General features: G+C 43.2%; 2 protein-coding genes, 1 long non-coding RNA gene and 1 other non-coding gene across 9 annotated transcripts; 3 read left to right on the top strand and 1 right to left on the bottom strand.

Annotated features, from left to right (window-relative positions):
• Positions 1-66662: 66662 nt before the first annotated feature.
• Positions 66663-131595, bottom strand: CDS2 (CDP-diacylglycerol synthase 2). Of its 5 annotated transcripts, none has more exons than XM_032142685.2 (13): positions 131222-131595; positions 90999-91135; positions 89368-89464; positions 87779-87876; positions 85596-85735; positions 82098-82156; positions 81396-81478; positions 79597-79684; positions 78718-78786; positions 77712-77864; positions 75375-75494; positions 74720-74823; positions 66663-74453 (listed from the first exon to the last, which is right to left on the bottom strand). In XM_032142685.2, the coding sequence occupies exons 1-13, from the start codon at positions 131276-131278 to the stop codon at positions 74321-74323; spliced, it is 1338 nt and encodes a 445-aa protein (XP_031998576.1). In that variant the 5' UTR covers positions 131279-131595; the 3' UTR covers positions 66663-74320. The 5 variants fall into 5 exon arrangements, with proteins under 5 accessions (XP_031998576.1, XP_058288737.1, XP_031998579.1 ...); XM_058432754.1 differs by lacking the exon at positions 131222-131595 and adding an exon at positions 130890-131009; XM_032142688.2 differs by lacking the exon at positions 131222-131595 and adding an exon at positions 129273-129910.
• Positions 77322-83569, top strand: LOC131382187 (uncharacterized). 2 transcript variants are annotated; one of them, XR_009211440.1, is made up of 4 exons: positions 77322-77569; positions 77825-77893; positions 81416-81574; positions 83264-83569. It is a non-coding gene; the product is annotated as an uncharacterized LOC131382187 (long non-coding RNA). The 2 variants fall into 2 exon arrangements; XR_009211439.1 differs by having other exon boundaries at positions 77760-77893.
• A 148-nt stretch (positions 131596-131743) lies between the features above and the next one.
• PCNA (proliferating cell nuclear antigen) lies at positions 131744-143859 on the top strand. The gene is made up of 7 exons (XM_032142683.2): positions 131744-131866; positions 138872-139208; positions 139919-140016; positions 140108-140175; positions 141125-141319; positions 143249-143372; positions 143455-143859. Exons 2-7 carry the CDS (start codon positions 138988-138990, stop codon positions 143532-143534), a joined length of 786 nt encoding a protein of 261 aa, XP_031998574.1. The 5' UTR covers positions 131744-131866; positions 138872-138987; the 3' UTR covers positions 143535-143859.
• LOC116461557 (small nucleolar RNA SNORA26) lies at positions 136833-136955 on the top strand. Its single transcript, XR_004246095.1, has one exon. It is a non-coding gene; the product is annotated as a small nucleolar RNA SNORA26 (small nucleolar RNA).
• Positions 143860-144179: the final 320 nt, after the last annotated feature.

Genomic DNA, 144179 nt, shown 5'->3' with positions numbered 1-144179 from the left:
CTTTGGAAAGTGAGGGTAACTTTCACCTACCATCCTCACATTTAGGACTTCACCAGAATCCTATGAGATCAAGAAAAGCCACTTCAGCTTCCTGTTAAGGTTCATCATTCATTTATTCATCTAGTAATTCATTCGACACATTGTTAGAAAGTTCATTATTGAGTGCAGCAGTTGGAGACCTAACTTAAAAGATCTGGAAGATCTCACTGGGGGAAAGGATCTGGTTCCAACAATAAACTGAACCATCAGTAACAACGGGCTTTAAAAACAAACAAAAAAACAGTGTAATCAGTGACCACATTCATGTATGCAAAATCTGACTCTAGAGACATAACAACTACCCTGTACTCTGAAATTCAGACACTAAGAATATTTGGTTCCATTTGCAACACCACATTTTCACACAGGATGTTTATAAACCGAAGTTAATTGCCAGAAATAGCTACCCAGGATGGTGAAGGGTCTGAAAAACATGCTCTACGAAGAAGCAGTAGAAGAGTCCACCAAAGAAAAGAAGAGCCCAAAGGGAGAAATGGAAATAGTAGCTGCCCTCAATCACACAAATTGTAATCATGCATGTGGGGCATAGTCTTAAGCGGTAAAAGTCGGGACAAAGACAGAGGTTCCCTGAATACAGATGTTCCCTGAATACAGATTTGAGTTACATATATTGAATCACTTCCTAATGTTCAGAATCATCTAATTATTTGCACAACCTGCCAATGAAGATCTAAGTTCCGGTTGATCATCTGTTACGGAGTTCTACAGGGAGTTTCTCTATTGCAATAACCTGCAAGCATCATTTGTAGAGCATATTAAGACACAGATTCCCAGGTCCTGCTCCAGGCTTGAAATCAAAACATCTGGGAATGGGGCCCAACTGTCTTTGTGTTTCAATAAGTTCACAGGGGATTCTGAAGGCCTGACCAGAACTGACAATCAGCGTTCTGTGAGATGGGGATCCACTCTGTGAACATTGCCAACTTCCAGATTGGACAGTTTTAAAACTATTTGGTAAAAGGAAGTCAGTTCAACTTAAAATAATGGACTGAACACACAAATTATTACCTAACCCTTCCCAAACAATAACACTTTTTTTCTTTCTTTCTTTCTTTTTTTTTTTTTTTTTTGAGACAGAGTCTCACTCTGCCACCCAGGCTGGAGTGCAGTGGTGTGCTCTTGGCTCACTGCAACCTCCACCTCCCTGGTTCAAGGGATTCTCATGCCTCAGCCTCCCGAGTAGCTGGGACTATAGGTATGTGCCACTATACCTGGCTAATTTTTGTATTTTTTGGTAGAGACAGGGTTTCACCATGTTGGCCAGGCTGGTCTTGAACTCCTGGCCTCAAGTGATCCACCTGCCTCATCCTCTCAAAGTGCTGGGATGGCAGGCATGAGTCATCACACCTGGCCAAAACTTTTTAAAAGGCATAACCACAAAAATAAAGGTAGCGAGAGAGGCAGCACCAGCCACCATGTTTTGGAAGCTGGGTAGCAGTAGCAAGAGGGATAGCTGAATTAGTAGAATTGAGAAAGTGGAATTCAAGGCTAGTAGTGAGGAAATTCAAGAAGCAAACCCCTTTGCTCAGCAGAACCCCTGAAAGTTTCAGGCATTGGCATCATAACGGAAGGTGATGCTGAAAATAGAATGAGGTTGAGAGTCTGGTTACAAAGCAAATAGACACCCAGATTCTCCTCCTCGGTACCATCCAAAGATGGGAGGACTTTCCCCAGAGGAAACAAAGTGGAGGCACTGGGCACAATCAAGGTGCCACACTGAAAATTGGAAAATAAGCAAAAATCCGTCTACATCCTACATGTGAACACCACAACCCTTGTCCTCTTTTGGCCACCAGAATTCTGGTTATACAGAACAATGGCAGGGAGGAAAATCCTAGCTGACTGAGTTTACATGTGAAATGACTAAAAAATCTGCAAATAGCTACATTTGCCTGCAGTGACTGAATTAAGCATTAGGTATTCTGGTAGAAAGGGGGGCTGTCTTGGTTTGGGTTACCCCAGAAGCAGACTGTGAGGCAAAGATTTGAGGGCAAGTGGCTTATTTGGAAAGTAGTCCCAGAAAATACTAGCAAGGGAGTAGGGAAGTGAGGCATAAAGTCAGCCCATAAAGGCTGGGCAGATACTGCTGTGGGCACCTGGGACATAATCTGTGAGACCTCTGGGAGACTGCACAGGGCATCCCTTGGAATTCTCACCCACCATCAATAGGAACGAAGAAGCTGGGCCAATCATTAGCTAAGTCTGCTTCCTGGTTAACTCTCTGGTCCTTCCAGCCCACCCCACCCATCAGGAGTAGCCAGAGAAAGCCCTCAGGCAAGGAGGTACAGTAAGAAGCCACAGGGTTAGCAAGTACTGGAATGATGAATGCTGAGGAAACATTGTGGGCCATCAACGATGTCTGCTACAGAGGTTCAAGATTATTAAATTCTTTTAGAAAACAAAGGAAACTTCCATTTTGCAACTCCCGAGTTCTGTGGCCTTGAAATATAATGCCCATTACAAACACAAATAAGAGAATTAAAGATGAAGAAGCGGTAATTTTCAACCCCAACACAGGGTATTTTTCAATGCCACATGGAAACTGTGGGCCTCACAGCCTACAGAGGGGTGAAACGACGGAGGGCAGTAGTCAGGGGACAGTGGAGTGCACTGCAGTATGGGAAGCATGAGAGGCTGCGGGACACAGACAGCATCCCTCTGGGGACTCCATGTGACTCCAGCCACATCTCAGTCTCTCTACCCTGCCCTGCGGTGATCTGGGGTCTTGTGCCCATTGCTTTATTTCTCCATGAAAGTATTCTCCTGCTGTCTCCCATGCACGGGTGAACAATCTTCACCACAAAGCTGATGATACACACTTTCTCCCCCATGACTTCCCAGAAATTCCCTCTTATTTCCCTGGCTACCCATCCTTAAGAATTGACTTCCAGGAAGTTCTTGCTAACTTCCATGTTATCCCCAGGCTGGGCAAGTTGAACCTCCTCCAGCAGCAATGCGTATAGATCTGCCTTTTTAATTTAATGCTACATAATATTCTGTTGTATAGATCAACCACGATGTATTTAATTGGCCCCGTATTAACCCAAACGTCTTGTTAAATCCCTACCAAGAATGAAGTGCTAGGGTTACAAAATTTAATGAGACACAGTACCTATAAACAATGAATTCAGCGTGATGGGTAAGCTGACATTTAACAACTTGATGTAGTTTGAATATTTGTCCCCCCCAGACCTCATGTTGAAATTTGATCCTCAATGTTGAAGGTGAGATCTAATGTGAGATGTTTGGGTCAGGAGGGCAGATCCCTCGTGAATAGATTAATGCCCTCCCTAGGGGCAAGTGTGGGTGAGTTCTCCTTCTATGAGTTCCTGAGAGGGCTTGTTGTTAAAAAGAGCCTGGCATCTCCCCTACTCTCTCTTGCTTCCTCTCTCACCATGTGATCTCTGCATATGCCCAGCTCCCCTTCACCTTCCACCATGAGGGGAAGCAGCCTAGGCTTTCATCAGATGCCCAAACTTCCAGCCAGCAGAATCGTGAGCCAAATAAGACTTTCTTTGCATAACTTAGCCAGCCTCAGGTATTCCTTTACAGCAACACAAACTAAAACAACAACTAACCATGATTAAATATAATCAGAGCTACGAGGGCATTATTAGCCAAATGTAACAAAAAAAAAGAATTGTAAGCAAATAAAAATGTTTGGATCTGAGAAGTTCCCTAGCCAGCCCTTCCTTAAGAAAAACATTTTAAATGCCATATATAAATGATTTTAGACTCCTGCTACTCAAAGTGTATTCTGCAGACCGGCAACATCAGCATCACCTGGGAGCTTGTTAGAGCTGCAGATTCTCCCCTCAGACTGCAGAATCAGGATCTTCAGTTTAACGAGATCCCCAGGTGATTCCTGTGCACATTACAGTATGAGATTTACTAAAGTAGAGGATTTGTTGGTTTTACTATCTTGCCCTCTTTCCCATTCCTTTAGAAACACTAATTAAGCTAATTAGTTTGATGGCAAATCTTATGGGGAAGAGTCTTTTGAAAATGATCTAAGTGCTGTACGTAAAAAAAAAAAAAAACTATGAGTACATTACTGGATCTCACAGCTAGCTCTCAGGATCCTTCCTATGTCCAAGCCTCTATCCATGGATGTATTATTCGAGCTCTCCAAGTTTCTAAGTCTTTGTTCTATAAATTCTCAACTTTCCTCCTAGTGATTCCTTGCTCATTTTAATTCATCACTCACATCCCTAAAGTTGGGGACCAGTGGGAGGTGGAAGATATCAGGAGTGCCAGCTTGTCTTACAGGTCTTCCTTAATTCTGAATTGTAGGTAGTACAATTCTAGAGGCTAGCTCAAAGAGATATTCTAAAATGAATCATCTGGACAAAAAAGGAGACAAGAAAATGTAGATGTCTGGTCATTCAAAGACATTCTATATTAGGATGCTTCCCAAGGTGCTCAACATCACTACTTATCAGGGGACAGCAAATTAAAACTACAGTGAGATACGTCTACACACCCTCTAGAACGGCTAAAATTAAAGACTGATGAGACCAAGTACTGGTGAGGCTAGAGAGCAACCAGAATTCTCATACATGAAAGCATAAAGTGGTACAACATCTTTGGAAGACTGGCAAACTCTGCTAAAATTAAACATGAATCTACCCTGTGATCCTTTTCCAGAATGTCATATAATTGGAATCAGCCTTTTCAAATTGGCTTCTAATGATAAGCATTTAAGTTTCCTCCATGTCTTTTCATTGCTTTATAGCTCCTCTTTTTTTTAAGCAATGAATAATATTTAATTGTCTGGATGTACCACAGTTTATTTACCCGTTTACATACTGAAGGACATCTTGGTTGCTTCCAAGTTTTGGAAATTATGAATCAAGTTGCTATAAACATCCACAGGCATAATTAAGTGTGGACATAATTTTTTACTTCCTTTAGGTAGATAACAAGGAGTGCGATTGCTGGATCCTATGGTAAGAGTAGTTTCATTTTGCAATAAGCTGCTGAACTGTCATCCAAAGTGGCTGTACCATTTTGCATTCCCACCAGCAATGAATGAGAGTTCCTGTTGCTCCGCAATGTTGTCCCCATTTGATGTTGTCAGAGTTCTGGATTTTGGCCACTCTTATAGGTGTGTAGTGGTATTGCAATTAATTTTATAATAATTTTAAATTATTTTTAATGTAAATAATCTTTTTATTTTCCTGATATTAAGTGTGTTCTCCCTAAGGGGAAGAGAAAGTTGGCCTCTGTTCCCAGGCCTCCCCATAAGAATAAAACGTAAGGAAGAGCACCGTCAGCCTGAGAGTACTGTGGGAAAGGGATAGGGAGCATCTCCTCCTTCCACAACAGGTGGTTCCACCTTTTGGCCTCTTTCCGCTTCTTCCTCTCCCCTGTGTGCTCCTCCTCCAACTGCCTATCAGAGCCTAATGTGTATAACACTCACCATGTGCCAGACTCAACAGACGTTGCATGTACTTATTATATTATTTCCCCAGAACATTCAAAACATTTGAAAACAACTTTAAATAGAAACTCAATACATTTTAAGTGAGGTTGAGAAAGGAGGTGGCTACATAAAGAAACAGTGAAAACAGTTACCAGGAGGAGAGAGTGGTGGGTAGACAATTTAGCAACATGATTCCATTTCAGAGTCCTCTGCTGTTTGTGGGTGATATTATGTCACTGAAACTGTCATAGTTAATCCACAAGGAAGTGGGTGGTGTTAACCAAAAGTGTGCTGCCAAAGATGTTTCCTTAACTCGTGAATCCTGCAAGCCTAGAGAGTATACTGATGGGCCAGTGGGGCTACTTATCGAGGTCCCCAAATGCAGTTGGTATATATATATATGCATAGTACGGAAAATGGAAGCATGTCTGGATAAATCTTTACTCTCTCTGGGAGGTTGAACTTGATAATCCTCTCAACTGTTAATGAGTGTGGGAAAAGAAATTCAATAACATATACATGTGCATATATAAACAGACACATATACATATGTACAGCATTCCTTAGCAATTACTTTATAAAAATGGAACCACGTTATTCATGCTTTTCTACAGCTAGCTTTTCTTACTCAACAATACTTGGGAAAATGCCTCCAAGTCATCTGTGTAACTGATATATTTTTAATGGCTGCATATCCCATGATGTGGTTATACCATATTCAAGCACACCTCCATTTATGGGCATTCTTTATTCTCTATTTCTTTCAGCACAACAAACAATGTTGTAATAAGTATCGCTGTATTGATGTCTTTATGCATTGATAGTGGTTTTAGTTCCTGGGATAGATTTCCAAGAGGGTACTACTGGGGCAACGGTGGATGTTATTTTTTTAATTTTTGTTTACTTTTTTATTCAGATATAATTTACAAACAGTAAAGTGCACAATTTTTACATGCATGGTTCAATGAATTTATAATAGATGTTGCCAGATTGCTATTTATAATTCACATTTTCCATAGCAAGAAGCGAAACTGCCTTCTGCCCTCCCATCCCTGCAAGTGATATCCTTTTTTCTCTTTTTTTGCAAGTCTCATGGGTATAACATAATATTCACTGTTACTTCAATTTGCATTTCTCTGCTGCTGGTGAGTTTGTCACATGTAGATTGACCATCTGAATTTGCTCTTCTGTGAATCATCTCTTCAAATCTTGCCCATATTTTTTTCTGTTGGGTAATTGGTCTTTCCCTTGTGAATCTATATAATCTCTTTTAATATTAAAGCTATTAACTCTGCCATCTGCATTACTGATATTTTTCAAAATCTGTCATTTATTTACTAAAATGGTCCACCACTCATTTTTGCCATAGAAGGCTTTAAAAACAATTAATAGTGGGGGTGATGTGGGTAAAGATGGGTCAAGTAAAAAGAAAGAAAAAAAGAGAGCGGGGCTGGGTGCCAGTGGCTCACGCCTGTAATCCCAGAACTTTGGGAGGCCGAGGCAGGTGGATCACAAGGTCAAGAGATCAAGACCATCCTGGCCAACATTGTGAAACCCCGTCTCTACTAAAAATTCAAAAAAGATTAGCTGGGCATGGTGGCACGCGCCTGTAGTCCCAGCTACTCGGGAGGCTGAGGCAGGAGAATCGCTTGAACCAGCGGGGTGGAGGTTGCAGTGAGCTGAGATCAAGCCACTGCACTCCAGCCTGGGCGACAGTGTGAGACTCTGTCTCAAAAAAAGAAAAAAAAGACTGTACTTTGCATTTGTGTAACATTACCTATAGGTTCAAGGCAATTAAATACACAGTTTAAAATATTTTAAAATAGATAATGGCACTGCTTTTTATTTAAATTTATTTATTTATTTATTTATTTTTTTGAGACAGAGTCTCGCTCTGTAGCCCTGGCTGGAGTGCAATGGCACAATCTCAGCTCACTGCAACTTCCACCTCCCTGGTTCAAGAGATTCTCCTGCCTCAGCTTCCCTAGCAGCTGATATTACAGGCGCATGCCACCACACCCAGCTAATATTTGTATTTTTAGTAGAGACAGGGTTTCGCCATGTTGGCCAGGCTGGTCTTGAACTCCTGACCTCAGGTGATCTACCCCCACTTGACTTCCCAAAGTGCTGGGATTACAGGTGTACGCTACCGCGCCCAGCCAACACTGCTTTTTAAATTAAATTTTTATATTGAAATAATTGTAGATTCACATGAAGTCGCAAGGAATGATAGAGAGATTCAATATATCCTTTAGCTGGTTTCACCCTATAATAACATTTTGAAAAACTATAGTACAATATCACAATCAGGATATTGACATTGATACAGTCAAGATACAGAACATTTCACCACCACAAGAATCCCTCATGCTGCCCTTTTATAGGCCCACCCACATTCCTTCCATCCTTACCCCCCCTTTAATCCCTGACAACCACTAATCTATTCTACAATTTTGTCATTTCAAGAATGCTATGTAAATAGAATTGTACAGTATGTCACTTTTTAGGACTGGCTTTTTTCACTTGGCATAATTCTCTGGAGATTCATCCAGGCCATTGTGTGTATCAGTTGTCACCCTTTTTTTTCCAACTTTTAAGTTCTCAGTGTATGTGCAGGGTGTGCAGGTTTGTTACAAAGGTAAACGTGCGCCATGGTGGTTTGCTACACAGATCAACCCATCACCTAGGTATTAAACCCAGCACACATTAGCTATTTTTCCTGATGCTCTCCCTCCCCCACCCCCACACAAGCCCCAGTGTGGGTTGTTCCCCTGACACCAGTGTCCCTGTGTTCTCATTGTTCAGCTCCCACTTGTAAGTGAGAACATGTGGTGTTTGGTTTTCTGTTCCTGCGTTAGTTTGCAGGATAATGGCTTCAAGCTCCATCCATGTCCCCGCAAAGGACATGACCTCATTCCTTTTTATGGCTGCATAGTTTTCCATAGTGTATATGTACCACATTTTCTTTATCCAGTCTATCATTGACAGGCATTTGGGTTGATTCCAAGTCTTTGCTATTGTGAATAGTGCTGCAATGAACATACACATGCTTGTACCTTCATAACAGAATGATTTCTATTCCTTTGGGTATATACCCAGTAATGGGATTGCTGGGTCAAATAGTATTTCTGATTCTAGATCTTTGAGGAATCGCCACACTGTCTTCCACAATGGTTGGACTAATTTACATTCCTGTCAACAGTGTAAAAGCATTCCTATTCCTCTCCAACCTTGCCAGCATGTGTTGTTTCTTGAATTGCTACCCCTTTTTACTCTGAGAAGTATTCATGGCATGAGTGTACCACAGCTTGTTTAAGCCTTTAATTGAAGGACATCAGGGTTGTTTTCAGCTTAGGACTATTACAAAGAAACCTTCTATGAACATTTGTGTACAGGTTTTGGTATGAACATAAGTGTTCATTTCTCATAAATGCCCAGGAGTGCTATTGCTAGGTTGTGTGGTAGTTTCGTATTTAGATTTCAGAAAACTGGCCAAACTGCTTTCCATAGTGACTATACTACTTTATATTCCCAATAGCAATGTCTGAATGATCTAGTCTCTCCAAATCCTCACCAGTGTTTGGTGGCATCACTATTTTAAGCGTTCTGATAGATATGTAGTAACTGACATCGTCTACTGCGTTATCTACCGCAACACCATTGGTACTGATGTTTCACACGTTTTCATGTCTTGTTATCCTCTTTGGTGAAATGAAATTTGTTATCCTCTTATTTGTAGGTCCTCTTTGGTGAAATGTTCCTTCATGTCTTCTTCTATTTTCTAATAGGATTTTTTGGGTTTTGTTTTACTGTTATGATTGATAGTTCTTTATATTTTCTAGATATTAATCCTTTTGCTAGGTATGTTGTTTTGCAATTATTTTCTTCTAGTTTCTAGTTTGTCTTTTCATCCTATTAACAGGTATTTTGCAGAGCAGAAGTTATTAATTTCAAAGAGGTAAAATTTATCAATTTTTAATTTTATAGATTGAATTTTTGGTATCAAGTCTAGCTCTGAATTCACAATATTTTCTCCTTTTTCTCTAAAATTACATAGTTTTGCATTTTATATTTACATGATCTATTTGAGCTCATTTTTGTGTTAGATGTGAGACTTGGGTCAAGGCTTATTTTGTGCCTATGGATGTCCAGTTGCTCTAGCACTATTTATTAACAAGCCTTTCCTTCCTGTTAAATTGCTTTTGGATCATTGTTAAAAATCACTTGACTCTAACTGTTTGGGGTTATTTCTGAGTTCCCTATTCTGCTCCATTGATCTATATGCTTATCTCTCTATCAATATGACATAGTCTTAATTAACTGTAATTACATAAAGCTTTCTGCAACATATGGAATGCTTGTGTTCCCCCCAAAATACATGTTGAAATCCTAACCCCCAATGTAATGGTATGAGGAGGTGAGGGCTTTGGGAGATAAGTCATGAGGATGGAACCCTCATGAATGTGATTAGTGCCCTATAAAAGGTACCCCAGAGAGTTCTCTTGCCCTCTTTCCACCATGGGAAAGTACAGTAAGAAGATAGCAGTCTGTAACTAGGAAGAGGGCCCTCACCAGAGCAGAGTCATGGTGGCACCCTGATCTCAGATGTATAGCCTCCAGAACCATGAGAAATAAATGTTTGTTGCTTATAAGCCACCCAGTCTGATACTTTGTAATAGCAGCCCAAACTGACTAAGATACCTTGGAATCAGGTAGACTGTTACTTCCTATTTTATTTTTCATTTTCAGAACTGTTTGAGATATTTTAGTTCTTTTGTCCTTTTATATAAAATTTAGAATAATTTGTCTATATCTATTTTTAAAAATCCTTCATGGATTTTGATAAGAATTGTGTTAAACCTTTCAATTTAAGGAGGATTAACACCTTTACTCTGTTGAGCCTTCCAAACTATGAATATAATATGTCTATTTATATAGAACTCTTCTTTGGGCAGTGTTGTCTAGTTTTCAGCATACAAGTCTTATACATGTTTTGTTAGGTTTCCACCTAAGTATTTTTTGAGGGATTGTAAATGGCATTGGTACCATTCTGGTACCCACATATTAATTGCTAATATATAGAAATGCAGCTGATTTTTGTGTATTTCTCTTGTATCCTACAACCTTGCTAAACTCACTTATTAATTTCAAGAGTATCTTTGTATATTCCTTGTGATTTCTGAGATAAGCCATCACGTCATCTGAAAATTGAGACCATTTTATTTCTTCTTTCTGGTTTTGAATGTCATTTGTTTCCTTTCCTTGCTTTATTGCTCTGGCTAGAACTTCTAGCACTGTTTAATAAGAATGGTGAGAGCACACATCCTTGCCTTATTTCCAGTCTTACGAAGAAAGCATTCGGTCTTTCATCATGAAGTGTAATGTTAGCTCTAGGTTTTTATAGATGCTTTTTATTAAGTTGAGAAAGTTCCCCTCTATTTCTATTTTTCTAAGAGTTTTTATCATGAACGAGTGTTGAATTTTATCTAATACTTCTTCTGCATTAATTGATATGATCATATGACTTTTCTTCTTTACCCTGTTAATATGGTGGTCGATTTTGTTTTTTGAGATGAGAGCTTGCCATGTTGCCCAGGCTAGACTCAAACTCTTAGGCTTAAGAGATCCTCCCACCTCAGCCTCTTCAGTAGCTGGGACTATGAACTCATGCCACTGCATCCAGCCTATGGTGGTTAATATTGATTTCAAACATTGAACTAGCTTTGTACTCCTGGAGTAAACTCCACTTGGTGCATAATTCTTTTGATATATTGCTATCTTTCTGTATATTACTTGGACATTTTTTAGAATTCTGTTTTGATTTACCTATAGTGGCTTTGAGTGTATCACTTTGAATCAATTTTTTAGTGTTCCTTTAGGTATTATATTATATATACATAATTTATCACAGCTATCATTTTACCAGTTCCAGTGAAATGCAGTAACCTTACCTCCCTTCTTGTCTCTTTACTCTCCCTAATGATAATATAATTCATGTCTTTTTACCCTCCCTAATGATAATATAATTATTATCATTATAATTATCATTAGATAATGACATAATTCATTATATCATTATATCATTATATATAATATAATTATCATTAGGGAGGGCAAAAATTAAATATTTGCACTATGTACGTTTAGAACCACACCAGATAGTGTTATAATTTTTGCTTCAAATGTCAAATGTAATTTTTAAAACTCAAGAGAAGAATGAAAGTCTATTGTAATTATCTACACTTTTGCTTACCTTGTTTCTTTTCCCCCTAATACGCAGTGATTTCATTTTTTATCATTTTATTTCTGTTTAGATCATTGATTTAGCATTCTTTTAGGGTAGGTCTGCTAGTGACAAATTCTCTTCTTTTTTTTTTTTTTTGAGAATGCTTTGGTTTTCCCTTCACTTTGGAAGTATGTTTTCACTGGATGTAGGATTCTGTGTTGACATTTCTTTTCTTTCAGTACTTGAAAAATATTGTATCACTTCCTCTTGACTTGCATTTTTTTTATGAGAAATCTGTCGTAATGGGTTTTTCCTCTGTACGTAAGGTGTAATTTCTCTCTTGCTGCTTTCCAATATTTTTTTCTTTATATTTAGTTTTCAGAAGCTTGACTATAATGTGTCTTAGTGTGAATTTCTTTGAGTTTATCCTGTCTGGGGTTTACTTAAACTTGAATTTATAGGTTTATGTCTTTTGGCAACCTTAGGAAGTTTTCAGTCATTACTTCTTCATTTACTTTTTCAGCCCCACTCATTTTTTCCTTTATTTCTGGTACTCCAGTGACAGAAATGTTACCTATTTTGTTATAATCATACAAGTCCCTGAGTTTCTATGTTTTTAAGTCTATTTTCTCTCTTTTGTTCAGATTGGGTCATTTCTGTTGTTCTATCTTCCAGATCATTTATGATTCTTTCATCTTTCCCCTCTATTCAGAAGTTAAACCCATTCACTTAGTTTTTTATTCTGATTACTGTATTTTCACTTCTGAAATCTCTATTTGGTTCATTTTTATATACTCTATTTCTTTTCTAAAATCTTTTTAAAAACTTTTTTTAAGTATGTTCATAATTGCTTACTGAAGCATTTGTCTAATGACTGCTTTAAAATCTTTGTCAGATCATCTTAATATCTCTGTAATCTCAATGTAGGCATCAATTGATTGTCTTTTTTCTTTGAGATGGAGTCTCACTCTATCACCCAGGCTGGAGTGCAGTGGCATAATCTCAGCTCACTGGAACCTCCACCTCCCAGGCTCAAGCAATTCTCCTGCTTCAGCCTCCCTAGTGGCTGGGATTACAGTCGCGCACTGCCACACCCTGTTAATTTTTGAAAATTTTTTTTTTTTTTTAGTTGAGATGGGGTTTCACCATGTTGGCCAGGCTGGTCTTGAACTCCTGTCCTCAAGTAATCCACCGACCTGGGCTTCCCAAAGTGCTGGGGTTACAGACATGAGCCACCGCACCTGGCTAATTGTCTTTTTAAAATTCAGCTTCAGGTCATTCTTGGTCTTGGCATCATGAGTGATTTTTGTACTGAAATCTGAACGTTTTGAAACTCTGGGTCTTACTTAAAACTCCTGTTTTAGTTGACTTCTGACACTGCTCCAGCAGGGAAGGGGAGAAGAGCACCACCTCATTACTTTTACTTATGGGTAGAAGGCCAGATTCCCCACTTGATCTCCACTGACACCTGATAAGGGGAGGACGGCCTTATTACTGCCAGGTGGAGGAGATACCCAGGCTTTCCAAGTGGTTTCCATTGACACTGTGGTATAAAGAGATCACCTCATTATTTCCCAGTGGAGAGGAAAGTCTGGGCTCCCTACTTAATCTGTTCTGACAGCATCTTGTCCAGGAGGTACTGGGAGTCATTTTATAGCCTGGCAAGGCTGAAAGTGTAGGCCCTCCACTCAACATTTGTTGGCAGGGCTGGGAATGGGGCCACATTTTTTGTGGTGTTTGGCTAGAGTAGAACAGTTATTGTCTAAAATATGTCTGTATTTCTAAGTTTTCCTGGTCCTTTGGCTGGAGAGAGCAGACTTCACTTGGGGTTTTTTTTCTGTCTGCATCCATTAACATTTCCAGGTTGCTAGCGTCTTTACCTTCCAGTCTGAGAAGTATGAAGCAAAAAACAAACAAAACCAGGGCAGAGAACTCACCTCCTATCATTCCTTGGGAAAAGTACATCTACATCTTCCCAGAAGCAGAAATCCTCCTGCTTTTCTTTTTTTTCTTTTTAAATATTTGATTGACAAATAAAAATTATATATATACAAGGTGTACAGCATGATTTGATGTATGTATACATTGTGTAATGATTACCACAATCTAATTAACATATCCATCACCACCTAGAGTTACAATATGTGTGTGTGCATTTCGTGTGTGTGTGTGTGTGTGTGTGGTGAAGGAACATAAAAACTGCTCTTTTATCACATTTCAAGTAAACAATACAACTATAGTCACCATGCTGTACATTAGATCTCCAGAATTATTCATCTTATAACTTCAACTTTATATCCCTTGATCAACATCTTCCCATTTTTCATACCTCCCCGCCCCTGGAAACCACAGTCCTACTCTTTGCTTATATAAGTTTGACTTTTAGATTTCACATATAAGCGAGATCATACAATATTTGTCTTTCTATGTCTGGCTTATTCCGTTTAGCATAATATTCTCCAGGTTTTTCGATGTTGCTGCAAATGGTAGGATTTTCTTCTTTTTTATAGATGAAGACTATTCCATTATAGATATAGATATTCTTTACACCAGCAAATTGAATAACCTAGAAGAAATTGATACATTCCAGAAAATGTACAACCTACCAAGACAAAATCATGAGGAAATAGAAAAATCTAAACAGACCAATAACTAGTAAGGAGACTGAATCGGTTATCAAAAACTTCCTAAGAAAAGCCCAGATTTGAAGGGATTCATAGCTGAATTCTACCCAGCACTTAAAGAAATAGGAAGTGATATTACCAAGATAGTGGAAAAGGAAGTCACTCGCTCACATCCCCCCACAAACCACAACAATTCTCCATCTATCCACAGACAAAAGTCTTTTCATAGGAACCACAGGATTTAGGTAGAGGTTATAAAATCTTGGTGAAGCTCAAGACCTGCGAGGGTCATTTTGAAACTGCAGACGCACACCCAGGCTGCAGTCCTGCCAATTGTGGTCCTGCACTTTGGGAGGTAGGAGAATTGCTTGAGTCCAGGAATTCAAGACCAGCCTGGGCAACATAGCAAAACCTTGTCTCTACAAAAAATAATTTTAAAATTAGCCAGGCATAGTGGTGCACAGCTGTAGTCCTAGCTATTCAAGAGGCTGAGGCAGGAGAATAGCTTGAACCCAGGTGTTTGAGGTTGCAATGAGCTATGATTGCACCACTGCCCTCTAGCCAGGGTGACAGAATGAGCCCCTGTCTCTAAAAGAAAGGAAAAGGAAAAAAAGAAATGAAGGAGAGATACAAATATTCCAAGACTTACAAAACCTGAGGAAGTTTATCAACACAAGACCAGCCTTACAAGAAATGCTAAAAGGAGTTATTTGAAATAAAAGGATGATAACTATGAAAACATATGAAAGTATGAAACTCACTGGTAAAGGTAAACATACTCAAATTGTGAATACTGTAAGGGAAATATGAATCCATCATAATTCTAGCATAAGAGTTAAAAGACAAATTGATTAAAAAAACTAGAGCTGTAAAAAAATTGGTTAATGAATACATAATATAAATAGATGATACTAATAGCATAACATGTGGGGAGAAGGAGAAGTATAATTGTACAGCCTTTGTATGCTATGGAAGTTAAGGAACCATCAACTTAAATTGGGACATTATAACTATAAGATGTTAAAAAATAAAGAGAAGGCCAGGCATGGTGGCTCACACCTGTAATCCCAACACTTTTGGAGGCCAAGATGGGAGGATTGCTTGAGGCCAGGAGTTCAAGACCAGCCTGGCAAACACGGTGAAATCCCGTCTCTACTTAAAAAAAAAAAAAAAATACAAAAACTAGCCAGGGGTGGTGGCACATGCCTGTAATCCCAGCTTCTTCAGAGGCTGAGGCACAAGAATTGCTTGAACCCAGGAGGTGGATATTGCAGTGAGCTGAGATCGTGCCATTGCACTCCAGCCTGGGCCACTGAGCAAGACTCTGTCTCAAAAATAAAAATGAAATAAAGAGAAAAGAATCAAGTCATACCACTATAAAAATACAACAAATTGCAAAGAAAGTGATTGGAAGTGAGGAACAAGAGAAATATAAAATAGCTAGTAAAAAATTAACAAAATGCCAGTAGCAAGTTCTTACCTACCGATAACCACTTTATATGTAAATAGGTTAAATTCTCCAATCAAAAGACACAGAGTGGCAGGATGAATTAAGATCCAATAATATGCTGCCTATAAGAGACTCATTTTAATCTTAAAGACACACATAGTTTGAGAGTGAAAGGAGGACAAAAGATATTTCAGTCAAATGGTAACCAAAAAAGAGCAGGGGTGGCTATATTTGTATCAGACAAAATAAACTTTAAGTCAAAATCTGTATAAAGAGATGAAGAAGGTTATTATATTATGATAAAGGTATTCATTCATAAAGAGGGCATAACAACTTTAAATATATATGCACCTAACATTGGAGCACATAAACATATAAAGCAATATTAATAGATTTGAAGGGTGAAATAGACTGCAATATAACAATACTAGGAGAGTTCAATACTCCACTTTCAACAGTGAACAGATCATCCAGACAGAAAATCAATAGGGAAATAGTGGATTTGAACAACACCTTAGACCAAATGTATCTAACAGATATATATAGGACACTCTATCTGACTGCAAAAGAATGCACATTCTTCTCTAGCACCTACAAAGAATTCTCTAGGCTAGATCATATGTTAGGCCACAAACAAGTCTTAACAAACTTTAAAAGACTGAAATAATATCAAGTATCTTTTCTAACCATAGTAGAAATAAAACTAGAAATCAATAACAGGAGTAGTCTTGGAAAACACACAAATACATGGAAATATTTTTTCCTTTTTTTTATTATTATACTTTAAGTTTTAGGGTACATGTGCACAACACGCAGGTTTATTACATATGTATACATGTGCCATGTTGGTGTGCTGCACCCATTAACTCGTCATTTACATTAGGTATATCTCCTAATGCTATCCCTCCCCCCTCTCCCCACCCCACAACAGTCTCCAGTGTGTGATGTTCCCCTTCCTGTGTCCATGTGCTCTTATTGTTCAATTCCCACCTACGAGTGAGAATATGTGGTGTTTGGTTTTTTGTCCTTGTGATAATTTGCTGAGAATGATGGTTTCCTGCTTCATCCATGTCCCTACAAAGGACATGAACTCATCGTTTGTTATGGCTGCATAGTATTCCATGGTGTATATGTGCCACATTTTCTTAATCCAGTCTATCGTTCTTAGACATTTGGGTTGCTTCCAAGTCTTTGCTATTGTGAATAGTGCCACAGTAAACATACGTGTGCATGTGTCTTTATAGCAGCATGATTTATAATCCTTTGGGTATATACCCAGTAATGGGATGGCTGTGTCAAATGGTATTTCTAGTTCTAGACCCCTGAGGAATCACCACACTGACTTCCACAATGGTTGAACTAGTTTACAGTCCCACCAACAGTGTAAAAGTGTCCCTATTTCTCCACATCCTCTCCAGCACCTGTTGTTTCCTGATTTTTTAATGATTGCCATTCTAACTGGTGTGAGATGGTATCTCATTGTGGTTTTGATATGCATTTCTCTGATAGCCAGTGATGATGAGCATTTTTTCATGTGTCTGTTGGCTGCATAAATGTCTTCTTTTGAGAAGTGTCTGTTCATATCCTTTGCCTACTTTTTGATGAGGTTGTTTGTTTTTTTCTTGTAAATTTGTTTGAGTTCATTGTAGATTCTGGATATTAGCCCTTTGTCAGATGAGTAGGTTGCAAAAATTTTCTCCCATTCTGTAAGTTGCCTGTTCACTCTGATGGTGGTTTCTTTTGCTGTGCAGAAGCTCTTTAGTTTAATTAGATCCCATTTGTCAATTTTGGCTTTTGTTGCCATTGCTTTTGGTGTTTTAGACATGAAGTCCTTGCCCACGCCTATGTCCTGAATGGTATTGCCTAGGTTTTCTTCTAGGGTTTTTATGGTTTTAGGTCTAACATGTAAGTCTTTAATCCATCTTGAATTAATTTTTGTATAAGGTATAAGGAAGGGATCCAGTTTCAGCTTTCTACATATGGCTAGCCAGTTTTCCCCGCACCATTTATTAAATAGAGAATCCTTTCCCCATTTCTTGTTTTTGTCAGGTTTGTCAAAGATCAGATAGTTGTAGATATGTGGCATTATTTCTGAGGCCTCTGTTCTGTTCCATTGGTCAATATCTCTGTTTTGGTACCAGTACCATGCTGTTTTGGTTACTGTAGCCTTGTAGTACAGTTTGAAGTCAGGTAGCGCGATGCCTCCAGCTTTGTTCTTTTGGCTTAGGATTCACTTGGCAATGCAGGCTCTTTTTTGGTTCCATATGAACTTCAAAGTAGTTTTTTCCAATTCTGTGAAGAAAGTCATTGGTAGCTTGATGGGGATGGCATTGAATCTATAAATTACCTTGGGCAGTATGGCCATTTTCACGATATTGATTCTTCCTACCCATGAGCATGGTATATTCTTCCATTTGTTTGTATCCTCTTTTATTTCACCGAGCAGTGGTTTATAATTCTCCTTGAAGAGGTCCTTCACATCCCTTGTAAGTTGGATTCCTAGGTATTTTATTCTCTTTGAAGCAATTGTGAATGGGAGTTCACTCATGATTTGGCTCTCTGTTTGTCTGTTATTGGTGTATAAGAATGCTTGTGATTTTTGTACATTGATTTTGTATCCTGAGACTTTGCTGAAGTTGCTTATCAGCTTAAGGAGATTTTGGGCTGAGACAATGGGGTTCTCTAGATATACAATCATGTCATCTGCAAACAGGGACAATTTGACTTCCTCTTTTCCTAATTGAATGCCCTTTATTTCCTTCTCCTGCCTGATTGCCCTGGCCAGAACTTCCAATACTATGTTGAATAGGAGTGGTGAGAGAGGGCATCCCTGTCTTGTGCCAGTTTTCAAAGGGAATGCTTCCAGTTTTTGTCCACTCAGTATATTGGCTATGGGTTTGCCATAGATAGCTCTTATTATTTTGAGATACGTCCCATCAATACCTTATTTATTGAGAGTTTTTAGCATGAAGCGTTGTTGAATTTTGTCAGAGGCCTTTTCTGCATCTATTGAGATAATCATGTGGTTTTTGTCATTGGTTCTGTTTATATGCTGGATTATGTTTATTGATTTTCGTATGTTGAACCAGCCTTGCATCCCAGGGATGCCACTTGATCATGGTGGATGTTTTTTGATGTGTTGCTGGATTCGGTTTGCCAGTATTTTATTGAGGATTTTTGCATCAATGTTCATCAAGGATATTGGTCTAAAATACATGGAAATTAAAGTACATGCTTCTGAACCAGCCCAGGTGACAGTGCAAGACACTGTCTAAAAAAAAAAAAAGAAAGAAAGAAACTCTTGGGAGCTTTATGGCCCCACCCATCACCTGAGAAACCAAAATATTTATCCTGGCCAACTTAGGGCAAGCTTAGATCCCCCTACTACTACTGCAGCTGGTGCACTCTTCAAAGTGCCACCTCCTGGCTGGAGGCCAACCAACATGGACCACCACAGCAACTCATGACTGAATAATCCTGATCCCAAGAAGGAGAAGACAACAGCCAATTCCTCCACCTGCAACATCCTGGCTAACCAGAGGTCCTGAGTGTGTCTACATGACAACTTCACTGCTAGCATAACCAGTATCTGAGAAAGCTAGCAGACTAAACCTTTCTACAACCAAGGACTCACAGAGTATACTTCGCTTCCCTGCCACCTTCACTGGACCAGGTTCTTGTATCCATGACTGAGAGACCTGAAGTTGGATCCCATCACAGGACTCTTTACAGACATTCCCCAGTACCAGCCCAGAGCCTGGTAGCCCCACTACCAGCCCCACTAGACCCAGAAGAGCAATAACAATCACTGCAGTCCAGCTCTCAGGAAGCCTCATTCCTAGGGGAAAGAGGAGAGCACCACATCAAGGGATTGCCCCACAAGACAAGAGAATCTAAACAGCAGGTCTTGATTTGGAGACCATTCCACTGAAATAGTCTTCCTAGATGAAAAGGAACCAGAAAAGTAATTCTGGTAATATGACAAAACAAGGTTCTATAACACTCTCACAAGATCACACCAGCTCCTCAGCAGTAGATCCAAACCAAAAAGTAATCTCTGAATTGCCAGGTAAAGAATTCAGAAGGTTGATTATTAAGCTCCTCAAGGAAATACCAGAGAAAGGTGAAAATCAATTAAAAGAAATTTAAAAAACATACAGGATATGGATGAAAAATTCTCCTTAGAAATATATATGATAAAGAAAAAAACAATCACAACTTCTAGAAATGAAAAACACACTTAGAGAAATACAAAATGGAGTGGAAGGTTTCGACAATATATTAGAACAAGTAGAAGAAAGAACTTTAGAGCTTGAAGAAAAGGCTTTCAAATTAACCCAATCAGACAATGACAAAGAAAAATGAAAAAAAAAAAAGCTTCCAAGAAATTAGGGATTATGTTAAATGGCCAAACCTAAGAATGATTGGTGTTCCTGAGGAAAAAGAGAAACCTAAAAGTTTGGAAAACTTATTTGAGGGAATAATTGAGGAAAACTTCCCTAGCCTTGCTAGAGATCTAGACATTCAAATATGAGAACCTCAAAGAACATCTGGGAAATTCATCACAAAAAGATCATCACCTAGGCACATGGTCATAGGGTTATCTAAAGTCAAGACAAAGGAAAGAATCTTTAGAGCTGTGAGACAAAAGCATCAACTAACCTACAAAGGAAAACTTACCAGATTAACAGCAGATTTCTCAGCAGAAACCTTACAAGCCAGAAGGGAGCAGGGTCCCATCATTAGCCTTTTGAAATAAAATAATTGCTAGCCAAGAATTTTATATCCATCAAAACTAAGCTTCATAAATGAAGGAGAGATAAAGTCTTTTTCAGACAAAAAAATTCTGAGAGAATTTGCCACTACTAAGCCAGCACTACAAGAAATGCTAAAAGGAATTCTAAATCTTGAGACGAAACCTTGAAATACACCAAAATAGAACCTCCTTAAAGCATAAATCTCACAGGGCCTATAAAAAAAAACACAATGACAAAAAAGGTATTAAGGCAACAATGAGCATAATGAATAGAACAGTACCTCACATCTCAATAGTAATGTTGAATGTAAATGGCCTAAATGCTCCACTTAAAAGATACAGAATGGTAAAATAGATAAAAATCTACCAACCAAGTATCTGCTGTCTTCAAGAGACTCATCTAACACATAAGGACTCACATAAACTTAAGGTAAAGGGGTAGAAAAAGATATTCCACAGAAATGGAAACCAAAAGTGAGCAGGAGTAGCTATTCTTACATCAGACAAAACAAACTTTAAAGCAACAACAGTAAAAATAGACAAGAAACATTACATAATAATAAAATAATTAGTCCAACAGGAAAAATTACAATCTTAAATATATATGCACCTAACACTGGAGCTACCAAATTGACAAAAAAATTACTACTAGACCTAAGAAATGGTATAGACAGCAACACAATAATAGTGGGGGACTTCAATACTCCACTGACAACACTAAACAGGTCATCAAAAGAGAAGGTCAACAAAGAAACAATATACCTAAACTATACCCTAGAACAAATGGACTTAACAGATATTTACAGAACATTCTACCCAACAACTGCAGAATATACATTCTTTTCATCAGTGTTTGGGACATTCTCCAAGATATACCATATGATAGGTCACAAAACAAGTCTCAATAAATTTAAGAAAATTAAAATTATATCTAGTATCCTCTCAGACAACAGTGGAATAAAACTGCAAAGTAACTCCAAAAGGAACTTCACAACTATACAAATACATAAAAATTTTTTAAGTCTGCCCTTGAATGATCTTTGGGTCAACAATAAAATCAAGATGGTAATTTAAAAATTCTTTGAGCTGAATGATAATAGTGGCAAAACTTACCAAAATCTCTGGAATAGAGCAAAAGCAGTGCTACAAGGAAAGTTCATAGCATTCAATGCCTATATAAAAAAGTCTGAAAGAGTGGAAATAGATAATCTAAGGTCATACCTCAAGGAGCTAGAGAAACAAGAACAAACTAAACCCAAACCCAGCAGAAGAAAAGAAATAAAAAAGATCAGAGCAGAACTAAATAAAATTGAAACAAAAATACAAAAGATAAATAAAACAAAAAGCTGGTTCTTTGAAAATATAAACCAAATTAATAGATCATTAGTGAGATTAACCAAGAAGAGAAGAGAGAAGATCCAAATAAGCTCAATTAGAAATGAAATGGGAGATACTACAACTGATACCACAGAAATACAAAAGATCATTTAAGGTTACTATGAACACCTTTATATGCACAAACCAGAAAATCTACAGGAGATGGATAAATTACTGGAAATATACAAGCCTCCTAGATTAAATCAGGAAAAAGTAGAAAACCTGAACAGACCAATAACAAGTAGCAAGATTGAAACAGTAATTTTAAAATTGCCAACAATAAAAAAAGTCCAGGACTAGATGGATTCACAGCTAAATTCTATCAGACATTCAAAGAAGAATTGGTACCAATCTTAATGAAACTATTCCAAAAGATAAAGAAGGAATCTCTTTAAATTATTCTATGAAGCCAGTATCACCCTAATACCAAAACCAGGAAAGGACATAGAAAAAAAAACCAGAAAACTACAGACCAATATCCCTGATGAACATGGATGCAAAAATCCTCAACAAAATACTAAATAAATGAATCCAACATAGCAAAAAGAGAATACACCATGATCAAGTGGGTTTCATATCAGGGATCCAGGGATGATTTAACATAAGCAAGTCAATAAATGCGAGGCATCACATAAAGGGAATTAAAAACAAAAACCATATGATCATCTCAATAGATACAGAAAAAGCATTTGACACAATCCAGCTTTCCTTTATGATGAAAACCCTCAACAAAAATTGGCATAGAGGGGATATACCTCAAAGTAATAAAAGCCACCTATGACAAACCCACAGCCAACATTATACTGAACTGGGAAAGGTTGAAAGCATTCCCCCTGAGAATTGGAACAAGACAAGGATGCCCACTTTCAATACTTCTCTTCAACAGAGTTTTGGAAGTCCTAGCCACAACAATCAGACAAGAGAAAGAAATAAAGGGCATCCAAATTGATAAAAAGGAAGTCAAACTGTCGCTGTTCACCAATGATAGGATCATATACCAAATAAACCTTAAAGACTCATCCAAAAAGCTCCTACATCTTATAAATTCGATAAAGTTTCAGGATACAAAATCACTGTACACATATCAGTAGCATTGCTATACACCAACAATGACCAAGCTGAGAAACAAATCAAGAACTCAATCCATTTTACAACAGCTGCTAAAAAAAAAAAAATACTTAAGGAGGTGAAAGATCTCCACAAGGAAAACTATAAAACACTGCTGAAAGAAATTATCAACGACCCAAACCAATGGAAACACATCCTATGTTCATGGATAGGTAGACTCAATATTGTCAAAATGACCATACTGTCAAAAGCAATGTACAGATTCAATGGAATTTCCATCAAAGTACCATCATAATTCTTCACAAACTAGAAAAAACAATCCTAAAATTCATATGGAACAAAAAAAAAGGCTCACATAGCCAAAGCAAGACTAAGCAAAAAAACAAATCTAGAGGCATCACATTACTTGACTTCAAACTATACTACAAGGCTATGGTTACCAAAACAGCATAGTACTTGTATAAAAATAAGCACATACACCAAGGAAACAGAATAAAGAACCCAAAAATAAAGCCAAATACTTACAGCCAACTGATCTTTGACAAAAGCAAACAAAAACATAAAGTGGGGGAAGGATACCCTATTCAACAAATGGTCCTGGGATAATTGGCAAACCACATGTAGAAGAATGAAACTGGATCCTCATCTCTCACCCTATACGACAATTAACTAAAGATAGACCAAAGACTTAAATCTTAGACCTGAAACTATAAAAATTCTGGAAGATAACATTAGAAAAACTCTTCTAGACATTGACTTAGGCAAAGAGTTTATGGTGAAGAACCCAAAAGCAAATGCAACAATAAAAATAAATAGATGGGACCTACTTAAGCTAAAAAGCTTCTGCACAGCAAAAGAAATAATCAGTAGAGTAAACAGACAATCCACCAAATGGAAGAAAATATTCACAAACTATGCATCATTGACAAAGGACTAATATCCAGAATCTACAAGGAACTCAACAAATCAGCAAGAAAAAAAACAAATAATCCCATTGAAAAGTGGGCAAAGGACATGAATAGACAATTATCAAAAGAAGATATACAAATGGCCAACAAACATGTGAAAAAAATTCTCAGCGTCACTAATTATCAGGGAAATTCAAATTAAAAACCACAGTGAGATAACACATTACTCCTGCAAGAATGGCCATAATTAAAACATAAAAGAAATAGGTATTGGCATGGATGTGGTGAAAAGAGAACACTTTTACTCTGCTGGTGGGAATGTAAACTAGTACAGCCACTATGGAAAACAGCATGGATATTCCTTAAAGAACTGAAGGTAGAACTACTATTTGACCCAGTAATCCAGCTACTGGGTATCTACCCAGAGGAAATAAGTCATTATATAAAAAAGACACTTGCACACACATATATGGCAGCACAATTCATAACTGCAAAAATATGGGACCAGCCTAAATGCCCATCGATCAATGAGTGGATTGAGAAAATGTGGTATATATACATCATGGAATATTACTCAGCCATAAAAAGGAATGAAATAATGGCATTCACAGCAACCTAGATAGAATTGGAGACCATTATTCTAAGTGAAGTAGCTCAAGAATGGAAAACCACGTATCACATATTCTCACTTATATATGGGAGCTAGGCTATGAGGACACAAAGGCATAAGAATTATATAATGGATAATAGATAGGTATTTAGACTAATTTCTAGACTGTAGCACTAAAAATAATGTGGAAGAAAATTCTAAATAAACAGAATGTTTTCATCCTTTGCAAGAAGAGAACATAAAATGCAAAGTTTAAGAATTATCCCCTGCAGAATCCCAATTTAAAGATGAGGAAATCAAGGCTCACTGTAGCTAAGATATTTGATAGCTAATAGATTGCAGATATGAAGTTATGATAGTGATTTGCTGTAAATAAACTTATCTCTGTATGACAAAAAAAAGAAAAAGAATTATGAAATGGATGTGGAGGACTTAGGGGGACCAGGTGGGGGAAGAGGGTGAGGGATAAGAGACTACACATTGGGCACAGTGTATAATGTTCAAGTGACGGGTGCACCAATATCTCAGAAATTACCATTAAATAATTTATCCATGTAACCAAAAACCACCTGTTCCCCAAAAACTATTGAAATAAAATAAGAGACAGTTCTTATACAGCATTCAGTTTTCTATTAATTGAAGCTAGCAGAGCACCTAACACTTGGTAGGTGTTCCCAAAATATTTGTTGAATGAATAAATACAATAAATGAATGAATCTATTAGTCCAAAAAAAAAACAAAAAACAAAAAAGAGTGTCTTGGCTATTCTTGGCTTTTTACTCTTCCATGTAAATTTTCAAATCAGCTTGCCAGGTTCCAGGATAAACGTATTGGAATTCTTCTTGGCATTGCATTGAATTTATAACTCCATTTTGGGAAAATTAACACCTTTATGGCATCGCATCTTCTTGGTCATAAACATGGAATTTATCTCATTTATCTAAATATTCCTTAATATCTTTCAGTAAAGTTTATTCATTTTCCCCATAATCAGTCCTTTTCACACAAATGAAAATTCTGAGTTTAAGTGGAAAAGTGCCCTGTATTAATTTCCAAAGTGTTTACATAATTAACACTAATTTCCATTAGTAATCAGCTGCTGTTATAGGATTACAAGAAGAGCTCTTCAGTCTAAGTTTTCATCAATGAGGAGCAAAGACTTGAAGGAAACCTCATCCCCAAGATGAGATTTTAAATTTGTTGATTTTCTCATCCACTTGTTCAAGGGGAACAGAGAATGCTCACTGTTCAAGAAACACTCAAGGATTAAAATGGGTTTTCAAAAGTCGTGTTCTTTCACTTATTCAACAGATGCTTTTTCTTCACATACCTGGCACCATATTGGGGACTACTAGGGGGCAAGTGAAAAGTACGTTGTAGTTGGTCCCTGTCCTCCTAGAATTTACAGTGTCTCTATAGAGACACAGCATGACTAACACCCACAGCTTCAAACACCCTGGTCACAGATTTTGGCTTGTACTTCCCATTTGGTACAAGGCAAGGTGATGACACTGGAAAATGTGGTTCTCCTGTATTCCCACAATGTCTTTTGAAGAAAACTCTTGCCATCTGCCCTCTTTTTTAGGGAACCAATGGCTTCCCTTCTTCAGTGATCTCTCCTATACTGTCAAAACAGAAAAGGAGCTGACCTCTTGAATTCACTAACTGATTTTTTTTTCCTTAACATACGTGAGATTCTTGTATTATGTTGACTAGTATTTCTGTCATAAACTTTTTAAAATTTTTTTAATTTTTAATTTTGGTGAGTACACAGCAAGCATATATATTTATGGGTTACTTGAGATTTTTTTTTCATAGTGAATGCTCTCTCAATGGGAGCTATTATATTACATATTTATCAAATAATTCATTCATTCAACAAACATTAATATCCTATCATGCACCAGGGATAGTGCTAGGCATTCATGGTTAAGTTATAACTAATTAAGGAGAATAACAAGGGAACAGACACATGCTCCATAGTTAGCTGGCTGGTCTGTGCTTCTAGGTACAATGGTATGTGTCCCCTTGTATACAGAAGCCATGGATTGTCAGGCCTGTGGCAGAATTCAAGAGAACTACTCCACAGCTTATTAACATTGCCCACTGAAGGATTTGTTTCCTCAGCAGAGTATTATGGCCAAGAAGATGGATTTCCATACCACTAAATATATGGAGCCTTTTGGTTGGCACAGAACTATAAGTCAGCCTGCCTGGACTCTAAGCCTGAGACATTCTCAAAACAGAATTCACAAAATCTGTATCTGAGTGATTTTTATAAACAAGGCAGTACATAGGAAATAACGGGGTGTGGGTGCTTAACGCACCTTTTTCAGGAGGTAAGCTGGATCTCTGCAAGACTTGAGATTTATTTTTAAAAGAAATCTATGCATTCTCTGAGTTTCATTATGAACCAGACTTGGGCTCACAGTACAAATTTTTGTCCAGAAAATTTTGTCTTTGGAAAATAAGATGTCCAAGGACATTCAGAAGACAATTTTCTTTTTTATTATTATTATTATTATACTTTAAGTTCTAGGGTACATGTGCACAATGTGTAGGTTTGTTACATAGGTATACATGTGCCATGTTGGTTTTCTGCACCCATCAACTCCTCATTTACGTTAGGTATTTCTCCTAACGCTATCCCTCCCCCAGCCCCCACCCCCCAGCAGGCCCAGTGTGTGATGTTCCCCCCCGTGTCCATGTGTTCTCATTGTTCAACTCCCACTTATGAGTGAGAACATGTGGTGTCTGGTTTTCTGTCCTTGTGATATTTTGCTGAGAATGATGGTTTCCACCTTCATCCATGTCCCTGCAAAGGACATGAACTCATCCTTTTTTATGGCTGCATAGCATTCCATGGTGTATATGTGCCACATTTTCTTTATACAGTCTATTATTGATGGACATTTGGGTTGGTTCCTAGTCTTTACTATTGTGAATAGTGCTGCAATAAACATACGTGTGCACGTGTCTTTATAGTAGCAGGGTTACATGAGATATTTTGATACAAGCATGCAATGCATAATAATCGCATCAGGGTAAATGAGGTATCCATCACTTCAAGCATTTATCCTTTGTGTTACAAACAATCCAATTATACTGTTTTAGTTATTTTTAAATGTACAATTAAATTGTTTTTTACTATAGTCACTCTGTTGTGCTAGCAAATACTAGGACTTATTCATTCTATTTTTTTGAAACCCATTAAGCATCCCCCCTTACCCCCCACCCACCCATCATAAGTCTTTTGTCACTGGTTAGGGAACAAAAGACTTTGTCTGCTATTGATAGAATATTATGTCGGCACTTGAGGAAATATTTTTTGGAGGAGGAGGGTTAACAAAGGAGAAAAAGAAAATTTGAAATTAAGTAGCTGTGTACAGCCATGAAGAGAAAGAGATTGAAGCTGCCCAACTTGCACTGATAATATAAGAAGCCTAGAGTCCAGAGTAAAAGAAAAGGGGTGTAGGTGGCTGGCAAGATGGTTGAATGGGAACAGCTCTGGTCTGGAGCTCCCAGCAAGATCAATGTAGAAGGCAGGTCATTTCTGCATTTCCAACTGAGGTACCCAACTCATCTCACTGGGACTGGTTAGACAGTGGATGCAGCCCACGGAGGGTGAGCCAAAGCAGGGTGGGGTGTCACCTCACCTAGGAAGCACAAGGGGTCAGGGAACTCCCCTAGCCAAGGGAAGCCATGAGGGACTGTGCCATGAGGAACAGTGCGCTGCAGCCCAGATACTATGCTTTTCCCACAGTCTTTGCAACCCAAAGACCAGGAGATTCCCTTGGGTGCCTACGCCACCAGGGCCCTGGGTTTCAAGCACAAAACTGGGCAGCCATTTGGGCAGACACTGAGCTAGCTGCAGGAGTTCTTTTTCATACCCCAGGGGCACCTGGAATGCCAGCAAGACAGAACTGTTGACTCCCCTGGAAAGGGGGCTGAAGCCAGGGAGCCAAGTGGTCTAGCTCAGGGGATCCCACCTCCGCAGAGGCCAGCAAGCTAAGATGCACTGGCTTAAAATTCTCACTGCCAGCACAGCAGTCTGAAGTCCACCTGGAATGCTCAAGCTTGGTGGGGGGAAGTGTGTCTGCCATTACTGAGGCTTGAGTAGGCAGTTTTCTCCTCACAGTGTAAATAAAGCCGCTTGGAAGTTTGAACTGGGTGGAGCCCACCACAGCTCCGCAAAGCCTCTGTAGCCATACTACCTCTCTAGATTCCTCCTCTCTGGCCAAGGCATCTCTGAAAGAAAGGCAGCAGCCCCAGTCAGGGGCTTATAGATAAAACTCCCATCTCCCTGGCACAGATCACCTGAGGGAAGGGGCAGCTGTGGGCACAGCTTCAGCAGACTTAAACATTCCTGCCTGCCAACTCTGAAGATAGCAACGGATCTCCCAGCACAACAGTCGAGCTCTGCTAAGGAACAGAATGCCTCCTCAAGTGGGTCCCTGACCCCCGTGCCTCCTGACTGGGAGACACCTCATACTGGAGAGCTCCAGCTGGCATCTGGCAGGTGCCACTCTGGGGAGAAGCTGCCAGAGGAAGGAAAAGGCAGCAATCTTTGCTGTTCTGCAGCCTCCACTGGTGATACCCAGCCAAACAGGGTCTGGGGTGGACCTCCAGCAAATTCCAGCAGACCTGCAGCAAAGGGCCTGTTAGAAGAAAAACTAACAAACAGAAAGGAATAGCGTCAACATCAACAAAAAGGATTTCCACACAGAAACTCCATCCGAAGGTCACCGACATCAAAGAACCAGGGTAGATAAATCCACGAAGATGAGGAAAAACCAGTGCAAAAAGGCTGAAAATTCTAAAAACCAGAATGCCTCTTCTCCTCCAAAGGATCACAACTCCTCGCCAGCAAGGGAACAAGACTGGACAGAGAATGAGTTTGATGAATTGACAGAAGTAGGCTTCAGAAGGTGGGTAATCACAAACTCCTCCAAGCTAAAGGAGCATGTTCTAACCCAATGCAAGGAAGCTAAGAACCTTGAAAAAAGGTTAGACAAATTGCTAACTAGAATAACCAGTTTAGAGAAGAACATAAATGACTTGATGGAGCTTAAAAACACAGCACGAGAACTTCATAAAGCATACACAAGTATCAATAGCTGAACTGATCAAGCAGAAGAAAGAATATCAGAGATTGAAGATCAACTTAATGAAATACAGTGAGAAGATAAGATTAAAGAAAAAAGAGTGAAAAGGAATGAACAAAGCCTCCAAGAAATATGGGACCATGTGAAAAGACCAAACCTATGTTTGATTGGTGTACCTGAAAGTGACAGAGAGAATGGAACCAAGTTGGAAAACACTCTTCAGGATATTATACAGGAGAACTTCCCCAACCTAGCAAGACAGGCTAACATTCAAATTCAGGAAATACAGAGAACACCACAGAGATACTTCTTGAGAAGATTAACTCCAAGACACATAATATTCAGATTCACCAAGGTTGAAATGACAGAAAAAATGTTAAGGGCAGCCAGAGAGAAAGGTCGGGTTACCCACAAGGGGAAGCCCATCAGACTAACAGCAGATCTCTCAGCAGAAACCCTACAAGACAGAACAGAGTGGGGTCCAATATTCAACATTCTTAAAGAAAAGAATCGTCAACCCAGAATTTCATATCCAGCCAAACTAAGCTTCATAAGCAAAGGAGAAACAAAATCCTTTACAGACAAGCAAATGGTAAGAGATTTTGTCACCACTAGGCCTGCTTTACAAGCTCTCCTGAAGGAAGCACTAAATATAAAAAGGAAAAACCAGTACCAGCCACTGCAAAAACATACCAAGTTGTAACAACTGTCAACACTATGAAGAAACTGCATCAACTAACAGGCAAAATAACCAGCTAGCATCATAATGACAGGATCAAATTTACACATAAGAATATTAACCTTAAATGTAAATGGGTTAAATGCCCCAATTAAAAGACACAGACTGGCAAATTGGATAAAGAGTCAAGAACAAACAGTGTGCTGTATTCAGGAGACTCATCTCATGTACAAAGAAACACACAGGCTCAAAATAAAGGGATGGAGGAATACTTACCAAGCCAATGGAAAGCAGAAAAAAAGCAAGAGTTGCAATCCTAGTCTCTGATAAAACAGACCTTAAGCCAACAAAGATCAAAAAAGACAAAGAAGGGCATTACATAATGGTAAAGGGACTGATGCAACAGGAAGAGCTAACTATCCTAAATATATATTCACCCAATACAGGAGCACCCAGATTCCTAAAGCAAGTTCTTAGAGACCTACAAAGAGACTTAGACTCCCACACAATAATAATGGGGGACTTTAACACCCCACTGTCAATGTTAGACAGATCAACGAGACAGAAAATTAACAAGGATATTCAGGACTTGAACTCAGCCCTGGACCAAGCGGACCTAATAGACATCCACAGAACTCTCCACCCCAAATCAACAGAATATATATTCTTCTCAGCACCACATTGTACTTATTCTAAAGTTGATCACATAATTGGAAGTAAAACACTCCTCAGCAAATGCAAAAGAATGGAAATCATAACAGTCTCCCAGACCATAGTGCAATCAAATTAGAACTCAGGATTAAGAAATCACTCAAAACTGCACAACTACGTGGAAACTGAACAACCTGCTCCTGAATGACTACTGGGTAAATAACAAAATGAAGGCAGAAATAAATAAGTTCTTTGAAACCAGTGAGAACAAAGACACAATATACCAGAATATCTGGGAAACAGCTAGCAGTGTTTAAAGGGGAATTTATAGCACTAAATGCCCAAAGGAGAAAGCGGAAAAGATCTAAAATCAACATTCTAACATAACAATTAAAAGAGCTACAGAAGCAAGGGCAAACAAATTCAAAAGCTAGCAGAAGACAAGAAATAATTAAGAACAGAGCAGAACTGAAGGAGATAGAGACGCGAAAACCCCCTCAAAAAATCAATGATTCCAGGAGCTGGTTTTTTGAAAAGATTAACACAATAGATAGACAGCTAGCCAGACTAATAAAAAAGAAAATAAAGAAGAATCAAATAGGCACATAAATAATGATAATATCACCACTGATCCCACAGAAATACAAACTACCATCAGAGAATACTATAAACACCCCTACACAAATAAACTAGGAATCTAGAAGAAATTGATAAATTCTTGGACACATACACCCTCCCAAGACTAAACTAGCAAGAAGTGGAATCCCTGAATAGACCAATAACAAGTTCGGAAATTGAGGCAGTAATTAATAGCCTACCAACCAAAAAAAGCCCAGGACCAGATGGATTCACAGCCAAATTCTACCAAGAGGAGCTGGTCCCATTCCATCTGAAACTATTCCAAACAATAGAAAAAGGGTCTCACTCTGTCTCCGAGGCTACAGTGCAGTGGCTTGATCTGGCCTCCCAAGTAGCTAAGACTACAGGTGCACACCACCACACCCAGCTTATTTTTTTTAGAAAGGAGATTTTGCCATGTTGCCTAGGCTGGTCTTAAAGTTCTGGGCTCAAGTGATCCTCCTGCCTTAGGCTCTCAAATAGCTTGGTGTACAGGTGCATACCACCATTCCTGGTTAATTTTTTGTTAGCGATGGGGGTCTCCCTATGCTGCTCAGGCTGGCCTTGAACTCCTGGTTTCAAGCAATCTTCTTTCCCTGGTCTCCTAGAGTGCTGGGATTACAGGCCTGAGCCACTGTGCCCAGCTTGGATTGTGCTCTTTGATGCACAAACTTCTAAAGTTTGATGTAGTCTCATTTGTCTAGTTTTGCTTATGTTATCTGTGCTTTTGGTGTCTTATCTATTCTTGTCATTGCCAACAACATCATGAAGTTTTCCCCTATATTTTCTCCTAGAAGTTTTATAATTTGAGATCTTACTTTTAGGTCTTTAATGCATCTTGAGTTAATTTTTGTATATGGTATACGACAAGGGTCCAAATTCATTCTTTTGCATCCAATTTTCCCACTACTGTTTGTTAAAGAAACTGTCCTTTCCCCATTGAATGGTCTTGGCACCCTTGTTGAACATCATTTGACCATAGATGTGGGCTGTCTATTAGATTCCATTGATCTATTTGTCTATCTTTATGCCAGTGCCACACTATTTTGATTACTGTCGTTTTGTAATGTTTTGAAATCAATAACTACTAGTCCTCCAACTGTGTTCTTCTTTTTCAAAACTATTTTGGCTACTCAGGGTGCCTTGAGATCCCATATAAATTTTAGGATAAATTTTCCTATTTTACAAAAAAATGCCATTGGTATTTTAATAGAGATTGTATTCAATCTATAGATCACTTCGGGTAGTAGTAACATCTTAATAATATTAAGTACCCAATCCATGAACAGAGGCTGTCCTTTTATTTATTTCTCTCTTCTTTAATTTTTTTCAACAATGGTTTTGAAGTTTTCAGTGTACAGGTCTTCCAACTCATTGGTTAGGTTTATTCCTAAGGATTTTATTCTTCTTAATGCTATTATAAATGAATTCCTTTCTTAATTTCCTTTTCAGATTATTCATTGTTTTTCCCAAATTTTTTTAATATGGCAGGAGGAGAGTTGGCAAATGATTCACTTATATTTCTTTTATCAATAAAATAATATAATCATAGAAACTTACCAAATTTTTATCTCCATATTTTATTCCAAAAAATGTTACTTTCTCCCTCAATACTAAAATACTATTTTCACCTTGATGGTACAGTTTGTATTTGTTTTTTATTGTATTACTTTCTATAAAATTTTTATTATAAACAATTTTAAACACATAAATGTAGGGGGATAATGGTGTAATGATCTGCCATATAGCCAATACCTACATTTAATTATTCTTAATATTTTACCAGATTTGCTTCATCTAATTTTTACCTCAGTATTTAATATTAAGTATCTAATATTTACCTAAATATTAATAATAAGATACGGACAATGACAATTCACCTCGTAATATTTTCATATGCATCTCTAAAAAAGCAGGATATTTTCTTACATAACCACTATCTTAGCTTGTTCAGATTTCTATGACAAAATACTAGTGGCTGGGCACAGTGGCTCACGCCTGTAATCCCAATACATTGAAAGGCCTAGGAGGGAGGATCACTGGAGCCCAGAATGTCGAGGCTGCAGTGAGCCATATTCGCACCACTGCACACCAGCCTGGGCAACAGAACGAGACCCTATCTCAAAAAAAAAAAATACCATAAGCTGGATAGCTTATAAACAGTAAAATTTATTTCTCACAGTTCTGAAGGCTGGGAAGTGCACAGGGCGCCATCATGGTGAGGATCCTCCTCCAAGTTGCAGAATGACAACTGCTTGTTTTGTACTCACGTGGTGGAAGGGCCAATGAGCTCTCTGGGGTCTCTTTTATGACAGCACTAATTCCATCCATTAGGGCAGAGCCCTTATGACATAATCACTTTCTAAATGCCCCACCTCCTAATGAATTTTGGGGGTGACACAAACATTCAGATCATAGCAGCCGCTATATCATTATCATACCTAACAAAATGAACATTCTTTTATATTACCTAGTACCCAATCCGTGTTCCAGTTTCCCCAATTGTTGTCAAAATGTCTTGCAGTTGGTCCATTTGTGCCAAAATCCATGCAAGGGCTACACGTTTCAACCTGTTCAGCATTGGTGCACTAAATTTAGCAATGTGTCTGGACAAGGCTGCATTAGCCTGGGGAGGCAGAGGGAACATAGAAGCCTGCGTTCCTGCCTGAGGGTCTGGGACCTTAACGACGTGGCATATCATCAACTCTGGGAGTGATGAGGTGCTCCTGGCGGTAGTGCAGAAGTCTGGAGCTGGAAAAACAATTAGGCTTCCAGAAAATCTGATGGAATTCTCACCCGATCAGATGTTACCATCTGACACTGTGTGGCTCTGGGAATAAATATAGTGGACAAGTTTACACCTCTGCATGGTCCAGTTAGTATTCCTAATCTCTTTGCAGTAAATTCTGACTATGCCAGCTTCCTTCCCCATTCATGATATAAGTGAACCTTACTGACTTACCCATCAGCGTTTGTTTCTGGACTTTCTGCCAACTTGAGCCCTTCTTGTCAGTTGTCAGTTCTATTGACAGTCACTTGTCTTCCCAGAATAGTTTCCCAAATTTGAAACGTTTGACATCTTGTCATAAACTGTATAACTCATTTTTAAAGAACCTGACCACAAGATTATTAGTGAACTTCCTGTGCAGGCAAAAGATTTTCATCCCTATCGCTATAAAACGTCCCTACCCCATCCTTATAAAACGTCCCTATAAAGCAAGCTACATTAATGGAGCATCTCTGTCTTTAATTTAATTTAACTTAATTTAATTTATTTCATTTTATTTATTTAAATTTTTTTTAAAAACCTAAATCTTTTTTAGTTTTTATGGGGGAAGGGCACGGAGCTTCCATGCCCCTCCCTGGGTGTGCCACCTCCAGGAATCTCCACATGTTCAGGTATCTGGAAGCTCAGTATCTCTGGCTTTGATCTCTGTGCTGTAACACCTGGCCTATGAAACAATGGTTATTTATGGGAATAAATATAACATATAACAATAACATATAACAATATGTTATTTAGGGGAAATTCAATATTCTCACCGCGAAGTCCTTTCTGTTCCCCTTCCAAATCAAAGCAGATGACTCTTGGCAACGTTTTTGCGTTTCACTTTTCATCAAACACTGTTTTTTTTCTTTGTTTTGTTTTTTTCTTTTTTTTTTTTTCTAACCACTAGATGATGTGGAACATCAAACACTGTTTTTTTCCCATAAGTCATTATTATTGAGACTATATCTTATCTAGTTCATCTTTCCTTTCATGGCTTATTAAAAAGTAGTTCTTTCAATTTATGACTGACACAGAGTCTAACATGCACCGTAAGCTAGGACGTGTTAGAAGCATCTGTACTTTTATCAAACTGTGGCGCAAATTTCCCACCAGTGTAATTTGCTGTAATGTTTTCCAAATCTTTGGCAATATTTTCTATATTCCTTCCACTTATTTGACCAGCAAGGACTGCACTTTAATTTTGCCCCTATGTTGCCTCCAGATATTTTTTCCATTGTTTTTATTCTAGCAGAATGAGACAACTGTTTATAAACAGTGTGCTTTTCATCTTTTACTCTTACATAAGAAATCTCAAAAGAGGCTTTGTAAGTATTTATCATTAAGTTCAATAAAATTTTGTAAAGGTTTATCATGACTTTTAAAATAAAGTAATAAAAAACTGGAGTTTTTTCATCCTTGGGATGCTTTTTTTTTTTTTTTTTTTTTTGAGATGGAGTCTCTGTTGCCCAGGCTGGAGTGCAGTGATGCAATCTCAGCTCACTGCAACCTCTGCCTCCTGGGTTCAAGCAATCCTTGTGCCTCAGCTTCATAAGTAGCTGGGACTACCAGGGCGCACCACCACACCTGGTTAATTTTTGTATTTTTAGTAGAGATGGGGTTTCGCTATGTTGGCCAGGCTGGTCTCAAACTCCTGGCCTCAAGTGACCTGCCCGCCTTGGCCTCCCAAAGTGCTAGGATTACAGGCATGAGCCACTGCACCTGGCCTAGGATGCTTTCTAAAAAAAAAAAAAAAAATTCATATTAATCATGATAACTTTATGTTAAATTGAACTGTTTTGAATTCCTAATTTTATATCAAACTATAGATAAATATTGTCAACTCCATATGATCCAGCCTAACACTATTTTATTTCTTGATTTCTCAAGACATATACACCTAAGGCAAGGTTTAAAACTAGTAAGAGTGGTTATAAAGCCGTAATCTAGAAAGAATTCTTAATAGTTTTGAATTTATTTTTAAACCAACTATTGGTCAGCACTGATTAGACTATCATTGTTTTCAACCTGATGTTTATTGATACTAGGAATGGAGACTCAGCTCCCCCATTTTCTCATAGAGTCTGCTTGACTTGCCTCATTAGTCTCTTCAATCTGTCAGTTCTTTGTAGCAATTTTTTCAAGCCACTTGTTCATTTGGAGAGTATAACCCATAAATCTACTTGGCAGGCACATTTAAACCACAGAGAGGATGTGAGAATGCCACAGGCAGCACCCCTCTTCTTGGGAGCACCCTCTCTTTCTTTGGGATCCCCCACTCCGTGGGAGCCTCATAACCCGTGACCTAGCAAGGATGTCGGTGTCTGTTGATACATGCAATATTAACAAGGCTTTAAATACAAATTAAATACCCCTAGGTATTACATTTTATTTCTGCCCTCCAGCATGGGCACTTCCTTTTTAGGAGGTCACTGTTCTAGGTTGGGGGTGGTGGCTCACGCCTGTAATCCCAGCTCTTTGGGAGGCCGAAATGGGCAGATCACTTGAGCTCAGGAGTTCAAGACCAGCCTGGGCAACATGATGAAAGCCTGTCTCTTCCTAAAATACAAAAATTAGCTGGGCATGGTGGCGTGCACCTGTGGTCCCAGCTACTCAGGAGGCTGAGGTGGGAGGATCACTTGAGCCTGGAAGGTGGAGGCTGCAGTGAGCTGAGATCACTCCACTGCATTCCAGCCTGGGTGAGAGAAGGAGATCCCATCTAAAAAAAAAAGAGAGAGAGAGAGTGAGAGAGAGAGATCACTGTTCACTATGACTGTGGGCGCATCCTCTACAACAGGCTGCCCATCACTCTTCAGTCCCACCAGCAATTCATCAGACTCAGCCTGTGCTTGATGGCCCAGCCTCTCTCTTGAGAGTTATGTTCGCAAGAAACCACCTTCCCTGTCTGTTCTTCTCTAGTCTGCCCTTACCCCACATTCTATATTCTTAACCTAACATGCTCCTGTGGAGTCTCAGGTGCAGCATGTGTACACATTGCATTAGTAAGAACTGGCCTTCAGTCTGGCAAGGGAGGAAACTAATTTCTAAACTGGAAAGCACCACGCAGACATTGGAGTAACATTCTTTTCAAGCCCAGCCCAGGACTACTGAATCCAAGTCTCTGGGGCATGGCCTGGATATCTATACCTTTATCCGCCTTCCTACTTGTTATGCACAGTTATGTGTATTTAAATTTCAGAACTTCAGAATTAGACCTCACATCACCTGCCTACTCTTATTTTAGGAAATTTCTGACAATGCTTTATGATGTCAGAGAGTACTCTCTTCATTAAGAGTGAACTTAAAGGCATGTGATCAGCACTGCACTTTTTGAATGAATCATTCCTCTGGGCTTCTGGGAGAAAGATAACTTTTTGTACTAGTTGGTTAGGGGAAAAAATCTACATTGGGCCTGCTATTGAGGACTGTAGAATTTCAATTAAGAATCGAGTATCAGAATAACAAAGGGGGAAGACGTGAAGTCAGGGAAGATTTGTGGTCTTGTTCTTCTGGTTCTCAAAGAGCTGGAAGGATTCTATTCTTTAAAAAAATCAAAATTATTAAGAAAACTTTCTGAACTGTGGATTTATGTCTACTCTCACTAGTTTTAAACCTTGCCTTAGGTGAATGTGTTTTGAGAAATTAAGTAATGATTGTATTATACTGAGTCATATGGGTCCACAGAGAAAGCTTTTTGTGGAGTGTGTGTTTGTCTTAGACATGGCTTTGAGCAAAGCATCTATGCAGTGCTTGAAACAGAGGAAGAAAAAGGAGCTTCCGATGGAATGTGGGCCCCAGGATAGCGTGGGGCTGCTGGCTCCAGGCAACAGTCCAGACACAGCCAGCCAGGACCATGGAAAGGCTAGGCCTGAGTCCCATGATTTTTTTCTAAATCAAGTCCTACAGAGATGTTGGAAGCAGTGCTGGAATAAAAAATAATTAGCACAAAGAACTTTAATAACAAATACTCAGGAACTCCCTGGATAGGAGAAGAAACAGACGAAGGAAATGAGGAAGCGGGGGACTCGCCATTATGACCAACCCCACTCCACCGGAGAGACTGTCTGTCTACACAACCAGCAGTGCTGGGCTGAGATTCCTCCAAGAGCACGGCTTACTGAGCTCCCCTTGACTTTCATTGATCAGGCTGACGGTCATGAAATAAAGTGGGTATATACCCAAAGGATTATAAATCATGCTACTATAAAGACACATGCACACATAAGTTTATTGCAGCACTATTCACAATAGCAAAGACTTGGAACCAACCCAAATGTCCATCAATGATAGACTGGATTAAGAAAATGTGGCACATGTACACCATGGAATACTATGCAGCCATAAAAAAGATGAGTTCATGTCCTTTGCAAGGACATGGATGAAGTTGGAAACCATCATCATTCTCAGCAAACTATCACAAGGACAGAAAACCAAACACCGCATGTTCTCACTGGGAATTGAACAATGAGAACACTTGGACACAGGGTGAGGAACATCACACACCAGGGCCTGTCTGGGCCTGGAGGGTTGGGGGAGAGATAGCATTAAGAGAAATATGTAATGTAAATGACGAGTTGATGGATGCAGCAAACCAACATGGCACATGTATACCTATGTATTGAACCTGTACTTTGTGCACATGTACCCTGGAACTTAAAGGATAATAAGAATTTTAAAAACTTGTTTTGTTCAGAAAAAAGAGTAAGAAAGAAAGAAAAAGGAAGAAGAAGAAGAAGAAGAGGAAAAGAAAGAAAGAAAGAAAGAAAGAAAGAAAGAAAGAAAGAAAGAAAGAAAGCAAGCAAGCATACTCTGCTCCTTCAGCAATGGCTCTGGAGATTTGAAATCCTCTCCTGCTTGTCATTCTGAACTGGGTGTGTGACAAGGAAATCCAGATGCAGATAGCTGGATATGGAGCACAAAGAATTCAGGTCAAACCATAAGCTCTCTCTCCTGGGCTAAAGTGAAATGGAACCAAGGCATGTCCTTGCCTTAAGGTTAGAACAGATAATCCATAAAGATGGGCACTTAGCAGAGGCTGTATTAGTTTCCCAGGGCTGCCATAACAAAGTACCACAAACTGGGCGGCTTACATCAGAAATGAACTGTCTCACAGTTCTGGAGGCTGGAAATCTGAAATTGAGGCGTTGACAGGGCCGTGCTCCCTCTGAAAACCTGTAGGGGAGAATTCTTCCTTGCCCCTTCCAGCTCCTGGTGTTGCTGGCAGTCCTTAGGGTTCCTCAGCTTGTAGATGTCACTCTAATCTCCGCCTCTGTCTTCACATGGCCATCTTTCTCTGTATCTGTCTCTCTTCTTCTTTTAAGGACACCGGTCATGTTGGAGTAGGGTTCCCCCTACTCTAGTGTGACCTCATACTTATTACAGCTGCAATGACTCTATTTTCAAATAAGGTCACAGTCTAAGGTTCCAAGGGCTAGGACTTCAACTTATCTTTTTAGGGAATACAGTTCAACCCAGCATAGGGTATAATGAGTATCTGTTGGAGGAGTGGCAGAAGGTCCTTCCAGCACTGGCGCTGTATGTCTCTATAAACGAGACAAGCCAACGTGAAGGGCTGTAAAAGCAAGAAGCTACACATGCAGGAACACCATGGCTGCATCCCACGAATGTCCATGGGGACAAGGCTGACTGGTCATATTATTCTGGCTTCTGGCTCTGCCATCAGGTTTTGCATCATTCAGATCCAGACAGGCTAGGTCCTGACTGCTGTTCAATCAACAGACATAATTACATCCTCTAGCCGTAGGAGAGCTCTGTTCAAGATTATTTCTTCCGGCTCGGTATGGTGGCTCACGCCTGTAATCCCAGCACTTTGGGAGGCCCAGGTGGGCAGATCACTTGAGGCCAGGAGTTCATGACCAACCTGGCCAACATGGCAAAACCCCATCTCTACTAAAAATACAAAAAAATTAGCCAGGCATGGTGGCATGCACCTGTAATCCCACCTACTCGAGAAGCTGAGGCAGGAGAATCACTTGAATCCAGGAGGTGGAGGTTGCAATGAGCTGAGATCATGCCACTGCACTCCAGCCTGAGTGACAGAGCAAGACTCTGTCTCAAAAAAAAAAAAAAAAATTCTTCCTACCTCTAGAATTAATTGATGTTCATAATAAGAGCCCAGTGACACTGCACAGTCTAGGAGTATCTTCTGAATCATCAAAGAACAACAAAAATATCTTCTGAAAAGTGTTCCTGTGAAGTGTGTTTGAGCGATTTCTTTGAAGTTCACAGTATTAGGTTAAGTCCCTTGAAAGGAGAGACGGAGAGAGGATTTGGGTACAGGGGATTTATTGAGGGTAACTCAGCAGAAGGCAGATGAGTGAAGTAGGAGGGGGCAGGGGAAGGAACTGAGCAAAGATGTGGTCTTAGCTGGAGTCCAACTTAGCTCCGAAGCAGGAACTGCACCACAGCTGGTCCCACTTTAAGGCAAAGGGGCTGGCCCTTTGTACCCCCATGTCAGTCAGTCATTGGCTGTGGGCTGCGGGAGAGAGGGCAGAACTAACAGAGCAAGGAAGATCTTGCACAAGGAAAAATCTTCAGAGAAGAGGGGCGACTGTGAGCTGATAGCAGCCAACACTCACAGCAGCTGGGAGATGGCTGCACTACACTGGCTGATACAGGGGACCGGAATACAGCCCCCATGACATCCTCTCCAGTTGGTAATACATGCATGGAAGAGAAAGGGTGTGTGCCTGGATGTGGTCACCTACATTGACTAGCTCTTGAAAGGCCAAGATTCTGGGTTAGCCTGGAAATCTCACCTCTCAACTCTGCTAGAAAACCCTGGCCATAGTGTTTCATTATTCCCAACATCCAGAGGCCACCAATAAAGACGAATTCTCCTGGTGTGCGGAAGCATTGTGAACACTCAGGCGTCTCATTAGTGTATTTCCTAAACCCCTGTGGTTTATTCCACAGGGAAGCATTTGAGAGCTCCTGCATTCAGGGTGCTTTGAGTAACAGTGGGCAAGAAATGCTATTAAACCAGGTGTGCTTGTTGTCTTCTGTTTATGGGACATCTTTGCCTTTATAATGGTGTCTGGGGATATAAAACGTCATTGGTGGACGAATGCTTGGTAACAACACAATCTTACCCAAAGATTTATTGATGGTTGGATTATGATGGAGAAGTACTCAAATAGCTATTGACTTCTACTATATTGTGTGGCGGCAGGGAAGATATATTGCTATGATTTTACCATCCTCTCCACAATTAACGAGTTGCTTTTTGGTAAGGAACGGCTAGGCACTTGTTTAACCATTAGGTGGCGCTGTCTCTGCGGTAAAGCAGGGCAATGCTGTAGCTACACTGTTGAAATTACTTAGTCACAATGTTACAATGTTACGTAGTTGCAATGCTGTAAATCCATAACTGAGGCCATCTCTGAATTAAAAGTAATTTCCCAATTGTCTAAGCTGATGCACAGGACAGGAAAAAGCAAGGTCTACCATAACCACAATGAGCGAGTGGTGGGGTTAAACAGGCTTATTGCAGTTTCTTCACGGGGCTTCAAGATGGAGAGCCCAGGTCTTAGATCTACTGACGTTTTAACAGCATCCTACCCTTTGAGCACCACCCCTAGCTAGCAGAAGTATGTTAGTATGAACAATGGAGCCACATCTGAGATTGAAAAAAAGGCAGGTGGGAGAAGAGGTAGTTTTGCTCAAACTACCTGTGTCAATAATTATGGAAGCAGGAGGAAAGACAATATTTATTTATATAGCTTTCTATTTACAAAAGAAAAACATGGCCGGGTGCGGTGGCTCACGCCTGTAATCCCAGCACTTTGGGAGGCTGAGATGGGCGGATCACAAAGTCATGAGATCGAGACCATCCTGGCTAACACGGTGAAACCCCGTCTCTACTAAAAATACAAGACATTAGCCGGGCGTGGTGGCAGGCACCTGTAGTCCCACCTACGCGGGAGGCTGAGGCGGGAGAATGGCCAAGATCGGGCCACTGCACTCCAGCCTGGGCGACAGAGCAAGATTCTGTCTCAAAAAAAAAAAGAAAAATATATCAATGAAACACTATGAAAACACACAGATAGTATTTTTCCAAACATTTCACATCACCCCTCCTCTCAATGTACCTGTTTTGAATATGGTCTACTCCCCTGGTATTTATGTATATATGATTTTTATATGTAAGTAGTTAACACATATGTGTAATATAAGCATGTGTATTTATAATTTACATCTCCCTATATAATTTACCAAAATAAAGACCTCCTGTACACTCTGCTTTGCAGTCTGCAATCTATAGCAGTCAATATTATTTTATTTACTCAATATTATTTAGAACCTGACTATAGGACTGTGAAGTAATCCATCATATTGTCACACTTTGATCACCTAGCTGCATCCCAGGTGCCTTAGTCCATTTTCTGTTGTTTGGAACAGAATATCTGAAACTGGGTACGTTATAAAGAAAAGGAATTTATTTCCAACAGTTATGGAAGCCGAGAAGTCCAAGGTCAAGGGGGTGCATATGGTGAGGGCCTTCTTGCTTTGCTAGTGGGGACTCTGCAGAGTCCTGAGGTGGCTCAGGGCATCACATGGTGAGGAGCTGAGTGTGCTAGCCCAGGTCTCTCTTCCTCTTCTTATAAAGCCACCAGTCCCACTCCCATGATAACTCATTGATCCGTTAACCCTTTATTCATGAATGCATTAATCCATTCATGAGTGCTGAGCCCTCATGACCCAACCACCTCTTAAAGACCCCACCTCCCAATACTGCCACATTGGGGGTTAAATGTCAACATGAGTTTTGGAGAAGACAAACATTCAAACCATAGCACCAGGGTTAGATGTTTAGGTGGATAGATTTACAATTAGCTGTTTTGTTTTGTTTTGTTTTGTTTCCTTATCTTTGAGGCAAAGAGTTGGACTGCAATGGCCAAAGCAAAGGACTGAGAAGGAAGGCAAAAACCTTTCTGGTTTATCCTCCTCCCCCATATCCCCCCTGTCCCCCACCGTTTCTTCTACTTCCTCAGCTCCACACAGGGCCCACAGTTCTTGAGTTAATTAGAAATGCTTGAGGAGCGTGGAGTAATGGTAGTAGATTACATCTCTCAAGGCTCCATAGAACATGATGTCACATGGGATTATGAAATGCATTATTTATTTAAAACACAACTTGCCTCCAGGCAGGCAATTCAGCCTTTCCACAGTCTGTCCATGCTACTACTCTAGTCAAGGACATGGAAGCTAATATTTATATGCTGGATATTCAAGAAAAATTATACATTCAAGTGTGTGCTTGACGTTGATCGGCAATTTGAGGCTGTATGGCATTTTTTTTAAATAATAAGACCTAGAGTTCTCATCCTATCCATTTTAGAAAATTTCCAGGAAGAAGGAACATTATTCTTTCGTACAATTTGTCTGTTTCTTTGCTCGTTGTCATTCATGTGGCCAACAGAGAATGCGTCATACCCTGGATACTTTGTGAATAAAACACAATTTCCAGCTGTGGTATGAAGCCTTCGGGGTAGACTTTGAGGTCACAGAGTCCAACGTGACAAGGAAAACACATTTTTTAACTGCTTACAGTTTGTGCAGTAGCTCAAATCCAGAGAAGGAGGCACATGTGCAGGGGAGACCTATTGTTTTGCTTATCTTAGAGTCTTGAAGGGTGGGGCTGGTCAAGAAGGTGAAGATCCCCATGTGAATAGCTTAGGTGAGAGAGGTAAGGTTAAAGAAGAGTTAAACTGCACTGCATAGTAATGTTGGCATTGCTTCCTGAGGCTTGGGGGAAAAGTGGAGACTGTGGAAGGGGAAGTGGGAGGAAATGGGTCCTAGCCTTATAGGGGAAAGAGGAGCCCATAGGAGGACATGTGAAGCAATGGGAAGGGAGGGTAGGGGCCAGTACTCTGCCCATCCAGAGAAAGAGAACCCAACAAGCACATGCATGAGGTGCTTTCAGCTGCCCGGAGGCAGCAGGCTCTGTGCCTGGTGAGAAGAAGAAGTCAGCAGGAGAAGTCAGAGTCCCCCAGAAGTTGAGCCCAAGGCAGGGATTTGAGTACAAGTAGATGATTAGGGAGGTGATCCCATGAAACACTGGGAAGGGGTAGTGGGGTGAGCAATAGAGGGATGATAGGAAGTGTTAATGGGCAGGACAGGACCCTGGGCAACTGGGGCTCAATCGTGTGGGATAACTCTGGGAGACAGGGTAGAACACCCCTGGGAGTTACACCCCAGAGGGGAAAAGGAGCTGGGTTATTTATCCAATTCTCATAGATCATTGGCTGAAGGCCACTCCCAGGGACACACACTCCTCACACCTTCCAGCCCGCCCATCCCTGGTGGATAGAGAACTCTCCAGCACAAAGGCCCAGGAGCTCACAGTGGAGTACAGTTGGCATGGCCTGGAACAGTCAGTTTCAAGAGCTTAGGCTGGTCACTGATGGCTTCTGCTACAAGCAGTGGAGATAGGGACTCAACAATGGGAATCACTGACTACTCTGCTAATATGTCCTGTTTATAATATAGCCTGTTTGAGGCTTGGCCATGTGAAGGTAGAAATTTAGACAACAAAAAAGTCAAAGACTTGGGAGACTAAAATTCGGATCTGGGAGACTCAAATTATCCAGTTCAAACCCATTATTTTACAGGAAACCATAGCCTAGAGGATTCAATGGCACCCTTTTGTCCATACAGCCAGATGGAGGCAGGAGATGAGAGAGGACCAGAACACCTAGGCTGAGGATTCTTGAGTGAAATGATTGCAGTGGCCAGTTGGCATGGTTGCTGAAAAATTCATAGACTGAGCACCTCCAGGTCCTCACTGTTCACATGTGTTCACTTAATGTGTCTTTGCAGGGCACTCACCATGGCCCAGCCACTGCTCTGGGCAACAGGGATACCTGAGGGTGAAAAGAAACTCACCCTCAAGAATCTCACTTTCTAGAGGGACAGACAGATAAGGAACCAAGAAATATGTAAAATATGTAATATGTTAGGTACCAACAAGCGCTAAGAGAAAAAATAGAGCAGGAAAGGGTGAGGGGGTGACCAGGGGTGTAAGTGTGTGCACTGTCAGATGGGCTGCTTGAGAGAGCCCATTGAAAAGGAGGCGTCTGAGCAAGGACTTGAAGGAGGTGAGGGAGGAAGCCACATAGACTGCCTGGAAGGGCAATGCAAGCAAAGAACAGTGAGTGCAAAGACTCCGAGGTGGGACGCACCTCGGACAGCATGCTCTTCCAGGGCCAGTGCAGCTGGTACAGAGGGAATAAAGGGGACACGAGGAGGAAGGTAAGCCAGATGAGAGGCACTGTAAAGACTCTGGCTTTTCCTAAGCAAGACAAGAGCCCCTATGGGGTTCTAGGTAGAGAAGGGACAGGATCTGAGTGAGCTGTTTCACTCTGCCAGCTGAAGATAGGAACAGGGACATAAGAAGTGAGACCAGTCAGGAACAGGTACCATAATCCAGGGGTGAGGTTACAGTGGCACATTCCAAGGTGGTAGCAAGGGAGGGAATGGGATCAGATGAGAAGTGCATCGCTTGTAAGAGAAAGTGTAAGTAAAACATGCATTTGTTCCCAAAGCGATGTTACAGAGATCCACGTCATAAAAACCTAAATGGCAAGAAGAGAACCAGGCATGGACACCACCAGTATGAGATGTGAACTCAGAGAGGCAAGGAGAGGGGTGCCCAACTTGGCCAATGCCTCACTCCTTCCTCCCATTCCTTTGCTTATGGCAAAGACCCTCTCTGCACTGTCACTGTTTTCCCCATGAAGTGCTGATATGGTTTGGATGTGTGTCCTCTCCAAATCTCATATTGAAGTGTGACTCCCATGTTGAAGGTGGGGCCTGGTGGGAGGTGATTGGATCATGGAGGCGGATCCCTCATGAATGGCTTGGTGCCATTCCCAGGGGTGATGAGTGAGTTCTTTCCAGTTGTTTACAGGAGATCTGGTTGTTTAAAAGATTCTGGGAGCTCTCCCTTCTCTGTCTTGCTCCCTCTCACCATGTGACACCGCCAGCTCTCCCTTACCTTCTATCATGATCGGAAGCTTCCTGAAGCCCTCACCAGAAGCAGATGCTGGTGCTATGCTTCTTGTACAGTCTTCAGAACTATGAGCCAAATAAACCTCTTTTCATCATAAATTACCCAGTCTTAGGTACTCCTTTATAGCAATGCAAACTGCCAAACACAAGTGTCCACACCTGTAAGATGCCCACAGCTAGAGCTTGGATTCCAACTTTCCTGTTAAATTTCTTAAGGCCAATTAAACCTATGTTCACTGGATATTGCCTTACAGCGGGTCCCAAAGTCAGCATTGCCTCATTTATTTCCACACGTCTCCCAAAGCTGGTTAGCGTAATGGTCTTTGAGACCCAGCTGGTGGGCTCCTGAGTTTCCTTCTGCCCCTTTCTGTAGGGTAAGGGTGAGCTGTTATTTGATGCTTGCTTTACTTTTTTTTTTTTTAAGTAAAAGCTGTTCTTAAAGTGACTGACGTGACTTTCCACTTAGTCTTTTGCAGCTTAATAGTGAACGCCCTCAGAAGGACCAGTCTGTATTTGAACTGATTTGGGAATAAATCTGGCAGCTCCTAGAACTAACTATGACTCATCTTCATATCCATGCCGATGCAAATGCAGTGCCTTTACTGTGCCCAATGGTTGATGAAATGACAAACTATGGAGATAAAGCATTCTTTTCTAAACCTTTCCTATTTGGCACTCCATTAATGCATATGGCAACTCTGTCCAAATAATAAAAGGATAGACCCTTCAGACGACTCCTTGAAGGACACAAGACAAGGTGAGCTGGGCTACATTTTGGCCTCCATGGCCCCAGCCCCCAGCTCCCAGCCCCCTTGTGTAACATGGAATCTGCACCACAGCATCCAGCAGGCTGAGCCCACATAAGCCAAGTATCACTAAATTAAAGTTAGCCATATTATGCATTCCTGAAAAAGATCTGCCACTGCCATATATATAATTTCATATATATATATGAAACTCATATATTTTGGATGGGTGTGGCGGCTCATGCTTATCATCCCAGCACTTTGGGAGGCTGAGGCGGGTGGATCACCTGAGGCCAGGAGTTTGAGACCAGCTTGGCCAACGTGACAAAACCTTGTCTCTACCAAAAAATACAAAAAAAAAAAAAAATAGCCAGACATGGTGGCCCATGCCTGTAGCCCCAGTTACTTGGAGGCTGAGTCACGAGAATCACTTGAACCCAGGAGGTAGAGGTTGCAGTGAGCCAAGATTAGGCCTCTGCACTCCAGCCTGGGCAACAGAGTGAGACTCTGTCTCAAAAAAAAAAAAAAAAAAAAAAAGAAAGAAATTCGTATAATATTTTGGAGATGGAACCATTATGGAAGTTCTTTTTCTGTTGTTTCTAAGTTGTGAGGATCTCAAACTGTGAACTGTCACTGGCAGTGACAGCATCCTTTGTATTATGCAGTTGTAGCAGCAGTGTCAGTGCCCTGCCTCCATGCCCTTGGCCCTCACCATTCCCACACAGGCAATGGCTTCCTACAGCAAGCGCTTCCAACTCATTGCCTAAGAGCTATCTCTCGCTGCAGGAATGTTCTTGGCTGCAGGTGCAGCAGGGAGGATACGCCGCTGCAGGATCTAATGCCCCTGCCTCATCTCTTAGTGGTGACAACTTTGAGAAGTGCTCTTTATAATCTCCCAAGTTTCTGCAGGGGAATTAAGCTCCAGTTGCCCTTAGCAGCAACCTGCTCATTACAGGATCTTGGTCTGTCGCCTAAGCTGGAGTGCAGTGGCGTGATCATAGATCAGCAGCCTTGAACTCCTGGGCTCATGCAATCCTCCTGCCTTAGCCTCCTGAGTAGCTGAGACTATAGGCACACATCACCATTCCCAGCTAATTTTTTGTTTGTAGAGATGGGGTCTCCCTATGTTGCCCAGGCTCAAACTTCTGGCTTCAAGCAATCCTCCTGCCTTGACCTCACAAAGCTCTGGCATTACAGGTGTGAGCCACTGTGCCTGGCCAGCAACCTGCTCATCAATAAAATTTATCTGTGTCGCCTCTCCACTCCACTGCAAGTTCTTCCTGAGCTCCTATAAATACACTACTTGCACTCAGATTCTTGTCTTGATGTCTGAAGCCTAACCCAAACCAGCTGCTTACTGGGTTAGTTAAATTGATTCCTCCTTTACATCTTCCTTTAGGTCTTGTTCTTCAGACTCCAGGATAGACAGGAAGTCATTTTCACAGAGGAACTTAAAATATGCAAATGACATTCAAGTCCCAGCGTAAGAACTAGTGTAATTTCTGCCAACCTAATTATGCTCACACCCACAAAATGCCAGAAAAAGAGAAGCTGTCAAAACAAAGATAATAGAAACAAATGCAGCAAAGCAGTCAGCCCTGGCCAGAGTCACCAACTCCCAGATGAATAAGACTCTGCTGTCAGGAGCTCTGATCTCCAAAGTAGGGATACAGAAATGGAGAAGTAAGGGTCCTCTTCCCTCCAAAACATCCTCACGACCTTCACGCAGTGATGTTCCTACTCCTTCCCCATCTCTCTAACAGCCTCTGCCCTACACTAAGCAGTAAGAGTCTTATAGGGAAATAATAGTATCCTGTCCAACTGTTGGGCAAGGCTAAAGACTTGTTTGTTTTGTTTTGTTTTGTTTTGAGACAGAGTTTCACTCTGTTGCCCAGGCTGGAGTACAGCGGTGTGATCTCAGCTCACTGCAACCTCTGTCTCCTGGGTTCCAGTGATTCTCCTGCCTCACCCTCCCAAGTAGCTGGGACTACAGGCTTGCACCACCATACCTGGCTAATTTTTGTATTTTTAGTAGAAACGGGGTTTCACTAAGTTGGCCAGGCTGGTCTCGAACTCCTGACCTCAACTCAAGTGATCCACCCACCTCGGTCTCCCAGAGTGCTAGGATTACAGGCATGAGCCACCGCACCCGGCTAAGACTCGTTCTTGATTCCTCTTTTTCTCACCACTCTCATCGAATTCATCAGCAGGCTCCAATGGTGCCTCTAAAATACATCCCAAGGGATTCTGTGCCTCCCTTTCCAGCCTGACCACCTTGGTTGAAACCATACCCTGCACCAGAGTTACTGCACCAGCTTCTTAACTGGTCATGTCTGTTTCGACCCTTGTTTCCCTACAGGAGAGCTAAAGATCAATTTCCCCTGCCTGTGATGCGTGTAGCCCAACTGCACTGTAAGTCCCACTTCCACAATATCTGCTGCTTCTACTGGCCAACACACTCTTGGCAGGATTTAGTTTTCTGCAGGGGTGCAGAAAAGTCCGTGTACCTTAACCCCCACTTCATGAGGATCAAGTTGGCCTATTTGTGGCAGCAACGCCCTGGTCTCCTCAGCAGGGGGTGTTTGTCCCCAGAGCCAGTCATATGCGCATATCCTCCCTGACAGTGGAGGAGGTGGCAGCTCTCTTGATGGCCAATTCTGCAGTGCCAGTCAGTAAATTATTCCCAGAGCTCAGCCAGACTTTGATGCTGGTGAATCCTCATCAGAGTCTGATTCTCTAGTTTGTCCAGTGATTTTGCAAGCACGTAATTCTCTATATAAATCCCTTTCTGCTTGCCCCAACTGGAAGAATTTGTTACCGATAGCCAACTCTGATGGTCACCACTGCCGTATCTAAAGGGGAATTACAAAGATTGCATGGGTGTATGTTTGAGAACATGTTTAATAAGCCCTTCAAAAGAGGAGATTAAAGTTATGTGTAATCACTCTCCCCATAACCACTGGAAAATATATCTAAGAACTTAAGTGCTCTCCAGGGGGTCTCCTTACATATCCCTGGTTCTTGCCCTTAGTTTCCAGCCTGAATGCAGCCGCCGCCTCCTCATCTTTGCTGGTGAATCCCCATGCACCTTCTGGAAATCCTGCCCCTACCCAGAGTGCCTGGTCTCACCCGGGGGCCATTCTTTTCCCCCAGGATTATGCCCAGTGGCTCCCATGTAGCATTCCACAAAAGAATCTGCCAATCCAAGATTGTCCAAATAGTAGGGAGAAAGGAGCTGGAAGCAGCAAAGTCCCACCAAGTGGTCCTGTGTGTGCTCATGTCCCTCCTAAGCTCTGCCCCCAGGAGGATTTGCAGAGATGCCTGTTCATGTTTAATTTTCCAGTCAACTACTGTATCTCCCATAGACATCCATAAATTCTCAAAGACAATATCTACAAAGAAGAGGTGAAATAGTTCTCCAGCTGCCTGATTTATTTTCAAGCCCGCTTATCCATAAGTTAGAAATTCACAATTCTATGAAAGATTATGACAGTTCCTTTCCTTAATTCCTCATTTCCAAATTGAGCCCCCCCACCCCTTGAACCCATAGGCTAAAGAAAGGGTTTATTGCTAAGCCACACACTTGCTTATAGCTATTCCACGGCTGCACAAACCAGAAACACGTTCCACAGTGACCTCTTGTAAGGAGTGGACTAAACTCCTGGCTACCTTACCTTGGAACCTCTGTCTTGTGGGTAAAAGGGGGATTTTAGCCTTTTAGTGATTACTATATTGAATATACAAGTCCAGGAATCTTATTTTTTAAATAACAATAATGTCTTTAGCAAAAATGTTGTAGCATAAATGGCATTAAGTGCTCACTGGTTCTATTTGTTTCTAAGAGGACTCAAATCCCTATCCCTAAAGCATCAGTGAAAACTTGCTGTGGCTTCCTAGGGACAGACAGGGAGGATGAGAGGATGAGCTGCTCATACCTTCAGGAAGGCAACGGGGAAGTTGGACTCTGTCTCTCCTCCTCACCCCCCTGCCTCATGCAGGCACACACACACACACACACACACACACACACACACACACACACTTTTTTAAAAAATTTTATTTTATTTTATTTTAAGTTCCAGGATACAGGTGCAGGACATACAGGTTTGTTATGTAGGTAAACGTGTGCCATGGTGGTTTGTTGCACCTATCAACCCATCACCTAGGTATTAAGCCCCACATGCATTAGCTATTTAAGCTGATGCTCTCCCTCCCCTCCAACCCCTTGGAAAGTCCCCAGTGTGTGTTGTTCCCCTCCCTGTGTCCACGTGTTCTCATTGTTTAGCTCCCACTTATAAGTGAAAACATGTGCACACCACATCATTTTTTGGAAGCAAAGCTATCAAAGGCAAGAATTTGGCCACAAAGGTTTGTTTTGCTGGTGAAAGCAGCCTGAAAGGAGACTGGAAACTCATGCTGCCTGTTAATGATGAAGTGTGTCCGTAGCATTTATCAAGACCCCATCATGCTTTCACACCAGTCTCCCCAAAGTGGTGTATGACTCTGAAAGAGAACAATAGTTGCCTCTCAATAACCATTCTTCCCTTTTTCCTTAGTAACAGAGCTCTTTCATTTCAGCACATTGCTGGCCAGAATGAAGGCTGCTTTCCTAGCCCCTCCCCACAACCCTTGTTCTAGAGTTTGCATTTGGCTCAATTCTGGCCAATGGATTATAAGCAGACATGTTGCTGGGACTTCTGGGAAATCTAAAAGGGGATTTAGTAGATATTTCCTCTTCCCTTTCTTTCCCTGCTGCCTGGAATGTAGATGTGATGACAAGCGCTCCTGCAGCCACCTTGGACCACAAAATCAAAGGCCACACCCCCAGAAACAAAAGCTGGAAGGAGCTTGGGCTTCTGATAATTTTGTAGCACCAAAATCACAGCACTCAACCTTGGGACTTCTTTTACATAAGACAGAAACAGACAGAGTCATCATGGCAGTGGCCAGGGCCCCGGATGGCATGGAGGAACCTGGCATGGACACGGAGGCCGGGATGTGTCCTGGATGTGTTAGAAGATCCCCATAGATGTGTAGAAGATAAACAGAAATTCCAGGACCCTGAAGACTGCGCAGGAGGCAATGACAAAAGGGTGTGGAAGTGAGAAGGCACCAGAAATAAACTTGGCCAACCTGGCTTTTTGCCAATGGCTAATCCTACCTGTGGCCAACATGGCCAGGATCATATAAGCTTGCATTGCCAGCTTCACAGGCACCTTTTCTGACATGTACAGAGTAGGCTGCCCCATTGGAGACAGACACCAATATGTTCAGAGGGTGCGTGCCTCAGCAACCCCATGCACTGCTGCCCACCTCACCAAAATAGCTGGAAGAAGACTCACCAGCTGCCCATCAGGAAGAGCATCTAAGGATGTCATTTCCCATGCCTAAGGTTGCAACAGCTGCTGCATGAGGTTCAAAGTTCTTAGAGCCTAGAGGCCACTGGGGGAGGTTTCTTCAGTGAAAACCAGTGGCAGAAGCAATGGGCATGTCCAAAGTGCTGCCATGCTGTCATGCATGTCCAGCAGTTCAGTGCGTGGGCTCTGGACTCAGCTTGAATCTTGATTCCACTTCTTATCAGCTGTCAGACGCTGGGGCTATAACCTAAGTCCTAACTTCCTAGTATTAGGTAAGAGTGGAGCACACAATAACCATAGGAAATATAATGCAAGCTACCAATGCAGCTAAATTACAGAGGTAATTTTAAATTTTCTAGTAACCACATTTACAAAGTAAAACAAGGCCAGTTGCAGGGGCTCAAGCTTGTAATCCCATAGCTATGGGAGGCTGAGGTGAGAGGGGGTGGGGAGGGAGGATCACTTGAGGCCACGAGTTCAAAACCAGCCTAAGCAATATGGCGAAAGCTTGTCTCTACAAGCCTTAAAAATTAGCCAGGCATGGTGGCACATGCCTGTAGTCCCAGCTATTCAAGAGGCTGAGTGGGAGGATCACCTGAGCCCAGGAGGTCAAGGCTGCAGTGAGCCATGATCGTGCCACTGCACTCCAGCCTAGGCAGAAAGTGAGACCCCATCTCAAAAGAAGAAATGATTATATAAAATAAAAAGTAAAAAGAAACAGGCGAATTTAGCTTAAATAATAATTTTAACACATTATATCTGAAATATCACTGCAACCAATATTACCACTGCAATCAATATTAAAAATTATTAGTGAGATATTTTACATTCTTTATTCTGTCTATTGTCTTCAAAATTATTGATGTATTTTATGCTTATAGCATATCTCAGCTCCAACTGGCCAAATTTCAAGTACTCAGCAACAACATGCAACTGGTGGCTACCATACTGGACAACAGGGGCAGATGCTGTCAATTCCCTTTACATGTACTGGCCACTAGCAGCTTCTTACTGTAATCACCTGTGGCTCTGCCTTGGCGCTTCCTCTCAGCTGAACACACAGCAGACCGGAAGTGCTGAGGAAGAAATGCCCCAAGGAGCAGCCCTCAATCAATGAAGATTTGCAGTTGGCAGATTAACATCCTACTCCCTGACTCCTTAGATGGAGGACTTCAATTAAATTTTAATTGAAATTAATTTGATGTGATTCAACTTGTCTTTTACTTTTTTTTTTTTTTTTTTGAGATGGAGTCTCACTTCGTCACCCAGGCTGGAGTGCAGTGGTGCGATCTCGGCTCACTGCAACCTCCATCTCCCGGGTTCAAGTGATTCTCCTGCCTCAGCCTCCCTAGTAGCTGGGACTATAGGTGCGCAACACCATGCCTGGCTAATTTTTGCGTTTTTAGTAGAAACAGGGTTTCACCATGTTGGCCAGGCTGGTCTCGAACTCCTGACCTCAAGTGATCTGTCCTCCTTGGCCTCCCAAAGTGCTGGGATTACCTACGTGAGCCACCATGCCTGGCCATCTTTCACTTTTGTTGCTTGTGCTTCTGATTCCCCGTCAAAGAAATCATTGTGAAATCTAGTGTCATGAAGCTTTCCCCCTATGTATTCTCAGGGAAGTTGTACAGTTTCGGGTCTTACGCTTAAATCTTTAATCTATTTTGAGTTCATTTTTGTGTATAAGATCCAATTTCAGGCCGGGCGCGGTCGCTCATGCCTGTAATCCCAGCACTTTAGGAAGCCAAGGTAGTTGGATCACTTGAGGCCAGGAGTTTGAGACTCTCCTGGCCAAACTGGCAAAACCCCATCTCTACTAAAAATATGAAAATTAGCCAGACGGGGTGGTGCACGCCTGTAATTCCAGCTACTCAGGAGGCTGAGGCACAAGAATCACTTGAACCCGGGAGGTTGGAAATTGCAGCAAGGTGAGATCATGCCATTGCACTCCAGCCTGGGCAACAGAACAAGACTCCATCTCAAAAAAAAAAAAAAAAAAAAAAATCCAGTTTTATTATTTTGCATGTGGATAGCCAGTTTCTCCAACATCATTTGTTGAAGAGACTGTCCTTTCCCCATTGTGTATTCTGGGTACTCTTTTTGAAGATGAGTTGACCATGTGCATATGTGTGTGGGTTTATTTCTAGGCTATCTATTCTGTTCTATTTGTCTACATGTCTGTTTTTATTCTAGTACCATACTGCTTTAATTACTGTAGCTTCATAATATATCCATATTTTGAGATCAGGAAGTATGATGCCTCCAGCTTTGTTCTTTCTCAAAATTGGCTTGGCTATTGGGGGTCTCCTGTGGTTCCATATGAATTTTAGGATTGTTTTTTCTATTTCTGTTTTTTAAAAAATGCTATTGTGTTAGCCAGGTGTGGTGTCATGTGCATGTAGTCCCAGCTACCGGGGAGGCTGAGGTGAGAGGATCACTTGAGCCCAGGAGTTCGAGGCTGCAGTGAGCTGGGATGGCACCACTGCACTCCAGCCTGGGCGACAGAGCAAGATCTTGTCTCAGTAAATTTAAAATAAATAAATAAAATCTGTATTTAAAAAAAAAAGTCTTTGTGATTTTGATAGGAATTACATTGACTCTATAGACTGCTTTGGGTTGTATGGACATCTCAACAGTATTGTGTTCTAATCCATGAACACAAAATGTCTTTTCATTTATGAATGTATTCTTTAATTTGTTTCATTAATGTTTTCCCATTTTCAGTGGACAAGTCTTTTACCCCCTTAGTTTAGTTTATTCCTAAGTATTTTATTCTTCCTGATGCTACTGTAAATGAGATGGTTTTCTGGATTACCTTTCACATAGTTCATTGCTGATGCATAGAAATTCAATTGACTTTGTATATTGGTCTTGTGTCCTGCAACCTTGCTGAACTTGTTTATTAGTTCTAGTAGCTGTTTAGTGGATTTCTTAGGGCTTTCTATATACAAGTTCATGTCATCTGCAGATACAAATGGGTTTACTTCTTCCTTTTATCTGGATGACTTATGATTTTTTTTCTTCCCTGATTCCTCTAGTTAGAACCTTCAGTACAATGTTGAATAGAAGAAGTGAAAGTAGACATCCTTCTCTTGTTCCTAGTCTTAGAGCAAAAGCAGTCAGTCATCATTAAGTATGACATTTGTTGTGGCTTTTATGTAAATATCCTTTATGAGGTTGAGGAAGTTCCCTTCTCTTTCCAGCGTGTTGAGTGTTCCTATCATTAAAGAGTACTGGATGTTGTTAAATGGTTTCCTGAATTTATTGAGAAATAAATGTCTTCTCAGGGGAAAACAGAATTTTAATCAGTGCATCCTAGTAGGTGCAATAATTGTGGCATGGACAGGTTTGTATCCTGCGCCTTGGGTTGCTCCAGAAACATAGCCATTGGGTTTTCTCTATTTGGGTCCAGCCAGCTATGGCCCTAAACCTTCTTGGAGTGGCTTGCCATCAAGCAGGTGCTGCTCTGGAGCACAAGAGAAGTAGTCACCATCAAACCTTCTGAAATATATAGCTTTAAAAAAAATCACACTCTGACTTTAAATTTGGCATCAGCACTCAGTCACATTATAATCACACCAGCCAAATTTTTAATTAAGGCCTCAGGCTCCAAATAATTTGGGTGACACATTGATAACAAAATAAGAAAGAGTTATTGCCAAATGACATTTGATTGATGGGCTTGGACCTCTAAAGAGGATTGTCTTGAGACCCTTAACAATATAGGTGACCAAGTTGCTAAATCTTTAAAGCCTCAATATCATAACCTATTAAATAGGTAGAATAATATTTAGCTCATAAGGATGCTATGACAATGAAATGAAATGGTGCAAATAAAGAGACAGTCACAATACTTGGTCCAGGAAAAGCTTTGATAAGTGTCATTAATAATTAACTATGAATAAGCCTTCCCACATAGTATTCCAATGATCCATTTTAAATGTCTCCCTTAATAACAAGGGCAAGGCATTATTTGTTTTTGTACATTATTTTTATGAATAAATGAAAGAACAATCCCAGCTAGCAAAGAAAGGAAAAGGAAGGGAGAGGAGGGGTGAGGAGGAACACTTCTGAGCTCAGTGAATGACTAGGCTAAAGCTCCGTACAACGACTTCTCCATTTCCCTAAATCCCTTCTGGTTATGTTCTCAGAAGCCACCACCTCTCTCCTCTCCACAGGACCCCAACAGAATCTTAAATCATCACGGATTGGCAACTTCACAACCTTAGCACGCTGACAAACAAAAATCAGCTGTCAACGACGCAGAAGAGGCCTGTTTGTCCCCCTCCCACCCCGCTCTCATTCTTCAACCACCAAACCACCTCTCTAAATAGAGGCTGATCTAGGCCAGGCAAGGGAGAAAGATCGGCTATTTGTTGGGGAGCCCTGCTCTTTGGGAACTCAGCGAATTAACAGCAGGGTGCCTGAGGGGTAGGTAGTCTACCACCTAGGGAGAGCAGAACAGGGAGGACAGCCAGCTTTTAAAACCCTGCTCTTAACAAAAAAAGAAAGAAAAAGAAAACAATTGGCTTTATTATGAACTTCATAAGGACAAGAACCAGGTTTTGCAATCACTCAAGGTATCTAATACCTTGGCCCTTTAGTCTAATTTATCAATTTTTTCTTTTATAGTGAGCCTTTTTGTGTCGTGTTTAAGAAATCTTTGCCTACTCTGAGGTCATGAAGGTGGTCTCCTATGTTTTCTTCAAAAACTTTATTGATTTACCTTTCACATTTAGATGGATTTAAAAATCCATCTGGATTTTTGTTGTTGTTGTTGTTATGGTGTGAGGTAATTTTTCACATGAATATACAACTGATCCAGCACATTTATTGAAATGACTGGTCGGGCGCACTGGCTCGTGCCTGTAATCCCAGCATTTTGGAACGCCAAGGCAGGAGGATTGCTTGAGGCCAGGAATCTGAGACTAGCCTGGCCAACATAGCAAGACCCTATCTCTATATATTAAAATAACATTTTTTAGAAACCAGATATTTAACACCAATGCTAAAGTTTATTTAGAAAAGGCAGGAAACGTGCTTGATTCTTTCATTAACTAGTTTTATAAATAGAGTTGGTTTGCCCACATCCTCTAATACTGATAACACAAATTTAGGTATTATTATGAATTCATGTACTTAAATATAATCAATGTGTTTCCATCAACTGCAGTTATTACCCTTATTGATGTTCAAAATGTCCCATATTTAGGAGCCTCTTCTTGCTGGCTCTGCCTCATTTCGACATGACCCTACTGTTTGCTTTTTATGGCTTTCTTGCTTTCTGGTATGTTTGCAGCAATAAATAATGGACAGATAGAAAGTCTTTGATCAGAAAACAATCCCTCAAGGTTGACTGATGGCTCTGTAGAGTTTAGTGTGAGCAGCCACTTGTGCAACAGCTATGTTCAGGGGCAGGGAGACCCAGACCCAAGAGTAACTCCCCCACCCAGAATGGGGCCACCTCGGGGGTGATATGAAAAAGCCAAGTGACCGGGCACGGTGGCTCATGCCTGTAATCCTAATATGTTGGGAGGCCAAGATGGGCAGATCACTTGAGGTCGGGGGTTCAAGACTGGCCTAGCCAACATGGCAAAACCCTGTCTCTACTAAAAATACAAAAATTAGCTGGGTGTGGTGGCAGTGCCTATAATCTCAACTACTCGTGAGGTTGAGGCACCGCTTGAATCCAGGAGACCGAGGTTGCAGTGAGCCAAGGTAATGCCACTGCACTACAGCCTGGGCGACAGAGTGAAACTCCGTCTCAAAAATAAAAAGGAAAAGGATAAGGCCAAGCACTCAGATCAGGAAGAAAAGGGGGTGCCAGTGGAAGGCGACACTGAAATAATAACAGTAATAATAATATTTATGAAAACTCACTGTGTGCCAGAAGCTAGTCTAAGCTCTTTGAAAGTATTAACGTATTTAATCCTCACAATGATCATGGAGGCGAGTATAATCCCCATATAGTATAAATGGTATTATCTCCTGTTCTACAGACAAGGAGACTGAAGCACAGAAAGGTTAAATAACTTGCCCAAGGCCATACAGACACTAAGGGATGGAGTCAGTAATCGAACTCAGGCACTTCCCCAGCCCGAATGGAAAAGAAGACAAGCCATTCCTCCTTCATGGATTTGGTAAGGATGGCTGTGGAGGAGGTTCTAGCACCTGATGGGAACCTGGACAATGCCATGAAATAGCCAGCATTCTAGTGTGAATTTCAGTTCGAGCTGGCCTGGGTGTGTTCAATGCAAGGTCAGCCACAGCTACCACTTCATTCCCCTCCCCTTCATTCCCAAGAACTCCCTTCCCTCTCTGTGCCCCCAGCCTCAATGTCCCGCCCTGCCTCTGCCTTCGCTGGAACATTTATCTGCTTCTTCCCCAGCATCCCTGAGAAATTCACTTCTCAGCCAAGGTGGTAATATTACAAATAAAAGTTTAAAATAGTGCAAATAAAACTTTCTGTTGGACGATTACTAGATGCTAGGAGTAGACACGTGCTTTGCAAATTTCCTCAATTACCCTTATTTTATAGAGGGGGAAGCTGAGTTGTTAAGGGTTTTGTTCCAGATTACAAAGCTAGTGAATGCTGGGCTAGGATCCCCCGCGGATAAGGATGTCTCACTTCTAAGCCCTGCCTGTGCCTCACTCCTGAACCACTACTGCCCTCTGCTGGGCCCATGACAGCACTGCCTCACTATGCTGCCTCACTATGCTACAGCGGTGGCCCCAGGCGTCTCTATCACAGGAAGGAAGGGGTGGCTAGGAAGAGTATTTCTTGTTCTCAGAGCTCCTGCAGAGCTCCTCAGATTGCACCAGTCAAAAACATATTATTAATATTCTTTGCTATGATAGACACTATTGGGATAATTGGTGAAATCTGAATAAGGTTATATAACAGTAAAGGGGCATAATGTCTACGACTTACAAATAATTCAGAAAAAAAAGTGTGTGTGTGGAGTGAGATTATAAACAAATGTGGCAAAATGTTAACATTTGGAAAATTTGGGTGAAGAATATAGGAAATTCTTTATACTATTCTTACAACTTTTCTGTAAGTCTAAAACTATTCAAAATACAAAGTTAAATAATTACAACTTCAGGAAGCCACGAACCCCAGCTCCCCAGATTCAGGAGGTTCTCTAGTAACTGACAGATTACCAGAGGGCTCCCTCCTGGCCCCACTTCCTGATGAACACCATGGTTGACAGGGAATTTAGGGGCTCGTGAGGCTATGGTGGGGAAGAAGCTCACTCTTGGGCAATGGCTACGGGGTCTTCAGTGCCCACAGGATCCCATGCATGCCCCCTCTAACACACGCACTGGTGCACAACTACAGGTAGTGACTGGGGACCCCCAAAAAGGATAAGCTTGTGGGTGTCCAGAACTGGTCAGCATAGTGAAGGGAGTGGGAGGCATTTCTCGTGAGGAAGAGTGAAAAGAACAAGATGGAAAACTTGGGAAGAGAAGGCTGGGCAGCAAGGGGAAGGCCAGGAGGCACTTAAGAATCATTGTAGACATGTGTTATGCAAAAGAGGAATCAGATTCAGTCTGCGAGGTGTAAGAAGACAGGAGGAGGCCAGGCACGATGGGTCAGGCCCGTAATCCCAGCACTATGGGATGCCGTGGCAGGCGGATCACCTGAGGTCAGGAGTTCAAGACCAGCCTGGCCAACATGGTGAAACCTCATCTCTACTAAAAAATACAAAAATTAGCTGGGTGTGATGGCGGGCACCTGTAATCCCAGCTACTCAGGAGGCTGAGGCAGGAGAATTGCTTGAACCTGGGAGGCAGAGGTTGCAGTGAGCTGAGATTGAGCCACTGCACTCCAGCCCGGGTAACAGAGCAAGACTCTGTCTCAAAAAAAAAAAAGCAGAAGACAGGAGTCCTGGGCAGAGGCACTGGGAGGCACACACTATTCTGCACCATAGCTTGTGATGTAGAATAACAGCATTGGATAGAACAGCAACATTACCCCAGAAGGGTCACCTCGGGACATCCTGAGGCTTACCCTGGGGATGCTCCAGCAGAGGGTGCTGACCAGTTGTGGCGGGTTTCTGAGAGGGGCTGGACTCACTGGAGGAAGTTTCAATCACTGTTTCTCAACCTCAGCTATACTTTGGAATAACTCCGGGGAACTGTTTTTTTTAACACTCATGCCTGCGTCCCACCCCCAGAGACTCTTATCTAATTGGTTTGAGATACTGCCTGGGCATTGGTAGTTTTTTAGGTTCCTCAGGCGATTCTAATGTGCAGCCAAGTTTGAGAATCAATGGCTTAAAAGGGTCTACCTCTAAGGCTCTTGGAATCTACGAGAAATAGAGACCATGTGGGCAAGATCAGAGAGCCCATCTTAGCTGCAGGAATAACTTCAGTTGCCTTGGTCAAATCCAGATCAGAATTTACCCTGAACCTAGACTCAGTCTGATAGATGTGCCTTTTACCCTAAAAATGTGCTGAAGTTTGTTAAAATTGAGAAGTGATATTAATGGAAATGGCACAATGGTGTTTATTTCATTTCAGAACTCCCTAAGTTTAGGTTGATTTGTGAACTGGCAATGTCCTTTGGTAAATATTGGATGGCGTGTAAGTTAGTATGCCATGGCCAGGCCATGAGTCCATCTCTGGGACTTCCCACCCCGACTGCCTGGCCTCTGAATAATCAAATAGAGAAGTTACTCTTGCTTTGTTTTCCTTCCTCTCCTTTCCCAGGAGACCAAAAGGTAAAGCTGCCCTTTCTTCTCAAGGAAAGAGCACCCAGGCCTCTAGAATTCTGGCCCCAGGGGAAAATTAATAGCTGCTTCTGCTGTCAGGTGAGAGTGGGGCCACCTGAAGGCAACTCTACCCAGGCCTTTCCCCAGGCCTGAAGGCTGGATTGTCTTATTGAAGGGAAGGGAGTAGCCCTAGCTAAAAAGTAGATCCTCAAGTCCAAAACAACGGAGGGGCTCATCTCCAGACCTTAGCTCCACTCCGTCGATGACTTTATCCAGTCTTCTGGCTCCTGGTGTAGAATAACACGCACACCCTGATCACTCTCAAATTTCTATTTCCATCTCGGACTACTCCCCAGGACTGGACATCCCTGTGTGGGTATCTCACAGGCATCTGAAACCGAACGTGTCCAAACCCAAACTCCTGACTGTCCCTCTCTAATCCACCTCCCACCTGCACCTCTCCTCCCACAGCCGTCCACAGTTCAGAAATGGCAGCGCCATCCTTCCGGCAGCCGAAGCCAACTTCACAGCCCTCCTTGACTCCTCTTCTTCCCTCTCCTCCATACCTAATCCTTCTGCAGATTCTGACAATCTGACCATTTCTCACCACCGCCCCACTCCCATATCCCCTGCTGAGCCACCTGTGTGTGTGTGTGTGTCTCTCTTTCTCGATGGCTGCTGTTGCCTCCTCTCTAATCACCCTGCTTTCGCCCCTGGCCCGCTGTAGTCTGTTCTCAACATAGCAGCCCTTTGCAAACAAACACCACTTTGACACTCCTAGGCTCTGAACTCCCCAACAGCTTCTCATCTTGCTCAGAGTAAAGGCCAATGGCCTTGGCCCTGTGTAATTCCCCTGGGTTTCCTGCCAGTGCTCCTCCCCACTTCCCTGCTCCATCCACCCTGCAGTTCCTCCACAGCACAGGTGTCTTTGCACTTTCCCAGATACCTGAACAGCTCCCTCCCCCACAGCCTCGAGGTGTGTCCATTTGCCCAAACACTACCTCTGCAGTGAGGCCTTCCCTGTTCACCCTATTTAAAATGGCAACCTCTCCCTACCAGCATTCGCTCTTCCCTTCTTCTGGCTACATTTTTCTCCATCTAACATGCTTTCTCAGGTTTGTCGTTCTTCCCTAAAATGAGCTCCAAGAAACAAGGATTTTTTGTTGCAGTATCTGGACAGGGCCTACCCCAGAGCAGGCACTCCACAAGTGCTGGCTGAACACACAGCCGGCCGCGGCTCACGCCTGTAATCCCAGCACTTTGGGAGGCCAAGGCAGGTGGATCACTTGAGGTCAGGAATTCGAGACCAGCCTGGCCAACATGGCGAAATCCTGTCTCTACTAAAAATACAAAAAAAAAATAGCGGGGTGTGGTGGCACATGCCTGTAATACCAGCTACTTGGGAGGCTGAGGCAGGAGAATTGCTTGAACCTGGCAGGCGAAGGTGGCAGTGAGCTGAGATCCCACCACTGCACTCCAGTCTGGGCAACAGAGGGAGACTCTGTCTCAAAACAAAGAAAAATTGTATTGCCTAGGTTTTCTTCTAGGGTTTTTATGGTTTTAGGTCTAACATTTAAGTCTTTAATCCATCTTGAATTATATCTTGGTATAATGAAGGGATCCAGTTTCAGCTTTCTACATATGGCTAGCCAGTTTTCCCAGCACCATTTATTAAATAGGGAATCCTTTCCCCATTTCTTGTTTTTGTCAGGTTTGTCAAAGATCAGATAGTTGTAGATGTGCAGCATTATTTCTAAGGGCTCTGTTCTGTTCCATTGGTCTATATCTCTGTTTTGGTACCAGTACCATGCTGTTTTGGTTACTGCAGCCTTGTAGTGTAGTTTGAAGTCAGGTAGCGTGATGCCTCCAGCTTTGTTCTTTTGGCTTAGGATTCACTTGGCAATGCGGGCTCCTTTTTGGTTCCATATGAACTTTAAAGTAGTTTTTTCCAATTCTGTGAAGAAAGTCATTGGTAGCTTGATGGGGATGGCCTTGAATCTATAAATTACCTTGGGCAGTATGGTCATTTTCACAATATTGTTCTTCCATTTGTTTGTATCCTCTTTTATTTCATTGAGCAGTGGTTTGTAGTTCTCTTTGAAGAGGTCCCTCACGTCCCTTGTAAGTTGGATTCCTAGGTATTTTAGGCTCTTTGAAGCAATTGTGAATGGGAGTTTACTCATGATTTGGCTGTTTGTCTGTTATTGGTGTATAAGAATGCTTGTGATTTTTGCACATTGATTTTGTATCCTGAGACTTTGCTGAAGTTGCCTATCAGCTTAAGGAGATTTTGGGCTGAGACGATGGGGTTTTCTAGATATACAATCATGTCATCTGCAAAGAGGGACAATTTGACTTCCTCTTTTCCTAATTGAATACCCTTTATTTCTTTCTCCTGCCTGATTGCCCTGGCCAGAACTTCCAACACTATGTTGAATAGGAGTGGTGAGAGAGGGCATCCCTGTCTTGTGCCAGTTTTCAAAGGGAATGCTTCCAGTTTTTGCCCATTCAGTATGATATTGGCTGTGGGTTTGTCATAGATAGCTCTTATTATTTTGAGGTACATCCCACCAATACCTAATGTATTGAGCGTTTTTAGCATGAAGCGTTGTTGAGTTTTGTCAAAGGCCTTTTCTGCATCTATTGAGATAATCATGTGGTTTTTGTCTTTGGTTCTGTTTATACGCTGGATTACATTTATTGATTTGCGTATGCTGAACGAGCCTTGCATCCCAGGGATGAAGCCAACTTGATCATGGTGGATAAGCTTTTTGATGTGCTGCTGGATTCGATTTGCCAGTATTTTATTGAGGATTTTTGCATCGACGTTCATCAGGGATATTGGTCTAAAATTATCTTTTTTTGTTGTGTCTAACCTAGGCAATACCATTCAGGACACAGGCATGGGCAAGGACTTCATGTCTAAAACACCAAAAGCAATGGCAACAAAAGCCAAAATTGACAAATGGGATCTAATTAAACTAAAGAGCTTCTGCACAGCAAAAGAAACTACCATCAGAGTGAACAGGCAACCTACAGAATAGGAGAAAATTTTTGCCATCTGACAAAGGGCTAATATCCAGAATCTACAATGAACTCAAACAAATTTACAAGAAGAAAACAAACTACCCCATCAAAAAGTGGGCAAAGGATATGAACAGACACTTCTCAAAAGAAGACATTTATGCAGCTAAAAGACACATGAAAAAATGCTCATCATCACTGGCCATCAGAAAAATGCAAATCAAAACCATAGTGAGATACCATCTCACACCAGTTAGAATGGCGATCATTAAAAAGTCAGGAAACAACAGATGCTGGAGAGGATGTGGAGAAATAGGAACACTTTTACACTGTTGTGGGACTATAAACTAGTTCAACCATTGTGGAAGTCAGTGTGGCGATTCCTCAGGGATCTAGAACTAGAAATAACATTTGACCCAGCCATCCCATTATTGGGTATATACCCAAAGGATTGTAAAACATGCTGCTATAAGGACACATGCACATGTATGTTTATTGCGGCACTATTCACAATAGCAAAGACTTGGAACCAACCCAAATGTCCAACAATGATAGACTGGATTAAGAAAATGTGGCACATATACACCATGGAATACTATGCAGCATAAAAAATGATGAGTTCATGTCCTTTGTAGGGACATGGATGAAGCTGGAAACCATCATTCTCAGCAAACTATCGCAAGGACAAAAAACCAAACACCGCATGTTCTCACTCATAGGTGGGAATTGAACAATGAGAACACATGGACACAGGAAGGGGAACATCACACACCGGGGCCTGTTGTGGGGTTGGGGGAGGGGGGAGGGATAGCATTAGGAGATATACCTAATGCTAAATGACGAGTTAATGGGTGCGGCACACCAACATGGCACATGTATACACATGTAACAAACCTGCACGTTGTGCACATGTACCTTAAAGTATAATAATAAAAAAAAAAAAGAGAGGAGAAAAAGAAATCATCAAGGCCAGTGTGCGGGGGGCTCTGGATATGGAAGGACGCCAGATGCAGGAAACTGCACAGTTGCTCTGATGCCACTGGCCTAGGGCCTCCTATGGACTTCACAGGCCTGGACAACAGAGCCTTCAGCAGATGGAGTTGAGCCCAGCGACCCTCACCACTTCAGCAACATGTGAGCCCTCAGCTCCTGGTGCAACAAAAGGGAGCAAAGCAGCCAGGGAAAACGACTCATGTTGGTTTTCCCATCAGTCTTGGAAACTGGTGGCTTGCAGTCAGATTTTGTGGGGTTTAGGAAAGTAAGTGAATGCAGTGGGTTTTTTTGCATCTTGAATGTTGGCAAGCAATTCATTGAGGAAATTCCAATGGTAGTAGGTTTCCTGTGGGTGAAAATGGCAGAGGCCCCTGTCCAAAAGGTAATCAATCTAGAGGTCCCACCGGCCTCAAACATTTGCCCTGGTAAGGCTGGCCCGCTGGCTCCCAGGAGTTCAGACCCTTCTGTCCTGGGGCAGGAGACACACAGTGAGGAGACAACAGAAGGCCTCCCCAAGGAAGTGCTGCTGACGGTGAGAACTGCTAGGAAAAGAGGAGTTAGGCAGGCTGACGAAGAGCTGGGAAAGGAAAAAAAACGGGCAGAGGAAACAGCACACGCCAGGGCCCGGGACAGGTGCACACCTGGAACAAGGAAGGACAAGCAGCAGCTGTGGCTGTGAAGGCAGGGCCCGAATGCGTGGGTCAGGCACTGGCCAGCTCACAGATGGCCCCAGAAGCCTCATTACCAAGTCTGAACTTTAACCTCAGGCCCCAAAGGGTTCCAAGCAGAGAGCTCATCCCAGCTATCATGCAAGGAATGGATTAGCAGAGGTGGCCAGGCTGTAGGGAGAGTGCTAGAGGCTGCCTTAGAAATCCTGGCAGGAGATGGGGCCTGGTCCAGAAGGCTGGCAGTAAGGATGACTCCGAGGATGTTTGGAAGGCAGAACAGGCAGGCTTGGGTGACTGATGAGATCACTCCAGTTACTGGCTTGTGTGACAGAACACATGGGTAGTTAGAGAACACAGGACTCAGGACATGGGTCATAGGTTTGGGTTTTATCATGCAAAGTCCGTGTGAGAGGCCTCACAGGCAGCTGGAAATGCAGGCCCACTTGGACTACAGACATGGACTTGGGAAGTGTTGAAATGAGTGTGGTGATCAGGATCCTGGGAGGGGGTGGGAACACCCAGAGGGGAGAATTCAGTGGGCGAAAGAGAGCCTCAGGCAGAATGCCACCACCCAAGGGATGGCCCAGAAAAGAGACACCCAGAAAGAAGACCGAGGAGGAGCAACCAAGGGCAGGAGGAAAGCCGAGGGGGCAGGTTGCAAAGGCCAAGGACAGAGGGAGTCTCTAGAAGCAAGGGGTGGTCAGTAGCATCCTGGGAAGTAATGCTGGCTCCGCATAAGCAACCAAACATCCATACCCTTGGCCTTCCGCCACCCCCACCATCAAAAACCACACATGATCTAGAATTTAATATATGTTTATTTGTGTAGTAGGAACACTCAAGTATATAAATAAGGTAAATGCTTTCCAATGTACAGTATATCATGTTCTTACATTGCGTGGAAAAAGAACCTACATGTATTGTTCAACACGGATCACGAGTGCACAGAGAGAGATCAGCTGCATTTAGTGAAACGCCAAGTTGGGAAAACGGCACAGCAGTAGCGCACAGGCACACAGCTATCTGGGGAGGCTGTGGGGACTGTCACGTGGACTCTACACACCGAGAGCTGCTTCAAGGTCGCCTGTGTCTGAGTGCAGGAAAAGTGAATATCAACACCCAGGCTATCAGGGTGAGACAACTGAATTCCATCGTGTCCATCCACTTTACAAAGGGGCAGGGGGGCACCACGGAGAAACTGACCAGAAATGCTCTGCCCTGTCACAGAGGAGACAGGCCCAGAGCAGACACAGGGCTGACCTCTGGGAGGCACAGACACTGGCAGTGATGGGTCCCATGGGATGCCTGGCACTCCCAGCACAGACAGCTCCCCAAAGCAAGTGGGGAGGCCCTTTCTGTGTTTGGGAACTTTTTAGTTAAACAAATCCTCAGAGTGGAATTAAGAAGGATGTCCACAGCTCGATCAAAAAAAAAAAAAAAACCACCAAGGTTCCCAAGATCCTTCAACAGAGGGGCTTCCCATCTGATCTTACCCTCCTGTTTTAGAAGGTATTAAACATCAATAAAAATTAAAATATGTTATCAGTATCAACTCTAGAAGATAACCCACGGCTTCAAATCTCCCTGGACGGGTTCTCTGAGCCCAGATTTCTGGTCCCCAACTCATATGACATCCAGGGCCAGCGAGTGTTCAGCTCGCATCTCTTAGAGTCTGCCCTCCACTGTGAGACTCCTGGCCCCTCCCTGGCCCCGGTATTCCTCCTGCTGCTGCCCCTAGGAGTCCTCCAGCTGGATAACAATAAACCAAACTGCTGTCTCCTAATCCCTGACTTGTTCTCCTGACTCCTAGTCCTTTGGTTTCATCGGCCCCTGATGTCTGTTCCACTCTTCCCCTTTGTAATCAGCCCCTAGCACCCAGCCAGCATGACGTAAGACAGAAAAACGGTTTACTAAAGGCCAGAGCCCTGTGCATGGAGGATTTAAAAGAAACAGCACCCAAAGGACACTCATGAAAACATGTATGCACATTCTGCCTGCTAGAAAACATTCTCAACCTCTTTTCTACTCTGGTGTTCCTTTAAGAAAAGCCAGCATAAGCAGTACAAGAACCTAGCGCAGGTGGAAAAAAAAGGCATCCAAACTGCGAGGACAGAGGTGGCTATGTGGATGATTATCAGCAAACACAGTTTCACTAGAGACAGAATCACCAGGTGGCTAACCCTTCTGAGTGCTTTATGCAAGCAAGGTCCTCTGGGGGCTGCAAAAGGCTAGGCCCTGCCCAATGCCCGGGAGACCACTGCAAGGGCATTCTCTGCTTGACTTCCAGAGGGCCCTTACCACATCCCCCACCCCCCTCACCCTCCCCCCACCCTGCCAAGTGGAGGCTTTCTATGGATACAAGGCTGCCTAGGTCTATTCAACAACACAATGAGGGAGGAAGCACCAGGCGAGGCAAACACAAACCCAGAAGGACAGGAGGGCTTGGGGGCAAGCCTAGGATTGGCCTGTCACAGCAGCTGCTTCCTAGAAACCCCCATGACCATCTTCTCCTGGTTCATGGCATTATCATTACTTCAGCAATTCAATGAAACAGAGGGACCATTATTTCCATACTATTAATAGCAATGTGCTGTTGGGTCCCACTAATACCCAGGAAATAATCCACAGTCAAACCAGTAGTTCAAAGTTATTATTCAACTGACCTAAGAATTCCATGGATCCTGTTAGCCAACACCATTCCTTCAAAGTGAGGCGGCCTCCCCTTACACACACGTGCCCCAACTCCCCACCCCCATTCAGAAAACTAAGTTCAAGAAACTCTTTTCATTAAGTCCTGTGCCTGTTCTCCCTTCATTCATGAGTCTTTGCTAACCTAGAATCTGGCAAAAATACCTCACATCATGTGTCCTCAATGGGTTACCCACTTCTACCCAGTTACTACTTTTAGAAGGAAACATGAAGCTCCAGATTGGCTGCGTCATAAGGATGTGGGCAGACCTTCTAGGCTTTTAGTCTACATAGTCCCCTACAAAGCAGGTTTCTGTTGTCCCCATTCTTCTCTTCTTGGCCCCTGATGACATCCACCCATACAGGGAACTGCTGCAGGTTCCTGAGCTACATGCACAGAAGACAGCCCTTGGGCCAGAGCGGGAAGTGGGGTCCACAGCAAGTCACAGACAGGCCCTCCCTGCCCAGAGTGGAGGTACCACCAGACAGGAGGAGATGGCCTTCCCACAAGCAGTCCAGACTGTGGGCAGAGGAGGTGAGCTGGATTCTCAGGCCAGCCATTCTCACTAAGAAAAGAACTTCTGCACACCCTCATGTCCTCTTGCCTCGTTAGGCTGTCCTCCTAAATGGTGTGTGAAGCACCAAGATGCTGTACAGGATGTTAAGGTTGGCCTGCTTCTCTCGGAGGGACCCAGACTGTGTGCAGGGTGGTGGCAGTGTGGTGGCTGACAATCCCATCTCTGGCATTGCACCAACAGAGGTCAAACTACCAGCTGAGCTCAACAAAAGAAACTACCATTTATTGAGTGCTTACTATGTGCCAGGCATGGTACTAAATGCTTACATGCATTACCTCGTTATATCCTCACAACCACCCCGGGAAGAAGGTACTATTATCAGACCCAACTGCCTTCAAGGTGGAAGCTTAGAGCAGCCTAGAAACCTGCCCCTACTTAGGGTGATTTGATCCCAAAGTCTGTCTTAACCACTGCTCTCGGCCTCAGTCATACTGCCTCAGTTTCCTCATCTATAAAATGGAGATAACAATACCTAATCAAAGATTGTTTTCTGGATTAAAAGGGATAACGTATGTAAACCCTTAGCACTGTGCCTGGCACATATTGAGCACTATACTATTGCAATCCTTATTAATAAACACACTGATATCTCATTGGCTCAAGAATAAAAAGAGAAGGCGCCTCAGTAGGTAGGCATTTGATGGGAAAAGGAAGGGGAGGGTTGGGGAGGAGACAGGGTCTTTAAACAGCCAACAAATTTGAAACACACTGGACAAAAAACCCTAGACTTCACAAATTCTGCCCCTCTATTCTCATAAATCATCCGCATGTCCTCAAAATCCCAACACTTCAGCATCCAAAGGATACCTCCTAAACTGCACTCAAAGTGCGTTGGGAAACGTGGTCCCCATACAAACAGGTGACAGCCTTAATCAAGAGACAGCCCCAGGTGAGAACAGTCTCCATCCACCTGAGAGGTCAGGTAAGGCCACTGCTGGTCAACCTGAAAGGTAAGGGCACATTCAGATGGCAACAGCAGCCAGGACTCTTCTGAGAATAGGGCCCACCTTCTGCAGGGATGTGGATAAGGACAGTCCAGGCCCAAGAGAAGGTGGGCCAGGCAGAGCCCTGAGATAAGAATCCTTTGTGACCACTTCGTTTAAACCCTAGCACCCCATGCAGGTTGTGGCACAAGGCCCCCACCCAACAAGAGAAACTGAGTCAGGAAGTGAGAGCCGTTCATCTCTTTAAAAACTGGAAGCTGGGCAACTGCGTGGAGGGTGATCAAGGGAAAAGGAAGTTTGTTTTGACCAAGTCAGGGAAGAACACGAGGCTCTGCCCAAGTATTAGCCATCATCTTCAGGAGGCCAGAGTTTGTTCCACCTGCTCTTTGGAGTCCAGTGTTCCAAAGCACAAGTGAGAGTCCATCCGTGGCTTACTGTCTTGCAATGTGTCCATAAACGTCACCTGGACATCCTCCCCACCCTGACCTCAGAAGAACAGAAACCTGTTCAAGTGAAATTGTCCTCCCGACTCCACCCTTTTCTTAGCACATAATCACAGTGTGCAAGAAAGGTGGGCCCAGATATGTTACTCTGGAAGACAAAAGACAATAGTGCCTAAGATATTACTAAAACAGGGAAAGGCTTCAGCAGTGACATACCACATTTAGTAGAGTGATGAAAATCTACTCCCTTGGACATGCATCTAGGGCTGGCTTTGTAACGTTATAACAAGGCCCCTGCTTCACAGTTTTCTGAGCAAGGACGCTCTGTCCCAAGTCATTTATACTCTCCCACTACCCGACTCTGTCAATAGTGGAGATGAACCTGAGCTTTGGGAAACACGGTCCCCACACAAACAGGTGAAAAGGGCTGAGCCAAGGGCTCACTGACAGTGTGAAGATCTCAACTCAAAGATCCATTCAAATAAGGCTCCAGTCAACTCAGCAACTAGCTCAGACCCAAATCACAAGATCTGTGTAGTCTCCCTTAAAACATATTTTTGGGATTTTCTTGCATAATATCAAGTTACAGTGGAAAAAAATTCCATAAAAATGGATTCAAAGTCCACCTGTGTAAAGTCAAAAGTTATATCCTCCCCAATGAAAGAGATTAGTTTCAAAGGATGTGAAACTAGTTCTCATATATTATAAGGCTGTACAATACTAAGAGTAATTACATTTTAAATGCAAAATACTGTAGCTACTAAAGTGCCCAGAATATGAAACAAGTTGACTAAGAGGGTTTCACTTTCAGGAGTAAAACATAAATGGAACATTTTTGAATACAAAAAGCAGTTAAGAGGGCAGCATGCACACACACAAAAGGCAAAGACTCGGTACCCTGTGAGCGGTCATGAGCAGAGCTCCCGGGGGCTGGGGGGTGCCCATCAGCCCTGGTTTCTATGACCCCCTTGTTCCACCAGGCAGGAGCCAACAGCAATTTAAGCTCCAATCTGGCTCAGGCCAGGCCTCTTGAGCTAGAGGGAAGGAAAGCTGCAACACCTCGGTGTACTCACACGACGTTCACAAAAGCAAGCAGGGCTGGGGGACCCTCCAGGTGTCCTGTGGGTAAAGTGCAGGATGGAGTGAGTCCTGACTCCACCACGCTATCCTGGGGAAGCTCCCTGCCTGGTAAGGTGCTCATGACTCTCACCCAAGGTAAGAAGGCAGTTGTGAGAATGTAGGGATACAAGTTGGAAAGCAAAGCAAAAGTCTCTGAATCAGGACTATGCAGTATTTATGAATACATAAACAAATGAGAAGCATAAAACCATGCATGGAAGTGATAAACAGGGAATTCACGACAAGGGAGGGCACACAGTTGCAGTCACATTTTATTTCTGACCAATAAAAAAAAAAATTGGTCTAAAGCAGGTGATGCCATTCATTAAGACCTGAATGTATACACGTAAAAATGGTTTCTTGAATCTTGTCTGTAAATAGGAGAAAGAGAAACATTGTGCTATATGGACACAAGGTGGCAGTGCTCTCCTAGCTACCTGACAAAAATTCCTCATCTCCAGAAAGCATGCAGGGGAAATCAGAAAATAAAACACAAGCTGACCCTCTGGCCTGCCTGCTAGCAGCTCTAGTGAGCACTCAGCTTCGGCTTCCTAGGACCCCTCCTTCCCCACCCCACCCCCCACCAAGTGACCACTTCCACAAAGGAACATGAGCCTTGCCCAGTATGCTCGGCTCCCTGATTCCAAAGGCAGCCCTATTCAAGAGCAGGTCTCTGCAGCCGGGCCCCAGCTGAGAATCCCTCCTCTCAAGGAGCCCACCATATGCCCACAATGGGACAAAAGAGACAAATGAGGAGCCCTTTCGGTATCTAGTTTGGTGATCCAGGTTCATTCTTCAATCTGAAAACTACAGTTTCATTATTGATCACCTTTACTGTTCGGGTGTGCTGCTGAGATACTCACCTTAAGGATAAGCATGTAAGGGCCTGAAAACACTTCCTGTTTGGGGGGTACCCAGGACCTCGCTCAATGAGCCTCTACTGTCATGAACTTGCTCAGCCAGAATCACAGAAGAGTGGAACTGGGAGTAGCTCCGAAAAAGAGGCCCTTGAAAGTGATGCATCCTGCCAGTGACACAGCCAATACTGAAATGAAACCCCTTGCAATAATACGTTTTGCTTTTAAGGGGCCTTGGACCTAAATAAGAAAAGCCACGAGGCTGAAATGGAAATAAAAGTTCAGCGGAAAGAAGCCGCTTCAGCCCTGCACACATGGGAAGTCACCCAAGGATGTGAGCTGAAACATCCCGAGGGCTCTATCCTCTGCTGGACGCTCTAGAGACCTGGGCTGACTGTGCGCTTTCAGGGAGGCAGTGAGGCTAATTTATAAACAAAAACACCACAAACCAGCACTAGACCAAGGTGCTGAAGCAAATCATTACACCCTCGTTGGCAATGAAAACATCCATGGCACAGAATAATTTAATATATTTGGGCACCAAGTTCTCTCTCCCGCACTCCATTGCTTGTTGGCCTGACAAAGAACTAATCTGTCTTCCCAAAGTCAATCTCACCCCTGAAATTAGGGAGGGGAAAAAAATCACAGTTTAAGCAAACAACAACAACAAAAGGTCCCCCAGTACAATACGAACTACATTTAAACTGGTCACATTATATAAAAAGTGTGCATTTAATCTTCAAAATAGTCAAGCCTCTAATCAGGTTAGGTTTTCCATAGTTTTAAGTAGGACTTTGTGGTTTTAGTGAAGAAGTCATGGTGCAATTGAAATTACTGTAAGAAATGTGACTTTTAAAACAAACACAGACACACACACTCCTCTTAAGAGTAATATATACACAACACAGCAGCTACATGGGTGTTCAGGCAAAGGGTGCATGAACGAGAAGCCCTCTGCTCCCTGCCCGATGAGAAAGTCCCCAGAAAGGATTCAGCAGCAGCAAGTCTACAGCACAAACATGGATGGCATCGTCCCCGAAAACACACAGTTAGGTGGACCTACAGGAGACACTGGAGCCTAGACATGTGGGAGAGGGCTCAGTTACAGTACATTCTACTGCATACACTTGAAATATTACAGTGTGTTTTTTCTCCAGACTATTATAAATAATTCTTCGTGCTTTCTGAAAAAAATAAAAACTGAAACTTTCTTTCAGTCTGCGATGAAGGTCAACCCATCTTATAAAGCAGAGCTTACTTACATTCTGCAGGATTTTGGTGTGGATGCATAGAAGGCTTATCTGGTTAGTAAGCCTCCATTCCTCCGACCTACAGAAGGCAACCCTTCTGCAGCTCCAAGCAGGGATTTCTAGAAAAGACCAGGTGTACAAAACATCTAAGCTGTGCCTCCCACCACAGGTGGGGAAGTCCCCTGATTTGGTCAGACACAGATGAATGTCTGTGTCTGACTGAGCCCACAAACAGTTCAATTGATGGGGGCTGGAACCACCAAGAAAACACTCCTGACCTGGGCAACACTGTCTTCCAGATTATTAATACTTTTGTTTTAAAAAAATCCAAATGGTTTTACAACCCGTGACTTCTTTCCAACTCAAAGCTGTAGTTTACTTACAACACAAATTCTAAACACATAGACTGTATATACAGATTTTTTGAACCCACAAATAAAAAATACCCTCCAAAAAAAAAAAAAAAAAAAAAGACAGTGAGTTGAAGCCTCGTCATTGTCTAAGTCACATCAGCTGGGCTTGCCTTGGAGACCTGCCCCTGCTCAGTTCTGTTCCTGTTCTCCCGGCCCTGGGTGGCCCCTACTCATCCTCTGTGGCGGATGTCAGCATCCCCTTGTCGATCAGATGAGACCGCAGTGTGTTGAAGATGTGGAGCTGCTGATCTGGCCGTAAAGTCAGGAACTGCTGAATCAGTTTGCTTGGGTTAGGGCCTCTGGAACAGAATGTGAAGAAACAGCACTGAGCTAGGGCCCGGAAGCTTCCATGGCCTGATTATCTGAGTGGCTGCTCTGATCTCTGGATCAGAGAGTTATCTATTAACAGATGGCAGGAGAAGGCCTCAGAAAATCCATAAGCAGCAACAACTGAAAACTGCATTATTTGGGATGCTTTTCACTGGAACTTAGATGCTGCTAAAATTCTAGAATTGCACCGTACTTAAAAATCCACCAACTGGGTTCAGATGGAAAGGTACTATACCTGATAAAACTGGCGATGTATACATTGACAAAGGTGGCCATCAGATACTGGCAGTCAAAGCGATCCATGATGCCTCCATGGCCAGGAATGGTATTGGCAAAGTCCTGTTAGAGGCAGGGGAAGGATGGGTGAACTTGGGCTCAGCCACTGACCAATCCCAGCCTAATGGTCCCACCCCAATGTCAGGCTTCTGTCCTGAGTAGCTGAGGGCAATAGAAGGTGAGAAGTATTAAATCTAATGGTGAGGCTATATCAGGACACAATTTTATTGCATTACAAAATGTTCTTATTTCATTTACTTAATAAAGACAGGAGTCTTGCTATGTTGCTCAGGCTAGTTTCTAACTCCTAGCCTCAAGTGATCCTCCCGCCTTGGCCTCTTCAAGTGCTGGGGTTACAGACATGAGCCACTGCCTGGCCCAAAATGTTCTTTTGAAGAAAGATATATTAACAAATAAACTGAAAAACAACGATTGCATTTTCCTGAAAATACTGTTATTAATTAACTCACCTAAATTCAGTGCATGGGTCAAGATCACACATTAAATGCCAGGGTGTACAGCCTAGTATTTTGGAGGGGGCAGGGAAGGGGGAGAAAGGCAGAAGATGGGCGAGGAGGGAGTGAGATGAGAGGAACATAAGACGGTTTTCCTACTTTGATTTTAAAGGCTCGTTTGAATCCACTTGCAAAGAATCCTCCAAAGGGGCCAATGAGCGAGGCAAAGGTGGAGAGGGCGATGCTGTGAATCTGGAAGGGGTACATCCGGACCGTTTTCTGAGAAGAGTAAATGAAGTAAAAGTTTAGGTGCATACATGCCCAGTGTTATGGTTTGAGCTGTCAACTCATGTTGAAATTTGATCCTCATTGTGGCCTCACTGGGAGGTGATGCCTAGTGGGAGGTGTTTGGGTCACAGGGGCAAATCCCTCATGAATGGCTTGGTGCCTTTCTCCTGGTAGTGAGTTCTGTCAAGAGACTAGATTAGCACTGGCATTCCAAGGGAATGGGTTGTTATGAAGTGATGAAGCCCCTGGTTTTGCCTCTTTGCATGTGTCTGCAATGTGACCTCTCTCCGCCATGTTACAATGCAGCATAAAAAGCCCTCACCAGAAGCCAGGCAGCAGCCAATGCCACACTTCTCACGCTTCCCAGCCTGCAAAAACACGCTAAGTAAACCTCTTTTCTTTGTAAATTACCCAGCCCCAAGTGTTCTGTTATATCAACACTAGACAGACCAAGACATCCAACCTCATAACTCTTTATGAAACTAATTATATATAATGTAGGTTTTTAAACCAATAAAAGGAGTGAATTTTTCCCATTATGTAAATTTCTAATATCTAAGTTAAGGAAAACATTAAAATATTCTGCATTCAATCTGTTGCAACATGCTGTTTTGGTGGAAGTATATAAAGAAAATCCAGCCTTACACAGATACGTAGTTGAAAAGAGTATTTTAGTCATAGCCTCAGATGGTTTTGGGTATTCTCTGACACTACACCAGAGCTTGACAAGTAGTCATTTCTTGAATATTAGGTGTGATATGGAATCTAGAATTCTATCAATGGACTTTGTTCTCTCTTACATTAAAATCCATTGGTCTATCTTATACTTGAATGGATCTTTTACCCATGCATGACTATGTAACACCATGCATCAGCCATTTAGAAAATAATGGTTCACTGAGTTATGTAAATCTTCCAAACGTAGACACATTTCATTATACAGTGTCAAATATGCTTTTTTTCTCATGTGATCAAAACACACACACACACACACACACACACACACACACAGACCTCATCAGAAAAGGCTTTTAAGTATTAGGAAGCTGTCAAGTTCACACTGGCAGGTTAAGCTTTCCAAAATTCTAATTTTCATTTGAAAGCCAAATTTTATCCTTAGTAACAATTACTGTCAGTCATTTTTCTTTTTTTCTTTTTTTGAGACAGTCTCACTCTGTCGCCGAGGCTGGAGTGCAGTGGTGCGATCTTGGCTCACTGCATCCTCCGCCTCCTGGGTTCAAGCAACTCAACCTCCCGAGTAGCTGGGATTACAGGCACACGCCACCACCCCCAGCTAATTCTTTTGTATTTTTTGTAGAGACAGGGTTTCACCATGTTACCCAGGCTGGTTTGGAACTCCTGACCTCAAGAGATCTGCCTGCCTCGGCCTTCCAAAGTGCTGGGATCTCAGGTGTGAGCCACTGTGCCTAGCCTCAGTTGTTTTCTTTGAAGTGATAGGCTCACTTCATCCTTTTCAAGAAAAATGTCAAAAATGTCAAAAATGCCAAATACCCAAGTCTGAAAAATTATAATTTGTTGGTTCTTTCCAAGTAAGATTTACTTTCTTTTCTAGAAAAAAGCAGCTAATTCAGCTCACAACTCAAACAACTGCACACATGCTTTCCCTTTAGGCAAGCACTGTACTGCATTACTTAGCAGAAATGTTTTACACATACTTTCCATTTCAGTAGACAGTATTAAAAAGGTGTGTGTACAAAGGTCAAGATTTAACAAAATTAGTAACTTTACTATTTCATAGACATTCATTAGAAGAACTGGCCTGTTTGTACTGTGAGTGTGTGGCAGGAGGAACCCACTGCCTTAACGCAGTTTTCACCACTGCTGCTTTTGTGCCGTATCACAGCAAATGTCAACACATTGAAAAAGGAAAATAATGTCATAGTCTAATTATGAAACAGTTGTGACCTCACAGACCCCCCCACCCTACCCCCACAACTAAAAGGATCCCAGGGCCCTCCAGGGATCCACAGAACACACTTTGAAAACCACTGGTCTAAACAATCTGACGTTGTGGGAAAGGTCTCCTGCCCATACCCTGACCTGGCGTGAGCAATTCTCCTTCATCCTGGGCCTTACAGCTTTGGGAAGGAGGAAGCTAGCTTTTTTCAGAGGGCAGGTGGTGGAGGGGGATCTCTCTTTGTAGCCACTGTCCATGGAGGCTGCTCACCCCCTGTGAGTGGCACATACCCAGCCAATGACTGACTGGATCACCCCAGGAATGTTGTACTCCTGCAGGCGAAACAGGTCCGAGGGCTCACAGTCCACAGTGAAGCTGTTGGTGTCGTTGTTGTACTCCACAGGGCAGACGAAGCATCTGTACCCGGACATCACATAGGACAGCTGAGGATGAATAAGAGACCGGCAAGGAGGTAAGTTCCAACCATCCAGCCTAGACACAGGCACCTGGTTTGGCCGTGTTCCTCAGTGTGCCTAGTACCCTGTTAACTTTGAGCTATGTGCTCAGAGGTTCATGTTTTACCATACATATTTTACCTCAATTAAAAAAAAAAAAGAGGCTCATGACCCACCAAGGTTACACACAGGAACCCAAACACCCAGGCCCCGAAAGAATCTGGGAAAACCTGAAGGGACTGGGACAAAGAACTACAAGAAGACTCTCCCCCTTTGGGGAGCTGGACCACTTTCCTCAAGATCTCTGAACTCAGTGATAACTGGAGAGAGGCCATGGGGAAGGGGCACAGTGAGAGGCAGATCTCAGGAGGAACAAGGCTGGAAAGCAACAAAGCTGGGCGGTGAGCACTGAAGGGCAGCCAGACAGTGCTGAAGAAGGACTGGCCCAAGGGTCAGAAGCAGAGAATGGTGCTCTGGAAAGGGCAGGAAAATCACCCACCTCTGGGCAAGGCACATGTAGGAGAAAAGCTGTGTATCTCATCTTCCCTTGGGTGCCCTCACCCTGACCTTGGAACATCAAATGCCTGACAAGAAGGCTACCTGCTGATGTCACCGTGCCTGGGCGCAAGAGGGCATAGAAGGTGCTCTCCAACTGCTAGCACCCTGCCTGAAAGCTAGTGGATGGCTGGCATGGCCAGCGGCCCTCTTCAGGGCAAGGTTACCATTCAGCAGGACAGAGTCCTGGCCTCCGAAGACACTCTCCAGCTCTGGACAGGCCTTGGAAGGTGGTGTGAGGTCTCTGTCCACCCAATCCCTCACACAGCTGAAAGCCACCACCTACCAGAAGGCCAAACACCACAGTAGCAAAGAAGCCCCCAATGAAGCCTTCCCAGGTCTTCTTCGGGGACAGCTGTGGACAGAGAGCAAGTTCTCAGCAAAGGGTGTTTGGATAACTACAGCTTTGGGAACAATGATTACTTGTTAAGAACCTTTCTTTCATAAAACCCCATTCTCTTAACCATGTCACCTTCTAAAGCTCCCCCAAATATGGTTTCCTTGTGCCCTATCTTATACTCTCCCTTTGGTTCCCTTTCTGTTTCAGTCATTCGAATAGTTTTATATTAGAAAACAATATACTAATTAAGTGACTACACTCAAATCCAGATCAAAGTCCCAAAAAATGTGTCTCAAAAAAAGATTATATAAATCTGTAAAAATATTTTCCTTTCTTCTTTTTTCAAGACACGATCTTGCCCCATCACCCAGGCTGGAGTGTAGTGGCACTATCACAGCTCCCTGAAGCCTCAACCTCCTGGGCTCAAGAGATCCTCCCATCTCAGCTTCCCAAGGAGCTGGGACTACAGGTGCATGCCACCACCATGCCTGGCTAATTTTTAAATATTTTAGTAAAGGCAAAGCCTCACTATGTTCCCCAGGCTGGTTTTGAACACCTGGCCTCAAGCAATCCTCCTGCCTCAGCATCCCAACGTGCTAGGATTACAGGCATGAGCCACCATGTCCAGCCTATTTTCTTTATTATCTTTTTTTTTTTTTTTAATCAGTTGTCAGTGTTTTCCTTTGGCCTTTCTCCAGGAAGACATGAAGACATGGCCACAATACAACACAGCTAGATTTCTTCTGTCTGCCAGGCTGATCTACTCACATTGAGAGCACCACCCTCCCCTCACAGTGGTATTTCACATTAGGGTAATCCATTTACCTTGATGAGTGGGGTCCGACCAAAGAAAAAGCCAAACATATAGGCCATGATGTCATTACAGATCACACAAGATATGGGGACAATGAACCTAGAAATGAACCAAAGTAAGGATCAACTCAAACAAGGTGACAGTGCCTCAAAAGTACACAAAACAGTGCCATTCTTAAATTCCAGCACCAAAATCACCCATAAAATTCTGGTAACCCATTAAGGAGTAAGTTAAAAACATAAAAAATACCAAAAAAGTCATACCTAGTACCTGGCACAGAGTACACATTCAAGTGTTTACTGAATGACTACTGAATAAGTGGAGGTTGCAAACTAAAAGGTCATCTGTCCTTTTTTCATGATAAAGAAATATACGTAAACAATGATAGAAATTTAATTGTAAAAGGAACAAAAAGTTTTCCTTCTTTCCCCCATCCCTATCTCCATTCCCAAAAATAACCACTTCTAATCGTTTCTAATTTTTATTTTTCTAGTGGTTACCTCCCCAATTCTAAATAGTATGCTTTAATGTCTCTTTCATTATTTACTGACTTTTCTTGCTGTTTATTACTAGCTCTAGTTGGCCCTACCTTTCCCCAGGACTGTATTGAGTGTGAAACCCAAACACACATGGCTAGATTTCCTCTCTGCCCACTCTCCTGCTGATCCAGTCATCCTCACTATGAAAGAGGTGGTTTCCACACTTGTACTCTCTCTCTCCTCACTTTCCACTCTCTGACACTGACACTTTTTAAAAAGTTCTTTGATTACAGGTTTTTCTTTCTTTTTTTTTTTTTTTTTTGAGACAGAGTCTCTCTCTGTTGCCCAGGCTGGAGTGCAGTGACACAATCTCGGCTCACTGCAACCTCCACCCCCAGGTTAAGTGATTCTCCTGCCTCAGCCTCCAGAATAGCTGGGATTACAGGCACCTGCCACCACACCCAGCTATTTTTTTGTGTTTTTAGTAGAGACAAGGGTTTCACTATGTTGCCCAGGCTGGTCTTCAACTCCTGATCTCCTGATCTGCCTACCTTGGCCTCCCAAAGTGCTGGATTACAGGCGTGAGCCACCACGCCCACCCTTTAACCTTTTCACTAAGATCACCTAGCTGCTTCAGTTGGCCAGTGATTTCTATCAGTGCTGATAGATGAAACCACTGCATTTTTGGAATAAAATCCACTCAGTATTTGCATATTATTCCCTTGACACACTGCCAGATTCTATTTGCTAATATTTTATTTAGAATGATTTATCTATAATCGTAGCAGAAATGGGTTTATCATTCCTGCTTCTCTCTCCTCATTGGCTTTGGTATAAAGGTTAGACAAAACTCAGCTGTTAACCCATTTGGTCCTGTTTCTTTTTTCAGATATGGAATCTTATATAATTTTCAAAGCTCATTTAGAGTTACTGATCTATTCACGTTTTCTTCTTCATGGCTTTTAGTATACGTTTTGCCAGGAAATCATGAATATTTCCTCTAGGTTTTCAAATCTGTTGCCATACATGTTGCATTGTCTTTGAGTCTTTAAATATTCCTGTACCTGTTAGTCTAGAAGAGTGGTTCTCAGAGCATGGGTCCTGTCCAGCAATATCAGCACCACTCAGGAATGTACTAGAAATTCAAATTCTCAAGCCTACCCCAGATCTAATGAATCAAAAAGTCAGGGGTGGGGTCCAGCAATCTGTGTTATAACAAACCCTGCAGAGGATTCTGATGTGGCTCAAGGTGAGAGCCACTGGCATAGAGGGTATCTGTACATGAGAAACACCCACAAAATAAAAGGGAAAATCCAGCTCCCAATTCTCACCAGATCATTCCTTCAAATAGGTTGTGGATAACAAGATGTGACTGTGTTACAACAATCAGCAACGTCACATGGGTCCAGCCAAACTGCAAAAAAAAGAAAAATAAACACTACTTATCAGTCTACCTTGAAAGTAACTTCAAAAAACCATCAGTACCAAATAGAAAATTGCTGAGAAACAGGTAGGAAAAATATCTGCTTTTGTATCTGACTTATTGAAAGTGAACAGGTAAGATCAGGCTTCTGAGAGTAATAATACTTTGTCCCCCACAGCCCACTAGTGAGTGAGCTCTCCCATGCTCTGAAAGCCTGGGTATTTTTCATTTTCTTAGTAGTTATTGAGCACCTGGGGCACTCAGAGAGGAGCTGTTCTCTAGTGAGTCAGGGAATAAGTGGTAGCAAAGTGATGTACCAGACAGGACATCTGTGGGCAGTGTCTGAAGCTTCAGCTTGTGCCTTCTCTGGAGCCCACCTCAGGGTCCTAGTGGAGAGGCTGCTTAAGGTGTAAGTAACAGTGACGGGGTCTAAGTCAATGTAGAGCCGCTAAACCTAAATGGGCATTCTTCCTTCATGCTCTAGATGCATACAGATCAGACCATGTTCCTGAGTTTTGATTTGTCACAGAAAGCATGAAAGGCCTGTTGAGCTCCTGAAAAACTTCATTTAAATCAAGAATTCTGACACACACACATGCATTTCCTTTACCATGTAGAACTGCAGTCGATAATGCTTCTTGACCAGACTCAGTACAAACATGCAGAATCCTAGTTTGAGGTGGGAGGAGAAAAGAAAAATGAATTATGTTCTGCATTTATCTTTGCCCTCCTTTAGCTATGTTAAGTGGTTCTTTGGCTAATTTATTCCCAGCAGCTAACCAGTGCACAATGTCAAAGCCCAGGGGAGAAAAACATTATCCAGATAAACAGTCACAAGGAAAAAATAACTCCTCCCAAACAGTAAAAGGAAGGCAATATTTTATAATCATGCAGACCACACTAAACTTAGAACATGGTTCATCAGATAGGAATGTTTTATTCCTAGAACAGGGGCCAGCAAACAGTGGTCAGGCCAGCTGTTGTTTTTATAAATAAAGTTTTATTCAAACACAGTTATGTCCATTTGTTTACATATTGTCTGTGGCTGCTTTCAAGCTACAACTCAGCAGAACTGAGTACAGTCATGCTCTGAACAACGAGGTTCTCATCAACAACACATTACATATACAACAACAGTTCCCTAAGATTATAATACCCATTAGATGATAATACTATAAGATTTACTAATTACCATATAGTACCTTTTCTATGTTTAGATATTCAAATACTTACCACTGTGTTATAATTGCCTACAGTATTTATTTAGTAAGGTAACATGCTGTACAGGTTTGTACTCTAAGAGAAATAGACTACACATTATAGCCAAGGTGTGTAGGAGGCTATACCACCTAGGTCTGTGTAAGTACACTCTACGATGTTCGCACAATGACAAAATCACAATGCATTTCCAAGAACGTAGCCCATTGTTAAACGATGCATGACTGTAATTGCAAGAGACCCTATGGTCCCCAAAGCCTAAAATATTTACTGTTTGGAACTTTAATAAAAAGTTTGCTGGCTGTTGTGCCTACAGAATAGCAATTCTTTTATTCCTTTACTTTCTTAATAGACTTGCTTTCACTTTACTCCATAGACTCGCCCCAAACTCTTTCTTGTATGAGATCCAATAACACTCTCTTGGGGTCTGGGTCTGGACCCCTTTCTGGTAACATCTTTCTGGTGAATCTCAAAGGGACAATACTGAGGAGACCCCCAACCCAAAGGAAATAGACTGCAGCACTGATTGGCTGACTTTGGTTTTTTTCTGCAATTTAGACTGCTTGTTCCTGTGAACCAACCAGCGATCTCTGGCTGCAGCTCAGAAGAAACAAGAGGGATTGGTGATGTAAAAATCTGAATCAGTACTCTAATTCTGGGAACATACTGCAATCAGCTACCGACCCCGTATCAGCTTGGTTCCAACAATTACCCAGTTCATGGAAAGCCTTCTTTAGTTTACTTGGGATAGTTTTGCTTATTTTGCTTTACTGATATGGAATATATTGCTGTTGTACTATTTGTGTAGGAATGCAGGATAAGCTTACTCAAATGTTCTCTTAAACACTTACAAAATCTTCCAGATATCACTTTGTGTCCGAGTTGTGAATGGCCCTAACCATACTGACACTTTCTGACTGAGCTCCTCTCTACCCTGAATACAAGAGACCTCGATAGGTAGGCAGGAATATCATTGCCCCTAATCAGCCTGAAGAAGTTACAGAGGATGGATCTTTGTCCCTCTGCAACCCTTAGGATTAAGGGTTCTCAAAAGTGATGGGGGAAATGTCAGAGGCATTTGAACTAGCGCAACTCCATCTTGAATAGGAGCTGGGTAAAATGAGGCTGAGATCTACAGGGTGTGCATTCCCAGACGGTTAGGCATTCTAAGTCACAGGATGAGATAGGAGGTCGCACAAGATACAGGTCATAAGGACCTTGCTGAGAAAACAGTATGCCGTAAAGAAGCCAGCCAAACCCCTCCAAAATCAAGATAGCAATGAGAATGGCCTCTGCTTGTCCTCATTGCTACACTCCAATCAGTGCCATGGCAGTTTACAAATGCCATGGCAACATCAGGAGGTTACCCTATATGATCTGAAAAAGGGAAACATGAATAATCCACCCTTTGTTTAGCATATAATCAAGAAATAACCATAAAAATGGGCAATCAGCAGTCCTTGGGGCTGCTCTGCCTATGGGGTAGCCATTCTTTTATTCCTTTACTTTCTTAATAAACTTGGTTCCTCTTATAAAAAAAAAAAAAAAAGTTTGCCAACACCTGTCCTAGTATTCATAGGGCTGGGAGAAGAGGGATCCACATGGTATAGGGTCAAGACCACCTTTTTATCTCTCTCACAGTGACCTAGATGGTAGCAAAACATGTCCGCAGACCCCTTCTCCAAGAAGGAAAGGAACCTTTACCCATAAATATGCGGAGATCCTCAAAAGCAGTTCTACGCAGAAATAAGCATGTCGCTTTTCCAGACCCCTGACCTCCCACTGTGGAAGGCTGCTTTCCGGGTCTGCAGCATACTCTCTGAATATCCTCAATGGCAGCAGACCCCTTCGCAGACTTTATATTTTAATAGTCAGGTGTCATTCACAGAAGTATTGCTATCAAGCTGATCAAAAATAGGTCAGATTGACATTGAGGTCAGAACAAATTTTTTGTGCACCTCAAACTAGCTTTGAAGGTAGCTATGAAAAACTATCAGCATTATTAGAATTAGTACGTGGCCTTAGCTGAATATATATTAATATAACGCTTTAATGTTTGTGAAGTTTTAATGTATTTGATTTAATCCTCACAGTAACTCTGCAGTTTTAGCTCTAGATTACAAAAGAGCTGAGACTCAGAAATATTATGTTCCTAGCTCCCCCTGAGGTTGCAGAGTCTTTTTAAGCCCAAATCCAGTAAAATTTCCACCATGCTACAATGTCACCCAAGGGGTCTCCTAAAATGACTCCCCTAAAGATGGTAAGTTCCCAGATGATTTTTGTTTCGGTCCCACTGCAGAATCTTTGCCAACAGGAGAGTCAGGACAGGATCATGCTGTGCTGTTCCTCAATGGTGGCTGAAACACAGGGGCAGGTGGCACAGGCTACAGTCCCACCCCTACACTCCACTTCTCTTAAAAGAGCTCCTACAAGGCCGGGCGTGGTGGCTCACACCTGTAATCCCAGCACTTTGGGAGGCCAAGGCGGGCAGACAAGTTAAGCTCAGGAGTTCAGAACCAGCCTGGCCAACATGGTGAAATTCAGTCTCTACTAAAAATACAAAAATTAGCTGGGCATGGTAGCATGTACCTGTAGTCCCAGCTACTTCGGGACCTGAGGTGGGAGGATCACTTGAGCTTGGGAGGCGGAGGTTGCAGTGAGCCGAGATCGTGCCACTGCACTCCAGCCTGGGTGACACAGTGAGACCCTGCCTCAAAAAAAAAAAGGAAAGAGCTGCTACAGCTTAACATAGAGCATCAGCTCTGCTCCCCTGCGTGGTCAGAGTTAATGTCACAAAACTGTACACTAACCAAGAAATTCCCCAATTCCTACTTGACAGACATACAAAAACAATACAGACACAAGAAATGGTGAACTGCTTAATGCATACCTATTAGATAGAGAGTAAAGGAAATGAACCGGTGGTATTTACTGAGAATCCGCAAAGGCTCTTCTCTCTGGACCAGGGTGAAGAAGTAATCCGTCACTGTCTCACCATAGAAGAAATAGTTTACACACAGGAGAAAGTACCTGTAAATGAAGACAGGTCATTGCCGCAGGGAGTACCCTTGCCTTCACAGCAAGGCAGTCAGACATCCCAGAGCAAGGGACAGAGGGCAGCAGAATACCCCCCACTCTTGAGTCCCCCACGACAGCTCACAGAGGGACAGGCAGACCACGGTTTCCTGCTCTCTGGTGACACCGTAGGTGAGAAATTTATCTAGAAACAGACAGCAGCTTTCATTCACTCTCCATTTCTCCCAAACTTGAGACTCCGTTTTTGCCCCTTTTGTAGCATTCCCATACCTGAGGGATCCTTGAACCATACGACCTTCAAAAACACGCCTCATCCTGCTTCCCCCCGTCTCGTTTCCACTCTTCCCAACAGGAACTCCTTCACGCCTATCAAAATGGTTTCTTCTGGCTTTGCCGCCTGTCTGCTGTTCTGCCTTTTTCCTGCTCCTGACATTCTCTTTGCTTCTCCATTCTTTCACTCCTTGCTCAAATGCCATTTTATTCATAAAACTTTGCATGACCTAACATGATTTCTGCCTCCCCTGCATTTATTTCTATAGCAAGTAATATGTGATTATCTGACTAAGCAATTAATGATGCATCTCCCTCTCTGAAGCCTGGCTCTGACACACAGACCTTCCATTAGCGTTACTCTTCACTTGTGTATCCTCTCTCCTTAACTGGCGTTCATGAGAAGAGAAGCCATCCCTTGCAGCCTCCACAGTACTGCTGAGTATGGGACCATGCAGCCATCACTGCAAACCCCCAGCAAGGATCCTGAGATAGAGAAGAAAGTGGAGAGCTTTTCTTTCCCATTCTTTTTTTTAAATTATGAAGTACAAAAACTCCCATATTGGGTTTCTTTTCTGTTACATGGAAAAATCTTTCTTTGTAAAGTGACCACAGCCAGGAGTCAGGCCTTCTGAGTATGTTAACAAAATGCAAAACACTGCTTTCCAGCTAAAGAACAGCCACAAAACGGACCTGCATCTTAAGCCAGGTGGCAATCCCAATTCCATCTGGAGGCTGGGAGGCAGCCTGTGCTGTTGGGTGACAGCAAACACCTCAGGAAGGGGGTGCCCAGCCTACATCTGAGCACATTGGCTTCCTTGACGGTGACCAGGTTGCTGGGGCAAAAACCACTACTCTCCAGCCGGCTAAGTCATGGCTTCAACCCCTGTATCCCTGCACAGTGGGGTGAGAAGGTCCGCATTTGCCCCAGGTCCTCTCAGCATTGTGCAGTGCTCTGCTCAAAAGTCACCACCTGAGAATACTACAGCCAATAAAGCAAAGTTTCAGATCAGAAAGGGGTCTCAGACATGTGCTACAGGTTTTTCTTTTTGCTTTAAGAAAGCTGAGTCCTTTCCTAGGAAATGGAGAAAGCCAACTTTCCCAGCGGAGCCCAGATCCCATGCATTCAGTCTCACTCCTGTCCACTCTGGCACTCAAAACACCTGATGAAGTAGGGCTCAAATACCACAGTCTGGAAACCAGTAAGTCTCAACCATCTGTCTTAGAGACAAGGAAACCAAGTTCCAAGGATAAGAAGCAAAGCCAGCAGCAGAACCTAACAACTTCCAGACAACTCTAGTGGGATGCTGAGATATGACAGCATGAAAAATATACTCATTTAGAAAAAGGGGATCATCATGCAGAGTTTAAGGAATCCAAATACCGAGGCAAACACAGTCACAGAATGCAGCCCATCTGGTTTCTTCTCAGGAAGATTCCAGACTTCAAGTAACTATAAGACTCCTGCAAGGCCAACCACAGAGTCTGGCCTATGAAATACTCAGGTCTCAAAGGCACTGTGCAAGTCTGTGGCAATCACCTCTTTTCTCCTGCCTTTTTCCTACTCCTAACATTCTCTTACCCATTTCTTCACTTAATGCTCAAATGCCATTTTCTTCATGAAACTTTGCATGACCTAACATGATAACTGCCTCCCCAGCATTTATTTCTATAGCAAATGATAGAAATACCCACCATCACTGTAAGTACCTACCACAAAGCACATCATCCAAATTCTAAAAGCCTCTGTGGGGCCAGAGAGCTTACCAGCTGAGGGTCCTGAACCAGGGCAGATCATAGGAGTGGTAGACGTTGTAGCCAATAGTGATTATCTCATGGAAACACTTAATCTGAACGCACATCACCTGCGGGACACAAAACATTCACTGACACCCCAATTCTTATGATTTTTGGAAATGGAAACCAACAGGTCATGAGCCTTCCAGAAAACCCATTATACTTAAGAAAAATATCGGGCCTCCAGTGGTTCTGCTTCCCTCCTTCTTCCTCTCTCACACCATCCCATAGAGCAATGCACCCCTCTATGTCATAGGGAGTAGATCCAATTTTCCACTCACAATAAAATACACACCCTGATGTTTCAATTAACTTTTTTTTTTTAAGACAGGGTTTCACCGTGTTGCCCAGGCTGGTCTTGAACTCCTGGGCTCAAGCAATCCACCTGCCTCAGCCTCCCAAAGTGCTAGAATTACAGGTGTGAGCCACCGCACCCAGCCAAAAGGATTTTTTTTTAATTTTATTATTACTATACTTTAAGTTTTAGGGTACATGTGCACAACGTGTGGGGTGGGGTGAGGGGGAAGGGATAGCATTAGGAGATATACCTAATGCTAAATGACGAGTTAAAGGATTTTTTTTTTTAAGTAGAGACGAGGTTTCACCTTCTTTCCCAGGCTGGTCTCGAACTCTTGGGCTCAAGCGATCCTCCCACCTTGGCCTCTCAAAGTGCTGGGATTATAGGTGTGAGCCGCCATGCCTGGCCCTCAATTAACTTTATTCTAAAACCTCCTTTTTAACTTTTTATTCTAGAACCTCCCAGGATTCAACCAATCCATTCTCCTTTTGACTCTGAATACTTGAAAAGTCTCAAGTATTCAAAGTCAAATGCTTTGCTCACATGCAGCTGATGGTCACCTGACCCTGTCCAGGACAGTGGGAAGACAGAGAGAGCAGCTCTGTGGACTGGGATTTCCTTAATGAAAGCTCTAAGCCCAGGAGGGAGGCCCCAGGAAAACAGGAAACAAAACCAGGAGTCATATAGAGACATGCCCAGGGTAAAAGTTTACAGAGTTGGAATAATAAAGTCAGTTTTGTTTGTTTGTTTGTTTTGAGATGGAGTCTCACTCTGTTGCCCAGGCTGGAGTGCAATAGCATGATCTCGGCTCACTGCAACCTCCACCTCCCAGGTTCAAGCGATTCTCCTGCCTCAGCCCCCTGAGTAGCTGGGATTACAGGCGCGTGCCACCACGCATGGCTAATTTTTGTATTTTTAGTAGAGACATGTTTTCACCATGTTGGTCAGGCTGGTCTCGAACTCCTGACATCGTGATCTGCCCGCCTCAGCCTCACAAAGTGCTGGGATCGCAGGCAATAAAGTCAGTTTTTTAAAAGAAAAGACACTGAGACATCTTCAACCATAAACAACCAGCCTACACCAATGACCCTCCAGGTGGCTACTGAGAAGTGGGAAGTCACAGATGTTCTATGGCAGAGGTTTTCTGAGGAGCCTGGACCCCCGTCAATTCCCACAACCAACCCAACACCTCACACTTAAGACAACCAGGCCTGCAGCAAAAACTGAAGGGAAAACTAAAATAGCGTGAAATGGCACTTACGATTATCATTAAAACCATTGGTCCCAGGTAAATGATGATGAAGAAAAATGCAATCATGGCCAAAGTCAGGATGCCTCTCACCCACCAGTTCTTCCATCTAGGTCAGAGTAGGAGAAGGAGAAAACATCAGTTAGGAGCCCAGAAAAAAACCAATGCACAAACTCAAGCGATATGGATCTTCCTGAGATGAGGGCCCTGAGCTCAGTCCTTTCCAGATTCACCATGACAGAAGCACCAGCCACACGCTGGCAGGAGCAAGACCACTAGTACCAATGCCTAAGTCACAACCAAACTTGGCAAAAAATACACCTAGCTTGTATCTTAAAGAAGGTATCAGGCAAAACACAAACAAACAGAAAAACCAAGGGAAATGTAGTGCCCTCTGCTTCTGTATCCACTTGGATGGTTTCTACAGCTGACTATCTGAAGAAAAAAATATTTTTTTCTGGCAGCAGGATCCTACACTGCACTGCCCTGAATAATTATGGGAATAATAGTAACATTATGCAATGATAATAACAGCTACCACAAATATGCATAATTTTTTTTTTTTTTTCAGACGGAGTTTCCTCTGTCGCCCAGGTTGGAGTGCAGTGGCGCGATCTCAGTTCACTGCAAGCTCTGCCTCCCAGGTTCACACCATTTCTCTTGCTTCAGCCTCCCAAGTAGCTGGGACTACAGGCGCCTGCCACCACGCCCGGCTAATTTTTTGTATTTTTAGTAGAGACAGGGTTTCACTGTGGTCTCGATCTCCTGACCTCCTGATCCACCCACCTCGGCCTCCCAAAGTGCTGGAATTACAGGCGTGAGCCACTGTACCCGGACTGCATAAGGTAATTTTATGAGGACTTTACATGTATTAACTCCTTCAATCCTCAACACACTTCGCTTTTACAGATGAGGAAATGGAGGCACAGGTCAAACAGCTGGCAAACACTAAAGCTGGGATCTGAATCCAGGGGTCTGGCTGCAAAGTCCACGCCCTTAACCACTGCACAATTCAGACTCCCAAGGGGACAGCTGAAGGCACACATAGGAACACTGAGATAATGCTTTGGGGTCTTATAATGTGTTTTTGATCTACTCACATAGCTGTGTTAAAAGAACCAAGTTTTCAAGGGCGAAAAGTTTTAACACTAGATTCACCTAGGTTAAGATGTTTCCCAGTTCTTCCTGGAGAATTTAAGGAACTGTTTACAATGGATGTGACAGAAACTAAACTCTGAACTGGAAACGTGGACTCCTCAGTGAAAAGCAGCCTGCCCATTAATCACAAACCCAAGGCCGGTTTCCTGTGCTGTGCAGTGTCAGCTGACCTCACCCACCTCCATCCCTCCTGTCCCCTCTTCCTCTTTGGACTGCATTTCCTAGTCCAGTCTGAAGCACCAGGGCCAGATCCTTCCAGGGCCAGATCCTTCCAGCCTTGGTTGCCCTCCCCTCCTGGTCACTGTGCTCACTGCCACTGCTAAGCACTAGATTACACTCAATGGAGCCTGGAGCAGCGGCATGGGAGGCTAAGGCAAGTCAGCGGGCCTGCTCTGCAAGACCACGGGCTCTCTGCAGGCTCTTCCAGCGCACTTGGACATGGTGCAAAGCCCCCAACAAGCACCTGCATCATTAAGCCAGGTTACCTTGAAGACAAGTTGGAAAGGGCCCTATTGAGGACCTCCGGGGTATCATCTGCAGAGACTGGCAGGGGTGCGGATTCTGCCCGGCTCTCACTGTCCGATGCAGTCTCTCCATCTACCTTTGCTTCTGACTCTGACTCCTAAGTGGCAGAAATACAGAAGAGAAAAAGGTCAAAAGTGCTGAGTAGACCATTGAGAAGTCTATGCCTTCATGAGAGATCTGTGGGGAAAGACTCCAAACAGGGCCTAAGAACCTGGCACAGTCAGGTGATGGGACTGACAGGACTAGCAGCAATCCTGACACTGTTGTGACATGTGCCGAGGTGGCCAGCCACATTCTGCTGGAAGAGAGGTGTGCATCTGCACCACGTACCATCTGCTTAACCGCAGAGGACAGATCCAGAAGAGAGAGAACATGGCTCCTTTGTATCCAAAGAATGCAAAAGGGAGGCTGGGATCAGTTTTACCAGGAGGTTATCCCTGAGCCTGCTAGGGCAGCCAATGGCACTGACCAGGCTCTCTCAGGGGAAGCCAGGTGGAGTGGGCTGTTGCCCCTGTAGACCCGTTAATGTCAACATGTCCCAAGTCCAGAGTGTTATTTCTGGACTTCACTAGAGCACTCTGTGAGGAGGTCAATCACAGTCAGTGTGGACGACGAACCAGACAGCCTACTCCAGACAATGCTTGAGCCAGGACTGGTGCACCTCAGTCCTTTCCCTGCCACCAGGCCCTGGGTGACAAAAGACGCACAGGAACTCACCCTGCTCCCAGCCTGGGTGAGAGAACCAGAGCCATGCCAGCAGCAAGCTCTTTACCCAAAGTATCAAGGGACAGGCTATTCTGAATCCTAGGAACCATCCTACTACTCAAGTCTTTTCTTTCATAGGGGAATTCAGAATAGTTGCTATGAGAAGAGGTGGAGGAGAAATTAAATCACTTAGAGTAACAACACTACTTAGTATCTGTATAGCCCTGCACGGTCTGAGGAGCCTTTCCCATGCCTGCAAGCTTCAGTACTGGGAGGAAGGGAAGGGAGAGGAGAAGCCCCGTTTACAAATAATAAACAGGAGATCTGGGAAGTTCAATGTGTGGCCCAGTGTCTCATGTTAACCCAGGTCCTCTGACTTGCCTGATGACTGATAAATACATGGAATTCCAACTGTTTCACATGTTCACTGGCCATTTGGTTATCTTCTTTTGTCAAGTGTCTGTCAAATTATTGGCTAGTTTTTCTACAGTTTTCTGCCTTTTTTTATTGATTCGTAGTGGTTTGTGTGCTCCAGATTTGAGTACTTTGTGTTACTAATATGTTCTCTCGGACTGTTCTAACTCCCACCTTCACCTCAGGCAAGGTCAGACACCCAGTTATTTGCTCTCTTAACACTCAAACCTTCTCCCCCTCAGCGCTGGCCACAACAGGGACTTTTGTAAATGTCTCCTTGGCTGACGACAAACTCCTTAAAGACAAGAACATAACTTCTTGTTCTCATTATCCCCATGCATGGCACACAGCAAAACACTTACTAATGGAGGGAAGGAGAAGAGAGGAATTAGGTCCAGGTGTGTAAAGAAAAACCCAGCCCCTGACCTCAAGGAGACAGCTCTAAATTAATTTACAACTGTGACAAGACAGAGGGCCTTAACTAGCGCAGATTAGCAAAACAGAAAAACAAAACAGATTAGCAAAACAGAGGGCCTCGCCTAGTGCAGACTGCTGATAAGAAAGAGACAGCTGGCTTTGGTAAAGGCCTGATAAAGACTGCCTCATCATTAGGATCCAAGGGAAAGAGCCACAGCTTCTGAAGACAGAGACTGCTTCCTACTCTGCCACAGTCCAGCCAGGTGGCTCTGGATAAGTCACCCAAGTGCCTCTGTACTTTGGCATCTTCACCTTATAAAAGGGGCCCAGTAAGGTAAGGACCCTCCTTCCCATGGGGATTCCTTGAAGAGATATAACCAAACTCTCACCCAGGGCTGTGTCCCAGTACACCACTCCAGAGGTTCTGAAACACAGTAAGGTCTCCAGAGTCGTCCCTCTCCAGGGAGACTAAATGAAGACAAAGCATTCAGAACAGCTGTCCAATCTTTATTTCAACATTGACACCCACACACCATCGGCAACCACCAGTTGCCAGTAATATTACGGCAATCATTACGAGTTACAAGGTAATGATGCTGCCTGATCATCTGGTTTTGACCTCTAAAACCTCAGGGCTTCAAAATGCTAGCACCTGGACCCCACTGAGACTCCCACAGATGCATTCAGGAGCCTCTAGAAGCTGCAGGGACTGTGCTCCACAGCAGCAGGCGAGAGGGCACTCACACACAGAAAGATCGGCACAAGGTTATTTTTAACTTATCCATCCTGTTGTCAAGGAGACTCACAAAGGCTGCTAGTTCCCCAGGCAGGGAAGGACAGGAACAGAACCCAGGCAGCGTCCTGCGAGGGAGGAGCAGGCAGCTCCAGCTCTGTGCTAAGAGCCCCTCCGGACCTTCCGTTAGCCCAGCACTGCGTCCTGCAACACTGTCAGACCTGACTCCTCTCCTTCCTTGAAGGAAGGGGTGAAGTGAAGAGGGGTATCCGGAGGCAGAGAGTAGTAAAAGGAGATAGAGAACTGTTACAAAGATATTGCAACTATTGTTACCAAGACCTCAGGGGGACTGAGCTGAACAACTAAGAAATGAAGTATGTGTCGAGGAATTTATCCATTTCTTCTAGATTTTCTAGTTTATTTGCGTAGAGGTGTTTATAGTATTCTCTGATGGTAGTTTGTATTTCTGTGGGATGGGTGGTGATATCCCCTTTGTCACTTTTTATTGTGTCTATTTGATTCTTCTCTTTTCTTATTAGTCTTGCTAGCGGTCTATCAATTTTGTTGATCTTTTCAAAAAACCACTGAACAAACAAGCCTGAAAGAGATTAACTTTCTAGGTTTTTGCTGCCTTTAAGTGAGTAACTCCAGGTTCCCTGGGCCTCACCCGGGCCTACTGAGGAAGCATCCTCTGAGCAGGAAACCAACACCAACCTACAGACCACGCTCTCCCACATGCTAAGACAGGGCCCAACAGGTGCCAAGCGCAAATCCCTGTGAGCGGGGAAACTGCACAGCCTGGGGAAGACACAGAGGAGGAGGGGGACAGGTCAGCCAGCCACCTGGCTCCTGATGTCTTGTGGACGCCAAAGGAAACAGAAACCTGAGAGAACCTGGAGGCCTGCAGTCTTCCGGCTCCTCCCCACCCCGTGGACAAAGGCATTCTGCTTGGGGAAACAGCTGCTCATACCCAGGAAAAGGAAGCTGAGTGCCAGCGGCAGCTTCCACAGAGGGTCTGGAAGCAGGCAGGGACCTGGAACCCATGCTCCTTCCCACAAGAAAGGTGGTACATGCTGAACATGTTCATCAGTTTGCTCCTCTGTTGCACAGCGAGTTGGGGAGATGTTGAGGAAGACTTTCTGTAGAATGAGGCAGTGGCCCATCCAGGAAAGCAAGGCCCAGGGCCGGCTCTGACACTCATGACACACAGCACAGGCCTCCATCCTCTGGTCTTCAGTGGGGAAAGGAATCCCCATCTCGGAAGGTTGTTGGGATGACCAATGCGACCTCAATGAAAGACTATGAAAACTATAAAGTACTGAATAAGCGGCAGGTGCCTGCCACACTCCCCTCAGTAGCCTGACCACAGCACACAGGACAGAAGCACGAGACCCTAAAACACCCACCCGAGACAAGCTGGGCACCCTTCCCAAGGAAAGCATCAGGCCTTGCTGGGGCCAAATGCTAATAAATGATCTGGGCACAGCATTTGCCTAGCTTGCTTCAAGCTCTTTCACACTGGTAGCCCCGACTCAAAACTGTGTAAGGTGGTGTCTGAAACACAAAAGCTACCCATTAAAGCAACAGTCCATGCTAGTAGACTCTGAAGCTGAACCATCTGCCAAAGTGTGGGAGGAAATCTTAGAATTTATCTCTACTTACCTCATTCTTCTTTTCTTTCCCATGTATGCTTTGTAATGGGCATTATCAGGACATATGCATATGTTCATGAGTGTAAACTGGGACACATGGTAAAAACACCATATACATGTCAGACACGGCGGTGTGTCAGGGGCCAGAAGTTACCTGTTCACCACTGCACTGAGCAGTGCCTGGAACATAGCAGGTGCCCCAAGATTTGTTGAACTGATGAGCTAATTAATTCTACTTGACCTATGATGGACCAAAGTGTCCAGACTACGCTGAGATACGATAGCACCCACTTTCCTGCTCGTGTGCCTGACTGGTGCCCCTGCAGCAGCCCTGGCAGCGGGACCAAACCAGCGTCCACTCCTGCCTCACTCCTGGTGTGTGCTCAGACCAGCACTGCAGGGAGAGGCTGCCCTGCCTCTTCCGACTCATATCCACCCAGCTCCCAGGCACCCCTCCTCCTTCCTTCCCTTTCAATCCCGAGGGCCGGGAACAGAGACCAGGTGGGGCAGACCCTCTCAGGTTCTCTCTCAACCACCGCCTCCCACAGTTCCTCAGCCATTTCCCAAGGGGGTTGTAGTGCTGGTATAAACAGGAAACAAGACTGCTGCTTTAAAGGAAGGGGGAAAGCTCCTCTGAGGGCCCACCCCTTTTGGTTTACATAGACCCTCTAGGGAAAGGCAGAAGCACTTAGGATGAGGGTCACATGGAGTGTCCTGTGTACCAGGGGCTCAGTTAAGAGCCATTAGGATTTTTGGAGAAACTCATGCTCAGAAAGCTTCTCCACCAACTGCCCAGAAGCTTCCCCACACCCAGCACTGACCCGAAGATCAGAACATAACAGAAGAAAGAGAAGGCAGTGAGGGAGGGCCAGAGGGAGCAGTGGGCAGGAGGGGATGTTCCTTGTGGTTAAGGTCTGGCTTTTCCTGGGGAGCGACCTAGCTCAGTCCAGAACAGCATTTGTGGAACTCATTTTCACTATCAACTCTCCAGGAAGAAAACCCTGCTGTTTGGGTTTCCTGCCTGCCTGGTGGGAGGCTTCCTGGACAGCATCCTTCTGAGGCTCCCTTTCGGTCTTCACTTGGTGTCAGGGGCCCACCCGCCTACCTGGATATTTCTCAAGACTCTGACACCCAAAGTAGTGATGGTCAGTGTTTGACCCAAAAAAAGTGTGGCTGTGCCCATGGCTAGAGGGAATCCCTTGGGCACTGTGTCAGGCTCCACACCGGTGGAACCTACCCTATCCTATACCCCATTCCTTTTTTCTTTTTTTTTTGAGACAGAGTCTTGCTCTGTCATCCAGGCTGGAGTGCAGTGGCACAATCTTGGCTCACTGCAGCCTCTGCCACCCGGGTTCAAGCGATTCTCCTGCCTCAGCCTCCCAAGTAGCTAGGATTACAGGCTCCCGCCACCACGCCCGGATAATTTTTATATTTTTAGTAGAGATGGGGTTTCGCCACGTTGGCCAGGCTGGTCTTCAACTCCTAACCTCAGGTGATCCACCTGCCTCGGCCTCCAAAGTGCTGGGATTACAGGCGTGAGCTACCGCACCCAGCTCCATACCCCATTTCTTTACCAGATAATGGCTCAGCTCTGGACTCCACTAAAGAAAACATATTAATATCCTGTTCATATTTGCCTAAGAGGAACTAAAAACTAGGGAAAGAAAATAAGCAGTACCATCATTCTGCTTTTCTTCTCTTTTTCTTTCTCCTTCAAGGAAATTTCATTAAAAGGCGGACTTCAAGGCACTGGTGGGTTATGCCTCTAACAACTCTGCCTTTCCCACTGACACTGCATTCAAATTCACAAGTTTCACTGACTAACTCCATAACTTACACAATTTTTTGCACTGCTTTATATGCAAATTATCAACTTTCTCCTGGAGGAAAGTCATTAGTCTAAGCCTAACTTTTCTGCTGAATACCATGGCCTCCATCTTCTAGATCAAGCCCTGTGACCAGCTGCCAGGGAGGGCAACTCCCCACTCACACAGGATCCTAGGAGAGAAATTACCAGAGATGGATTTATCCTGAATAAGCATCCTTATAAGTGTCAGAGACTTAGGCGGCCCTCTCAATGAAAAAGCCAAGTAGGCTTTCATCTGAGTTCCTACTGAAAAAAATATATACGTATATACATATATATACATATATCTGGCCAGTGTGTGACAGCATGCATTTGTGTGTGTGTATTGTTAGGAATAACAAAGAAATACTTTTAGCCCTAATACTCCATTTGACAAGTTCAATTGTCAGAACAAAACACCAAACAGAAGGAGGACCCCAGTCTGAATGAGTTCACAGTCATCCCCAGTATGGCCATACCCTGTCCTTCAAAAGCCTCATAGCAATAATGGGATCCAAAGAAAATGTGTTCAGCTACCCAGATGGACAGCTTCACTTCTGGCATCTCTAACAGGTTAACTGCACTCAGAGAAAGGACAAGAAAATACATGAGTGTGGCAGATTCAGCTTCTTAAAACCTAAGTGGCTATGAGCCATTTTGCCTCCAGATAAAGCTATTTACAAAGGACCACAGGGGACTTGGTAGAGGACACAACACTGATGGCAAAGGACAACTGTCCCCAGGACAGCCACACTCGGAGTCAGCCATGTGCTTGCCGTGCCTTCTCCTCCCACGTCCTCAGAGACTCACTCCATTGCCCTCTCCATCTTCTCACCTCTCTCCCTCACCACAGCCCTACTTACAACCATCTAGGCAGGCTCAACAAACAACTTCTGACAGCTCATCCAACCAACGCACTTTCTTCCCCACTTCATGGGTAAACCTCTGGGAAGAGCTGTCGACATTTCATGTCCCCTCCCTGGCTGTGCATCATTCCTCAAACCACAACAACCCAACTTCAGCCCCACCTGTTCCACTGAAGCAGCTCTCCCAGGTCAACAAAGACCTTGTCACGAAACCCATCGGGGACTCAGTCCTTACCTCGTTCAATCCCTCAGCAGCTTTTAATGCTATTATTGAAAAACACTCTTCCTCTGGCTTCCAAGCAGCACCTCCCCCTGGGTTTCTGCCTGCCTCTCTGGCCAGGCATCTTTAGCTGGCCTTCTCCTTAGGAACTGCCTCTTCATCGGCCTGTCCCTTCATCTGAGGGTTCCTTGGCGTTGGTCTTAAGCTCTCTTATTCTTCTGCTGCCTCCCACTCTCCCTGAGTTTTCCCATTCATTCTCATGCTCCCTGCTGTCTCTTCTTGAGCTACAGACCCTAAATCCAAATACCTACTAGATGTCTCCACGGACACCTAAAACTCACCATGTGTCCAAAACCAAGCTCATCATCTCCTCCCACAAACCTCTTCCTTCTACTATGTGACCTATCTTAGCAAATGGTACCCTTTCCCCAAATTTTCAAGAGAACAGGGCAGCCATCACCCTTAGTGGCTCCTTTCTCAGCTTGTAGATCTGTCACCAAGCTTGTTCATGCTACTTCCAAAACAGCTTTCAGCTGCATCCACTCCTTATGCCCCCTGTCATTCCCTTAATTCAAGCCAACATCATCCCTCCTCTGAGTAACTCCAACAGCCTAACTGGCTACCTCACCTTCAGCCTAGAGTCCACTCCCACCTACACTCTCGCCACTGCAGCACAAGGACCTTCCCAGAAATTCTGATTGTATCACTCTCCATCCTGAACCCCTTTCACAGCTCCCCAGTACCTAGATGACAGGTCTTTAAAATGGCGTACAAGCCCCTTGGGATCAGGGTCTTATCTACTCATCCAGCCTTATCTCTTACAGCCATTCTGAACTAGATCAGTTTCTAGAACAGGCTGTACTTTCTTACCTTTAGGACTTTTGCTCCTGTGTTCCTACCTAAAACAGTCTGCAAACCACCCTCTACTGAAACCCACTTCTCTTCCAGCAAATTTTCATTGATCTTTTAAGAGTTTCCTTTCTCTCCAAATCTTCCCCAACTGCCTGTGTGTCCCAGCGGCCCCTGTCCTTCCTTAGGAGTGCTCCCCACCGTGGTTCATGCCTGTAATCCCAAAACTTTGGGAGGCCAAAGTGGGAGGATCGCCTAAGCCTAGGAGGTTGAGGCTGCAGTGAGACCTGATCATGCCACTGCATTCCAGCCTAGATGACAGAGCAAGACCCTGTCTTAAAAAAACAAAAAACAAAAAAAGACGGCTTCCCACACCGCACAGTCTCCGCCTCGAGACCATCATCTCTGTGGGGAAGCCATGTTGACTTCCTCACCACTGTACCCCCAGCACCTGGCCTGGCACCTAGAACCACATCTGCATAGGCAGCCACAGCCAATTATGCTGAGAGAATCCAGGGTTTGCTAAAGTGGCAGGTATAGCTGGGCTACATATAGCGTAGGCCAACAATTCATTTTTGCACTCAGTAGCACTAGAGGAGGCATTTTAGGGCTGCAGCCAGCTGTCCCACTGTTTATCTCTCCTTCTTCTTAGACATTTGTGGCCAAATGCATCCTAAGTGATACGGGGGTTTCCAAAAAAAGTACAGGATCTGTATGTCTCAGAAAGGATGAGGAAAGCCTGTCTGAAATCCAGCTTCTAGGAATGCAAGGCTTTCTAATTCAAATACGTACAGTTGTACTGAGTCCCAACCTCTGCATGACTGCCAGTCTCATACATTAAACCCATAATTTTTGTGACAAGGAATGATCAGGAATCCTTTCTCCCAACACTCTCTCCCACCTTGCCCATTAAAGCCTCCTTCTGGAGTAGAGGCATCTGTTTACTAACAGCAAGCATATAACTATAAATATGAAGTAGCTGCAGGAAGTACCAACCTCCATCACAAGCCATTACTTAATTCAGAACAGAGACTATCAAAGACAGGAAAACCACTCAGGTCCCCAGGAGGTTCTGCCAATGGCTCTGTTCTGATGACATCACTTGTTTTCCTATTGTCTTCCAGGGTTAGGGGAAAGACACCAAAAATCAGAACCCCCACTGGAGTCCGACAGGTCCTTCTATTATCAGTTTCTTAGTCGGGCATCTCTATTTAGTATTTAAGGGAAAATGAGTTTTCAGCCTTACTGGGGAAGGAAGGAATTTTTATTTTTCAGTTTATTAAGATAAAGCTCTCCCAAGGAGGGAGTATGTTGAATACTGCCAAAAGATCTAGTAAGATGGAGAAGAAAAATATATTCGCAATCTCAAAACTGGGCTCAAGTGTGCTCCCCAGACCTCTGCCAGGAAGTAGAACCAGGACAGCTGCTGGGTTCCACATGCGACAAGCCCCTAAATCATAAATCGCCATCTGGTACCTGCTTCACTGTCACTCACCTCACAATAGTGCTTTCTACAAAGATTCCTAGACAAAATAAGTAGACATGAGAGCAAACGTCCCCAGTGTCTCATGCCCCTACCTCCCCTACTCCTGTGGGCAGGCAAGCACCCTGGGGCTGTTTACCATATTGGAACATTATATTGTCACTTTTGTAGTATTTCTGGTTTATAACCAACAATCACGGAATCAAGTACCAATCAGATAGACTCTAACTATTCAAGGGAGAAACTGGTATGTTTCTCCCTTGAAGAACATGGAATTAACAGTGTTCTCAATCCCAAATTTGTCATATTAGTTACAGAAGAAATTATGGGCTGGGTGCGGTGGCTTGTGACTGTAATCCCAGCACTTCAGGAGGCCGAGGTGGGCAATCACCTGAGGTCAGGAGTTCAAGACCAGCCTGGCCAACATGGTGAAACTCCGTCTCTACTAAAAACACAAAAATTATCTGGGCGTGGTGGCAGGCACCTGTAATCCCAGCTACTTGGGAGGCTGAGGCAAGAGAACTGCTTGAACCTGGGAGGTGGAGGCTGCAGTGAGCCAAGTTTGCACCACTGCTTTCCAGCCTGGGTGACAGAGCTAGACTCTGCTTCAAAAAAAAAAAAAAAAAAGAAATTATGAAACCACAATGCTAAAGTTTCTCTTTTTGATAAATCACTAAGGACGCCTGGGGAAAAAATTAAATTGAAAATGAGAAAGTCTTTGAAGAAAGATTCCTAATGGCCAACGATAGGACAATTTGAGCATTAAAATAATAAACAAAAAGTGATTTAAACACAAGTATATGAAAATTTATGAGTTCATAATAATAATTCTAAGAAACTACTGGCCAGGCGCAGTGGCTCACGCCTATAATCCCTGCACTTTGGGAGGCCGAGGCGGGTGGATCACCTGAGGTTGGAGTTCGAGACCAGACTGAACAACATGGAGAAACCCCATCTCTACTAAAAATACAAAATTAGCAGGGCATGGTGGCCCATGCCTGTAATCCCAGATACTCAGGAGGCTAAGGCAGGAGAATCGATTGAATCCAGGAGGCAGAAGTTGCGGTGAGCCGAGATTGAGCCATTGCACTTCAGCCTGGGCAACAAGAGCAAAACTCCGTCTCAAAATAAATAAATAAATAAATAAATAACAAAAATAAAAACAAAACAAAAAAACTACTTTGGCCACCTTTGAAGGGTGCTGAAACACCAAATCTTTTTTTGAAAACCAGTAATTAAAAGGAAAGAGCCTCCCTACATTGCCCAGGCTGGTCTTGAACTTCTGGCCTCAAGTGATCCTCATGCTTTGGCCTACCAAAGTGCTGGAAGAATAAACATGAGCCACAGTACCTGGCCATCAAATTACTTTCAAATAGCCATTACCCCAGCAAAGAAAAGTCAATGTGGCCTCAGTATGATCTCCCTAGGCTCTGGAGACTAAAGTGCATCTTCAAACATAAGTAAATAAAACAACCTCCATGCTGCCAAATCAGATTCTCCTGCCTTCATCTTATCATATATCTTGGCAATGTCAGATCTAGTTGACCGTTTCCTCCTTGAAGCATTCTCCTCTCAGCTACCTCCATACCATACTTATCAGGTTCTTACTCTACCTGACTGGCTGCTCTTTCTCAGTCTCCTGTGACTCTGAAGTCTACCTGACTTCAAAATGTTGAATGGGCCCTGGGCTCAGTTCTGGACCTACCACACTCTATCCCGAGGTATCATCATCCAGCCCCTTGGCTTTAATTACCAATTCCATGCCAATGACCCCAACATTTGTATCTCCAACCCCAACTTCTCCCCCAAGGTTCAGACTCATATTTCCAACCACTTACTGACATCTCCACGAGAAAGTTCTTACAGGCATCTCAAAAATAACACATCTAAACAGAGCGCTTTTGACAATGTCCGTAAAACTACTGGTCCTGAAGTCTTGCCTAGTCAATCAGTTGACAGCATGTGAGTCTATATACCCTGTATAAGCCAGAAACCTGAGAGGTAGCGATTGAATATCCCTTAACCAAAATGCTTGAGACCGTAAGTGTTTTGCATTTCAGAGTTCTTTTCAGAATTTGGAATATTTGCATTATACTTACTGGTTGAGCATCCCTAATCAGAAAATCCTAAATCCAAAATGCTCCAATGAGCATTTCCTTTGAGCGTCACATTGGCACTCAAAAAGTTTCAGATTTTGAAAATTTCAAATTTTTGATTTTGGGATGTTCGACCCTTAATTCTTATCTCCCCATCTTCCCCCAGATACTGGACACTGCAGTTGGTTCCCTCCTAAAAATCCATAAACTATTTCATGGTATACAGTAGCTTGTACAGTCTACTTATTTTTAATTCTGCCCCACTGCCACAGTGATAGGTTCATGAACAGGCATTTACCCCAGCCTAAGGCAATGTGCACCTTGACTGTTTTGGAGTAGGCACTTGACCCAAGATGGTACAATCAGTTCAAACAGCAAAAATAGCTAATGGCATTTTAGGCTATATTAACACAGGCATGATCTGGTTCTAGTTAGCGTTAGTCAGACTTTACCTAGAGGCCAAATATGTCCAATAGAGTGGTTAAAACAGTAAGGAGACAAAAAAGAGCAAGACGATAAAATGAATAGATGAAGAAACCAGAAGGGCTAAGCCTGGAGACAACTGGGAAATGAGCATACTCTACTGCAGTACTGAAAAGGAGAAACTGGTTTTATGTCCCTAACAAGGAAAAATTATTAGGTAAATTACGGTAAATCAACTTTCTGTGCAGCTATTAACAAGACAACTATAAACACCGTGCAGCAACATGAAAAAGGCAGAATATAAAACTATGTCTATACTGGGTTATACTACATACACAAAGTATGTGTCAGTTATCAACGGATTGCCTCTCAATGTATGTGTCAGTTATCAATTGACTGAATCCTTGGGACTCTGCTGGGCTTGGATCAATCCCTTTCAGGTCCACTGCTACCTCCAGGTTTTGTCAGTATAGAACTTTCTGCAATAATGGAAATGTTCTCTCTATACTGTCCAATATGAGAGCCACAGCTGCGTGTGGCTTATTGAACAATTAAAATGTGGCTAGCGAGAGTAAGGAAGTGAATTTATGTATTTATTTTTAATTAAATTTAAACTGCCACACACTTCACATCCACTAGAGTGGCTATTTTCAAAAAAGAAAAAAGAAAAACCAAAATAACAAGTACTGGAGAAGATGTGAAAAAACTGAAACCCTTGTGCACTGTTGGTCAGAATGTAAAATAATGCAGCTGCTATAGTAAACAGTCTGGCAGTTCCTAAAAAATCAAACACAGAATTACCACATGACTCAGCAATTCCACTTCTGGGTATATACCCAAAAGAACTGAGGAAAGGAACTCAAAGAGATATTTGTACACCCATGTTCATAACAGCCTTATTCACAATAAACAAAAAAGTAGAGGCTATCCAAGTATCCATCAACAAAGGAATGAACAAAATGTAGTATACATATACAGTGGCATATTATTCAGCCTTAAAAAGGAAGGAAATTCTCACACATGCTACCGCATGGATGAACCTTGAGGACATTGTGCTAAGCGAAATAAGCCAGACACAAAAGGACAAATATATGATTCCACTTACATGAGGTACCTAGAGTAGTCAAATTCGTAGAGACAGAAAATAAAATGGTGGTTGTCAGGGGCTGGGGGAGTGAGAGGGGAGAGTTGTTTAATGGGTACAGAGTTCAGGGGCTGGGGGAGTGAGAGGGGAGAGTTGTTTAATGGGTACAGAGTTTCATTTGGGGAAGATGAAAATATTCTGGAATGTTTGTTCTGGTGACAGTTGCAGAACAATGTGAATGTACTCAATGCCATAGAACCATATGCTTGAAAATGGTTAAAATTATCAATTTTATGATATATATAATATTTAGCCACAATAAAAAAAGGTTTAATTGGCCACATGTGGCTAGTGGCTACTATACTGGACAATGCAGACAGTCTAACAGCTGTATCCACCCCAACCTGCAACCAGGGAGAAAACTGCTAAGGCTCCCCAAAGCTCTGGTTCCCCTACTACTGTGAGGAGGGGGCTAGAACCCCCAACACCACCTCAGCAACCTACAACTTCTAGTCCTCAACAGCCAGGTGAACAGGATCTGAACAAGGTTCAACCAGTCAAGGACAGACCTATCCCTTTAGCAAGCATATGAAGTGTTAAGTAGTTGCAGGGCTAAGAAAAGACCTGAGCAAAGCCATCCTCAGCAGAGATTCCAGCTCTCCCCTGCCTTTCTTTTAAATTTAATTCAGCGGCCAGTTACTACTCTGTCTTTTAACAGCAGCAGCAACAGATAAAACAGTTCTGATTCTCGCAGCATCAAATGGCAGTGGCACAAACAGCTCAGCTTCATCATCATCGGCATATGGGCAGCCAGTCAAAAAGTAAAATGAAGACAGGCATGCCAACCACTCCAATATTCTGAATCTTGCATTATTTTTCCCTCTTTTTTAAAAACATAAGGGCACTGAATCACAAGGATTCTGAGTTTTTACTTTATTTTTTAAAATGTGTCAGTAATTTATACTGCTAAGACGTACAAACTTTACAGGTGCACAACCCCATTATTTTTTAAGTAAAAACGGGAATTATTTAACAAACTAGGGTTGGTTTGCTTTTTAAACTGCACATAATATATATGGAAATGACCTAAAAATTACTAGAAACATCTTTCAAAAGAACACAGTTTGGTATATATTTTGTAGAAAAGGTTTGTGAATAATGTAACAAATACAATTTTTACAAATCTGTTTTGGGGAAAAGAGGAACAGAACAAAGCTGGTTACCATCTGCACAGGCATTATTATTCCTTTGACATCTTGCTAATAGTCTGTTAATGAAGATCAAAACACCTAAAATTTTCTTCTGATGCTTCACAAAGATTCCTTACACTTGTTTACATGCACATAATCCAAAACAAAAAGAAAAAAACTATAATATATTTTTAAATTACTGAACTATAAAATTTTAACATAATTTCATCTTCAAATGAATTTATCAAGACCATTGAGTCATTCTTTGATGCTTCTCTGTTCTACATTATCTGACATAAAATTTATGTCACACACCAGGGCCTGTTGTGGGGTGGGGGGAGGGGGGAGGGAAAGCATTAGGAGAAATACCTAATGTAAATGACGAGTTAATGGGTGCAGCACACCAACATGGCACATGTATACATATGTAACAAAACCTGCATGTTGTGCACATGTACCCTAGAACTTAAAGTACAATTAAAAATATACATATATTAAAAAAAAGAAAATGTAACACATTAGATTTCTGATATTAATTTGAAATGAATAACAAAATTTAGTCAAGTTTGTAAAGGTTTTAAATGTTTGATAAAACTTAACTACTACTACAAAAAAAAATTCAATCTGATTTTCAAAGCGGCTTGCTTATCCTTCTGTTCCATCGCAAAGACACATGGGTTAAAGCAAAGTTTTACTGACATCAAGTGCCTCACCCTCACCTGTGCTGAGATAACAGCGTGAAGGAGTCTCAGTTCATCTTCACTGTCAGATTTAAATTTTGTTTGGAGAACCCCTAACGTATCAGCAGAGAACACAGTTTGCAAATCACTGCAAAACACCACCATATATCTCTGACATATGAGTTATTACTACTTGAGGATGCACCTTGTAAGATACAACAATCACCCAGTACTAAATTCCTACTGTGTCCCCAAACCGCCAGCTGCTCAGAAACTGGCTGTGTTCTCATTCTGTCACTCCAACCAGAAATTGTGGTACATACTGGTGGCTCTGTTTGTACATATCAAACCAGGATTCACAAGCTTTACTGTTAATAGAAAAGTCTACTTATAGTCTTATATCCTGAAAATATGTCATTTGACAACCTGGAGACCAGAGTCAAACAGATTCCATTATAATCTGGAAACAACTGAAAAATCTTGGTGAGATTTTACAGGATTGTTTAAAAAATGATGACCTAGGCCAGGTCCAGTGGCTTACACCTACATGTAATCCCAGCACTTTAGGAGGCCGAGGCAGCAGATCACTTGAGGTCAGGCGCTCAAAATCAACCTGGGCAACATGGTGAAACCCCGTCTGTACCAAAAATACAAAAAAATTAGCTGGGCGTGGTGGCAGGTGCCTATAATCCCAGCTACTCGAGAGGCTGAGGCAAGAGAATCACTTGATGTCGAGAGGCAGAGGTTGCAGTGAGCCGAGATTGTGCCATTGCACTCCAGCCTGGGCAACCAAGAGCAAAACTCTGTCTAAAAAAAAAAAAAAAAAAGATGACCTAAAGCAGGAGCCAATCTTTTGGCTTCCCTGGCCCACATTGGAAGAAGAATTGTCTTGGGCCACATATAAAATACACTAACACTAACGATAGCTGATAAGCTAAAACAAGCAAACAAACAAAAAACAAAAAACTCATAATGTTTTAAGAAAGTTTACGAATTTGTGTTGGGTCGTGGGTCGGACAAGCTTGAACTAAAGGACCTAAAATGATAATCTGTCAGTAACAAGCTCCTTCAGAAAGAAGTGAAGTAAGTGCCTGCCAACTACCCCAATCTGAAGTCTTGGCCTACTGTGGTCTGAATATGTCTCCCCAAAATTCATACGCTGAAATCCTAACCCCCATCTCAATGGTATTAGAAGATGGATACTGGAAGGTGATTAGGTTATGAGGCTGAACCCCTCATTAATGGGATTAGCACCCTTATTAAAGAGGTCCCAGAGCAATCCTTCTTCCTCACATGAGGACTCAGTGAGAAGCCCTGGATGAACCAGAAAGCAGCTCCTTACCAGACAATCTGCTGGCACCATAATCTTGGACTTCTCAGACCCCAAAACAATGAGAAATAAACTTCTGTTGTTTATAAGCCACCCAGCTCACGGTGTTTCATTATAGTAGCCCAAACAGACTGAGACATGGCCTCTCTTTCCCTGCCCAGGCCCCAGGTCCCACATCTTCCAGTGCTCTCCTATGCCCATCAACTCCTCCTCTCTCTGCCTCTACCATCATGATCCTTTCTCTCAGATTGTTTTCCACTCTTCAGATGTTTGTCCTAAAACCATTTTTCTTTCAACTCCATTTGGCCTAGAGCCACCAATCCACTTCTCCCCCTCTTTACTTCCAAACTATTTTACAAAGTCTACACCTACCATATGTTCCCAAACTTCCTGAGTCTGGCTTCAGCCTACACTGTGTCAGAAAACCATTTCCCGAAAGATTAACTCCTGACTGTCAAGCCCCACACACTGTTCTCCAGCATCCTCACAGCCATCTCAGTAGCAGCCAACCAATCCTTGCTTTGCGTACCACCATTCCCCCTCCCACCCAGATCCCTGGTGCCCTGGACATTTAGTGTCTTACTACCCAGCTTCATTCCACTCTGTGCAGTAACAGTTCCTTTATTTTGCTTTGGAGTACTCCTCCCACCCCCTACTCCAAGTGTAGGCACATAATTTAGAACTGATTCATCAGAGCACTGTGCTCCCTTGACCACAGTGACCAGGTCAAAGATGACAAGAACACATAACAGCGATTTCCTGTGCTTCTGGAGCCACCAGGAGGAAGGCATGACCTTTCCCATGGGACTTTCATCTGCTGGCCAACATCTTGCTACATGTAGCTACTACCATTTAAAACCCAAAAATGAAGCCAACATGACGGGGAGCCAAGAGAGGGAGGGAGACCAAAGCTTGGTGACATTTGAGCCCCTGGATTAAACCAGGCCTAAAGCTAGAATTACCTTAGTCTTCTAAGTTACATGAGCCAATGGATTCCTTTTTTTCTTTTTAGTCAATGTGACTGGCTGCCTGCATTTACAATTAATCACATCTGAATCCTTTCCAATGACGACATCTCAGTTCTTCCTCCCCACACTTCCTAAATGCCAGTAACTCCCCCAGGCTGTATTTCCACACTGCCCCTTAGTGAGCTGACCCTGCCGTTCAGCTTCTCTTCTGTGGACCAGCTCCCATAACAGGAGTTATGTCCTCTCCTCCAAGCTCCAGTGCAATCTTTCAACCTGCCAACAAGATACCTCCAACTCAGTGGGTTCAAAAACAACCACCATCTTTCCCACCCACACTAGTTCATCCTTCTGCTTTCCTTCAAGACCCTAATCTCCCTGAAATGTGCCCCATGGAAAACACTGTCCGCATCACTGTTGCCAAATCCCCTGCCCTACACAGCTCCTCAGTTCTCACACTATGCACACCCTTTCATTTAGGGTCTTTCCCATTCTCACAGCTAGCACCCTTGCTGAAGCCTGCAGATCAACCCTTCACTACTAAGCTGGCCTCCTAATTGGCATCTTCACAAATTCCTCCCTTCTCTCATTTATTCTCCATACACTACCATATTAATCTTCAAAAAGCACAGCTCTGATTACATCCCTCCTCCATTCATTTTTGCCTAATGAATTAGACAAACTGTTCTCATTCGAGGTCCTCCACAATCCATCCCACTCCATCCCCCACACCACCTGCTCCAGCCAAGCAAAACTGCTGCTCCCTGTTCCTGATTACATCTCATCCTTCCCTCATCTCCCCCTTCACTCTCAGTCTTTTCTCCTCCCTGTTCATCCTTAGAAGCCACTAAGAAAAACCTCCTCTGATTGCTGTCTATGGGTAGGCAGAAAACTACCCCCAACAAAATTAATTCACTTTCTAATCCCTGGAACCTGTGAATATTATCTTACATGGCAAGAGGAGTAAGTATTACCTTACATGGCAAAAGATATGACTAAGCTAAGAGAGAAGGGATTTATCCTGGATTATCCATGTGGGCCCTAAATATAATCATGTATGTCCTTATGAGAGAGGTAGGAGATTAGACACAGAGGAGAGAGCAATGTGAAGACAGAGCAGACAGCGACATGGCTACAGCAAAGGAATGCCAACAGAAGCCGGAAGGGAGACAGCTAGATCCTCCCTAAAGCCCCCATATGATTTTTTATGAGTTATATTTACAGTAAGAGGACACCTTCCATAATTTTAGACTTTAAGATTATAAAAAGTAGGGACTGCCTTATTCGTCTTTGTTTACCTTGAGAGCTCCTTGCCTTGAACCTGTTAAAAGCTCAAGGAGTAATTTAAAATGAATGAAATCTGTCAACCTTTATCTATAAGGCCTGCAATATTGGCTGCCAGCATTTGTGCGGTAAAGACAACCTTAGAGCTACAGTTATATAAATGCAACTAATGACTAAAAGCACAGCATTTCAGCCCTTCCCAAAGGTTAAAATGACTTGGGGTGGGGGAGTGCCTCCAAGGAACCACCATAAAATGGAGGGTGGTAATAAATGAGCTGCATTTCCCACAGCAGCAAAGGTGCAGCCAGGCATAATGACTAAGTAGGCAGAGTAAAAACTTTCATTAGAGTCCTAAGCAGTTCAATCTTGCCCTATGGAATGTATAGGTCTATAGATGTTTCCATTCATTTCCCTTGAATAACAGGAAATGCTCTAAGCAGAATCGGAACAAATCAGCTGAGCGCAACGGCTCACGCCTGTAATCCCAGCACTTTGGGAGGCCAAGGCAGGCGGATCGCTTGAGCTCAGAAGTTTGAGACCAGCCTGGGCAACATGGTGAAACCACATCTCTACTAAAAATACGAAAATTAAATGAGTGTAGTGCCATGCACCTGTAGTCCCAGCTACTCGGGAGGTTGAGGGGGTAGGATCTCTTAAGCCCAGGAGGTGGAAGCCGCAGTGAGCCAAGATCGCACTACTGCAGTCCAACCTGGGCGACAGACTAAGACATTGTCTCATAAAAAAAAAAAAAAAAGACATCTGTCCTTTGTGCCAACTGGACAGCACATTGGAATGCTCCTTCAGACACTGGCACTTCAAAAGGCTACATCCTATTAAGAAAAACCTGTTCTATTCTAACATCGCTACCACCTGAAATGACTGCACATTTGTCTGTCTCCTCCACTGGGACGAATGCTCAGAGTGGAAGAGACTTTGTTTACTCACTGCTATATCCCCATGGCCTACAACACAGCCTGGGACATACATGCCCTGACAGTGTTTCCAAGCTGCCTCTCTCCCAGAGAGGCAGAGAACTACCAAGGGTGGTGAACCCAGAAGGTCAAGGCTCTTAGAATGAAAGCCTCAGCTGTGAACTACCACAGCCAGTGAACACTTCACAACCCAAGAGAGCCTCCAGGCTCGGCAGCTGGAGAAAAAGTTTCCAGGTATGGGCTATGGGACTTCTACTCCCAGAGGTGCTGGCTGGGAATAACAATCTCATAATCAGACAAGCTTGCAGATGACAGGACAGCTTAGCACTCAGGCCCTCCACATAGGTATTCTGGAGCCTGAGGGAGACATGAGGTGGGAATGGGGTGGAAAGAAATCTCTTTATAGGAAAAGCCTACAGGCAAGGAATGAACTGCAGGTCAGCACAGTGAGGGTGGGAAGCTGTGCAGAGTCATCATTTGTCATACCTGCATGCCACCTGAAGAGCTTCATCCTATTAGGGGGAGGCCAAAGACAAATATCGTGAAAGTTTCCAAGCCACAAACCTCCAAAGCAAAAGCAAATGTGTCTGACTCAGTCACAAAAACACAAACCAAAAACATTCTCAGTACTTAAGAATGCTAAGATCAGGAACTCACTAAAGCTACATTAATAATGAATATCAATCTTGTAAACACATTAAGGGAGAGTGATAAACAAGACATAAAACAAAAAGGGCTGCAACTGTCTTTCCAAAGCAAGTCACTCCTCATCTCAGGGAGAAGAGTAGCTCAAATGCATGGGAAAAAGGGGAAACAGTACAAGCTGTACGATCTTGGGAGAAATCTGACCACTGGGCCTTAGCTTTTTCATCCATAAAAAGGAATTCCTAAGAGTTATTGGGAAAATAAAACAAGGCTGTGTTTTTTAAACTATAGGTTGAGACTTACTGGGTCTTGAAATCAATTCAGTGGGTCACAACTAGCAAAATATAAAATAAGATATGGAGCCAGAAGTCAGGCTAGTGGCTCCCCTGAGTAGGGACAGTAATTAGGAGACACCAGGAGAGACGCTTCCCAGGGACTGGTGCCATTTTGTTTTATCTTGATTGCAGGGATGTGCTTACTTTATGAAAAGTCATTGTAAAAATATGATATGTACACACCCTATACATGTTATACTTTAATAAAAAGTGTACATAAAAAGTATAAGATAGACTCAAACAGAAAACTTCTGAATATATCACAAATAGTAAGTACTGCTTCCTGAAACTTTTGTTTCCAAGTGATCTATGCATGCAAGGTGGTATTGGGACACACTGTAAGTTGTATTTACTCCTGTGGATCAAAGTTCAAAACAAGCCCCAAAGGCCCCAAGACAATCCAAACAAAATATTGTAAACTAAACTACACAAAAGCCGGCTATTATTGTGGGACAAAACAGGAGGGACAGGAGACATAGTATTGCTGACCTTTTACAGATGAGAACCTAAAACACAAAGCCACAATGCCCGTGTGGTACAAATGCATTCTAAATGGCATCCTTTTCCAGTTACTCCACTTACGTTTTAAGACTTATCCACACCAAGGTCCTCATTTAAAAGGCTTCTTCTTTTCCTCCATAATCCTCAAGAGGAGGAAGAAAACCAATCAATAAAGCAAAGTTTTTGCCTAAAGACTAATTTGTGTGTGTGTGTGTGTGTGTGTGTGTGTGTGTGTCTCACTTTGTCACCCAGGCTGGAGTGCAATGGCACGATCTCAGCTCACTGCAATCTCCGCCTCCCAAGTTCATGCAATTCTCCTGCCTCAGCCTCCCAAGTAGCTGGGATTACAGGTGTGTGCCACCATGCCTGGCTAATTTTTTCTATTTTTAGTAGAGACGGGGGGGATTTCACCATGTTGGCCAAGCTGGTCTCAAACTCTTGATCTCAAGTGATCCACCCGCCTTTGCCCCGCAAAGTGCTGGAATTACAGGCGTGAGCCACCGTACCTGGCCTGCCTGGAGACTAATTCTTATGCCAGTTCAAAGAGTATCCAAACTAAAGATGAAACAGAAGTACACCAAGATAAACAGGAAATGCTGTCTTTGAAACAAAAACCATAGGACACTAGCAATTAAAAGCCTGCAATCTTGGCCAAAAAAAGAAATCCTTAAGTTATCAAACAAAAGGTGGGATTCTTTAGAGATGAAAGCTTAAGAGGAAAGAGTTGCAATTCAGTGCTCTCATCATTCCCCTACTCCTAGTTAGTTTATCAGCACCAGGAAAAAAAGAAAAGAAAACTTGAACAAAAATATACTTATATTAATGTCACCAACGATGCATATTTTAAAAGATCATTGCCTGTTTTTGTTGTTTGTTTTTTAAAAAAAGACATGGAGTCAGGCTCACGCCTGTTATCCCAGCACTTTGGGAGGCCGAGGCACGCGGATCACCTGAGGTCGGGAGTTCAAGACCGGCCTGACCAACATGGAGAAACCCTGTCTCTATTAAAAATACAAAATTAGCTGGGCATAGTGGCACATACCTATAATCCCAGCTACTCGGGAGGCTGAGGCAGGAGAATTGCTTGAACCTGGGAGGCAGAGGTTGCGGTGAGCCAAGATCATGCCACTGCACTCCAGCCTGAGCAACAAGAGCGAAACTCCGTCTCAAAAAAAAAAAGACATGGAGTCTAGGCCAGGCATGGTAGCTCATGCCTGAAATCCCAGCACTTTGGGAGGTGCAGACAGAAGGATTGCTTGAGGCCAGGAGTTCAAGATCAACCTGGGCAACACAGCAAGACCCCACCTCTATAAAAATTTTATTTTATTTATTTATTTTTTTAAGAGATGGGATCCTGCTATGTTACCAAGCTAGACTCAAACTCTTGGGCTCAAGCAATCCTCCCACTTGAGCCTCTCAAGTAGCTGAGACTACAGGTACATACCACCTTGCCCACTGATCACTGCATTTTAAATCTTAGTTTTAACTTTGAATTAAATGTAGTAAATGAAGTAAATGTAATTTAGTACATCTTAGTAAACATTAAATTTCATCTACTAACCTACACAGGAATGGTAATTTATGTTGTGCATTTAATTTTTAACAAATTTGATTTTTACTTGATATTCTCTAATGTGTCCAAACTTGGTGCACTTGCATCAGTTTTACTTTTTTAGTTTTATAAATTCTAAGTACTTTTTAATGAAATATTGGGACTGATACTAAGTATATCATATGTTAATATAGCATAAACACTGTCAACTTAAGGTGGCACTTCAACACTAAAAATAAACACTAACATGGCAATATTTTATTTTGCTGTACAACAAATTCCTCCTGAAACCAGAGGCCTGGTTCTCACTGCCCAGGCAGTTGCTTATCTTCACAGCTGATTTAGTACCAACTCAACCTCCTGACAACCATATGTGCTAGGAACAGCCAGGTCTGACCAGCAACGAGTTCTTGACCAAGTCAGAAGGTGGCTCAGCATGTGATCTCTGGCTACTTTGTTCCCCTGATAGTTTTGCCCTTCTGCCAGGAACCCTATGATGAATCAACATGCCTTTACTGAATCACATGGGAGCTACAGAAATCTAAGACAAAGAACCTGACTCCAGAGATCATCTAGTGAGGAGACAGCACCTAATGAGGGTCTGGACAATTTCCAAAGAAGCCTAGAGAGGAGACAGAGATGAGGAAATGGGGTAGGAGTGTCAGGAATGCTCCACAGCAGAGGCTGGGGCTGGGGCTGAGTTGGGCCTTGGGATGAGGGCACTGTGCCACACAGGCCTGGCACTGCTCCAGGGTGCCCTTGCTTTTGGCCTGCAGGCCCCATGGAACCCAGTGGCCCGTCACCTCCCCTTCTCTCCGAGACTGGATACAGAGTAAGGCAAGGGCTGCCCCACTCCTCATAGCCCTGCTGGCTGACCCTGAGAAATTTGCAAGTCTTCCCTGTGTTAGGGGCTCTTTGGCCAACCCATGGGAGAAAAATGAGTGGCGGAGACTAGGAAGCTGGGAAGGCAGAATCGTAATGCAAAGAACATGGAACTGAGATGCAGCACGCCTGGGTTCAAACTCCAACATGTTAAGTTACTGAATTGCAGGTCTGTTTGTTCATCCCGGTAAAATAAGGGCCAATGCTTCTGATAATCCAGTGAGCCCGTTTCTAGAAATGGACACAGGCGTACAGCTGGTCATTGCATGGTCAGCCCTGCTGAGCAGCCAGCCAACACAAAGCCACACCCTGCCCAAGCCCTCCTCAGTTATCACAGTGGCAGCACTTTGAAAAATGGATCGTTTTTTAAAATCCTTTAAGAAAATACCACATTTTAGATCTCTACTTCACACCCCATTAAGATATTCCAGATGGATGGAAGATTTCAATCTCAAAAGCAAACTATAAAAATACTAGGAGGGCTAGGCGCAGTGGCTCACACCTGTAATCCTAGCACTTTGGGAGGCCGAAGTGGGTGGATCAACTAAAGTCAGGAGTTCGAGAACAGCCTGACCAACATGAGAAACCCCATCTCTACTAAAAATATAAAAATTAGCCAGGCGTGGTGGCAGGCACCTGTAATCCCAGCTACTCGGGAGGCTAAGGCAGGAGAATCACTTGAACCCAGGGGGCGGAGGTTGCAGTGAGTCAAGATCGCGCCACTTTACTCCAGCCTCGGCAAAAGAGCGACACTCCGTCTCAAAAAAACAAAAAACAAAAAACACTAGGAGAAGGCTGTGCATGGTGGCTCACACCTGTAATCCCAGCACTTTGCGAGGTCGAGGTAGGAGGATCACTTGAACCCAGGAGTTTGAGACCAGCCTGAGCAACATAGTAAGACCCCATTTCTAAAAATAAACTAAAAAAACATAAATTAAGTACCTATATGGTGGGGGAAGCAAGGAGAAGAGGACTAAGGCCCTTCTAAGCATGTCATCACAGGCAGAAACAAAGGAAGACTGATAGGTTTAGCCAAAATAATTTAACACTTCAAATGGAACAACACTAAAAATGACAAATTGAAAAAAATCTGTAGCATGTAACAAAGGGTCCAACTTCTTTAACTATTTAAAAAACTTACAAGTCAATAAGAAAAATGTGAACATGCCAATAGGAAAATTAGCAAAAAAGAAAAGCCATTTACCAAATACAAATAGCATGCATATTGGATACAAATATACAGCCAGATGAAGAGATACATAGGGAGAGGTCTGGAAGAGTCCCCATTGCAAGAGCTTCGGAGTCTCCAGTGGGAGAGCTTCTGTCCCAGTGGAGCTGGGGTCCACCACCCTCCCAGCATGTGTTCACCTTCCTGTAAGCCTCCACGTGTTCAGCTACTCAGGAGTTCCCTGAACCCTGTCCTCTAAAGCCTTTTATAGAGACTTCATTAGATGCACATGTTGCATGGACAACCATGCAGAAATGTGACTAAACAAAAAGGATACTATCTAATACTAACAGACTAAGTGGGGAAATCCAGCAAGGCCTGTCTGTTCAGATTCTTCTTAGCCTCCCTGTGCAGCAGTCTTTCCTCCAGGCTATAGGGTTTTGAAATGAGGGTCTTATAGCAATCAAACAAGGAAAGCCAGATAATTTTTTATGGCCAGCTCCAAGATAGAAAGGCAGGGGAAGATTCCTGCCTTGGGGAGAGAAAGGAGCAGGTGAAAGGGGAGGAGGAGATGGTCAGAGACGGAGATTTTATTTTCGGAGGCCTGCTTCTGAGTTTCCAAGTGCCCCAAAGTTATAACAAGAGACTTTAGGCCGGCCGCGGTGGCTCACGCCTGTAATCCCAGCACTTTGGGAGGCTGAGGCGGGCGGATCATGAGATCAGGAGATCGAGACCATCCTGGCTAACATGGTGAAACCCCGTCTCTACTAAAAATTCAAAAAAAATTAGCCGGGCATGGTGGCAGGCGCCTGTAGTGCCAGCTACTCGGGAGGCTGAGGCAGGAGAATGGCGTGAACCCGGGAGGCGGAGCTTGCAGTGAGCCAAGATGGCGCCACTGCACTCCAGCCTGGGCGACAGAGCAAGACTCTGTCTCAAAAAAAAAAGAGACTTTAATAAGGGCTTTCAGAATTATAAGCCAGGAAATCACAGACATGGAAAAAGAAATTTATACACACACTTATTTACTAAAGCAACCAGGTCCATGTGTTCTTCTGTCTCTTGAATTTCCTATAAACCAGCACTTAGAACTAGAGTCTTGATCAAGCTCAAATATGATTTTATGACAAGATTTCTCCATCAGGAGGTACATAGTATTTGGTTGTTTCTGTGATGGTAGCAGCATTGATGATTACTGCCTCATTCTATCAATTCACTGGGGATTGGAAATTTTAAGTATTTTAATTATATCACTTCATCATTTATTCTATGAAGAGAAACTTTCCCTAATCAACTACTTGAGCTCTAAGGCACAATTTGTAAAGGAAAGAAATGATAATGCCTCGGAACAACCCTGTAAGGTTGACACTATTCTCAGCCCTATTGTTCAGGTGAGAAAACAGACACAAGTTAATGATGGAACTAGGCTATAAACCAAGGAGTCCAACTCCTGAGTTTATGATTGTAATCAGTAGGCTAAAATGCCTCTGCTAAAATCAAGCAACAAGTGAATACTCAGTATTACTCTGCAGGGAGGAGAGATCACAAAGACAGGCATTCATAGAGTGGCTACAAATTTACTGCAGAAGGGAATATATTAATTGTATCAAAACCTAAACAAAGTACATCCCTTTGAGTCAGCAGTTCCGAACAAAGAAACTTATCTAAGAATACCATACTGCAGCATTACTTACAATAGCAAAAACCTTAAAACAACTTAAATGCCTGATTGGTTCAAAAAGTTGAGATAAAGCCACAAAATGAAAATGGCACATCAATAAAAATGATGCTATATCAACAGAATGAAGGACAAAAACCATATGATCATTTCAATTGATGCTGGCTGGGTGCAGCAGTTCACGCCTATAATCCCAGCACGTTGGGAGCCCAAGGTGGGCAGATAACCTGAGGTCAGGAGTTCAAGACCAGCCTCGCCAACATGGCAAAACCCCGTCTCTACTAAAACATACCAAAAATTAGCTGGGCATGGTGGCAGACTCCTGTAATCCCAGCTACTCGGGAGGCTGAGGCAGGGAGAATTGCTTGAACCTGGGAGGTGGAGGTTGCAGCGAGCTGAGATCACGCCACTGTACTCCAGCCTAGGTGATAGAGCGAGACTCCATTTCAAAAAAAAAAAAAAATTGATGCTGAAAAAGCACTTGTAAAATTCAACAACGGTTCACAATAAAAACTCTCAATAAATTAAGTATACAAGGAACCTACCTCAACATAATAAAGGCCATATATGACAAACTCACAGCTAACATCATACTGAATAGGCAAAAGCTGAAAGCCTTCCTCTAAGCACTAGGAGACAAGGATGTCCACTTTCACCAATCTCATTCGACACAGTACTGGAAATCATAGCCAGGGCAATTAGGCAAGAGAAAGAAATAAAGAGCATCCATATTAGAAAGGAGGAAGTCAGACTACCCCTCTTTGCAGACAGCATGGTCTTACATACAAAAAAACTGAAAAACACCAAAAAACTCTTGGAACTGATAAACTAATTCAGTAAAGTGGCAGGACACAAAAACAACATACAAAAATCAGTAGCATTCTTTTTTTGTTTGTTTTTGATACAGAGTCTTGGCTCTGTTGCCTAGGCTGGAGTGCTATGGCATGATCTCGGCTCACTGCAGCCTCTACCTCCCAGGTTCTAGCAATTCTGCCTCAGCCACCCAAGTAGCTAGGACTACAGGTGCAGGCCACCACACCCAGCAAATTTTTGTATTTTTAGCAGAGATGAGGTTTCACTATTTTGGCCAGGCTGGTTTCGAACTCCTGGCCTCAAGTGATCCACCGACCTTGGCCTCCCAAAGTGCTGGGATTACAGGCATGAGCCACCACGCCCAGCCTGTGTGTCTGTTTTTATACCAATACCATGTTGTTTTGGTTGCGATAGCTTCACAGTACCTTTTGAAATCAGGTAGTGTGATGTCTCCAGCTTTGTTCTTTTTGCTTGGGATCACTTTGGCTATTTGGGATCTTTTGTGATCCCATACAGATTTCAGGATTTAAAAAATATCTCCGAATCTGTACATCGTTTTAGGTAGTATTGTCATTTTAACCATACTGCAGTGCAGTGGTGCGATCTTGGCTCACTGCAACCTCCACCTCCCAGGTTCAAGCAATTCTCCTGCCTCAGCCTCCTGGGTAATCCTAGCATTTTGGGAGGCTAAGGCAGGTGGATCACCTGAGGTCAGGAATTTGACCCCAGCCTGGCTAACGTGGTGAAACCCCGTCTCTACTAAAAATACAAAACTTTGCTGGGCATGGTGGTGCGCCTGTAATCCCAGTTACTCGGGAGGCTGAGGCAGAAGAATGGCTTGAATCTGGAGGGCAGAGGTTGCAGTGAGCCAAAATGGCGCCATTGCACTCCAGCCTGGGTGACAAGAGCAAAACTCCATGTCAAAAATAAATAAAATTAACAAATTAAATTAAATTAAAACAGACACACAGACCAATAGAACAGAATTGAGAACTCAGAAATAAATCTATGCATTTACAGCCAACTGATTTTCCGCAAAGGAACCAAGAACACACATTGGGAAAAGGACAGCCTCTTCAATAAATGGTGCTGTGAAAACTGGGTATCTACATGCCAAAGAGTGAAACTAGAACCCTATCCTATCTCTCCCCATATACAAAAATCAGCTCGAGGCTGGGCGTGGTGGCTCACATGTAATCCCAGCACTTTAGGAGGCTGAGGCAAGAGGATCACTTGAGCCCAGGAGTTCGAGATCAGGAGGTACATAGCCTGGGCAACATAGCATGATCCTGTTTCTACAAAAAAAAAAAAATTTTAAAGAAACGATAAATGTGGCCAGGCGCGGTGGCTCACGCCTGTAATCCCAGCACTTTCGGAGGCTGAAACGGGCACATCACGAGGTCAGGAGATCGAGACCATCCTGGCTAACATGGTGAAACCCGATCTCTACTAAAAATACGAAAATTAGCTGGGCGTGGTTGCGGGTGCCTGTAGTCCTAGCTACTCGGGAGGCTGAGGCAGGAGAATGGCATGAACCCGAGAGTCAGAGCTTGCAGTGAGCCGAGATCGTGCCAACTGCACTCCAGCCTGAGCGACAGAGCGAGAGTCCGTCTCAAAAAAAAAAAAAAAAGAAATGATAAATGTTTGAGGTTATGGATATGCTAATTATCCTGATTTAATTATTATACACTGAACACATATATGGAACTATCACTGTGTATCCCATAAATATACGTCAACTAAAAGATTTTTTAATGCTGGGTTGAAATGTTTAAAAATTTGAGCAATATTTAGAGCGCATGTATATTTTTTGAGACATTGTCTTGCTCTGTTGCCCAAGCTATAGTGCAGTGGGCTACACTGCAGCCTCAAACTCCTGGGCTCAAGTGATCCTCCTGCCCCAGCCTCCCACGTAGCTGGGACTACAGGCATGCACCACCATGCCCAGCAAATTTTAAAAAATATTTTTGTAGAGACCTACTTCTGTAATTTTTAATAATACATGCTTACGTCACTTCTAGCCAGAGATGCTCTGAGATAATTTTTGAAAAAATAAGACTTAAATAGGTAGAAAGGTCAGGCATGGTGGCTCACGTCTGTAATCCCAGCAATTTGGGAGGCCAAGGCAAGCAGATCATTTGAGGTCAGGCCTTCAACACCAGCCTGGCTAACATGGTGAAACCCAACACCACTAAAAATACAAAAATTAGCCGAGCGTGGTAGCAAGCACCTGTGGTCCCAGCTACTAGGGAGGCTGAGGCAAGAGAATTGCTTGAACTTGGGAGGCGGAGGCTGCAGTGAGCCGAGATCATGCCACTGCACTCCAGCCTGGGCAACAGAGCAAGACTCCATCTCAAAAAAAAAAAAAAAAAAAAAAGGTAGAAATGAGGGAGGATGACAGAAAGAACACATTTCAGGGGTAGGAAATAGCAAGAATCAAGATCTATGACACAGAGGCACCAAGCAGGGAAAAAGGCCAGTTAAGAGAGAAGGCTATATAAAAAAATAAAATCATGTCCTTTGCAGCAACATGGATGCAGCTAGGGGTCATTATCCTAAGCAAATTAATGCAAGAAGAGAAAAGCAAATACTGCATTTTCTCACTTGCAGAGTGAACTGGGAACTACACATGGACACAAAGAGGGGAACAACAGACACTGGGGCTTGAGGGTGGAGAGTGGGAGGCTGGTGAGGATTGAAAAAACTACCCATCTAGTACTATGCTCACTACCTAGGTGACAAAATCATTTGTACACCAAACCTCAGCAACGTGCAATTTGCCCATGTACCAAACCTGCACATGTACCCCCTGAACCTAAAATAAGAATTAGAAGGAAATGAGAGACAGAAGACTACAAAGGATCTTAAAGTTTAAGCATTATGAAAAAGAGCCAGAATTCTATCATTCCACCCCACCCCTCCAATAATTATTAGGGTAGTTTCAGAACTCCTGAAAGATACAAAGGACAAGATGGATTAGAGAGACCTAGAGCAAATCCTAACAGGAGGGAGCTCAATTCACAGGGTTTACAATAAGGCAAGCAATAAATCCTGAAACCTGGGAAATCTGAAAGAGTAAAAGACAGATAAGGATTCCAGGAGAGGTAAGGAATTCGGATTTAGAATATTGCAGGCATTTACAATACTGCAGTCCCGAAATGTTGAACTCTCCAAGAGCAACAGACAGACAACAAACAACAAACAAACAACAAACAGATAAGGATTCCAAGTCACACCTGGTTAGAATCTGCATTCTGCCCTGGGCACAGGAACAAAGGAATAGGAGATTTCAAGCCTGAGTAACCAAGTCATCTGTGATTTTATCACAGAAGAAAGAAACTGAAGGAGAGCGGTAAGAGTAGAATGAGAGAATTCAGATTTGAGACAAAATCAGTTTGCGTGGACTGAAGGGCATGCACCTAGGAATGTCCTCTAGACCACTGAAACCACAGGACTAGCCGGGCATGGACTGTGGATATATGGCTCTGAGAGTTGCCCACTCAGGGATTCGGTTTCAATGGCAGACATCTTCTCCACATCAGAGACCCAGGGACAGAAAGTGTTGCCCGTAAATCCCAAGTCCCAGGAACTCTCAAAACCTCAGCAAAGTCTTTACAGAGAAGCCCCAAGCTGGCCCTATGGTGACCTTAATACAAAGGAGCTTCTGCCAAAGACAACAAATCAAAAAGATGTCTGACTTTGGTAGGACAGGTCAGGTCCTTTCACACAGACAGCAGTGCTCCTGAGAACCACAGTGTGGCATGAGGCTGTCCCTGGGGAGAGGCAGGTGGGAGAAAGGAAACCTTCACAGAGTACCCTTTGCTCCCTACAAATTCTGAACCACACACTGCCTACTCAAAATAACATCATAAAGTTTAACTTTCTCCAAAAGGTCAGTCAACTTAGTGGGCTCAATGCCATCCCTACTGTTGGGGCAAACAACATGAGAACAAATATCAGTGACTGGCATACGAAGCTGCCTGGTGGGGACCATGCATGGGGGTGGGGAGGGGGTGCCTCACTATTACCCCAGCCAAGTAACCACCACGTGACAAGACTTGGAAGGCAGGAACCCTGCCCAATGCCAGGAACGAATTAGCATTCTTTCAAGGAGACTTTGGCAAAATTAATAGTGAAGAGTCAGTGTCCATCTCTTTTCTGAACCAGAAGAAGTATGATATACAAACAGCTGTACTTTTTCACCCCCAACAGCCTCTAGCGCCAGTTCAGAAGGCCTGGGAAACCTTAACAACATAGAATGTAGGTTAACAAAATGTGGAGAGGAATGTCCTCCACCTACATGGATCCTAGAAAAGATGGAAAAGTAGGCCGGGCGCGGTGGCTCAAGCCTGTAATCCCAGCACTTTGGGAGGCCGAGGCGGGCGGATCACGAGGTCAGGAGATCGAGACCATCCTGGCTAACACGGTGAAACCCCATCTCTACTAAAAATACAAAAAATTAGCCGGGCGTGTTGGCGGGCGCCTGTAGTCCCAGCTACTCAGGAGGCTGAGGCAGGAGAATGGCGTGAACCCGGGAGGCAGAGCTTGCAGTGAGCCGAGATTGCGCCACTGCACTCCAGCCTGGGGGACAGAGCAAGACTCCGTCTCAAAAAAAAAAAAAAAAAAAAAAGAAAAGATGGAAAAGTGTGAAAACCAGAAATAGTAACACTCAAATCTTTTCAAACAGTTTAAAGGATGATTATCTGCCCTGTGAAATTAGTTACAATGGCCGGGCACGGTGGCTCACGCTGTACCAGCCCTTTGAGAGGCCGAGGCGAGAAGATCGCTTTGAACCCAGGAGTTCAATGGACAACATTTTAAGACCCTGTCTCTATTATAAAATAAATACATATATTTATATATATAAATTCAAAAAAGAAATTAGTTACAAGCTTCATTTTAAAAAGAGTTTCTCAAATATATTTAAGATTATATAATTTCTGGCAGTTGTAAGGTTGAGAATAAAGTGAGGGAGGGGAAATGCTTTACATTAGTAGGACAGTGCAGGTTTTATACAACCTTCTTGTTTATCAAACATATTCTGAATGATTTTATCAAGTATTATGTTCCCATATCCATCAGCTGTTAGACTCTCATGATCATTTTCTACCTTACCAATTTAAATATGCAGTAAGCTGGGTACCGTGGCTCACGCCTGTAATCCCAGCACTTTAGAAGGCCAAGGCAAGCAGATCACCTGAAGTCAGGAATTTGAGACCAGCCTGGCCAACATGGTGAAACCCCGTCTCTACTAAAAATATAAAAATTAGCTGGGCGTGATGGTGGGTGCCTGTAATCCCAGCTACTTGGGAGGCTGAGGCAGGAGAATCACTTGAACTCGTGAGGCAGAGGTTGCAGTGAGCTGAGAGCACGCCATTGGACTCCAGCCTGGGAAACAAGAGAGAAACTCCATCTCAAAAAATAAATAAATAAATAAAAATAAAACTCTTAAATATTATTGATTTAAAAAAGATTGTATTATTTCTTTAAATCAGTAGGGAAAAAAATTGATTATGTGGAGTCAGAACGGGCATAGAATTCTGAACACTATCCTTATGAACACTGATAATACCAGCCCCTCTCAGAAATACAGACACTGTCCATAGCAGATCCTAGAGTCAGTGAATGTTCTAAAGAGAAGTGTTGAATACTGAATGACTGCTTATTAGTAGAACAAATGGTTCTCATGCTAACAGTCATTAACTGGAAAGCATTTCTTCCAAGCAGCCTCATCCGCTGCCTGGGTGAGGCGCCTTGTGGTCTTCAAGCACTGCGCTGGGAGTGCCTTTCAAGGATACCAGAGCGGCCACTCCCAGGAAAGTGCTTACAAATGTCTAAATCACAGTCATCCGATAACCAGGAAAACTGAAACTAATCAACTTTCTCTACAAAAAAAAAATATATCTTTTTCTGCACAGAGTCTCTACATTTACTCTGAGACCTTTTTAACATTTAACATTTTGAAAGATTTATATAATTTTTTTTGATTTTGTAGCCAAATAAGAAAAAAACAGGTAATATTTGGGTATCATATCTATCAATGTTAATCAATATAGAAGCTTTTGAAGTCTGCAAATTAATTATATGAGAAAAAAATAAAAAACAACAACTGGGAATTAGAAGACCTTCATAGGCCAGGCGCGGTGGCTCACGCCTGTAATCCCAGCACTTTGGGAGGCCAAGGTGGGAGTATCACCTGAGGTCAGGAGTTCGAGACCAGCCTGACCAACATGGAGAAACCCCATCTCTACTAAAAATACAAAATTAGCTGGGCGTGGTGGCATGCCCATAATCCCCGTTACTCAGGAGGCTGAGGCAGGAGAACTGCTTGAACCCAGGAGGCAGAGGTTGTGGTGAGCTGAGATTATACCATTACACTCCAGCCTGGGCCAACAAGAGTGAAACTTCGTCTCAAAAAATAAATAAATAGACCTTCATAACACGAACCATTCTGTATCTAACCAACTATGTCATCTTGATATAATAACTTAAACTCTCTGAGCTGTGGCAACCTCTTCTATAAAATAACTACCTCAAGCCGTGTGCCATGGCTCGGGCCTGTAGTCCTGAGCTACTCAGGAGACAGAGGTAGGAGGATGGCTTGAGCTCAGGAGTTTAAAGCTGTAGTGAGCTATGACTGTGCCACTACACTCCAGCCTGGGCAACAAGGTGAGACCCTGTCCCTAAAAATAAAAAACACCTTTAAAGTCCCTTCTAGTCCTAACATCCAAGGAGAGCAATTTAACATTTTCTAAAACATGATAAAAAAATTTTTTTTTTTTTTTGAGATGAAGTCTCGCTCTGTCCTCCAGGCTGGAGTGCAGTGGTATGCTCTCGGCTCACCGCAAGCTCCGCCTCCCAGGTTCACGCCATTCTGCTGCCTCAGCCTCCTGAGTAGCTGGGACTACGGGCGCCACCACACCCAGCTAATTTTTTTTTTTTGTATTTTTAGTAGAGAAGGGGTTTTCCCGCGTTAGCCAGGATGGTCTTGATCTCCTGACCTCGTGATCTGTCCGCCTCAGCCTCCCAAAGTGCTGGCATTACAGGCGTGAGCCACAGCACCCGGCCAATAAAAATTCTTCTAATGAAATACCATGTTAACTTGGGCAAACACAAAACACTTTTCAAAAATAGATTTTGGAAAAACTAATTTTAAATAGTCAAAAATCATGCAGTAATTGAGTTTTTTAAATAAAATCATACTGTTTGTGCAACAAAAATAAGAAACATAAAATAATGGGTTATATGACAAAACAATCTTTCACCTCCTCTCCCTGTTAAGCCTGGGAATCATAGTTAAGGTTTACTGATTTTTCTAATTCCCAAATTATTTCTCAGCATAAAAAAATTTTCTTGAAAAAAATTAAGCATTTCTCTTATACCTGAAGTAGTTATAGTTCTTTAATATTTTATTTGAGTAGTTCAATCTCAAAGTCTATTGAAAACCATTTTTAATTATAAAAGAAGATAATTGCATACAACAATGTTCAGTGGTCCTTCTACAGTTAAAGCTTGTGATTCGGAGTACTGAAAAATTCCCTAAGAAAATAAACCGAAAAGAGGCCAGGCGCAGTGGCTCACGCCTGTAATCCCAGCACTTTGGGAGGCGGAGGCGGGTGGATCACCTGAGGTCAGGAGTTCGAGACCAGCCCGATCAACATGGTGAAACCTTGTCTCTACTAAAAATACAAAAATTAGTTGGGCATGGAGGTATGTGCCTGTAATCTCAGGTACTCGGGAGGCTGAGATGGGAGAATTGCTTGAACCCAGGAGGCAGAGGCTGCAGTGAGCCAAGATCACGTCGTTGCACTCTAGCCTGGGCGGCAGAGTGAGACTCCATCTCAAAAAAAAAAAAAAATTAAAATTGAAAATAAACCGAAAAGATAGGTCATAGAAGGCTAAGTCCTTTCTATAAAACTTTCCTTAAAAGGTAATGAATATGAATAGGTTCTACAAATATATATAACTTGAAGATTTAATCACCCTTCAAGAGTGTAAGATGAATATTAAAGTTTTTTCTATAAAAATCTATTTTAATCAGTAGTAACATAGCTAACATATTATGATGTGACAAGCTCTGCTGTCAGCCCATACATACGTTTAATCCACATGAATATCCTGTGAAGCACATACAATTTTATGACTCCCATTTTAATGATGGACAAACTGAGGCTGCCACAACTTCCGTGATCTGCTCAAAGTTACACAGCCTCTATGTGGCGGAGCCCAGGCTCAAGGTAGATGTAACCAACTCAAGCCCCTGCTCTTACACACTACCTTCAGTTAAAATTTAAACTCCCCTTTCTAAATGATGTCACTATTTCCTCTCCATATGGGTTTCATCTATCTAGAAAGGAAGTCTTGAAATAAGTAAAGCTCTAATTTAAATAGCACTTCAGCAATTAAGTAAAGCAGAAAAACCCCAGAACCTATATGCTAACTTCCAAAACAAAATCTCCTGAAATGCCAACTCAATCATAAATTTTAAGATGCCAATCTTTCAGACCACATCTCATCCTTTGCTTTCCTAAGCTCCATCAGAAAAATATGGTTGGGTAGGAAGAGGATCATTCCCAAAGCCTAAACTCCAAGTCTCTTAGTTTGGCAACTATATTGTGCTTTGGGACTTTAAAATTGTAAGCACAGTTCCCAGAGGAGAACATTTCCTTTATTAGCAATTGGCTTTGAAAATTCCATTCTCAGATGCTAAATATAACAAAATACCTTCTGACTTTTATAAACATTCTCCAGATTATTTTGATACTAATGATTTTCTATTTACAAGACAGTTTTGCCACAGCCGTTAAGCAACGGTAACATTTTGAGGAATCTTTCAAGTTTACTCTAGAGCTTCTTTTTTTTTTTTTTTTTTTAAGACAGAGTCTTGCTCTGTCGCCCAGGCTGGATGCCGTGGCGCCATCTCAGCTCACTGCAAGCTCCGCCTCCCAGGTTCACGCCATTCTCCCGCCTCAGCCTTCTGAGTAGCTGGGACTACAGGTGCCCGCCACCACGCCCAGCTAATTTTTTGTATTTTTAGTAGAGATGGGGTTTCACCGTGTTAGACAGGATGGTCTCGATCTCCTGACCTTGTGATCCACCCGCCTCGGCCTCCCAAAGTGCGGGGATTACAGGCGTGAGCCACCACGCTCAGCCTCCAGAGCTTTTCTTTTCTTTTCTTTTAAGACGGAGTTTCGCTCTTGTTGCCCAGGCTGGATGGAGTGCAATGGCGCAATCTCGGCTCATCGAAACCTCTGCCTCCCAGGTTCAAGTGATTCTCCTGCCTCAGCCTCCTGAGTAGCTGGGATTACAGGCATGCACCACCATGCTGGGCTAATTTTGTATTTTTAGTAGAGACGGGGTTTCTACTAAAACCCCGTTGGTCAGGCTGGTCTCGAACTCCTGACCTCAGGTGATCTGCCCACCTCCACCTCCCAAAGTGCTGGGATTACAGGCGTGAGCCACCGCGCCCAGACTATTCCAGAGCTTTTAAAGCACTGACTTGAAAATTGTTCACTGGATTCTTCTACTACGAAATTAAAAAGTTCTTGCTTCATAATGCATTTCCTTAAAATTTATTATTTCTAATTTCCTTGGGTTCTAACACAAGAATATTGGCAAAGCCAAAGTCATGGAAGTAGGTGTTTCCCAAACTATGAAACAGAATAAATCAGGATTTTTTAAAAGTTTACACGAGCCAGGCTGGGCATGGTGGCTCACGCCTGTAATCCCAGCACTTTGGGAGGCCGAGGCGGGTGGATCACGAGGTCAGGAGATCGAGACCATCCTGGCTAACACGGTGAAACCCCGTCTCTACTAAAAATACAAAAAATTAGCCAGGCGTGGTGGCGGGCGCCTGTAGTCCCAGCTACTCGGGAAGCTGAGGCAGGAGAATGGTGTCAACCTGGGAGGTGGAGCTTGCAGTGAGCTGAGATCGAGCCACTGCACTCCAGCCTGGGTGACAGAGCAAGACTCCGTCTCAAAAAAAAAAAAAAAAAAGTTTACTACGGGCCGGGCGCGGTGGCTCACACCTATAATCCCAGCATTTTGGGAGGCCAAAGTGGGTAGATCACCCGAGGTCAGGAGTTCGAGACCAACTAAAACACAAAAAAATTAGCCGGGTGTGGTGGCAGGCATCTGTAATCCCAGGTACTGGGGAAGCTAAGGCAGGAGAATTGCTTGAACCTGGGAGACGGAGGTTGCAGTGAGCCGAGATTGTGCCACTGCACTCCAGCCTGGGCAACGACAGTGAAACTCTGTCTCAAAAACAACAAAAAAACCAACAAACAAAAGTTTACCATATACATTCAAAGACAAATAATAGATTTCACAGTTTTTAAAATGTTCCCTTATTAAAAATCCCAAACATGGCCGGGTGTGGTGGCTCACGCCTGTAATCCCAGCACTTTGGGAGGCCGAGGCAGGCAGACCACAAAGTCAGGAGTTCAAGACCAGCCTGGCCAATACAGTGAAACACCATCTCTACTAAAAATACAAAAAAAAAAAAAAAAAGGCCAGGTACAGTGGCTCACGCCTATAATCCCAGCACTTTGGGAGGCTGAGGCGGGAGGATCACCTGAGGTTGGGAGTTTGAGACCAGCCTAACCAACATTGAGAAACCCTGCCTCTACTAAAAATACAAAATTAGCCGGGCATGGTGGCACACGCCTGTAGTCCCAGCTACTCGGGCAGCTAAGGCAGGAGAATTGCTTGAACCCGGGAGGTAGAGGTTGCGATGAGCCAAGATCGTGCCATTGCACTCCAGCCTGCGCAAAAGAGCGAAACTCCCTCTCAAAAAAAAAAAAAATTAGCCGAGCATGGTGGCGGATGCCTATAGTCCCAGCTACTCAGGAGGCTGAGGCAGGAGACTAGCTTGAACCTGGGAGGCAGAGGTTGCAGTGAGCTGAGATCGTGCCACTGCACTCCAGCCTGGGCGAGAGAGACTCCGTCTAAAAAAATAATAATAATAAAATCCCATACATGACAATTCAGTGACAATTGAGAAGTTCTGAATGATGAGGTGAGGAACTGATTGTCTTCTTCTCGGTAATGAACATCAGGCTTTTAACAGAGTGCATAGCACCTGTCTTTTAGGGAACAACATGTCACGAGTGGACCTCATGACCCCAGGCATTCTGTCACTGTATAAGTGATATTAAGTGCACCTCTAGCTGGACAGCTCCTCACGTCCTCCCTGCCTAAAGTACAGGATGTGAAAGTAAGACGGTTCAACTGGCACTTTATCTCTGGGGGATGGATCCAATGAGTCCGGGAAGGAGGGTAGAATCTTTATGTTGCATCTCATAACACCAAGGTTGTTTTTTGACATTCTAATTATTGTACATAGTTAGCTTTTCAAAAACATGGCCCACCAGCTATCATGCCTTCTTTCTTCTCTCCCTCCTCACACCTACTAGGTCCACAAAGTCCCACTGACATCAAGCATGATCTCACCCTTGAACAGAGCTACAGAGCCTCCAAACATCTGAATACTCACCAACTAGTAGTACGAGGTGAGTCAGAATTCTTTCAGGCTGAACCAGGACAGCCAAATGAAAAATTAGAGACTTCAAAGTAACTTGTCTCTGCAAGCGACTGCTAAACCCTCAGCCCCAGCCCTAAGTTTTCCCCAAAATATGTTTTTGTTTTTGTTTTTTGAGACAAGGTCTCAAACTCCTGGGCTCAAGCGATCCTCCTGCCCCAGCCTCCCTAGAAGCTAGGATTACAGGCGTGCAGCACTGTGCCTGGCCAAAATATATGTTCTAAAAATCAGGAGGAACAGTTCTCTTTGGATGGTCCACTGTCAACTGCAATAACACGAAAGTTGTTTAAAAAAACCCATGATCGCCGGGTGCGGTGGCTCACGCCTGTAATCTCACACTTTGGGAGGCCGAGGCAGGCGGACGGATCACGAGGTCAGGAGATCGAGACCATCCTGTCTAACACAGTGAAACCCCGTCTCTACTAAAAATACAAAAAAAAAAAAATTAGCTGGGTGTGGTGGCGGGCGCCTGTGGTCCCAGCTATTTGGGAAGCTGAGAGGCAGGAGAATGGCGTGAACCCGGGAGGCGGAGCTTGCAGTGAGCCGAGATCACGCCACTGCACTCCAGCCTGGGTGACAGAGTGAGACTCCGTCTCAAAAAAAAAAAAAAAAACCCATGATCTCATTATCTTTCACCAAAAACATTCCTCCTAGTGTAACTGCTCTGTTGACATCCTGTCACCAAATCTTGTGCTTTCTTCCTTCTTGGTGTCTCCCTAATGTCCGTTGCGTCCAGTCATCAAAAAGTTACAGGCTGCATTAGGGGAAGCCGTGAGCCTGGTATAAGGCAACAGGGGTTGGTGGGAACAGATGATCCTCAGCTCCAGCCAACCATTGATGAGGTACAAAGTGATGGTGGACCCTCCAATTATCTAAGACAGGAAAAAAATTTAGATTGTTAGGAGAAATTTTCTGATTTTTAAGGCAACATGTGGGCCAAAGAAAACATCTACAGGTCACTCATGAGCAATCCCCGAGTGAACCAGTCTCCCTCATTCTGGTCCAGGCTCCCTCAGTCTGGTCGAGGCTCCCTCAGTCCATTCTACACATCACTGCCAGATCAGTTTTCCAAATACAGGGCTCCTGATCACTGCTATCTCGGAAAGCACAACTACTGCTACAAAGTCCTATACTGCCATTCAACCTCCACAGTAATAAAACCAATCCCTACCTTCCTTAACTCCCCTACACAGACCTTTCACTTCACCCAAAGGAGTCCACTGCCCGACCCGTCAACCTCCCCCCGCCCTCCCCCCCACTGTCCCCGCCAAGATGGCCTCCTTCTTACTCTCCTCCCCTACCCACCAGAGCCCACACGGTGCAGGAAACAACCCATCAACCGGGAGGACGCCCTCCAACACCTGCTGATGACGGGCTGGCTCACTGCGTAACACCTCTCTGCTCAAAGCCGATGATTTCATCCCCAAGAAAGGATTTACATCTCCCAGGAGGCAAATGCTATGGCCTTGTCCTGATTCTCCCACCCCCCAAAATAACATTGTAAAAGGGAACGGAGAGCCTAAGTTGAGCTCAGAGGAGACGCCTCCCTAAGAAGGCGCTGCACATCTTCACCTCCAGGAAGGCCTCAGGGAGTTGGGGGAGAGGGGAGTCCCCGCAGCCAGCCCAGCGAGGCAGGAGGCCGTGCGCCACTCCCGGCGAGCTCCTTCCTGCGCCCCGGGGGAGCCACTCCAGTCAGACCCTGAGCCGGGACCCCGACCCGCCGACCCCTGACGCGCGCGACGCGAGGGCCGGGCACCCGAGGGCCCTTCGCGCTACCCGAGCCCGGGGCCGCCGTCGGCTGCGACAAAGGGTCAGAGGACAAGACGACCCCTCTGCGTGCATCCCCCGCAGGCCTCCCGGATGCGCCGCTGTCCCGGCCGCGCCCACCCCGACGCTGCCGCTACCTTGTCCTCGGGTGGCGCATCCGGCTCATGGGCCACCCTCTGCCTCAGCTCGGTCATCCTGGAAAAACCGGCCCGACGTCGCCGCGAGCTAATAGCGAAGCCGCCAGAGCAAGCGGCTCGGCGCGGGCACGCACGGACTCCCTCGGCCTGCCCCGCCCCGCCCGGGAGGCGCGCGGCTCCGAGCGGCTCACAATTCCCTTAGCAGCCCAGCAGCCAGCCCTGGAGCTCGGCCCCACCCAGTGCCGTCGCCGCCCTTTCACCCGGGCCGAGCGGGGTCAGCCTTCCCTAGCCCCGACCCGAGAGCTCCCTCTCCCGGGAGCAGGGCTCGGAGCGAATGCGCACGCGCAGCGCCGCGGTCGCGGTCCGGAAGATCCACGAAGGGCGCAAATACGCCAGAGAGGCAAGGCGACGGGGGCGGGGCGGAGCAGAGTCGAGAGGCGCGCATTGGACGGCAGCGTCAGGGGCGGGAAAAGGCGTGCGCCTCAGGATGCGATTAGCCAATGGGAGCTCCCGCTTAACCACGGATGGCCTGAGCCGGCGCCCTGGTTCTGGAGGTAACCGGTTACTGAGGGCGAGAAGCGCCACCCGGAGGCTCTAGCCTGACAAACGGTTGCTGACCTGGACCAGAGCTCTTCCCTTACGCAAGTAAGTGGACGTTATTTAGATGGAATGGAGAGGCCAGGTGAGCCGACCTGATTAAGAGCATTTTATCACTTATCACATGATGAGAAATGAAACCCACACTTCACACTTCAGTCTGCGTTGCTTTGCCAAGCGGTCGCTAGTACTTGTTGAGCACTAATTGTATACTAGGCACTGAGCTGAGTAATCGCTTTAGTTGGCTTATCTCATTTAATCCACACATGGCTTGGAAGTGGGTATGATTTGCATTTTACAGTTAAGATCTTCCTCAGCGGTTTTGTTTGTTGTTTGTTTGTTTGTTTGTTTTTTGGTAACAGAGTCTTGCTCTGTCGCCCAGGCTGGAGTGCAGTGGCATGATCTCGACTCACTGCAACCTCTGCCTCCCGGGCTCAAACAATTCCAAGGCGCGCGCCACCACGCCTGGCTAACTTTTGTATTTTCAGTAGAGACAGGGGTTTCACCATATTGGTCAGGCTGGTCTCGAACTCCTGACCTCAGGTGATCCGTCCGCCTCGGCCTCCCAAAGTGCTGGGATTACAGGTGTGAGCCACCGCGCCCGGCCCTTCGTCAGTTTTTCAAATTTGTCTTCTGGACTGTGGAAAGACCTTTTTTGGGACAGAACTGCTGTCTACTTTGTTTACTGTGCATCCTCTATGTCTTTGACACATCCATTTTAAGTACTTGTTGGATGGATTTAAAACTTTTAAAAGGACCTTAGCCAAGGGTCTCCCGGCTAGAAAGTGCCTAGTAAGAATTAGAATACAAATAGTTTTGTTACCAGCCCACACTCTAACCACCATACTATACTGCCTGCCTGAATTTATTAATACTTGCGTTGCTCCAGCATTGCCTTTGGTGTTTCCTGTTCTTTCTATTCACTGCCCTGTAAGCGATGTAAAACACATATAACACTGGGTCCCCAACTTAAGCATATTGTAATCTCACAATGAGACACTTGCACACAAAAGAATTGCAATTTCGTTTTTTAAAAAAAATATAATTTTACATTTTTCTTCTTTTCAATTTTTAAATTTTAATTAATTTATTTCTCCTTTTTTTAGAGACAGGGTCTCACTATGTTGCCCAGACTGGTCTTGAACTCCTGGGTTCAAGAGATCCTCCCGCCTAGGTCTCCCAAAGTGCTGGGATTACAGGCATGAGCTACCACACCTGGCTAAAATTTCCTATTGGTAATTTTGACCTGAGCTGTGAGTTTTGGGGCAGATAGTGAGAATTCTGAAAACAGCATTATATATTCCTGATTTCTATATGAGTATATTCCCGAGTAGCTTGGACTACAGGTGTGCAGCACCACACTCAGCTAAGTTTTAAATTTTTGTGTAGCGATGAAGTCTCACTTTATTGCTCAGGCTAGTCTTAAACTCCTGGGCTCAAACAATCCTCCCACATAGGCCTCCTAAAGTTCTGGGATTACAGGCATGAGCCACAGCACTCGAGCAAGATGATCTTCTAAGACAGGTGGAGATGTTAGTGTCTAGAACTTCACCTTTAGGGGCACATAGTTATGAAAGGTCATATCTAAGTGAGTGTCATGTCAGTCCTTCTAAAAACTCAGCTGTTCCTTTTCAAATCCAGCCTAATAAAAGGGGGCTTGGAAAACCAATGCACTTAAGTCAGAATTATAGAATGCACAGTATGATTACTAGGATGGATAACATCCTAAAATGTGGTCTGAACAAACTTCTCATCCATTACACTCAGCCCTCTCAGATTAATGGAACTCAGATCAAGTATTTTCCTGAAGTCAGTACTGTGTGACGAACAGGGGTCTGTGGACGTCATGCTAATAGAGCTTTAGGCCAGCTTTAGAGCCTTTCTCTCTCTTTGTCTCTTTTTTTTTTTTTTTTTTTTTTTTCAGGCTGGAGTGCAATGGCGTGATCTCGGCTCACTGCAACCTCCACCTCCCAGGTTCAAGCAATTGTCCTGTCTCCGCCTCCCGAGTAGCTGGGACTACAGGCGCCTGCCACCACAGCCGGCTAATTTTTGTATTTTTAGTAGAGACAGGGGTTTTAGGTCAGGCTGGTTTTGAACTCTTGAGCTCAGGTGATCCGCCCACCTGGGCCTCCCAAAGTGCTGGGATTAGAGGCGTCAGCCACCGCACCTGGCTCAAGAAACATTCTTAAGCATGCTTGATCTTGGTAAATTCCCCTGATTTCTTCTGTAGGAAAAAACCCTAGAGATTCAATTTCTGTGTCAAAGTATAAGTAAAATTCTAAGGCTTTTGATACACATTTCTAAGTTTCCACCAGAAAAATTATACCAATGTATACTCCCACTTGCAATGTATTAAAGTGCCTACTTCCTTGAATCCTTCCTAACACACCAGGTGTTAACATGATTTTTATTAATTTGGTAGGTTAAAATTCTGTCTCCATTGAATTTATGTTTCTTTGCTTATTAATGTGGCTAACAAACTTCACATATTTACTAAGACTAGGACTGGACAGTGGAGGCCAGATACTTCTGGCTTTTTGTTTAGATGAATAAATTTTCTATTTCTCTTAATCCATTCAAGTTGAGTTCTCTGTCACTGAAACCTAAACTATACTAACCAATATAATCCTTTGAGGCATACTGAAGTCTTAAAACTTATATGGTCATTCATTATGGTTTTTTTTATTATTTATTATTATTATTATACTTTAAGTTTTATGGATTTTTTTCTTATGTTTAGAAGCCTGTAGGAAGATCTCATAAATATTTACAAAAATATTTTTCCATTTCTTATTGGGTTAAGATTTGAATTTGAATTATTTATCTAGAATTTAGTGAACAATTATTAGGAAAAGTCTTTTTTTTTTTTTTTTGAGATGGAGGTTTGCTCTGTCACCCAGGCTGGAGTACAGTGGCGCAATCTTGGTTCACTGCAACCTCTGCCTCCCGGGTTCAAGCAATTCTCCTGCGTCAGCCTCCCTAGTATCTGGAATTACAGATGTGCACCACCACACCCAGCTAATTTTTGTATTTTTAGTAGAGACGGGGTTTCACTATGTTGGCCTGGCTGGTCTCAAACTCCTGACATCAGATGACCCACCCACCTCAGCCTCCCAAAGTTCTGCGATTACAGGCATGAGCCACTGCGCCCATCCAGAAAAGTCTACAGCTTTTATTCTTTTCTAATAGTTTAACCAATTATCTGATCAAAATTTACTTCATTCTTTCTTCCACTGATCCAATAGTACCTTTACTAGATGTTAGAGTAGCCACTCAAAATGTAAATTGGATCACATCAAAGACCTGCTGTTGACCACATTCCCTTGCACTTTTAGAGAGCCTACAAAGTCCTGCAAGAGCTCACCCCAGCCTCTCTGCAACCTCACCTTGCACCACTCTTGCTTCAGACACATCAGTCTGAGTTCTACATCAAACTTGTCTGAATATAGTCCAAGTATGCTGACCTTTATAATCATGCTATTCTCTCAGCCTAGAATGCTTTTTTCCAACTCTCCAAACAGCTGTCTTCTCTGATAAGATGCTACCTCCTCAGAGAGGCCTTCTCTGACCACAGTCATAGGCATGTTTATGTCCTCATTTCAGTTTAACATAAAATTTACGTAACTATACACCTCTTTATCATTTGACACTTTTAGGAGCACATCACTTCTGTAATAGCAGAAATAAACAGATTCATGTACATGGTGGGTCCCACATGGATAGAGTTTAATTGACATTTAAAATGTCTTCAAATCTATTACATGTAATTTGGCATTAAACCAAAATGTTATTATGTAAGCAGACAGAACTGAAACAGAGTAGTGGAGCATATGCATTTGTTTTTAGTGAAGCAAATGTTCCTCACTGGAGGAATGAACACATTCCACATTTTGCAAAGGAACTGAGATTTTAACGGACCCAAGAAAGGAAAATAACCACAAACAGATGATGCTGCATTATGTTTTGATATTGAGATGTATGCAAATGGGTAGTCCATCACACATAAAGCAAGAAAGTGCCAACATCAAAACTTACAAATGAGTAGCAGAGGCTTGCAAGAAATTCGAGAGACAATAGAATAGCACTATTGAAAAATACTGCATCATCAATACCCTTGACAACACAGAGTAGGATATTATACAGAAAAACAGCAGTGTCAGCAACTAACTGAGTGGAGAAACAGTAAGAATGCCTTAACCAATGTAGCTTAAATTTTTTCATGTTTGCACAAGAGTAATATATAATAAGAATGTTTTTAAAGTCTAAAAGTTATTTTAAAACAAAATAGACCCAGGTGCGGTGGCTGACGCCTGTAATCCCAGCACTTTGGGAGGCCAAGGCAGGCAGATCACATGAGGTCAGGAGTTCAAGACCAACCTGGCCAACATGGCGAAACCCTGTCTCTACTAAAAATACAAAAATTAGGCAGGTGCGATGGCGCATGCCTGTAATCCTAGCTATTCAGGAGGCTGAGGCATGCGAATTGCTTGAACCCAGGAGGCGGAGATTGCGGTTAGCCAAGATCGCACCACTGCACTCCAGCCTGGGCGATAGAGTGAGACTCTGTCTCAAAAAAAAAAAAAAAAAAAAAAAATTGTAAGTGATAAAGCATTGTATAACAGTTTGAGGCTGGGCACAGTGGCTCATGCCTGTAATCTCACACTTTGGGAGACCGATTGGGAAGATTGCTTGAGCCCAGGAGTTGGAGACCAGCCAGAGGGACATAGTGGGACCTTCTCTCTACAAAAACATTTAAAAATTAGCCAGGTACAGTGGTGCACCCCTGTAGTCCCAGCTATTTGGGAGACTATGGCAAGAGGATCCCTTGAGCCTAGAAGTTGGAGGTGGCAGTGAGCAGTCATCTTGCCACTGTGGTCCAGCCTGGGTGTCAAGGGAGACCCCCCTCTCTAAAAAATAATAAAAAAAATAGTTTGACAGTTTTCTTGCTTGTGCTACATAAAATAATGGTACATATTACAGTTGAAGGCATCTTATAATAGAAATGCCCTTTCCTGTTCCCTTTTAAGGCTGACCCAGTGCTTTAAGAGGCTGATACAGAAGGGTAAAGTTAAGTCTCCACAAAATCCAGGGAAGAGACTGTGAAACTCCTCTTAGAACCTTGTCTGGAGTCACAGCTGAACTAGAAAAAAAAAAAAAAGGAAAGAAAGGCATTCCAGAGATAAAGAATAGACTAAGGAGAGGAGATATTTAAAGCCATAATGATTGAGAATATGTCAGACTTGAAATGAATCTTCAGTTCCCTCAACAAGATAAAACTAAATCCATACCTAGATACATGGTAGAAAAACTAAAGAATTCTGCTGACCAAGATATTAAAAGTAACTAAAGAGAAGTGGTGTAAAGAAGGCAAGAGAGAAACAACGAATCCTGTCCATCCTGTAACAATTGAAAATTTCTGGCTGGGCGCAGTGGCTGACGCCTGTAATCCCAGCACTTTGGGAGGCCGAGGCAGGTGGATCACCTCAGGTCAGGTGTTCGAGACCAGCCTGGCCAACATGGTGAAACCCCGTCTCTACTAAAAATGTAAAAATTAGCCGGATGTGGTGGTGGGCACCTGTAATCCCAGCTACTTGGGAGGCTGAGGCAGGAGAATTGCTTGAACCTGGGAGGCGGAGCTTGCAGTGAGCCGAGATAGCGCCACTGCACTCCAGCCCGGGCGACAGAGCAAGACTCCATCTCAAAAAAAAAAAAAAATTGAATTTTTGACACAGACGAGCAATGATTTAAAAACAAGTTAGGAAAATAAAGAGAAATGAGCATGTTCATACACAGTCTTAGCTAGAATGTAAATTGCAAACTTTTAGAGATTAATTTAGTAACATTTATCAAAAATTTAGGCGGGCACAGTGGCTCATGCCTGTAATCCCAGCACTTTGGGAGGCTGAGGCAGGTGGATCACCTGAGGTCGGGAGTTCGAGACCAGCCTGGCCAACATGGTGAAACCCTGTCTCTACTAAAAAATAATAATAATAATAATACTACAAAAATTAGCCGGGCGTGGTGATAGGCGCCTGTAATCCCAGCTACTCGGGAGGCTGAGTCAGGATAATCACTTGAACCTGGGAGGCAGAAGTTGCAGTAAGCCGAGATCGCGCCATTGCACTCCAGCCTGGATGACAGAGCAGGACTCCATCTCAAAAAGAAAAAAAAAAGAAAAGAAAAAAAAATTAAACGTGTACGCTCTTTGACTCAGCCGTATTACTTCAAGGAGTTGATATCACCAAAATTGCCTAAGTGCTCAAAGATGTTTGTAGTTAACAACAGATTGATAAATTATGTTATATATACGTGATGCTCTTTTAAAGAGGTACTGATACAGAAAAGATGTACATGGCATAAAATTAAATGGACTTTATTAAGTACTTTTACAAGTGTTTACGGAATGAGTGCATTTTTGAAAAAAAGTGTATTCGAACTTTTAAAAAAGCTTTAAAAGCTTTATACAATGAACGACTGAGTGATTATAAGAGCTGGCGGGAGAATGTTAAGAGGATGATAGCTAAGTTTAACATAACAATTCACCTCTTTATCGTGTGACACTTAAGAGCGCATCAATTCTGTAATTGAAAAATAAAGTGCATATTTACAGCAGCTGTACTCTTCAGGCTGCAAGGAGGCTTTTCCTCCCGGTAGGCTTGATTTGCATCTCACTTCCACTTTCGTGGCTGGAAACTTTCTACCCACGTAGTGGGAGGCTGAGGAGGCACCATAAAGCTGGGGCTTGACGAACCGGACCCGGGGCTTGATCGCCACATATGCCGGGACTTGTTCAGCGGACAGGTTCAGGAGTCAAAGAGGCGGGGAGACCTGCGCGACGCTGCCCCGCCCTGCGCCCGCTTCCTCCAATGTATGCTCTAGGGGGCGGGCCTCGCGGGGAGCATGGACACGATTGGCCCTAAAGTCTTCTCCGCCCAGGCCGTGGGCCGGACAGCGTGGTGACGTTGCAACGCGGCGCAGGGTGAGAGCGCGCGCTTGCGGACGCGGCGGCATTAAACGGTTGCAGGCGTAGCAGAGTGGTCGTCGTCCTTCTAGGTCTCGGCCTCTCGTCGCGACGTTCGCCCGCTCGCTCTGAGGCTCCTGAAGCCGAAACCGGCTAGACTTTCCTCCTTCCTGCCTGCCTGTAGCCGCGTTGTTGCCACTCCGCCACCATGTTCGAGGCGCGCCTGGTCCAGGGCTCCATCCTGAAGAAGGTGTTGGAGGCACTCAAAGACCTCATCAACGAGGCCTGCTGGGACATTAGCTCCAGCGGCGTAAACCTGCAGAGCATGGACTCGTCCCACGTCTCCTTGGTGCAGCTCACCCTGCGGTCTGAGGGCTTCGACACCTACCGCTGCGACCGCAACCTGGCCATGGGCGTGAACCTCACCAGGTGAGCCTCGCGGCGCCAGGAAGCCGGCCCCGGCCCACCCGCACCTCCGGTGCTTGGCGGGAGCGCTTTCGAGCCTAGCCCTCATTGGCTGGCATGGGCCATCCGCGTCTTCTTATTGGCCTGCCATGCAGGGGGGTGGGGTCCAGCTGAGCGCGCGGTTCGGAAAAGCCCGCGCTGGCTGCTGCGCGAACCTGCTTTTTCGCGCCAAAGTCACAAAGCGGGTGGTGGGGGGAAAATCAAGGGTTTTTCCGCAGTGCCAGGAACACTGTTCCAGGGCTCTTTGCTCACTAAGTCCCGTTGGCCTTGAACGGACGCTTTAGTTGTGGCTTTTTTGTTTCTGAGACGCTCTCAGTGTGTTGTCTGGGCTGGTCTCCACTTCTGGGCTCAAGCGATCATCCCGGCTCAGTCGCAGTTGACTTTAAATGCTTTATAATGCCCTTGCGAGAAATGTGTCAGTCTGTCATCCTACTTAGTGGCAGGAGATTGTTTCTATCCAGAAGGGAGACTGCTGGTGGTATTTTAGTATAAATACTGCCAGATGCATCCCAAAACGTCTGCATTAATATTCGCATCCTCCAGCAGTACGTTTACCCTCCACCAGTTCTGAGACGGCCTGATGGGTGAGAGTGGTAACCCCTTCTAACTGCATTAGAAATACAGACCTTCAGCAGATGGTGTTGATTTTAAACCATGTGTCTCCTGTCTTCTAGTATGTCCAAAATACTAAAATGCGCCGGCAATGAAGATATCATTACACTAAGGGCCGAAGATAATGCCGATACTTTGGCGCTAGTATTTGAAGCACCAAGTAAGTCGTACCTTTTTACTGAGTTATAAAGCTACAGAAAATCAAAACTCTGTGTCAGTATTTCTCAACAGCATTTGCTTTCTTTTGGTAGACCAGGAGAAAGTTTCAGACTATGAAATGAAGTTGATGGATTTAGATGTTGAACAACTTGGAATTCCAGTGAGTATCAGTTTCTCATTGTAGAGAGTGCTGTACACAGGCACGATAGGTTTGTCCTAGAATGTTTGTTTATTTTTACAGACAGGGTCTTGGCTCTGTTGCCCAGGCTGGAGTGCAGTAGTGCCATATAGCTCTCTCTAACCTGGGACTCCTGGGCTCAAGCAATCCTCCTGCCTTAGTCTCCTAAGTGGCTAGGAAGGACTACAGGCCTGTCCCACCACACCTGGCTAATTTTTTCATTTTTGTGTGTGGGTGTGGGGGCAGTCTTGCCCAGGCTGGTCTGGAACTCCTGGCCTCAAGTGACCCTCGTCCATCAAGATATGTTAATATAATTTAAGCCTACTTCATAACAACTTTTTCTAGAAATATATCTACTGGTGCTTGTTTCAAAGAGATTTTAGTATTTGGATAGTTATTGTTTACCACAAGTCTAAAACTCACAGGTTAAATTTATTGTTTACTGCCAGTTGTCTATTTGCATTAACTTCCATAAACCTCTTTTAAAATTTGTTTCCTTCCAGAATGCTTGGTTTTTATTAAGTGGATTTTAAAGCTATCTTGGAAGAAATTTATCCAGGTTAGGTTTATAAACACCAAAGGAGAGACGAAATATTTGAATGTTGAAAATGCCTAATATCATATTCTCTTGTTTTCTTTTAGAAAGTAGTTAGGCCTGCTTGCGCCATCATCATTTCTGTGCCATACTCTAATGTTCTCTTACTTTATCCCTGGAGGATGATGAGGAGGAGGCTCTTGTTCCCTGGATAGTGCATTTCATAGCCATTTCTTTTTTTGAGTGGAGTTTGTTAAGAAATTACACAAGTCATATTTTAAAGTAATCAGAAAATATTGATTCTGAGTTGTTTAGATGTTGCCTTTTAAGAAAGTGAGGGTGCCAAATCATTAAGTTTCTAACAATTAACTTTTGGAAAATTTTTGTTCTTAATAGGAACAAGAGTACAGCTGTGTAGTAAAGATGCCTTCTGGTGAATTTGCACGTATATGCCGGGATCTCAGCCATATTGGAGATGCTGTTGTAATTTCCTGTGCAAAAGACGGAGTGAAATTTTCTGCAAGTGGAGAACTTGGAAATGGAAACATTAAATTGTCACAGACAAGTAATGTCGATAAAGAGGAGGAAGCTGTAAGTAGTTTTTAAGTAAAAAGAAAATAGTTTGAAGAGAATTGTAATACTGCTTATTAGGTTAATTGCTAAAATTAAAAGTAGACAGAATTGGATCCCGAGTAATTTCTGAAAATTGACATACTGTTGAAATCTGCAGCTGATTTATAAGTGTCATCCAATTTAGAATTATATTTGCAAGAAGGGAATACAAATTCAGCACATGTACGTACTACAGAACAATGGTTTATGGATCAAGCCCACACCGGCTCTTAAGGACAGGATTGGGAAGTTAGGCATCTAACCTTTAGCTTTCTGGAGATATTTACTCTATTACCAAATAATTGAGCACAGGACAGCAACTCAATAGAAGGATATGGTTAGGAGTAAAAGTCTACCTGTTAGGAGCGCTTTTGTAATCCTAATATTAGCTTACATGTTGTGGGTCCAACTGGTCGCCCATTTTAAAGGTGGAGAAGCAGGCTGAGCAACCTTAAGTGACAATTTAGCCAAAGTCACAGGCTGTAGGAATCAAAGGTTAAACAGGAAGGAGACTTCTCACTAAGGCTAGAAAGCAGACTCCATGCAACTTTGAGAGTACCTAGAGAGCCCTTGTTTAACCAAAATAGAACATGGCAAACCCCATCTCTACTAAAAATATAAAAATTAGCCAGGCGTGGTGGCGCACACCTGTAATCCCAGCCACTTGGAATGCTGAGACGGGAGAATGACTTGAACCGAGGGGGCGGAGGTTGCAGTGAGCCCAGATCATGCCACTCCCCTCCAGCCTGGGTGACAGAGCAAAATTCCATCTTAAACAAACAAACAAAAAAACTCGCTAACCTGAGCATAAATTAAAACTTTTTAAATCAAGGACAAAGGTCCTAACTTCTTAAGCTTGTTAGGATTAAATATGGTAGCATTAAAGAGCTTAGCATATGCTGTGTCTGGCATATTATAAGCTTACAATAAATACTATATATTGCTCTCTTGTCCCTTGAATGGGTAGTTAACATTTAGTTTAAATAAAGGTAAAATTCATTTGAAAGGTTTTTTTTAAATTAATAAAGTCTAGGGGCTGATTCTTTATCTGTTTCCTGAATCACATTTACACTCCTCTGCCAACCTCATTTTTTTCTTTTTCTGTTTTTCTTTGTTTTTGAGACAGGGTCTTGCTCTGTCCACCCAGGCTGGAGTGCAGTGGTACAATCATGGTTCACTACAGCCTCAAACTCCAGGGCTTAAGTGATCCTCCTGCCTCAGTTTCCCAAGTAGCTGGAACTACAGGTGTGTGCCAACACACCTAGCCTGATTTCCTCTAATTTCATTTTCCCCCTTCCATTACAATCTATTGGTTGAAGAAATTAGATCATCATTTGTTAAGTTTTCATCATTTGTTAAATTAGAAACATCAGAGTTTGGATTTTGCTGATTGTATTCCTGTGTATACATAAATTCGTCTACCCTGTGTGTCCTACAGACTGGTAGCTATAGCCCTAGAGCCTTGATCATATTCAGGGTGTTTTGTTTCGGGGGTGGGAGAGCAAGAATACTTTATAGGTGGTGGTGTGTGCCTCTAGTAGGAGGCACAGGGTGTCTGGATGTCTTTGCAATGTTAGCTATAATAGTCATTGTCTAGATCCATTAAGTCATTAATTAGAGTTTGCAGAGATGACATTAATACGTTTTATTCACTTATTGGCTGCTTATTAGAAAAGCTTCCACAAAGGAAAGCTTTCCCGTATTATATAATTTGGTTATCTGAATTATAGCTATAGGAAAGACAAGCTAGATACTCGAGTCTTTTGCTTTATGTATCAGTCTTCAAAATTTTCATAGCTCCCTCCAAAGTGACCAATAAAAGTGTTTGTGGATTTTTATAAATATATAACGAGCTAATAGATTGCAACTTTCTTGATGTTTTTCAATGATGAATCTTTTGTTTTGTAGGTTACCATAGAGATGAATGAACCAGTTCAACTAACTTTTGCACTGAGGTACCTGAACTTCTTTACAAAAGCCACTCCACTGTCTTCAACGGTGACACTCAGTATGTCTGCAGATGTACCCCTTGGTAAGATAATAAATTTGAAGCTTGTTTTGTAGGTAGTCATATGTGATACTCCTCAGTAATTAACCATCTTCCTGTCTTTCAGTTGTAGAGTATAAAATTGCTGATATGGGACACTTAAAATACTACTTGGCTCCCAAGATCGAGGATGAAGAAGGATCTTAGGCATTCTTAAAATTCAAGAAAATAAAACTAAGCTCTTTGAGAACTGCTTCTAAGATGCCAGCATATACTGAAGTCTTTTCTGTCACCAAATTTGTACCTCTAAGTACATATGTAGATATTGTCTTCTGTAAATAACCTATTTTTTTCTCTATTCTCTGCAATTTGTTTAAAGAATAAAGTCCAAAGTCAGATCTGGTCTAGTTAACCTAGAAGTATTTTTGTCTCTTAGAAATACTTGTGATTTTTATAACACAAAAGGGTCTGGACTCTAAATGCAGTTTTAAGAATTGTTTTTGAATTTAAATAAAGTTACTTGAATTTCAAACATCAGGGGCAGTGTCTTCATTTTGACCAGGACTGTTGGAAGTATCTTACTGAATTCCCAGCTACAGCTGCCCTTTCGTGTAAATGGTTTTTCAGTTTAGAGCGGCCTGATGGAGATCAAAAGGATTTCAAATACAGTAGGTTACTAGATATTTTAGGGGATTCACTTGTCAAACTTGTTATTCCAATTTGAGATCAAGGAACAAGCCAGAGAGTAGTACAAATCCTGTGTATTTCATTTTACTTGGCAAAAATTAATACTCTTCAGAAGCTTAATGTACCCAAAGTCGTGTGGGCTTTATAAGATGTTAATGCAGTGTT

The sequence above is a fragment of the Hylobates moloch genome, unplaced genomic scaffold (genome assembly GCF_009828535.3).
Source record: "Hylobates moloch isolate HMO894 unplaced genomic scaffold, HMol_V3 SCAFFOLD_21, whole genome shotgun sequence".
In the NCBI taxonomy this organism is placed as follows: domain Eukaryota; kingdom Metazoa; phylum Chordata; class Mammalia; order Primates; family Hylobatidae; genus Hylobates; species Hylobates moloch.
This window is presented reverse-complemented; position numbering and strand designations above follow the sequence as displayed.

Excerpts from the sequence above, each read along its gene's own strand:
- CDS2 (XM_058432752.1), bottom strand. The coding sequence starts at position 123,191 with ATGGAGTTTCTCTCTTGTTTCCCAGGCTGGAGTCCAATGGCGTGCTCT. Across the intron at positions 87,877-89,367 it reads CAATGGTTTTAATGATAATC|GTGATGTGCGTTCAGATTAA; the intron begins GTAAGTGCCATT and ends TGTGTCCCGCAG. Across the intron at positions 79,685-81,395 it reads CTATTTGAAGGAATGATCTG|GTTCATTGTCCCCATATCTT; the intron begins GTGAGAATTGGG and ends GTTCATTTCTAG.
- PCNA (XM_032142683.2), top strand. The coding sequence starts at position 138,988 with ATGTTCGAGGCGCGCCTGGTCCAGGGCTCCATCCTGAAGAAGGTGTTG. Across the intron at positions 140,176-141,124 it reads TTGAACAACTTGGAATTCCA|GAACAAGAGTACAGCTGTGT; the intron begins GTGAGTATCAGT and ends TGTTCTTAATAG. Across the intron at positions 141,320-143,248 it reads TCGATAAAGAGGAGGAAGCT|GTTACCATAGAGATGAATGA; the intron begins GTAAGTAGTTTT and ends TTTGTTTTGTAG.